The sequence below is a fragment of the Trachinotus anak genome, unplaced genomic scaffold, assembly GCF_046630095.1.
Source record: "Trachinotus anak isolate AG129_WGS33_773 ecotype Australia unplaced genomic scaffold, CSIRO_AGI_Tana_v1 ptg000003l, whole genome shotgun sequence".
In the NCBI taxonomy this organism is placed as follows: domain Eukaryota; kingdom Metazoa; phylum Chordata; class Actinopteri; order Carangiformes; family Carangidae; genus Trachinotus; species Trachinotus anak.
In genome coordinates, this window is record NW_027273854.1 from 15,801,608 (window position 1) to 15,923,754 (window position 122,147).

General features: G+C 40.5%; 3 protein-coding genes and 1 long non-coding RNA gene across 6 annotated transcripts; 3 read left to right on the top strand and 1 right to left on the bottom strand.

Annotated features, from left to right (window-relative positions):
- The first annotated feature begins 46,947 nt into the window (after positions 1-46,947).
- On the top strand, positions 46,948-50,969 carry nptx1l (neuronal pentraxin 1 like). The gene is made up of 5 exons (XM_071474108.1): positions 46,948-47,495; positions 47,818-48,025; positions 48,747-48,991; positions 49,104-49,283; positions 49,765-50,969. The coding sequence occupies exons 1-5, from the start codon at positions 47,052-47,054 to the stop codon at positions 49,984-49,986; spliced, it is 1,299 nt and encodes a 432-aa protein (XP_071330209.1). The 5' UTR covers positions 46,948-47,051; the 3' UTR covers positions 49,987-50,969.
- A 10,782-nt stretch (positions 50,970-61,751) lies between these two features.
- Positions 61,752-77,768, top strand: LOC139618286 (uncharacterized). Of its 3 annotated transcripts, XR_011689707.1 has the most exons (5): positions 61,752-65,046; positions 66,231-66,443; positions 66,527-67,586; positions 67,734-67,902; positions 67,987-77,768. XR_011689707.1 is itself a non-coding variant. In XM_071474109.1 (3 exons), exons 1-3 carry the CDS (start codon positions 67,016-67,018, stop codon positions 68,120-68,122), a joined length of 876 nt encoding a protein of 291 aa, XP_071330210.1. In that variant the 5' UTR covers positions 66,983-67,015; the 3' UTR covers positions 68,123-77,768. The 3 variants fall into 3 exon arrangements, 1 of the variants encoding a protein (XP_071330210.1); XR_011689709.1 differs by having other exon boundaries at positions 64,905-66,443; XM_071474109.1 differs by lacking the exons at positions 61,752-65,046; positions 66,231-66,443 and having other exon boundaries at positions 66,983-67,586.
- A 5,900-nt stretch (positions 77,769-83,668) lies between these two features.
- Positions 83,669-89,830, top strand: LOC139618287 (uncharacterized). Its single transcript, XR_011689710.1, has 2 exons — positions 83,669-88,604; positions 88,709-89,830. It is a non-coding gene; the product is annotated as an uncharacterized lncRNA (long non-coding RNA).
- Positions 89,831-92,621: 2,791 nt separating this feature from the next.
- On the bottom strand, positions 92,622-106,986 carry LOC139618288 (SEC14-like protein 1). Its single transcript, XM_071474110.1, has 16 exons — positions 106,860-106,986; positions 106,630-106,719; positions 103,794-103,943; positions 103,410-103,541; positions 102,747-102,875; positions 102,399-102,606; positions 101,693-101,802; positions 101,235-101,424; positions 100,651-100,739; positions 100,487-100,557; positions 100,219-100,390; positions 95,341-95,475; positions 94,792-94,926; positions 94,154-94,405; positions 93,825-94,003; positions 92,622-93,558 (listed from the first exon to the last, which is right to left on the bottom strand). The coding sequence occupies exons 2-16, from the start codon at positions 106,690-106,692 to the stop codon at positions 93,456-93,458; spliced, it is 2,118 nt and encodes a 705-aa protein (XP_071330211.1). The 5' UTR covers positions 106,693-106,719; positions 106,860-106,986; the 3' UTR covers positions 92,622-93,455.
- Between the last annotated feature and the right edge of the window lie 15,161 nt (positions 106,987-122,147).

Below are 122,147 nucleotides of genomic sequence, written 5' to 3' on the forward strand. Positions count from 1 at the left end.
GTAGAGTTGCTATACAGAAGGAATATAGGAGGGCTATTATCCCGACACACAGCACACACAAACCTACTGTAGAAGCAATTTCATACATGAAGATATACTGTAACCCAAGTCCATTTATTTCCATATGTGCAAGCGATATGGGGAATATCACTCACATTCTTCTGTGGGGCTGCAAAAACAAAATAAGAAGAGACTATTATGCCCAGCTCTCTTAACAAAGCATGCCGTGAGCTGAGAAAAACCTCCTTTCCTTATATCTGTTCATGCTCTGACTGGTCACAGCAGGTGGCTGTTCAGCTGAAGAGCACCTTCTGTTACCCAGGTTGTTGTACTACACTAGATCTCCTTATCTGTATGGACAGGGCACGTAACAGATGCATGAAGAGAGAATGTGGCATAATTATATGTGTAAGTGAGCACACACACTAGAAAATTTGCACACAATATCCTCTCTGGCTCCTGTTGTCATCCTCAGCTTAGGACATTTCTGCAGGCCTGTAATGATTACAAAGCTTTCTCTTCTGTCCATGACTTGTCAGTAAAACATCCTTTACAGCTCGGGTTTAAGTTGCTAGAATGTAGTTCATTTGGACAGTGGCTGAAAGTTTCAGCTTGGCAAAGACATTCATGGTGCCCATGTGGATGAAACATAATGGTTTTAATCAATTTTGTCTCGCACTCCCATGAGGTCAAAAGTCAAAAGTCCTTTATGACCAAAAACCCACAAATCTAATGACAGTCCCGTCAGCCTCAGCTGTACTTCAGGTTAATTGCTAATTAGCTAATGTTAGTGGGCTATGCTAACACACCAAGCTTAGACGGTGATCATGGTAAACATATCTGTTCAACATGAGCATCTCAACATGCTAAATTCAACACTATCAGTCAAAGCACAGCTGGCCCTTTGTACAGCCTCATACTGGGTTGCCACCTTCTGAGTAGAAATAAGGCCTGTGGGTGGAATATTAGCATGATCAATTTGCTGATTATTGCCTTCTTACCTATATTAGTTATTCTATAATATAAGCTACAGTTGGCAATATACAGTTAATGAAATAATGGACTATACATATATATCTACAGGTCAAACTTGAACCAGGGCCACGGCTGTGAGGTATGCAGTCTACCAGGTGAACTACCGGAGAGCTGCACTGCTGTCTTTACCTGAAAGCACTCACTGGTGTATTTTCTCAGCTTACTCTACTGCTCGTTGACAAATTCCTCCAAACGTTATGACACATTTCAGACGGGCTGTTAGTTGTGTGACTGCAAGTTAGTTTGATGAACTGAAATGTCACGCATGTTTGGTGCAGACAGACCAGAACACTACAGCAACGTACAATTAATCACTCATCACCCAGTCAGTGTGGAAGCTAACACCACATGTCCTGTCACAACCGTAGATCTCCTAAAGATATTCCCCTTGGGAGAAAAAATAAGTGTAAAAGTATTGATTGTTCTTTTATGGGAGGTGATGTGCCTGATTATGTCTTGGCCAGGTGCTGAAGATTTCTGAAGTCTCCACTAGTCTTCAACTAGCCCACAATGAGACTTTTTTACCTTTGATTTCACCATGGATCAGACGGTTGCTACATATTTATTATAAGACATCGAACCGCTCAACTAACTCTGGGCAACAAAGCACATAATTGTACTTATCAAAATGTCAAACTATTCCTTCAAAATTCTGCCTCTTCTGGAATGATCTTGTTACCAATACAGACTTTTTTCTGTACATTTTGACAAATTCGCCTCAAAATCTAAATAGCGGTCCACAATCACGAGTTAAACTTAGAAAATGAATGATTTTATTTCTTTATCTATGGTACTTTATACTTTTCTCTGTAAACAGCTGAAGTTAGGTGCCCAACACACTGTGTAAGCAACATGATGTTGTTTCGCTGCAAGAGAAAATACCAGGAGGGCCCATTAAAGTCAATGTCTCATTTTAGTAAAGTATGTTGCTCAGCAAAGTTGCACTTCATACTCTGTGCTAAGCGGTAGACATCTATGAAAAAAAGTCTTGTTGATTCTGTGGGAACCACAAGTGGGTCTTTAGTCCACAGGGATTAACCCTGATCTTTACAAGTGCTTGAACAAACTGTTGTCCTTGTCCACACTGATGCATTCAAAGCTTGATGCAGCACTCTTGCACAATAACAAGCTCACTGCCTTTAACATCTTCCTGTGTGCAGAATTTTGAATCACAGCTGCTGAGAGACAGGGAGATAAGATTATTCTCACAGGTTCCCAAGAGGTTTGAGATTTCTAGTGCAAAGGATAACCGCTGGATGGGTTGGTTAAGTGAGTTAAATAAATGAGATATATGAGAAGCCAAAAATACCTCAGTCATTGTCTCCTTCCCCCAACATGTCTTGCCACAAAAACAGCCTTGTTTCTGAAACGTCTTTATTCTCACCATAAAAATAATTCATCTTTGCCACACAGCTTCTTTGTAGAATCAATATGTGGTCACACTGTGGCTGTGTTTGTCTTTCAGGTTTACAGTCAGGGTCATAATTCCTTTCACTGGTGCAGTGTAACGAAACATCAGAACAGAAAACATACAAATCTTCAATTTTTTTTCCCCCACTCCTGTTAGTCTGAATGTTCTCAAAATCATCTGCTGTGCTTTAAAACTTTCAAGTAAATTATTGAAGCAGTCTGAAGCAATGAAGGCAACTTTCAAAAATACACACAAGGGGGATAAGCACCCAGAGGAAAGAGGTGGTGTAGGGGGGGGGGGGGGGGGGGGGGGGGGGGAGCAAACCAAACCTTATGTTATTATTAATTTATCTGATTCTTACCGCCCAAAGATTTAAAAGGAACATGGAATAAACCTGCTTCAGTTGGGTTTTTTGCAACCCAGTTCATTTATTTATTCACCCCTCTTCCTCTCTCGCCCTCTCTCCCACTTAATGTATTCAAGGCACGTATCGACAGCAAGAAAACGCAACTCATGGATCTTTGCACAGTTCAACATAGCACCGAGCGAGCTTTGATGTTTTAATATATGTGGGCTTTCCATTTGTGAATGTGCAGCAAGCCTTGTGAATGTCCTCACACAGTCAGAGAGAGAACTTTACCCATTTTTGAAAAGACCTCACACCTTAACCTCTGTTTTTCAAGGACTGCGGATGTGTGATTCTTTATCAGCATTTCAGTGCTTGTATAGACTGGTTCTGCCTCATGTACACATCCACCCACTCACACACACACACAGTGTGACCAACTGTTATTAGTGGCCAACTACTGGTCACAGAAATGCAGAACATTCAGCTTGAGAAAATTGATCTGAAATATGATTTAATTAATGTAAAATACAGTTCTAGCAAATCAGTGGAATAATCTGCATAATATTCAGTGATACATTTTCATTTGTATACATAGAATAGGCAAGGCACAGAACTGAGAGATAGATATGCCAATAAAGCAAAACGTAGCTCAAAATGTTTTTGTCTTTTTGAATCTTCATTACACATTTTGAGTTATTCTGAATTATTCTAAAATTGATCATTCTGAGGAGACAAATATTTATTGGATGGTTTACAATATCCTGTCCTTTCCCTTTATTGTACTGTCTCCAATCTGTCCCAAGTGGCTGTGAGAAAGTGACGGTGTGCATAGATGAGGCACACCCGAGTTTGTCAAGCAGCTTTCTGTGGACGTCAAATTCCCACTGCAGCTGCATGTGCTGTGACCAAAAGCCATCAATTACCAATCACATTATAGGAGATCATCCATAAAGAATTAAAGCCGAATGCAATGAACAGATGAATGCCAGACATTGACCTATATCCACAAGGACGGGTCAGTGGTGCTGATGGTGAAAAGCCTGCTGAAGGTGTCAGGTCAGTTATTTGATTCTAGGACTGTTGACCACTGTAGTTACAGTTATTCATTTAGCCACAACTAACAATACATTTGAAAAGATTTCTTTTCTGAATTTTTCACTTTGTTATACTTTTTTTTTTTTTTTATGAAATGAAGACAAAATAGCTAAATTACACATTATTCATCCTACTTCTTTATAACTTACTTAAACATCAAAATGGATTACTTACACTGCTTTGTAAGTTACCTTTGCACTTAAATGCCAAAAAGGCTAAAAACAAATTCCAAAATTACAGAATCTTCCTTTTGTAGTGACATGTTGACCCCTTTATATGTGCTTTTATAGCACAATATCATTATATCATTATAATTGTGACATTGTACATTTACTGGCCAGTTAAGTGGGGCACTGTTATAAAAAAAAACCTGACAGAAATGTGTGTTTCCTATCCTCTGCCTTTAGTACCTGGCTGCATGCTGAAATCACTGCTGCTGAGAGACAGAGACATAAAAATATTCCTGCTGGTAAAACAGAGAGTGCTTACAGTATTTTGGAGAGTTTTTTCTCACGGAAAGATCCCAACAGCTCTCAAGAAAAAGACCTGGGTCTAAATCATATATTTTATCGATGCAAAGGCCAACAGATAGCTGGGTTGGTTATATAAGGTTCATTCAGATAGGGTAACACAGAGATATATTGTGCTTGGACTGAATTTTCTCTCTCAGTGCCAGAAAAAATCCGAAACAAACAACAGAAACTATAAATATAATTGTAGAATATTATTCCACTCAGGTCTGAGAATAACCAAATATCTTTCTTTTCCTCAGCCCATATTGCTATGGTGTCACTTTCACTGTAATTTTGCCTCACGGGCCATTTACATCAGTTCCACATTTACATCATAATATTGTTATATGTTGTGATATTGTACATTTTCTGGGAAATTAACTGAGAAATTGTTGAAATAACTTGGCAGACGTTTGTTTTTCTGTGTTTTCTGGTAAATAAAATCAAGGTATTTCATCACATTGACGTGAAAACTGACAAAACTCCAATGCTGCCTTTAAGCAGTTCTGCTCATTCATTTTCAATATTGCTCACAGTGGTATAAACGGGACAGCAAAGTCTCTGTGGGCTGTCAAATTCATGCTTTCTCGCAGGATATATCCAGATATCGCTCACCAGGATGAACACATTTTTGGCCAACTCACCCAAATATTGTTGAAGCAAGAGATATAAACATTACTGAAAGCCAAAAAATCACTCTTCTTATTAGAGGACATCACTGGTGTAAATGTTTGTTGGTTAACACTGAACATTTCTATATTTCATTACAGCATATATGTTAGAATGAATCTTGAGACCCCAGTGAGAATAAAGAAATGAACTACAAGCGTCCCACAACATAGTTCTGATGAGGGTCCTCACACCATGTGTGAGCGCTGCCATTATCATAAAACATACTGAGCCCAGAGTATATTAAAATGTTTGTTCTCTGTTGCATGCCTTCACATGAAGGGCCAGTGGATCAATACAGTCTCAGCAGAGCTCGCTACCTGTCAGGGTTTTATGAGTGTCATCACTTGACTGATAATTTGCCTGAGATTAAGGAATCCCAGGAGGTGGAGGAAAAGACAGACGACCTCCAGGATAATGTATACAGGGCAGAATATGAATCCAAACCTTAGTCTCCTGAGGATATTTTGCACTGGGAGTATATCTCCAGTGGTCTGACGAAAATAAATCAGGAGCTTTATTGTCCGTATATCTGCATTTCACATCACTCTCTGTCACGAGATTCGCTAAAGTGAATACACACAAAACAGGAACAAAAAAGTGACCTCTGACTGGGAAATCTGCCTTGCTGGCTTGGTTAAGTAGTGATAATGGATGATTAAAATTCAACTTGTTAGTAGAGACTTTGAAGGGATTGTCTGAAATCGGGACAAAGGCAGCAGACTGAAAGTGTATGCAGTGGATTATGGGTGCAGGTGGGAACGTGCAGAGTGAGCACATGGAAACGTGGAGCGAGTGGAGAGGGAAGAGCGGACAAACAGACAAGATGGGGGCAGGTGCCGAACAGACACGTTTTTCAGATGCATAACCCAATGCAACATGTAATTAATATAACAAAGGAAAAAATCGTAATGACAGTAAGTGATAGAACCAATATAAATATTGCAGTACTGATACTGATTTTGAAATTGTCAAAGTCTGGCCAATAAGCATCTTGACAGTCCCTTGCCCAGCAGATGCCAGGAGTCTCCAGAGGAGCCAGGGTTTTCCAGCTGGTCTGGGACATCCATATGGTCCAGATGAATAACTGGCTCCTGCACGGTCCAGTCTACACCCTGTTCAGGCCTCAGCTTCCCTGATTGACAGAGGGCCAAAGCCTCTCTGTTGTTCCAGATGGTGAATCTCCAACTCCCCAGAGAGACCTGTGGAGTGTTCCAAGTGGCTAAGAAAGTACACAACAGCAGAGCCAAGTGTGTCTATGTTAGCTCTGCTATTGTGTGTCTCTTTATGGCTGGTAACCATGACAGTGTTTCTGCCTGTTGACAACAGTCTGACCTAAAGAGTGCATATGATGAATATATCCAAACAGGTCCGGTTATAGGCATTTTTATAGTTCGACATTTTGGGAAATGCACCTATTTGCTTTCTTGCCGCCTGCTAGATGGGAAGATCAGTAACACTCTTATGTGTATATTCTAAATATGTAGCTTGAATCAGCAGCAGAGTAGCCTACCATAAAGATAGCTGGCGTGGCTCTGTCCAAAGGTAACAGAATCTGCCTACCAGCATCTTTAAAGGTAAAGGAATTTCCCAAAATGTCAAACAAGATTATTTTCTTTGTTGTTTGAGGGCATTAAATTTATACCTACTCTACTTCAAAGAACTTCCACCAAACCTCGCTGGAAAACCTTTACTCTGACATGAATTGTTGCATCTGTTGACATGAGTCAACAAAAAGTAATCTTCTGACAGCACTAGATTTACTCTCAAAACACCATGAAGAGCCTTACTCTTGTCCTGAACAACTGCTTATCTAAAAACAAAAATATGAAATCTACAGAAAGAAGTGGCAAACAGCTAGGAGGCAGAGAAGCTGCGTGGGTGATGAGATGGCAGAGCCGAGGTTGAACACCGCTCAGGAATTCCCTTTGACTCAAGTGGAGAGCCGGAGAAGGAGACACGGGCTCACAGAGCTTTGTATTAAAATAAAAACTGCTGCGTGACTGCTTACTAACAGGAGGGTCATGAGGGAGGAAGCAAGGAAGGGAAAAGTGTCTCAAAGATACATAACCGTCTGGTGGTATAGAGCTTCAATAAAAACTGACATCAAATTTACATTACTACATCTACACATTATTAATTCACGCCTAGAGTCTTAGCGGTTGAATCAGGCAAGCCCACTCAAACATAATCAAAAGTCTAAATTCCGAACAAATCGTATTTATTTACAAATCATTTTCCTTTCCTTTCCTCTCTGTCTCCACCTTGTTCTCCCTCACTTTCTTCCATCTTTATTCCCATCGCTCTCTCTTATAGAGAGCTCTGTAATAAGATGCAGCCCTCCTGGAGAGGAATCTGCAGCTCATCCTCGTGGAGAGCCTCTTAACGCTATTTTCTTTCCCACCAAGCCAAGTGTTCAGACTGAGATGAGCTCGATGTCAAGGTCACTCGTTGTTAGGCCTAGGCTGACCTTCAACACGTCTGCCTCTGATAACAGATTCAAGTCATTTGCTCAGTTTGGAATAAACCTGTGGTTGTGATAACCACAAACTAGTGGTTCTAAACAGTAAGTGAGAGCAGATGCAGTACATCCTGAATGATAATGAGGGGCGCAGTTGATTCAATGTTCAGCCTGCAGGGGGAGTTCCTTCTGCACATCCTAATGCAGTCGGGCTTGAAGATGGCACTGCTGTAAGGAACGCATTTAGGCAGCAAAAAAAAAGAGAGCAGAGCAAGGTGATTAAATTTGAATGCATGTTCTCCTGTACATTGAGGCGAAGGTACATCCAAATATAACCTCAAATTTAGTTCTGCTTGTGTTCCCTTAAAGGACCCCTGAATAACTTCTCTCATGAACGGCATGTGTTTTTTGTTGTTGTTTGTTTCAGTTTGATAAGTAAAACAATATGAGCTGAAGATATTAAAAACTTCAGAAATATTAAAAACAGGTACACAGAGCAAAACAGTCAAACTGAGCTGCTCTTATTGGTCAGCATTTCTCATTTCTGTTACATAACTGTCTGTCCCCTACAGCAGAGACATTTTGGTGCTGTTTTAATCCACTGGCTTATCTCTGCTGAGTCTTGACCAGCGCTGTGCATGTATGTGTGTGTGTGTGTGTCTGTGCTGTGCGACTATGTGTGCATGTGTGTCACATCCATTATGCATGCATTTGTAGACCCCCTGCAGCTGCTAATAGATTCTCTATTTTTAAAGAGCTTGTAGCAATGTTATACATGTAAGTGAGCATGCAAACACACACACACACACACACACACACACACACACACACCTAATCAAGTGGATGATGTGTCTGCACACACTAATAGGGGTTAATATCATCAGCTCATGGAGTACCAGGTAGACAGGAATGACTACAATAAATAGCAAACACTTCACTTAAAAAACTGCTGGGTTAAATAATAACCAAACCTTGACCCCACTGTGGGGTAACTATGGGACAGAACACAATAGGTTGGTTTAACCCAAGTGCTTGGTTTTACCATTTAACCCAGAATGCAGAGTTGTTTATTTGACCCAACACATAACCCATATGCAGGGTTATTTCTTGTCTCATTACCTTGATACTTTTATATTTAATAACAATTATGACAACAATAACAACAACAAAGGTATATTATATAACAGTTATTCATGTTGTGTGCTAATTTCTCAGAATCATGCAAAAAGAAATTATACAAAAAAAGGCCACTGCGAATGTGCATGTAATGACATTTTACCATTTTTCTACCAAAATGAGTTATTATGTGTGAACAGAAATGTACATAATATACAATACACTGCATGCTAGAGAAACTCCCAGGTGGGGAGGCAGTGCTTGGTATAATTGATGTCAAACATGAAGAAAGAAAGAAAGAATTGGGAAGGCCTGTCATGTTGTCATCTCACGCTCAAGACACAAAATATGCAGGAATATTTGGCTGGTCTCTGCATTTTGTAAATACTCAACCATGTCGGTCCCCACCAAAAATCACTGATTGCAAACATTGTGTAAACATTTCAAAATATGGCTAGATGCAAATATGTAAAAGGTAAACCAATTAAATTCATATTAAAACTCTGTTTGTAAACTAAATGCAAAAAATATTTTGAAATAGTAATTTGGACTAAAAATTGCATTACTGTTAATAGTATTTTAACGTTGATATTGTTCTGAACATAAAAACACATAAACCTACACAGTGATTGTGCACACACCACATCTTACAGGCAATGTGTTAAGTGAATATGTGACATTGTTTGGAAGCTTATTCATGATTACACAGGACATGATGAACATCCCTGGTGCTAATTAGAAGGGCTGTAGATAAAACACTAGACCAATTTAGCCATCAGTAACTTCAGTCATGTCCGTGTGTTTAAAAGTATTGGGCAGTGGTGTCATAAAAATCACCTCCAATTCAAATAGATGGCGACTCAACTGTAGTAATCACTTCAGGGTTACCTATGAGGGTAATTTATGGCCGCAGTACTTGAAAGCAAAAAACAACAAACAGTGAAGGTAAAACAAAACCCATAAGTAAGAAAATTAAAGTGTAAACATAAACTGAGAACAAGAACAAAGAACTGAGAATGAAAGAATTGCACCATTAAAGCAAAGAAAGATCCACGAGTAAAAAAAAAAAAAATGATAGAGTTACATAATCAAAACAAAGCAACTGATTTGAAGTGTCTTATTTCTCCTTTCGACTTTTCAACTTTGCTTACATTTTGTCTTGTTTGCTAAATGTTTTTATCATATATGGGTTTCAAACATGACCTACATAGTTATCAAACATATCAAACAGCCCACCATTACTGAAGTAGAAAAACTAAGGAAAAAACTTACAGGCTGCATGTCAATAAATCACTTGTGGGACTCCTCAGTGGTGGGTCTGAAGACTTTTCCTCCTCTCTTGTAGATGGATGAGGGAACAAGATTTGGCAGGACCTCCAAAGCTCTCTCATCTTTAGCAGTTAAACAATTTGAGCATAATACATAGTGTACAGTTCATCAGCAGGCCATATGATGTAGCTAGTTAGTTTAATGACTTCCTTGTCAACAAAGTAGACAACTTGAGATGCATTCACTTAGATGATGTGAATTTAACATGCAATATTGTTCAGTATAAGTATTATGAGCAGTTCAGCAACACAGCTGCCAAGCACGAGCAACGCAGGCAGTGTGTTCCCAGCATGACGATGTATTTTTCAATTATCAATTATGCTTTCAAGAGACACCTCTGTCATTTTAAAACTGTTTGACATCTCACTTGAAATGCTCTCCTGTTGACCTTCAACTTTAATCTGCCACAGGTCATGGCTTCATCACTGTCTCGGTCTGAATGGGCTCTTACCCTCTTATCTTCCCCTGAATCCTCTCATCCCTTCCTGATGATGACAGAGTCCTCAAGACTCAGACCATCACAGGCTCTGAAGAGGAAGACAAGGAAAGAGGGTGGAAACATTTTTGGCAGCCTAATTTGGTTTGCCTAGCCTCTTTTTAAACGTGTATGTGTGTCTTCATGTAAGGCAGATGCTAACAGCTCATCATAATCCCTTCATTCCCATTCCCCATCATGTCCAACTGCACCAGCCTCCAAACACCTCCCTGGTAGCCCCAGAAATCCCTGCACCCAGTATGGGAAGAGATGAGGTTGGATGCCCAGCTCCTGGAGGATGATCACTTTGTAAGTGATAGGTTACAATAGTGTTTGTTGGAGTGGACTGTACACAACAAGGCAGCAGGTACAACAGTGTCCCAATGGGATCCCTGTGGTCAGCGGATGCTGATGCATTAGTTTCAGTAATGAACAACAGCAGCTAAATGTGTTCACAATGCACTGCACTGTCTTTTTGGCACATAAGCCTTTTTGCCTTTGGCCTAAAGTCCATTTAGAGTTCAGACTTACATATTACAAACACACCAGGAGCTTAACATAAATCACTAGGAATGATGGAACCTCATTCACTGGGCAGTTTCCACCTATCAGTACCTCTTAGCCAGTTACTTTTTCCAGCAAAGTTACAGCTCCTGGCCAAACAAATGTTAATTAGTAAGTATTTTAAATATAAGAAGACTGAAACAGTTCTTTCTGGGAAAGGTGTGGAAATGGTCAGACACAGATCCCCTTAGTTGTGTTTAGTTTTAAAAGCTCTTCGACTATCCAACAACAACAACTTAACGGTGGAAAGTTGTTGACCAATGATGAGTGTGGGTTTGGAGAAATGGTACAAGCGACTGTGACAGGCTTTTGACATGAGCGTTAAGGATAAACGTGCATGGAGTGAAAAAAGTGTAGGCAAGGTTACCACCACTGCCAAAGGACATACACAGCACCGAGGCTGTCAGCTTGTACAACTGGACCGTGGAAGGCAGATCAAGAGGGGACAGCCAAAACTAACTTGCTCTTGGCTTGTTCCTGCTCAGGAAACAAGGTAATAAAGACTGGTGGAGGAACTGGGGAGAATCTTGTGGGTGTACACTACCCCAAAGGAGATTGTGGGCAGCTGGAAGGCAGGTGCAGAATCACTGGTCTGGATTAAAAGAAGAGGTTGGTATGCACAACACAGAAATTAATCAGAGCTAAAGAGCTAAGAGAGGAGGATGGAGCAGCTGTCTCCATGAGAGCTGTTTTTTTTTTCTGGCAGGGTTTGTGCTCAGTGTTTGGAAATGGACCTTCCCTTTGATTTCTGGCAGGAGCAGTTTCACTACTACGTTTTTGAAAGAAATTCTATAAAAAAATTGAAGAATATGATGGGTAACAGGCTGGCTCAGAGGGGGGAATTGTTGCCTCAAAGCATACAGATCTTGGGTTTGAGTAAGGTTTATTCCATGGGATATTTGTATGTTTTCTTTTCATTCATGGGGTTTCTTTTAACAGTCTGAAGACATGTAGGTCAGGTAACTGAAAAACTAAATTCCCGTAGGGATGAAGGCACCCAGCTTTTGACAGCAACCTATTCAGGGGGTTTCTTGGATAAACACCAGTCCCCCTGTGATCCAGGAGGAACAAACAGAAGTGCAGAGAATAAATGCATGCACACATTTTCTCTTTCCTTTGCAACTTCTGTTCCTTTGCTTTAATGTTCCGAGGTGCTTTATTCCTCGCTCTGCTTTTGTTCACATTGACAGAAGATTCACTTGTATGACCTCTGTATCACCCATCATCATCATCTCTCTCTGTCTGTCTCCACTTGTCTCCCTTCTCTCTGGTTGAGGCCACGTGCTCACCCAGTAGGAGTCGGTCACTCAGGTTGCTGTGGCAGGTGTCGGGGTGAGAGCACGGCTCGTTAGCTAAGGTACCAAAGATTACGTAAACCTCGGCAAGCTGACTGCCAGTAAACTACGAACACGGGTGTAATGCTGACAAAGGCTTGATTCATTATGAACAGATTGCACCTACATAATTTATGTGAAAGAGAGAGAGAGAGAGAGAGAGAGGAGGGATGTTTTTCTTTCAGAAAATGTCATTATAAACCCCTTTAATCTAGTTCAGACAGTAACGGTGATTTATCAAAAAGCTGTTAAATCTCTGCCTTTCAAAAGTGAGCTTTAGTCAAATAAGTTTGTGAATCTGAATCTGTACTGTGTGTACACAGTGAAAAAAATACAGCACAGACAGATGCAGTGGCTTGACATGAAATAAGAATTTATCATTGTGGGTATGTTTTGTTTCTTATGGGTGGCATTGTTGGCTACAGAATGAACAGATTGCAAAACAAAAATAAAAGTGCAAACTATTTAGTCACTCAGTTTGAATCCCACCTTCCCTGAGTCACTGCAGATTTCTACTGAATTATAAAGAAATCAAACTTTTTTTTGGCCAGCTACAAGGATGTCAACAGTAAAAAAACAAAAATTATCAAAAAACAATAAAAAACAACACAGCCCAAACTTAAAACCTCAACAAGAATAAGAAGTTTCATCAAAGAAACAATGATATATACTAATATTGTGTATATGCTCATGATCATGAAGCATGATGCAAAGGCCTTTCTTTCATGGCCCTTCTTCAAACAACACTGGCAGGGGTACATCATGACCACACCAGGTCAGTGTTCCCATGGAAAACCACAGGGTGCTGGTGCAGGATCATTTCTATATGAAGCCCAAAGTCAGTGGCATCACAGCCAGTTTTTGAGTTTCTATACTGTATAACTGGTGAAAGTGATTCATTTCTCAGCTTGATTTTGGTTCAAAGCAATTTCACTGTACTTGTTTGTAAATCAATGCACTATTTTCTCTTCCATGGAGCCTGGAAGCCTTTCACTTTAAAAGTTACAAGGAATGCGAATGTGTAGTAATTAATTTCTTATTAGATTTTTCACTAGTATGGCAGTCTTGGATAACTATGTTGTGTGTGTGTGTGTGTGTGTGTGTGTGTGTGTATACTATATATACATATATATAGGTCCATTAATGTTTAAAATGTCACCTAAATGCAGTTCCAGTGTGTTCGATAAGGAAATATTTTAAAGGGCAAACTGAAATGCCAACAGTATGCATCCATTGAGACTCTACTGACCCTGATGACACCTACTTCCACCAATCAAATCTGATTAAAACCTCCTCCCCTCACTCACTCTAATTATTTTCTCCTTCATACCACAAAGGATTTTTTTCAAAATCATTTTTGCATTATAACACCAGTGAATCACTGTTACCTGTCACCGAGACCCTCTTAAAGATTTTTTTTTTCCCACCCGTATGGTAATTTTCCTCAATGAGTAGACCCTTCTCTTTCAATGCGACTGTCACTAAGACATGATAGAAGTGTAGTCAGGGGATTATGTTGTGAATTGTCTTGGCCCTGAATATAGAAAGAAAGCGGGTGTGTGAGGTTAAGCAAAGGACAGATGTCTGATAAGTGGCAATGGGTCTGCGCTCAAGAATGAGCTGCAAACACACAACCTCCCTGGAGAGCAGAGAGAGAGAGAGAGAGCACTTCCTAGACATGGCAGATGAAGAGGGACACAAGGATAAAGGTGAGTAATAATAGAAGAGATTACAATAGTTGTGATTTATATGATGTGGCAGCATATTGCAATAAGATTAATGCAAGACTCAGAAATACAAGCCATTAGACATTATAATATTACATGCCCAAAGCAACATTTGTCCTCTGCTTTTCAAGCTGTTTTATCATCAAAAGTTCTGGTAAAAGCTCCAAAAACATTTTTAGAGGAAACAACAATGACTGTTAGAACAAAAACAAAATGGCAGCTGGGTGGATTGTCCCTCCAGATCACCTGCGAGGTGATCCTGAGGCGGGCTGTCACTGCTGATTATAGCCCCGCCACTGATCGCCTCATTTCCTCTCTCCCACTGTGGATACTCTGGACAGACTTAAGCAATACACAGCCTGCTAATCCTGGTTGCAGGGAGACACACTCATTTACACTGACACACACACACAGGGTAAGAATGCAAGCAGTCATGCATGATGTACTTGGACAGTTGGGGGATTAAAACACCAGAGTTGGCTTCCAGTTTTAGTTGCATACAAAAGATAGAGACAGGAAATGATAGCGGCACCGTCAATTATACAGCTGAGAGTGGAGATGAGAAGTGAACTGTGAAAAAAAAAAAAAGGACTTCCCCTTTCCAGGCTGAGCCAAGATGATTGGTAGCCCGTAACTTTGGCACTGGCATTTACAACTTATAATGAAATGTACTGATACAAGCATAACATCATTTATATTAGAATCTGGCCTGTTACAGTCAGTTTAACTGTTGAATAATATGACTGTATTTCATCTCTTGATGGGCATGCAGCAGGTGACCAGATCCTATACAATACTCTCTGTGCAGCTAACCTTTAGTGTAAGAAATTCATCAATCCTATTAAACCTTTTCACCTCACTTGACTGTGCCTCTTCTTCTGTCACCTGCTATCTCCTCCAATACACTCACTCAGGTCCCCTCCAAAATTCATATTACACATATATATTGCAGTAGCATCTTGAGTGGAGTGTACATCATTAGAGGAATTAAGTGTGATGCTCTCTGTGGAGCCATCTACAGCACTTTTACCATGGAGCCTCAGACCACACTGTCAGCACTCTGCAGTGTGTGTGTGTGTGTGTGTGTGTGTGTGTGTGTGACAGGGCTTGAGTATGTGTTCTTGTCCCTGTATAAGCATGTGCAAACACATAAACAAATGTGTCTACCTGTAGGTCAGGATGGAAGAAGTAGACATTTACTGCATAAAGAGGTTTTCAGATGATTCAGGCAAAAGAAAAAGAGAAGAAGACCACAGTTTGAACTTTCTGTCCATTTATGCTACAAAAAGGCTGTGCAGAAACAGTAGTGCTAATTTTCATTACGATTAATGTGTCAGTTATTTTCTAGATTAAACCTGCCCTGTGGAGTTTTCTTGTCAGCAAACAAAAGTGTTTTTTGATACGTTACTGTGCCTTGCGGCAATGTGAAACCAATGGGAAGGACTGTATCCTGTCACCTGTATACCTATGCATGTATGTACTTGTATGAATGTACCAGGCAAACAAAACATTGATCCACTCATTTAAAAAACAAACAAACAAACTGCACCATAGACCTATCAGAGGTCAAAACCCTACAGTGTATCTTTAATTGATGAATTCTTTGGTCAATAAAATGTCAGAAAAATGAAAAATGCATGTTATATTTTCCTAAAGCCCAAGTTGACCACTTCAAATGTTTTACAGTGATATTTAACATAGTAAAGCAACAAATCCTCATGTTAGAGAAGTTGAAAGCTGATTTTTGCTAGAGAAATTACTTAAATTAATTGTTCCTGATCCGAAACAGACGCTCAGATTCATTGTAATTGCAGGGATCAGCATGTGATGGCTGGGTGCAAACACCTCACTGGAGTGTGAGGAATGGACAGTTATTATTTTCAAAGTGTGTATTGCCTTAAAACATTATTATCTACCTCGAAGCTCTGTCAGTGTTTTGTCAAAGGCAGGACAGTTACACAATATATGCAACTCCTCACTAAGAGCCACAGGGCCCCGGCCTAGTTAAAAACACCTGGCCAGCATCCAGTATCAACTAATAAATTCAGCATGGCCAAGGGACTGTGAGAAATTGCAGTAATATGCAGGAGAGGATGCAGCATAGACTCACACACAGGTGACAATGCTTCCCATGGGGCGCATACAGTTATAAAATTAGATATAAAACAGAAAGCCCTGTTGTCGACTCATGTCCTTCTGTTCTTTTGATCACTCCAAGGCAGAGAAACACACACACAACTGCTGTTAAATAACACATACAGTATGACTGACATCCATTTTACCAGACAAACTGTATTTTTGTTATAATGTCATTTTATTTTCAGTAGCAAAACAGTGTGTTAACTAAGAACTAAAACCCATGCAGAGTGGCTGATTGCACTACGCGCACCGCTGCCCCATTTTCTCCCCTCAGTTCTGCCCAATGTACAGTACAGTATCCTCCAATTACTGTACGTGAAGCTGCTGCGAGGTCGCCTGTGGCTCAGTCCATTAGTGTGTAAAGTAAGGGTGGGGAAGAGAGGACTGTGTCATTATGCTTTCAAAGAGCAGAGCATGTGTGCACTCTGCACTAATAAAGGAGCTGTAATTGATGAGGATCCTGAGCTCCGTCTGAATCAAAGGCTACACGCTCGCCACTGTACAGGCAGGATGAAAACAGCACATTACTGCATCAGCTGCTCCTTCTTCATCTGTGGAGAGGGGGCAACACCCTCAGTGATTAGGAATAAAAGACACAGCTGGTTGGATTAACGCTGTCTGCATTCAACCAACAACAATCAATCTGACTGCATAATGGAACAATATGCGTAAGTAATAGTGTGCACATAAACCAAAACTCTGTCTTAACAGTATTTCCTGCCTTCTGACAGAAACAGACACCTCCTAATTTTTTAACAGGTTATGAAAAGCAGGGACTGGCATACTGCAGAGAGATGACATGCAACTAGAGGAAGTCTTTTAAGTATTTATGAGTGATGTGATGTTGGAGAAGGCGCATAAAACCATATGTTGAATCTTTTGTTGAAATAAGACAGCCTGCTGTTAATATATTCTAATGCAGTGATCAGTAGGCCCAAAAACAAGACTACACTGAGATTTCAGGGGCCAGGTTGTTGTTTAAACGATGCATGCAGAATATTAATATGCACACGGAATTTATATGATATTTATATACTTCACAACATTGTTATGCATGATCTCCTAGGGCTGTGGGTGATATGATAAGGGGGGGATGGATATCAACAAAATATCAAATATCAACCCGTCAAAGGTGTATTTATGCCTTATGTTACAGTGCAACTTTTTCTAACAGTGGTGACTGTTAGTATTGTAGTTTTACTGTGTTTTGTTTGAGACATTTGAAATTGTAACATGAAGCTGTAGCTCATGTAGCTGTCACCTTGATTTTTTCATGTGATGAAATGTTGTTAAAACTGTAGAGAAAAAAATGCAAATCAATCCTGCAGCATCTTTGGTCCATTCAACTGGACAAAATTATTTACTGCCTTTTCTTGACACTGGCTGATGATGACTGCCTATAACTGGTGCACATACATGTGATCAATTAATGATACAAGAACCATAAATAGCCTGTGACTGCAGGTACAGATGGCTTGTTGGAGAAGCCCATGATTAGACACAGTTGATGAAATTGCACTATTTCTCTGCCACCCTTTTCATTGACAATTCTGATGGGCAGAGTATCAATGTACAAACAGGTGATTTATTGCTAACTGTGAGAGTGGAAATCAGGTTTGTGCATTTAATGCCCGGTTTTACAATGACTGAGATTAATAAAACAGAACAATACATATGCAAGGCTTTAGAACAGTGATAAAAAGATTGTTTACTGGTTGCATATTTCTTGTTTTACTTGTGATTCAGCAGCATTTTATGCATCTGACCCCAGGCTGGCCCTTGGACTCACTCTACAAATAACGTCACTCCTCTTGCTGGGTTTTTTCAGCCAGACAGTCTGTCTGGAGTAATAATCTCTCCATTTGATGGCCTCTGTAGCTCATCCCTTCGGTGTCCACTAATACTATTTGTGTCGCAACCTCACATACACACAAAGACACACACACATCAACATACACACAGACACAGACAGCCACAGTCTGAGTACAGCAGAGTTTGACCACAAGAAGTTCAGGGTGTTCCCACTCCGCTCTTGATTCTGGTATTGTTAAACGCATCTATGGTCTCAAAAGATATAAATGCACTGAATGCTATAAGATAATGAAAACTCAGTGGATACTCATGACTGATGGCCGCAATCACTTTAGCACAATGAAAAATGGATCGCACAGCGAAATGGAGCAGTGTGATAAAAATATCACACTGCGAAACGGATGGAAATGTGTCATCCTGTCATCCAAAAGCGGTGCATGGATGCTGTCCCTGCAGAGAGCCGAGTCAATCACCTCCTGTTAGAAATGACAGGCGAGGAGACAAAACAAATTATGCAGATGAAGACATGTGGCAGACAGGATGCAGAGAGTGGACCAGACTGACAGATACATGGGAACAGGAGGAAAAGACACACAGTGGCAGTCTAGTGAGATCACAATTTAAGATTCAAGGACTTTTTTTGTCATTGTGTCAGCACCACGAAACCGCTATTGCGTCAACCTGAAATAGACTCAGCCATATTTACAAAAAAATAAATGTGACAGGAATGAGGAAGAAATGTAAAATATCAGCAACAAAAATAACTGAATTTAAAGAAGTACAAAATACAACCGTGATCTGAAGTGCCTGCCTGATGGGAGGAGCTTAAACAAATGATGCCCAGGGTGTGAAATGTCTTTTATGATGTTCTTTGCCCTCCGCACAGAGAATGCTGTGGAGTTGTTCTACTGATGGCAGCTCAATTGTAGCAATGCTCACTACAAGCTGGAGGGCTTTTTTGTCAGCTTTGGTGCAGCTGCTGTAGCAGGCTGTCATGCAATTTGTTAGGATGCTCTCTGTAGTGCATCTGTAAAACCTGACAAACTGCTTTTGTGGGAGGTTGGCTCTTCTTAGCCTCATCAGGAAATATAGGCACTGTTGTTCCTTACCCACCAGTGCAGAGGTGTTGTCAGCCCAGGAGAGTTCCTCTGTGAGGGTGACTTACGGGAACTTGATGCTGGGGACTCTCCACAGCCTCCGTGCTGAGGTGGACAGGATAAAAGGATAAAATCTACGATAATCTCCTTGGTGTTTTTGGTGCTGAAGAGGAGGTTGTTGTTGGTGCACGACATTATCAGGTTCTGAACCTCCTCCCCGTATCTGGCCTCCTCGTTGTACGATATGAGCCCGATGACATGCCATATGACTGGCAAACTTAACAATAGTGCTTGAGCTGTGAATGGGTTGGCAGTCATGTGTGAAGAGCGCATGAAGTAGGGAGCTCAGCACACAGCCCTGGGGGACGCCGGTGCTCAGGGTGTGGGTGGAGGATGTGTGCCCAGTCTGACATTCTGGGGGTGGTGAAGTAGGAAAGCCTGTATCTAGCTGCATGTGGAGGTCCTGTGGAGTTTGTTGACCAGCTTTTGCGGTATGATGGTATTAAATACAGAGTCAGCAGAGAGCATCCTGACGTAGGTGTTGTGTGTTTGTAGGTGAGACAAGTATGTATTGAGAGCCGCACAGATGGTGTCCTCAGTCCATCTGTTTGCACGGTAGGCAAACTGGTGTTGCTCTAGATTAGCTGGGACAGTGTCTTTGATGTGGGTGAGTACCAGTTGTTGAAAGCATTTTGAAATGACAGGGGTTGGAGCGACTGGTCAATCGTTGTTGGGACAGGTTGTCTAAAGTTTTTGGGGGACTGGCATGATGGTGGTAGATTTGAGTCATGCAGGGGCAGAGAGAGGTTTAAAATGTGTGTGAATACCTCTGTGAGCCCAAACCTGGAGTACACGCCCTTATACAACGAGGCCCTGCTGTCCGTGTGATGTGGTATGGAGGGCCCACTGCAAAATCATGAATGTTTAGAACAAACTGTGGGTTTTGTTGGTTATTCTCTCTGCAAAACTGAGCAAAGAAGTTGCTAAGCTCTACAGCTAGGTTGGCAGTGGCAGGCAGACATGCTGGTTATTTGTCCTTTCGTAACCCATAATGGACTGGATGCCAAGTAACAAGCTTGATGGTTGGATTTACTGTTGAAGTCCTCCTCTATCTGTAGTTTCACAGAGTTACAGTTGATGAATAGATAAAACAAAGAATACACAGGTAAAAAGACAAGGAGAGAAGCAGGGAGCTGAGTAGGTGGCTTAACGACTAAACCAGACATTGTGGACAGACAGACAAGATTAAAGGCTGGTGAGACTAGACACACACTCAGATAAGCCACCCAACCAATGGCAGTTAATGCATCACAATTGTGTCAGATAGCAAAGCGCAAACTGCTGCTGTGACATCTGGAGAGGAGTTGGAGAAAGTTGGCTGTTGGTTAGGTCACATGTCCAGCCCTGGGTTAACTACTCGCGGCAATAATCGGCTTGGACAGGGAAGACAGGCTTAATGAAGGCTATAAGCCATGCTTTCAACCTCTCCCAGTGGTCAGTGGCCAGAGGTGAGCAGCTTAGCAGCGGGACACTGAAACAAACAAACTCCAAACAAAGTGGAGGGCACACACAGGAGAGTGTAGTAAAAAATTTTGTTATTAGCATATTTATGGCTTTGAAGTGACCACACTGGTGCACATAAAAATGTTACATTTTATTGCTCTGAAAGCAGTTCTGTCCTGCTGCAAAAAAGAAAGCTGCGGTAGGAGTCATGCAAAGAAGTCCTGCATTTCCCCCGTCCCCCATGTTTTATTCAAAAAAGAAAGGAGAGATAAAAAGGAGGATAAGAGGAAGAAAAAAGGCAATCGGGGGAAATGAGGGGAGGAGAGATTTCCTGTCCCATCCAAGGGCATGGCAGTGCTCATGTTCTCAGTCGGCACCATCTGCTCCAGGAGTACGTCTGCCTGCCAGTGAGGAGAACGGTACAAGCCTCTGCCAAAGCATGCCGTAACACCACCGCCACCATAACAAACAAACAAACAAACATCGCGCCACACACAGACAAGCAAGCACACACACCGCAGAGCAGCACATTAATTCTGCTCCAGCAAGTGTCTGCTGCAGTGTCCCAGCTATTAAAAATCTGCAATCTCTCTGGGTCTGCAGATATCTGTGAGACAGCAAAACGAATCTTCCAAGGGGAGACCAACTCGATGATGCAAAATAATTACATTTCTCCAGGAGAAATAAATTAAGAAGATGCGGTCTTGTGAGTTGTATCCAGGTGCCGTGAGGAGAGACCGTCGGGGGCCGGTGGCTGGCTGAGTCAGGCCCGAGGTTACAGCATATGAGAGCACCCATGAGGGACCAGCAATGAGAGCCAATGTGCTACAGTCAGCTCAACTGCTGGCTTGTCTCAGGGTGCATTTCCTTGTGTGCTGAGTGTGCACGGATGTCTGCGTGTGTTATTGTGGCTGGGTGGCAGTGTGTATTCAGGGAGTACTGAGAGTTAGTGTGTTCCTGCTGCTGAGTGTGTCTGCTGCTGGGAGGGGGGTAATGAAGCGAGCTGCCCCAGCCTAACACCAAGACAGTTAGTGTACACACATACATCCATACTCACACTCACACACACACACACACACACACACACACACACACACACACACACACACACACACACACACACACACACACACACACACACACACACACACACACACACACACACAGTTGTTCCCAGGTAAGCTGCCATCAACAGAGGAGTAAGTGACATGAATACATATCAGTCTGACAAACAGGCAGTCATGTCATTCATCTGCATTCATACAGAGACACACACAATCTGTCATATAAACACACACACACTGCTTTGACCCACTTATACTGTAGACACCACAGTCGACCTAGATATCAGCTGACATTCATCTCTTTGTAGAGGACCGCAGGCATCTGTCTATTACCAACAAACATCTAGAAGGCACAGAAATGAATCACTTGTCAACACAAGTTCAATAGAATCGAGCAGATGGACACTCCGCTCTCTCTGGATCTCGTCTCCGTCTCCCTGTAAAAAGCTGACCTACACTAATGCCCTCACAGCTCTCAGTGATTGTTACAAGCCTCCTGACAGGCAAAGATGAAGGGCAAGGACACCTGAGTGTACGTGGATAACAAACACACACGAGCACACAGTGTCACATAGTTAAATATTAGTTAGTGTATCACTGCCCATTAAGATCTACCACTGTCGTACTGACGTTACTTATTTCATTGATGAGGCTAAAAGGCTTACGTCACCCAAATTACAAAAACGAATATTTTCTAAACTAACTGTAGCAGCTGCTTTTTTTTCCAAAAGTAATGTTCATGAATCACCTCTCTTGTATTGGTATAAAGGTGAAAACGTCAGAGGCAGATATCGCAAAACCTGAACAAACAAAACCAAAACTATGTGCACGACCAGATCGCAGCAGTGCAGGAACATACACTTTTATGGCTTTTAGTTGAACTGACCCGTTCATCTGAATGACAGTTTTAATGAGTATGTACACCTTCAATTTCGAGTTCTCAAGTTCTTCAAAGCAAAAAAATGAAAAAAAGGTGAGGCTGCACCTTGCCTCACTGAGACAACAGGAAATGTTAAAACAGCTAGTTACTGTCAGTTCTCCTTAGCTTGGGTGATAATAGATCCATAAGCTACTGGAGAGTTTGAATTTCCCAAAGGATTAATTATCTCTTTACAGTATGTGTCAGTCATGGCCATTTTCACTTTTCGCCACGACTTTCACTACTTTGGTATTAGCTACCTTGACAACTGTCGTTCTATTGTCGGTGGAAAAGACAGAGCTAATGTTCAGCTTTTTATAATTAACAGAGGCACACACTACCTCAGTTGGGGAGTCCGCAACAGAAACATACCACTGAGTCTTGGCTGTTTTGTGGCAGCTGTGGAGGGACCACAGAATTTCAGCTCCAGGGAAACACATACAAGCTGCTGTAGTTTGGAGCAGCAAAAGCAGTTATTGCACTCAATTTGAGGACTGTTGGAAAAGTCGTCAGTTTTAATATAATACACAAAGAAGAAAGTTCACAGAGATAGGGTAGCCAAGATGATTATTTAACAATGTAGTGTGTTTTAACAAAGTATTCACTGTATAGCTGACTTTATCAGCCTCATTAAAAAGGATAAGAAAGGTAAATAAATATCTTTAAATTTCTGTAAGTTTGATTCACTGACATCTGTGCAGTTTTACATGTCTTGGTTATAAGCGTCCACAGAAGAGAGTGTGTCTGCAACATTTTTCAACTTTTTTGTCAGTCATTACAAACCTTTGAGGTGACCACACAACCAAGTTGGGATGCACTAAAAAATTTGGATTAACTACAATAAAAACATTATGATCAAAATATTACGACAAGGAAAACTTTCTATTAAGGAAGAATATGATCTGCTTGCTGTGTCTCTTCCTTTGGGGCTGTGATCTTCTAACTATATGATCTGCCTCTCCTCTCCTCAGCCCAGGTCTCACTCATCCAAGGGTGACAGCCCAACCTCACTTCTGTATTGGGGGAGACAAAGTGCATAGACAACTTGTTTGTGAAGATTTATTACAGAGGAAAGCTTGATGTTCACATGCGGCCAGAGGCGCACGTGATTCATTGCCCTCAGAGTAGTAGGTTACAATGTACTGCTGGCATTATGCAGAAGAGGACAGTATAGAAGTAAGTCAAAAATCCAGATGTTGATTAAAGACCACCTACACTATACAGTAAATACTGAGAATCCTGCTCAGCTTATATTTTCTTACACACGTGTTCTCATATATTTGCATTCTAACGCCTTCTTAATGTCCATATGCTCAAACCCACAGTTCCGTTTGCAGAAGGGCAACAAATCATTACGGCAATTTCAAACACATATGTTCATCATCACGCCTCTTAAACACAGAGGGAAATGGAGAAAAAGGAGAACAGAAGTTGAGGCTCACTTTAGCTTTATAAGGAGTCCCGCTGTTGCTGAGATCCACACAAAATATGAAATACAACATCACTGTGCTTCTGCTTTCCTGGAAGTGAGAGAGACGAAGTGTGTGACAATACATAAAGGATACGTGGACTACAGAGACAACAGCAAGCACTCTACACTCTATTACAAAACATGAAAAATGCAAATATAGACACCAAGAAACACTGAATAACAAGATACATATCAGTTACTTATTATTAGGTTATTTCATGCCTTATTTTCAAAGTTTCATGACATGGCATACTAGTGTTATTTATATCAATACTGAATTATCTGAAGGCATTCTTGATACTGATACTTTTTCTAATGTTATGAAATACAGCAGTTATGGTTAAAGAGTGTAGCTGCAGTCAGTTGCTGCATCGTTAATGTGTCTGTATGTCTGTGTGAAATTGATAAATTCATTACAACAGTAAATGCATGTAAAATATATGTTAACATATGTAAAATGATGTATATTACAAGCCAACCCAGACTCATGTCCAAAACTGTCAGTGACTACTTCTCTTATTTCCATATCATTAATGCTGGTGCTGTGTATACTCTATGCGTTTTGAACTGAGCAAGTGTGTGTGAGACGGCCGACCATCTCAAAGGCTCACACTCCTCCCACAGTCAGCTGACGGCTCTGACCCTGGCCCTTTCTCCCATAAGCTCCCTTTTTATAGATCTACCACTACCACTGCCCAGAGAAAAGTCCATAGCAATATATTTCGCCTCTCATATCTATCCACTACAATCACTAACGATCTCCTTCTCCCCTTGGGCTGCAAATTATTGGGAAAAGCCAACGACTAGCTGAGTGGTAATTTGTGGAGCGGCGGACCCTCATCCCCTTGACCTTCTCTCCCTCTCTCCATCTGAGACAGCCAGCCTCTCTCCCATCAATTCCTCTATGTAATTTTTTTTCTCCCACTGGTGAATGTCAGCCCCTTTTCTTTTTTCCCCCCTCACTATCTCTCAACCTTTCTTTTCTCTCTCTCTCTCTTTGCTCCCTCTCTCCATCCTCACTCTCCTGTACTGGTTTACAGTGGGGGAGGGGGGGGGGTGGGGGGGGCGGGGGGGGCAATCTTAAATAACAAGATAAATTTTTTATCAGCAGTGAATTGATTGATAATTCAGAGGGAAAGGCTGACAGCTGCGTGGCTGCAGAAAATAAAAAGCAATACTTGAGGATTGTGTGTATCAAGTGTGTCTGTCTGGCAACGCAGCTGTCAAACTCACACCGAATCCACAGACCAGCTTCTCCTGCAAAATCAGTTTGAAAAAAATGCATTGCAGAACAAATACTGGCAGCATGGCTCGCTGTCACATGACTCAGGAGAGTGTATTCCTCTGAAAGTAGGGTTAACTGTGATCATTGATATGATGAACGCACACATACAGCTTTGTAGGAAGAGAGGAGGAGGAGGATGGAAATGTGTGCAGATTCTGATGATTAAATCTGAGCTGGAAAAACAACACAAGCTCATCTTTAGTGAGTTTTCCTCTGCGATTTGGCTCCAATGCAGAAAAGAAGGAGGGAAGCGGTGTTATAAGAATGAGTCAAGTTCATACACGCATTAGTGGGTGAGAGTGCACATTTTACTGTGACACCCACATCCTCAACATAAAGACCTGCAGTGGGCTCGCTACTGCAAACAGCTCTGATTGAGCTGTCTTTTATAGAAACTCAGAATAGGCTAGAGAATGAGAACAGCTGCTATACTGACACACACACACACACACACACTACAGATCCTCCTGTCAAGGTGTGGTGTGGCAGATAACATAAAATGTGCCATAGTAGTGTGAACAGACAAGATCATATTTATCTCAGTGTCACTTTTTGACCTTTTTAAACACCCCCACACACATACACAGATGACACAGCTCGTTAACATCTGGCTTGCTGCTTGTCATTTTTGTGGCTCTGCCCCTGCTTGTGCCTCAGTTATGAGTGACAGGAAATACAGTCATTAGCACAAATGTTTACTACTCCACATATACTGTAACAATAAGGAAATCTTCCATGGACCCATCTGAAGGCAGACAAGGAGTCATTATCTCAAACCGACATTAACCACACAATCAAACTAAATCATTTTCTGTTTGGATTTTCAGATATTTGCTTCCAAAACCTCCTGTAAGAAAAAAAGAAAAAACAAACAAAGCATCGCCTCAGCAAGACAGAAGACAGCTGTTTCTTTCCCACTTCCCTGTCCACATCTAAACTTGGTTTCTTTTAACTGTGGCCACACTCGGTCCCTAACGTTCCCTGTCACCATGGTGACCAAATTCCCTTAGTTCCCCTAAAAAGAAGTTACGACGTCACGTTGTTATTTTTTTGGGCATATTTATTCATAGAACATTGGAGAGTAAGAGGAAATGGGACAGAGAGAAGGGGAATGACAGCCGGGAGTCAAACCGAGGACCACCTGCTCAGCACTATGCCCACATGGTATATGACATAAGCACTCAGCCATCAGGTCATACCATGACATAGTCATTCTAACCCAAATCATGATCTTTCTTTAAACCTAACCATGGCGTGTTTGTAATACATAATTAAGCCTTAACCACTGTTGCATAAGATCAGAAAAAAGATCAGATACCTTTGAAAACACAATTTTATCCTGCTATGCCCAAACTTCCCCAAGAGATAAATCAAACATCCTCCTGGTAGAGCCATCTCTGATCTCTGCTACATTTGCAGGTTAATTGCTGGTCTGTGTTAAGCCTCCCCATCTGACCAGCTGCTATGTAGGCCATTGATCCCTCCAGCTGGTCGCAGCCACGTGACGCCAGCATCTGGTATCTGGGCCGTGGCAAAGGTCATAGGCCTCCGCTCCTCTACCTTGCACCTGTATCATTAACACCCAACACACACACATACCTGACGCTGTATAAGACTAAAGGCCGGCAGCAGGGTTTTTCTTTTATGGCACTTTTTATGCCACTCACAATCAATTTAATGTATAGGAATCAAATAGAATTATTTACCAGGTAGATTAATTTACTGACACTTATATCACATACTCGTCAGCATTTCCCAGCAGTATATAACAATAAGTCCTGATAATATCAATGAATGAATGAATTAACGAAATAAGAAAAAAATCAAGAGAAATTTGATCAACTTAAGTTCCATAAATGAATTTTACTTAGTAATTTTAATTACTTATTTTAATAGTATTGAAAGTTTTCCAGCCAGTTTTTGCTAAAATCACATACAAATGACACATTTTTAATGTATTGAAAGACCTTTTTTTTTTTAAGGAAATCCCAATCGATACTTTTTGAAACTTTTTCGAGGTCTGCAGATACCCTGGAAAGATGCAGAGATGCACAAAGAATGAAGCACAAAGGAAAACAAAAACACATGAAATGTTTTTCATTGGTAAGGCTCAAGATGCAAGAACAAGTGAGGACAGGAAATGTAGTCACACAATGAAACAACCTTGAGACTTTGTTTCCCTTTTGTCCCTCATTTCACCGTATGTGTCCTGGAGCCGAGACTGAAAAAGAGAAGTTGCAGCAGTCATTAATTATGTGTATGTGCATGTGGGTGTCCAGTATTTCTCGTTGCCATTCTAATTCATGTAAAGGTTTGACTTTCAGAATAAGACCATGGTTACAGAGAACAAATGCTCTTTCTTCCCTAACACCACTGCAATGCAGGGCCAGCAGAGAGCTTTGAATAAGGCTGGCAAATAAAATACTAAAAAGAGAATTTACAAGTTTTCATCCTTCAAAATATGTTTTGACTCATATAATCAGGGAGAGCAGCAGCATCTCATGACAGAAACACAAATAAATTTAAACTTTGGTGTATGGGAAATGACTGGTGGCTAAATAATTCAATTCCAAAGAAGGATCAGGCAACCAGAGAGAGAGAGAGAGAGACTTTCAATGTTTTAGACAAGGAGAAGTGGAAGAAGTGGTAAAAAAGAAAAGGAACCAATCGAAAAACCAAAAACAAAACCTGACCTGTACGTCAGTGTCAGTTTTGCATCGTGACTGTGGGGTAAACAACATCACACTCTGAACGCTGTATGCATGGCTTGAGCTGGGGGTGGATTAAATCGTGTTGTAGAATTTGTCATCTGATGCACAAACAAAAACCACACTCGCAATATATGGCGAGTCAAATGCCACACTGATTCACTTGCGCTTTTCTCAAGTTTTCAAATAATGATATCACTGGGCAGAAGTTTTGCGCCTGTTTGTTCTGCCTCCAGCTGTATGTGAAGCGCAGATAAAAGGTGATGGAGAGGCGTTTGCTCGACTGCATCTCAGAGGATCAGCAGTGCACAACCCACACACAGCTGTGCTGATGAGGAGAGCCCTTTACTAATAATACAACACAGTCCTCCAAATTTGGATGGACACAGCCTGGGGGGTGATGGAGAGAAAAAAAAGAGAGAGAGGGGGAGAATCTGTCAGTCCTCAGTGTGTGAGTGCTGTAAACTTGCATTTTTTTTTTTTTTGAAACTCTTCCCACGTCTCTTGGGAGAACTTTTTTTACTTCTCTGGATGGAAATATAAACTCATGAATAAACAGAAGGATGGCGCATGTGAATATGAAAACACATGGCTCGAGCTGGTAAAAATGAAGATGCCTCTGCTACAGAATGCTTTAATTGGATTGTGAAGATGATGAGTCTAGCATACTGTACATGTATGGGTTTGTCTTGTCCATGACAGAGGTTCTCTGGGAGAGGTTCTGTTCTGTTTCTCCTCTTGCTGCAAGGACTGCAATGGGGCTCTACAGGCCCATTGATGACATTTAGTCAATTTCTAATGGATTCAGTCGTATCAAATTTTGCTCAGCCTGCACATGGCCTCATGTTGGATGAGCTCTCACTGTGGTTTGCATCGATGTGTTCTGCCTACAAGGCCATTCCTTTAAACTTCTGCGTGGAAAGACTGGTGGTTTCTTGGAAGCTCTCTAAAGCTGCTGGTGATACAGAAACATAACATTTTTTTCAATTTGCTACATTTATGAACTGTGAAGAACTGTAACTGTAAGTTTTATTATGAATGCATGCACCTGTAAAGCTGTGGGATCGAATCCCACCAAACTACCTCTGGACTCTTCCGCTTCACAGCTCTTGGAAAAAGATAAAGTGAATAGGCTGCCCAATAACAGAAATGCTATTTTAGCATTAATGCTTCTCCGTTGTCTGATACAGGCAAAAATGCACGAGTCCTGCATGGAGAGAAAGAACTGTGTCAAGCCCAGCTAGCCCGACAGTGTGGAAGAGGAGAGGAAGAGGACCTGTGAAGTCCAACTCCCAGTATTGATTTATGTGGAATCTGGGTTAACAACATGCATTTGGGGTGTCTTGTTTTGAGCCAAAGTTTCTCACTGTTCCAGTCAGACATTTTCTTTTGAGTGCAAAGAAAAAAACACTTTCCACAGATGCTCCCAAAAACAATGACAGGAACACACTAACCTGCAGCAAAAGAATCATTGGACAGCTCAAAATGTACATGTTTCAATCTGGGTATTGGGACGCCCACAAAAGGTCATAAGATGTACCTGAGGTGTTGCAAATAATAAACAAAGGATGGGAACAAAGAGAAAAGCATCTCTGCTATGCCACTTCATGTTTTTTTTTCCAGACTTGCTTCAGTTTTCTTTTTTTCCCTTGTAAATACTGATTTTACCTCTCCAGGCCTCAAAGCACATTCAAAAAAACACAAGGCCACGGCTAAGTTATGTGTTAAGACCTTCAGTAGAAATCCAAAAGATTTTAAAATGCACGCTACACCTGATTCAGAGTTCAGTCTTTCATTGAGTGGCCGTGGCTCCCTGCACCCTTTGAGAACAATATACTTTAGAAACTTTCAACAGCTGAATGACTGTGTATACCAAGCTGACCACCCATGGGTCAGTTTGCATGATTATGGTCAAAATGAGAGTCATAGTTTTTCCCCACTTGAGAATTTAAATCATGATCTGATGATTAGACTTGATCTGACACATTTGTTATTTCTAATAAGCTTTCTTTTCTTTTTCCATCTTCCGTCTTCCGTCATATTAACGTGCGCTTGTCATTTGTTGATGCAGTTTGGGGAGAAAATTGGAAGCACTTGGATTAAGGCAACAGATCTCCCTGCTAATGCAAACACAGCAGAAATGAGATCACACAGAGGCATGCAATTTTAATACGATTAATTGTGCAGCTCCACCCATGGATATAAACAAGGGAAACAATGACAATTGGATTCCTCCTGTGTGCAAAGCTTGCTAATAATTCAACTCCTTGTTAAATCAAGGAGGGTAAACATTTTCATTTTCCTGAACCTCTCTGTTTATAGGGTGCATTGTTTTCAGCTCTGTGTCAGTTTCCTTTTCATCTCTCATTAAGCATATGGAGCTGTGTGGCAACCATGGACTGCAACAATACAGGTTTAATACCACAAAATGCAGTTATTATAGACTCTAAGACTGCCATGCCAATGTAGAGTGTAGTGGACAACAATGGCAGTCATACTGTATGGATGATAAGCCTTGACCAGGGTAATAAAGGCAGTGTTGACAACAAGCTCACATGAACATGAAGAAAGCTTTCTATAATTAAGGCTGTAGGCTTTTGGCTGCTTTAGGCCTTTCTGAAGCTCCCCTTTAATTAGAGATAGAGCATATGCTTCAAGGACATTTTGCTCTGTGCTGCCATGATATCAGGTGCAGAACCAAAACATGCTGGGTTTGACAGTCTGAAATCCACTCCGCAAAGTCAGAAACATGCTCTGCCCAAGCACAGAATGACCTTTAAAGACAGAGGAAAGATAAAGGTCACAATTAATAATCTAATACTCTCCATTATGCCATCTTAGCTTCTCTCTGTACCTCCATCGCACCAGGTAGGACCTGCAACCCCTGGCAATAATCACGTCTGATGATAAAACACTGATCATTGTAGTAATAAAGAAATAAAGCAGTTTTTCACTTTTCCTCAGAGTCAAGATTGTTGTATTGCTGCAGATGTCTCTTTTAAATAGCACATTGGCAATTTGCACTTGCCCTAGAAGGAAACTCTCCCGCTCTGTCCATTTGAAACATGAACAGAGAGCAGTGTGAAATCTTCCTGATAGATTCAAGCCAAGCCCAGGTCAGATAAACAAAGCAGCAGGAAGAGAAGACAAATCGAAAGGTTGGGATAGGTCAGGAGTTACCAGGGACAGAGAAGGTCAGGTTAGGTCAGATCTAACAGTGCACACAGTGTTTCTCTTGGTCAGCCGTTTACTTACTTACTGTCCGTAAGATTCACTCTAAGAAAACAACAACAACAACAAAAAAGCAAATTCTGCCTCCCCAACTTAAATTCTGAAATGTTTGAGAGGGCATTTAGTAAAGATTTTGGTGCATTACTACAGTGCTGCTATTCAAAAGATACCCTTTTTTGATAGTCACTGCAAAACAGACAGAAACAGGTGATGACACCGGATCATTTTCAGGGCTCGAGATGAAAGCGATCACCAGCAGGTGTTTCTATCATAGATGCATTAGCCGCTGATATTAAAGAGTGGGCATTGAGCTCAGTGCCATTGAGGCTGCATTTCCTTCTACCGCACCCCCGGTATTATGTGGGAGGGTCATGACCACTCAGCCAGAGCTACCTCTCCCACCAGAGATCAGGCAGACACAGCAGGCCATGCACTGTGACCATCCCGCCTTAAATAGCACACACAGATGCCTGCTCACACAGACACACAGTGAGTCACTACAGCACGGAGCTGAAATCCAGCTCAGGGTAGTGGGGAGAAAAATGACTGTGCTGATGATACTTTTTCTAAGTTAAACTTGTCTGGACTTCACACATTTGTCTTACTCCTGCCTGCTTGCTTTTGCACCTGTGTTTGCAACAAACATGATTCATCAAAAACTAAACTTTTATGGCCGGACAGCCCACAACATCAACTTCAGACACATGCTAATATTGTTCATTCTGGTTCTTGTAATAAAGGAACTGCACTCCAAGATCCAACAGAGGTAAACTTTATGAGACTTTGGCAACTGACTAACTAGCCCTCATAAAAACGAGGTCCTTGTTCAAACACAAGTTGGTTTGGATTGATAAAAGTGAATTATAGCACAGTTTCCTTTCTGATGCACACATTTATCAAGATTCAAGGAAAAGTTGGAGGTCACCAAATTCATTGGGATCCTTCCCAGGGAGACCATGAATGTGTGTACAAAAGTTGTTGAGATATTTCACCATAGACCAAAGCAGCAACTTGACCAACCATGCCATCTCCACAGCTGCTTGTATGGTTAAAAAAGAGGAAGGGAAACTTTACCAGTGACACACTGAGTAAAGAAGAAAAAGTTACATATAATTAGAATAAATAAAAATACAAAAATAGAAATATAGAGAAACCACTATATACAATATATGCAGTGTATTGGTGTGTACAGGTGTACACAAGTAAGTACATGCAGGAGTTTGTATAAGTAGGTACATGTGATGGTGCAATGAAGCACACATAATTTAAGAGCTTTGCCTACCAAACAACACAATTTCTGTCATCAATATTTTTGAAAGACAATGAACAACTGATAAAGTGCAGCGCACTGCGTCGGCTGATTCACAACAAAACACACAGACCAACGCTGTGCATGCTGCTGATGGTTCACTAAGTGATGCCATGATCAGTTTGTTGCAACAGTGCTTCTTGACCAACTCATACACTCACGCTGCTGGGGTTCTGGTGCCAGCTCAGCCCTCTGAAAATATTGAACCTTCAGTGAGGTGAGAAACCGGTCAGTTTGACTTTGCAGAAATGTGCAGTATTGCATTTTGAATCCCTGGCAGGCAGTTTGCTTTGATCGATGCACAAAGGCTTATAAGAGGCAGAGTGGAGCTGGCACCTGTGAGGCACATTGAGTTTGAATTGACAGCTGCTGAGCTCTGAGGTGTGTCTCTAGTGTAGGCAGGCAGCTGAGTCTCAGAGCCCTCCTGTATTCCTGCATTACTCTGAAATACTCCAGTTCTCTAGACAGCCTGTATCAGTACAGCCAGTGTGACATCAATAGACTATAGCAGTTTAAAATAATGTATTTGGTGCTTTATTAAATTTGCCTTACTGAAGCTAATGCAATAAGACTTTTTACAACAGCTGCATATGGAACAAGTAGAAAAGGAGCTTATTCTCCCATTCACACTTAGAGCCTGAATTATGTAAACTCATCTGTACTGAGTCTGTGTTTGTCAGTAATCATCTAACAGGAAGGTATTTGACAACAAGATCCTTTGGGTACACTCATATTCCAAAATGGCAAAGTGCATTTTTTTTAAAGCATACACCTAAAAGAAGATGCTGTTCTGCCTGGTCTTCAACTCTTCCAAAAGCATCCTGAATGCAGAACCAACAGGGCTTTTAAAGAGTAAATATAGAGGCACTGTTTTATGTGCACAGAGTACCCGCAAGCCGTTTGTGAAGATGCACTACTGGAGAATATGGCAATGCCCTGTAAAGTCTACTGGGAGATTGCGGCTTTTAGCATTTGCCTCGACACAAACATCCAAGAACTTTAAGTGATGAAATTCCACTTGTGTAGCTACAAACTGCCAGCGAGCGTCTCTCTCTGAAATCCTGATGTAATTGAAGTTCTTGTTGAGCAAATGTACAAAGCAAGCCTAAAATAACATGGGCTAAGCAGGCAGCATACTAATGGAGTATAGCGCCAATGTTTACATGGTCTCACTGCTGCAGCAAATTATGCTTACAGTGGAAAATTGAATGAACATCTACAAGCAGAGACATCAAACGCTTGTACAATTGCTTGGCCCAAGTTGATTGAATGTGGTGTGGAAAAGAGAAAATGGGAGAAACTGATGGAGGCAAGCAGACATGAATTGACTGAGTGAAGGAAGGAGGGAGGGCAGGTAAGAGAAAGAGAGTGGTAGTAAATAATTAAGGACATCCAGCAATGAGAGTGCTCCGACTGCCCCTGTGTAATACTGAGATATTTCCTAGTGACCACACAGGGCCCAGAAATCAGTGAAACATTACCGTTAACTCGGACATACACTGGTTCCCCGGCTGCTCAGATCAATGGCCACTGATCATCCTCCTTGCTTGGCTGTTAAGGCCATTACCACTGTTGTCTCCATCGATCACTGGAGAAGTGTGTGTGTGTCCTGATCCCAGCTGACGATAGATGGTCCGCGTCCAAGGCCTTCTGTCCCTCACCTTCCTTGTGTCTCCCACCCATCTGCGAGAAAACTAGGACACAGAGAAGACAGCAGGGCTCAGTAACAATTAAAGGAAGGAGGATTCATTCGGAAACAGGTGGAAACAACTGTCTCTTAAACATCACATTTTTATACGACTTATATGAGTTGATTTGCCAAATACATTTTGGAGGAAATATAATTGATGCCTTGATTGTGGTCACTGCAACATTTCTTCAAGCTCAGGAGGTGTTTCATTCTCATACCTGACAGAGGTTGTAAGCAGGTAATTGGGGTCATTGGTGGTCGTAGTGCAGGACCAGAGAGTGAAGTGAGTGCAGCATGGGGTCAGGTTTAGACTACTAAATCCCTTTAGTTAAGGACAGGGGCAGATTGTGGTTTTAAGACCACAGCCTTTGATTAACCTTGGCAGGCACTTTTTGTTGGCGTAAAAAAAAGACAAAACCGAACATTTAAGAGTTGGCCACATAGTCCTGACAGTCCATGTACTGTGTGTATGATGATAAATTATTTTGTATTGTTTTATTCAGTTCAAGATTGCTTTATCTGCTTACTGAACATAAGAGCTAAAGAAGCAAGGCAAGCAACAGCACAGCATGTATTGAGTGAACTGCATGTAAACTGCACAAGAATTCACTGTGTATTAATGTGTTAGTCACAACAAATGGCTGCAACAAAAACATTTCAAGAAGTTGCTGGTGTGATATAATAAGAAGGCCGAAGGTAAAGCACGTCTTCACCTACTCTCATGCCTATGACAAAGCAGAGCGTGGCATCGTGGCGCATTTTCCACAAGTGAGCACATCTATCCATTAACGCCAGTGCAGTGACTGTACTAACAGTTGTCAGAAAGTTTCAGTCTGAATCTGACGGACTACTTAAACAGGAAATATGTGTGTATTCTCCTACAGGTTTAAATTTCAAAACTGTGTTCAAACTTTTCACTTGCTAACAGACAGATCTCTCTCTCTGAGGTTCGTGGGGGAAAAAAAGAGAGCCTGTGTGAGAAGTTCAGCCCTCTGAGAACAGAGGGCTTTAAGCTGTGATTGATTTTGAAGTAGGTAGACTGGATCCAGTGCCTCTGAAAAGTCCCTACTGGCGTCACGAACCTGCAGTTGCATCAGAGATATTTATATTTCAGAAGTGAACACCTACTAATACTTAGCTAGAAAAGCTTAATTTTAAGACCATTTCATAGCAAAAAACTAAGTTGGATATTTATCAAAAAGGATGCAGTGCTTGAATTCAAGTAATGAAGAATTACACTGCAATGTTGTGCTTCTTTGTTTACACTAATGGGATAACATTTCTCTATGTACTGTACTTTCTGCTCTAGCCTGAATTGGGATTCAACAAAGCATTTCATTGTAAACATGACCCAAACAATACTTGATGATAAAACAAACTCCATCATCATCACATTAAGATGTTGTTCAGGTAAAGTGTGTGCTGATACAGCGGCCTTAAACAAATACTACAGTAATCCTGCCTGCCAAAACCAATTTGCACACCTCATTTCACTGCGCCTGTGAAAATATGTTTGCAAACATCTTAAAACAATAACCTCGAATGATTTATGAAGCTAAAACAATGAGAATTAATCCATTGTGTGCTATTGTTTGAAGTTAATGTATCAGCGCAGAAAGCTAAAAAGACATGAATAACGAGGAAAGGGAGAGCTAAAGTGGAACACTAATAAAGAAGCCAACATGCAGAAGGTAAAGGCTTTCACTGCCATTCTTCGTTGATTAAAAAAAATGGAACAAAAGGAAATTAAATGTGTCACCTGAATGAAATCACATGAGTTCCACTCTGAAAGATTTCTGTTTCCAGCAATTTCATCATTTTTTAAGTGCTGTTATTAAGACAAAAGTTGCTTATTAGATGGGAACTTGCAGAGATGAAGAGATGCGCATTACAAATCAAGTCAGTGATGGGTGAGCAGGCCTGAAACCAGCATCAGCACCATCTGCCCATCAGCAGGTATGTGCCCCATTTGGACACATTATATAACAAACACTAAGCCAACTCTCAGCACAGTGTTCCTCTCCTCCTTCCCTTCAACGCCTATGAAAGGTCCTGAGAGGTAGGAGGAGAGGCGCAGGGTCAGGAGACATTAGCAGCCTGAACCACAACATCAGCCACAGAACTAAACCAAGACACAGACAGCAGCCGGTGAGGTGCACTCAACCACCTCTAAAAATCACATCCCACGTGAGAGGAATCTCAGATTTACTCAGTGGGAAGAGAATCACTTATGAAAAATGAGGAGAGTGTTAAAATGTGTGACGCACGATTGACTGTGGTTTGAGCAGATACACTAGTTTCAGTGTGCATCTTCCTTCTGCTTGAATCACTGGTGACGATTAAAGCTCAAACACACTTATTATGGTAAATGTATCTTGTTTTAAGAACGGTGTAATAGTAGAGAATAAAGGACACAACTTTTTTGTACTTTCTTTGACGTGCAAACAAAGTGTTTCTTTTTTTAAAGGAACTATATGTCAAAATCAACCAGACATCGGGGGAAGACAAAACAGTGATTTCAGTTTTTCTAACAGGCCTCATGTATCATACAGAAATATTAAAATTCAGCAGCAGATCAAATTGAAGATCATGGTTAATTAAATGCAAATAAAATTTAAACCATCTGGTTTCTCTGCCTCATTGTTTGCTTTCATTCCAACTTCTTGTCTCACTTTTGCTTGAATGATTTATTTCTCCTGCTGAAACTATTTTAATATTTCTCAATAACAAAATGCATTTTTCAAGATTTTTGGTTTCATATGGATAAAATAAGCTGAGTTTTAGTGGGACTGTATTGGTTACATAATAAAAATATAAAAGCAGAGGTCAGAGGATGTCAATGTACACGGAGTAAGGTTCAGGCTATCCTGGACAATAGCATATATAGCTGAGACAAGCACCCAGGGTATATAGTGAATGTGACTATTTACACCCAAGTTTTAGGCTCTTCTGGATCATTACAGTGTGAGAAGTTCTGGCAGAAAGGCTCTAAACCCACACCACGATCATTTCCTAAACCTAACCAAGTAGTTTTGCTGCCTAGACCAAAACCAAACTGTGACTGAAAACTGCACATAATGAAAAAACAAGATAAGTCAACTAAGTCTAAACATAGGTAAATACTACCTTTTGATACAGGCAGGAGTCAAAGCCCAGTCTCCGGGGGGAAAGTTACGGGTTTGACCCATTCATCCACCACATCCTCCTCCTTATGTGGACCGTGTCACTCTTTATTCTACCTCGCCTGACTTCCTAAAGCCTGTCTACTATAGCGTTTAATAAGCGCCTGATGGCAGCAGACGTTTAGAAAACCACCTGGTGTACGGTGCTTATTAAACAGCACTTTGCAACAACTTGCAACAGCCTGTACACTGTATTTGATGGTGTAAAAACAAGGCGCTCAGGGAGCCGTTGGGTGTTCCATATGGATGCAAATAGCTGAATAGCTGTGTGCAATAGATACTCCATAAATTAAAGATAAATCTACCAAGTGACTTACTTTAAATGTATTGTTAACATTTTCGAGCAACTCTCCAATGATGCCAATTGATCACATGTACGCCCAGAACAGGATTGGCCAGTCAAACACAGAGAGACCTCTGGACTATTTTTAAGTGGTAAAAAACTTGATGAACACTATTTGTTCTCACGTTTAAGAGTAAAATTGAATGATTTTTACTTTTATAATCTCCTTGGGTCCAAAATTTAGCTTTCACAAGTTTGATAAATACAGACCCTAGCCCACATTTAAACACAAAGTACAAATATAAACATGCTGAGACATACTGTAACGTCCTGAGAAGAAGTAGAAGTCGGCTGTGGCGTGGACAACGATTTGAAGAAATGGCATTTGTGGGTTTGGAGGGGACAGAATACTTGATGGGAAATAAGTGGGAAGTTGGAAGCGGAAATTCAACTGTTGACATCTTTCCTCATCACCTATTTAAAGACAATGAATAGAGAAAAGGAGAAAGAGAGATAGAAGGGGCAAATGAAATATTAAACAAAAAAGGAGGTATATTTTTAGACGCAAATGGTGGTGGTGGTGTAGGGGGTGCTTCAGTTTTATTATTGATGTTGCTGTGCAAGTGGGGGCTTTCTGGTTCTCGCCTGAAAGAAGCCTGGCAGAGGTGTGTGTGTGTAGTGATAGTGGTTTTCTGTGGGGGGTGGTCATTACATTAACAAGACAAAATGGAGAGATAAAAGAAAATGAAACTGTTCTAAGAAAGAAAATGGTACAATATCAAGTTTAAATCTGGGCAGAGAGAGACCACTGAACAGAAAAAATACAAAAAATGAGATGTAGAAAAAGAAAAGACTGCTGCAGTTGTCTGAGCTCTGTTTCCCCTCAGAGAGCGCCGGTGTACAAAAATATTTGCCTGCACTTTTTGACACGGTTTTATTATTCCACACAGATGTGAGGCTGGTTCTTCTCTGGCAGTGGTTCAGGGAGGGAGCCTTCATGTGGAGACACTGATCCTTTTTTTTTAAAAGACACACACACACACGCACTTCTGTGCAAGCTTTCTGGGTTACAGGGTTCACAGGGTAAAGATGTGGGAGAACCTCGGAAGCACTGATTTCATCCATCATCTTGTGGCTTGCAGCATTTATAAACCTAGAAGCATTAAGGCATGATTCCTTTCATTTCTTACCTTTTGAGGCTTAAAAGTTTATTTCAAGAACAACTTTGTTTTTCTGCAACCAGTAATCCTGTTTGTCTTCTTATTTTTCATGGACTGTACAGAGAAATCAAAAGTACCAGGGTGAATATAACTGAGTCGTGATGTCTCCAGCTCAGCTTTGCCAGAGTTGAGAAAGATGTTTTGTCTCTGGTGTGTGTGTGTGTGTACTGTGCCATATCTTCAGTTCTCCCCTCCACACACACACACAGGCACGCGCACACACACACACACAAAGAGAGAAACACATGAAAAGAGGGAAAAAAAATCAATACATCTTTACTTATGTGGCCTTGGATTATCCTCTCCCACATTACAACACACATAATATCCATCTGCTTCCAGACGGTTCTATACACGGCGCGTCCTGTTGGACATCACATACAGCCACAAGCCTTTGATGTTCATAATACTTCTGGAGATGGATTGATGAGGAGTAATCAAATGCAGCCATGCGTCAGCTGGATGTGACCATGTCTGACTGAGCGAGGGCATAAAGCGGATCTGACGGTTTTGGATGAACTGGATCTTTTTTAATATATTATCGACATATAGTTGTGTTAGGTCAAGTGATGTTAAACTGCAATATCTTCCACTTCTTGTTTAATGTTTTGAATGATGTACCGCATCTCTGGTAACAGCTGGTATATTACTAAATATTCAGGGGTGAAAAAACATTTTTCCAGACCTTAGATTACATGACTGTGCGCGTGTGGCTGTTCTTTCATAGTGTGCAGGCTTCTTGCAGCCAGCCCATCTCCACCACACTGAAATATGTGCAGGCTATTTTTGTTCAGACTCAACCTGTTACCCACAGACAACATATGGAGGATTCAGCATGGAAGATGGGACTTCCCTCAGACAATGTCCTGCAGTCACCTAGTTTACACAGTGTTTAACCGAGACTGTTCCCTATAGGTCACACATTGTGTGAAACTTGTAGCCACACTGGCAGAATGCCCTTATGGATAGCAATGCTGCTTTATAAGTCAGCCCCCCACTTTGGATGCTATACTATACTATAATTCAATTGCCAATGTCACCAAAAACCACCGATTGTTATTGCCAGTCTCATTTCACAAAGAACTGCAAAAGTACAAATGCGCAGAGTTTTAAAAATTGTATTTGAGACAGCTCTAGTTTTCTTGAAGACACACAATCATTTGAAACAACAGCTGCATTTCACTAAATCTTCACATGTTCTTTTGACATTTGTAATTTTGTTGATTCGTAAAGAGGTAGGAATCTTCTCTCTGTTCATACATTGTGGGAGAGTTTGAATCTTAAAAAGTTAGTAAAGCGTAACTTTTTCTACTGCAACCTTTACTCTTTTTTTTCTCTTGCTAGGCGTGATCCACTATGATGTCTTCAGTCTCTGCTGCTGAGAGAAGGTGCCAGACAGAGGCCTTGAGCAAGTCAGTCACTTTCCTTTTGTGTTGCTCAGCAAGAGTACATCCCTTCATTAGACTGCATCTCTTGACAGCACTTCATGCCTCCACAGCTTCTTTGACAAGTGAGTGGTGCACAAGCATGAGGCTCCCACCTACACACTGCTCATGCCTGGCTAGCTGCTCAGTGTCATGGACACATACCACAAACATTGAGAGTACACACCGCCATAGACCATACACTGTTGGTAACAAATAAGGCTGATAAATGAAGCTGCTTTTACAAAAACAACATCAAGAAATAAAGTACTGGCTAAAGGTGAGCATCGGAGCAGACGATGTAGGAGTGGGTTACAGTGTCTGAATTTATATTGCATTTTACCAGATTTACATATAATTTGTACATTATATCAAACCTTTACTTATATCTTCCACTTTGCATGCAAAACAGAAAAATGACTGTGGATTAGCAGAAGCTAAGAGAAAAATGTTAAAATAAGGTGCATGCCGTATGGTGGTTTCGTGTGTGTTTAATAATCATTCGCAGTTATGGTTAAGTAAAAAGAATCCCACGATCTTGTACTAGAAAGAACATTTCCTGTGGGAGAGCAAAAGCAACAGTTTGATTTAAAACAATAAATGTGAGAAACGCGGTGTTTGTCGAGCCTTCAACAGTGCTGAAGGAATCTGAGCTGAGACTGAAATCAAATCCACAAGGCTGTTTGCGATGTGAGCCTGGGAATGTCTGATGCCTTATTCATTATGTAACATCCCTTCAGGTACTGAAAGACTATTGTGCCACTTGCATTCATCCCCAAAACAGCAGTCAAATACAATAGTGATAGCAATGACAAGACAAAGAGAAATCAATGTGCTCCTGGTTACTGAAGGGCGATAGAAATCCGTGAGGGCTTTAAGACATCTACATGTGGAGCCGATGTAATCTCCTTAGAAATGCTATAAATAAAGGTAGGCGACAGTAGGTTGTACTAGTATCACTAATCATACATGGGTCACAAATACTAGAAAAAATATGTAAAACAGTCCCAAATGGGTAATTTAGCTTTTAACTTCCACAAAGTCAGGGGAGCAGCAAAAAAAACAAACAAATTGAGAACAGAGCGGACGAAATCAAAAGAAGCAGAGGGTGAGATATCCTGAATTTCAGTAGTTCAAAAATACAGATTCTTACATCTCCCATAATGCAACCCACGAGTGTCTTTTCATTAGACCCTCACTACCTGTTACAAATTTGAAATCTCTGAACCAAGTGGCAACCCAATGTGGCATCACCCGCTGGTTTGTGAACTGCCATTTTGAAGCCCTGAGTTTGCAGTTTGGCTGTCGCCATCTTGGTTTTTTGAAGCCAGAAGAAACCATATGTGGACGAGAAGTTGGAGCTGAGGAGGAGTGAGGGGTGGATCTGACCTACTCTGTACTCTGTGTGTGGTTCAGTCTGTCAGTCAGACGGTAGCCTCGTCTGTTTTTTTCTAAACGGAACCTAATTTAAAAAATGAACATCATGTTGTATTGAAGAAGACTTGAAACCAGAGATTGAGACCATAAAGTCATTAGGAAAATATTCACTGGGGTAATAAATCAAGTGAGAAGTAGGGACATTTTAAAAGCTACCTACATTTGCAAAGAAGCAAGCCCACAGCCACTGTAAACAGAAAGTATTAAAGCCATAAAAAATGATCATCTACAAAACCCAAACATTTACAAGAGAGCAAAGACAATCAGTGATGGTATGAGTATATTCCAAGAAGCCAGTTTGCTTATTCACACACCAAATAGTAGATCATAAAGCTTTCCATGAATATGTGAGTGCTTCACAGTTTGCATGATCTGACAGCTGATTAGATCAAAGGAATTACATGATGAATGAGTGAGTTGTAAAAGAATCCCACTGCTCATGCACAACAGTAAATTTAGAGATTCTGTATCCAATCGTCACATACTCTGGGCAATGGGATTGGGGCGGGGGGGAGGAAGACTTCCACGTGCACATTGTTATATATTCCCTCATCTTCTTCTGCAGGAGGAGAACACTGTCACATCAGCACAGAAAATGATCCCAATGTCAGATGATGCATCGTATCAATTTCAGATGGTCGCTCAGCTCACGCAGAATGAAAAGATAATTAAATCACAACCTTCAATAAAACATAAGGAAAGCAATCGTACAGTATGAAAAACTCCATCTGCACACCATGAGGGAAATAAGTAAAGAAAAGGAAATAATGATCAGAATGTCTTTGTCTTAATTAGCCTCTATAGGATTTTTTTTTTTTTTTACACTGTGCTGGCAACTGCCTGACATTTTCTTTGCTCTATTCAGTCACTGCACGCTGAAGTTCCGGTGACCCCAAAATGGCAGCTGTTTTCCTCCTCTGCTATGGAGAGGATGGCTGTGGCCTGCTACACAAAGGGCAGCTTAATTAGGCTTTTGATTCATAGAAATGATGAAATACCTTCGAGTATTTAGAAGAGACAGTGTCACCCAGTAGTCACACTGAAATGGAAAACACCAGACCTTTGGTTACTTGAGGCATACTGTAAATATTTTTACACTGCATCTTTTCAGCTGTTTCTCTAACTGGTGCATCTGAAACAGGTTCGGGGTCTAATTACAGGAGTCAGAGCAACTGTTGCAAAATGACACAACGTTTTGGTTACTGTGCAGTTTACACCACCTCAATATCCTGCTGCCTCTGTGCTCTTTTATTTTAAACTGGAACAAACTTGAACATAAACTTGAACATATCCACCATGTTTTCCATTGTATTCATATTCATCTTATGCATGAAAAACTGAGTCAACTACAATGTCTACGCCAGCCAGCAATGGATATTAATCTGATTTATTAGAAAGTGGTGCCCGTATGTCAAATTAGTTTTTTTCTTTTTACTTACACACTTACATTACTTACATTACATACTTCACACTGAGGAATATAAAATATTTTTTCTATAAACCATTTTCTCATCAAGGAAAATATCCCTATCAATAAATACAGGCAAAATTTGATCAATTATTATTATTATTATTATATCCATATGGTTTGCTGCAGTTTTAAGGATTTCCACTATATGTTTTGTTATTGTACTGCGTTTTATTTATATTTCAATTGTGTTTTATTATCATATTTGTTCTGTATGTTACAGGGATTTCTGCTGTGTTTGTGTTTCAGAGAAGTAAAGTAAAGTGGACAATAAAGGGCTCACTGCTGTGGACACATTTCAGTCGATACCCAAAAAGAAGTCAGATGCTCAGCCCTAATGTCAAAATGCTCTTTGGTATAGAAAATGTAAAATAATCTAAAACACAATAAAACCCTAAAAAGGTTTTGGATGGTTTTCCGCCCTGATGGGCCTCACCACACTACAAAAGAGGGTGGGAAAGAGGGAGAGAAAGTGAGTCAAGGCAGGATGCCAACATGTGAAATTACAACTATTGATCTCTGTTGCTGGAGAATGCATTTCCACTATGTTTGAATGCATTATTAAGCAGATACTGCTCACCACAACAGGTGGACAGCGGCCCGGGGCACAGCTCTAACAGAACTGAGGCGATACTGAGTGCAGGATTGTGATAAGAGCTATTGGCAGTTGTTTGTATGAGACTAGTATCTCCAGTGTCACAGATTGTTGTGCAGTCATGTCTTGCACAATGACTTCAACAACAAATAATAATTTCATCCAAACTCTATTATTATTTCATGCACACCACGGCTAACAACATTATAAATTCAACAGCCGTTGCTTGTTTTTTTTTTTTTTTTTTTTTTATAAAATCACAACATAACACAATATGCTTACAGGCCAAACTTGTGGCATCCAGAGGAAATGTTCATTTGAGAGACTGGAAAGGTTACGAAACCAAAGTGTCTACATCAGTGGGGTTGTATATGCCTGCAGGAGGAGAGGAGAGGAGAGGAGAGGAGAGGAGAGGAGGAGAAGTAGAGGTGATGGGAAGTTTGTTTGTTTCTGAGGAGCACAGAGGAGTGAAGGTTTTTCTACTTTAAGCATATAGCTCTGAGATGTGTTTGTGTGGGAAGCACTGAATAATGAATTCATAATGAGAGCTAGACTTTGGACATTGTGCAATGCTCCATTGGCCCCAAAGGATAAAAGACGTTTCAGCTTTTCTGCCTGATTTTACAGTACATACAGTAAAATAACCTCAATCCCAACAACAATTAAAAATGTTTAAACTGCAATTTCAGTGGTTTGTCTATTCTGCTTATTACTGAATACAACATTTGAGCAGAAGTTATTTTGGCAAATTACTTTTTTGAAAGATAATATGTATCTAATGAATGGCCTTTGCAAAGAATTAGAAAGCGCTGCAGACTGTTATGTGTAATTACATAACCAACACAAATTTACCAGATGGTTGATAAGGTAGAGAGAAAAGCTTGTTTACTCACATTTCTTGCTCTGAACGTTAGGGTGGTATGACAGTGCCAGAGTGCATGGCTTCATGTTTCATAACATCTAATAAAGTTTCAGTTTTGGGTTTTTTTTCCCTCTTCATCTGTTTATATTTTACCCAAGGGCAATGCAGCTAAAAGCATTACTCTGACTGCTACATTCACTGCTCAGGTTCCTGTGAATACTTCTGCTGGATTTTCATTAAAAAAAAAGTTTGATTGATCTGTGCTTGGTCTCTGATAATGTAGATGGCCTCTTGGTGTTGACCCTTGACCTGTATTTCCCTGCATTAGTTCACTCATTATTTTCCTAAAAACTCTCAAGATAAGCAGCCACTCTGTAGCAACTGTTACACAAACCATGGACAGTTACATCACCTTAATCCACTTTTTCTTATGAGTTCCATGCCTGACGAAGAGAAATTGTTTTCTCTCGCACCTATGAGCCTCATTTTTGTTTATCACAATATCAAAAAACACTCCATCAACTTTGGATTAAGAACACAGAGTAAAAATCACTAAAGCCCGCTCCCTTTTCATTTCTCTTGGATGCTGTTGCATCACTTGAACAATAATCCACACAAAAAGGTTCAGGGGACAATAAATAAACAAAGCCTAAATCCTAATGCACTTTAAGATTGCTACGTCACATTGATTTATTGACGTAAATTCAAAAAAACTGTTACGTGGTGATTAAACATTAAAGAGGAAACATCTGTAAGATGAATGTCATGGACATAAGTGTTGTAACAGGAAACATTTTAGAGCATGATTCTCAAATGCACCATTTAGTTGCTTATAATGACTCCTACTCACTAATGATTCTTGTGCAGTAGTATATTGCACCAGCTCTTGGTAGGTTGAAATGAGGCCCTTCCTCCTGAAAACAATTTAATCCTTCAGTGTTAATATCTGGCCTGCAGAAGGCACCTGCAGCTCCGAACCACTGAGCTTTAGAGACATGGAACAGATGACAGCAATTATATCATGATCTATCTAACCTCCTCTACCTAATATCCTTGCAGACTTTTGTCTCTCATGCTGCGGACTTCACATTTCCAAAGAAATCCACTTTAATCTGGGAGCTGATATGTTTTCATGCTTTATTCAAAAATGTTTTCATTTTATTTTCGACATTGACAGAATAAATGAGAGCAGAGTGAGCAACAAAAAAAAAAAAAAACAAAATTGTCCTTTCTGAATAATAGATAAGGTAACTCGCTTGGGGACAGATTATCATTTTAGAAACTGAATTATTGAGATGATTATAGCAGTAACAGCAGATCGCCACTGCCTGAGAGGCTCTGTGGGAATAAGGTGTGTCAGTGTTTGGCGGCATGTGGTGCACAGGAACCAGGTGAGTCTGAGCTGGAAAATAATCTGTGCTCCTCAAACTGAATTTATGGTTCATCATCAAATAAACATGTTGGAACAGAAAGATAAAGAGTGAAGGAAGAACATGAAACGCAGTCTTCAAGTTCAAACAAACTGAATCCACACACACACACACACACACACACACACACACACACACACTAGTAGCAGCTGAGCTGAACAGAGAGAAAAAGACACCGAGAAACCGAGAAGTAAGCAGCCTCCACAGACGCTCCTCTGCCGGCTGTGATAATGTGACGTGGTCAGAGCTGTCCTTGGTGCTGAATCAGCGGGGACCACAAACTGCTGCAACTTCTGATCTGCATCCACCTACTGTGTGTGTGTGTGTGTGTGTGTGTGTGTGTGTGTGCGTGTGTGTGTGTGTGTGTGCGTGTGTGTGTGTGTGTGTGTGTGTGTGTGTGTGTGTGTGAGCGAGCGAGAGAGAGAGTTTTCAGTGTGCGCAAAACAAAACAAACACAGCTGGCTCTCTTGGCACCCCGCCACCCAAGCAAACCCCCCTCTTCACCGCCTACAAATCCGCGTTTTCCAGATGAATAATAAACAGCGAGAAATGACAAATTGTCAAAGTGATGAAAGATTTAACATGTGGGAGCCTGAAAGCAAAAATGGGTTTCATCTCTTGAATGTGACGCTGCTTCTGGAGCCGATTAAACAGGGACGGCGCGATTCCCTCCCCTCCCGTAGTGATGCAGTGAACCTGCTCTGCGCAGAACCAGGCTCGCTGTATAAAAACGGCTGCACTTCCACAGGCGCCAGTACAACAGCAAGGGGACGCGGGCGCGAAATCACTGCGGCTCATCAGCCACGAGGAAAAAAAAAAAAAAAAAACCCGGCACGGACGCCAACATGCGGGCCACGAAGAGGGCGATCTGCTGGAGACTTTTTCTATGTTCCTGTCTGTTTTTGGAGAGTTCTTCTCAAGACTTTGGCGGACAGACGCAGTTCATTTGCACGTCCGTACCCAAGGATATGGACATTTGCGCAGCCACCTTGCAGAACAGCGTGCCAGGAGAGGACCTGAAGACCACGGTCATGCAGCTGCGGGAGACGGTTTTGCAGCAGAAGGAAACCATCATGAACCAAAAAGAGACGATCAGAGAACTCACCTCAAAGTTGGCGCGGTGTGAGAGCCAGAGCGGCGCCGAGCCTGGGGACGCACGGGCCGGGGGCAGGAAGAAAGAGGCTGGGACCAAAAACACGATGGGGGATGTATCCAGGGGCCCCGCTGACACTTTGACGCAACTGTCACAGACTTTGCAGTCGCTGAAGCAGAGACTTGAAAATCTGGAGGTAGGGTGCTGCTGCTTCTGAGGACATGTTCAACACTTTGGTGACAGTGCGCAAAGCTCGTTTGACCAAAATACAAGCACTATTGTTGACTAATATGAATCATACAATAATAATAATAATAACAATAATAATAATAATAATAATAATAATAATGGTAGCCAAATGATAATACTTGTGCTCACAGAAAAGAAAAAAAATATATAATTAAATTGTGCGTCCAGCTATGCTGCAATAATCCAAAATAAAAGTTAATCTAAAATCATAATCACTCAAAACCCATTCTTCACATTGAGCTAAAGGGTTTTCTTTCCCTCCCTCACAGCAATTCAGCAGAAGTAACAACTCGGTGCAGGCGAACAGCCTCAAAGACCTGCTCCAAAGTAAAATCGACGACTTGGAGAAGCAGGTGTTGTCCCGAGTGAACAGCATCGAGGAAGGCAAGCCCGGACTCCGGAATGAGACGGAGCAGCGTGGGAGAGTGGAATCCACCCTCACATCTCTACACCAGAGGATCACCGACCTGGAGAAAGGTGGGTGTGCAGAGATTATGGGCTTCCGCGCTAGAAAAGTCAAGGAGATCTGGGAGGGATTGGTGGCTGAGTTGCCTTGAGGACGAGTGCAGTGATGGGAGCGAAGTGATAGATAGTGATCGAGAGGAGATATCACATCGTCACAGTGCAGCAGAAAGATTGCATGCGAGGGTGGAAAATGAAAAGGAATCCCTGTTTGCATATCCAATTTGGCGCTATTGGCTTTGATGACCTCAGCTGTCGATTTAATGTTTACTTATCCGCGCAAAGCCGACACACATCGGTATATTCGGCAGTTTCCTGCTCTAACACATGCAGATTAAACCATTTCAAACATGCAGTGAACGACCCATCCCTCCGTTTGAGCCGTGAGCAATGTGAGAACTTGAACCACGGTGCGCTCTCGCTTTGGGACACCTCTGATGCCACGCAGCAGGCGCTTAGTGTGGTAGTAAAACTGAGAGGTATGGGTGGAGAGGAAAAGCAGAGATGAAGGTTAACAACGTCACGGTTACTCCTGTGGTGGATTTATCAAGGGAGATTAAAGCAAATCTGGAGCGTCACGATTGTGGATTTGTTGTGTAACGTATAATTCCTATGTAAATCCCCAGTATGTGTGCGTTGGGAATGGCATGTCTGTGTTTAACAAAATGAAAAAAAAAAAAAAAAAAAAATCTGCAAAGTCTCTGAAGCCAAGTCTTCTCTGTTTTCTTCTTCACAGGTCAAAGAGAAAACAGGCCCCTGGATAAATTCCAGCTGACGTTTCCCTTGAGGACCAACTACATGTACGCCAAAGTGAAGAAGAGTTTGCCGGAGATGTACGCCCTCACCGTGTGCATGTGGCTCAAGTCCAATGCGTCTCCTGGGGTGGGCACACCTTTCTCCTACGCAGTTCCTGGTCAAGCCAACGAGCTGGTCCTCATAGAGTGGGGGAACAACCCAATGGAGATACTAATAAATGACAAGGTAGGCGTGCGCCACCGTGGAAACGTCGCCACGCATTGATTTTAAACAGTTATTTTTGGTTCACCGCAGCAAATACTCACGTCATGTCTCTGCGTTTGAAACCCTCCGAAAGGTCGCGAAGCTGCCCTTTCTCATCAATGACGGGAAGTGGCATCACATCTGTGTGACCTGGACAACTCGCGACGGTGTGTGGGAAGCTTTTCAAGACGGCGTCAAGAGAGGGAGCGGGGAGAATCTGGCTCCATATCATCCCATCAAACCACAGGGCCTGCTGATCCTCGGCCAAGAGCAGGTGAACACAGCACACACATCTGTTTCACACGCTTTCTTCTCCAAGGGGCTGAGCTTTCAGCGGCACAAAGGCAACAGAAATAAACAGTGTTTTTCTCGGTGTTGGGACAGGAGCTCGCCATAAGATATCACTGTGTTAAATACAAAAGCTTCCTAACATGATACAGAAAATGAGCTAACAAGTTGGAGTAATGGTACCATTTTAATGTGATATTAAAGAAGAAGAAAAAAAAAAAAATCTGAATTCAATTTTCCAATCCACCCATTGATGTAATTCATGTAATAGACTTAATAATGTGATTAGATCTTTTACTGGGACTCATCAAGAATCCCAGAGGATTGAAGATGGATATTCGTAATTCAATTTAATCAGTCCAAAAATATTCCAGATAATCCAAGAGGCAATTCTGTTCTTTCCATGAAGCAGCCTAAGGGGAAAAATTCATGTCACCCTTGATTAAATCCATTTGTCTTTACCACAGGACACACTCGGAGGAGGATTTGATGCCACACAAGCTTTTGTTGGAGACCTGGCAAATTTTCACATCTGGGATCGGAAACTATCTGTCGGAGAGATTTATAATCTTGCCACTTGCAGCAGCAAAGCGCAAGTGGGCAACGTTTTTGCATGGATGGAGACGAGCCTTGACATTTACGGAGGTGCCTCGAAGTGGACATTTGAAGCTTGTCGCCAGCTCAACTGAACTTGCAGGGAAGAGAAGATCAATGCAGTTGTCAAAGCCACTGTTGTCACAGCATCGGTAAACTAAGAATGAAAGATCAGGAGGCGAGTGTTTCAATAAATAGCATCTGGATTTGTATTAGATATTTGAAAACATCATTTGTGGACACCTTGATAGATTTTTACCAGATTCTCATGAGGGACAGCTCAGTGGAAGGGGACACTTTGGCATCCTGGTGGTGCTTGAATGCACATCAGGCCAACTTGTGGTTTCATTTGAAAAAGCAGCTGATGCTACTCCAGAGAGCAGAGGAAGGTCTCGGAGACCAAAACGACAGGCCAGCATCAAAAGCACAGTAGGAGGTCATGTAGTTTTTAGTGAACAGAGGTCACACTATTCAACAAAATGACTTCTTCAAACGTCTTTTCTGTCTCGACTGCCAGGGATTTTCACTGTGAAAAAGGACAAGGTGGACTTCTTTAAAAGGAATGTGTTCCTCAAGAGGTTTTGAAAAAGACGGCATTGTTTCTCTCTCACTCTTCTTTCTCTACCACCACCTGCTTGACGTGATTTTGTGTAAAGAATGACGTATTTATTGCCAACATTTGAGCCTGAGTGCCTTGGGCTGTTGAAAAAAATCTCAGCACATTCATTATGATTTGCAGAGTGTTTGTGTTTATTTTCTGTAAATTAATTACAAAAGAGGTGTTTCTTGTAACACTTTGAATGAGGTTGGATTAGATCGTTTAGTGTAAAATGCAATTCATTGATGAATATGGCGCATTTTGCAGATGTTTGTACGTCAGTGGGAATGTTCTCTGTACAGTAACAGCATGTCTTAACTTCTGTAAATGCTGCGTCAGCATCTATGATCTTTGCTTTTACCTTCCTACTTTTAGGTTGAGATTTTATACTGTATTGTTATATGCTTAAAGCATGGCAGCACCAACAGATGAAAAAAAGTTCTAGTTTTTGTAATAAATTGTGATACTTGAATCATAAAACAAGTGTAAACATATATTTATTTATTCCCATGAGACAGGAAATTTGAGAGATTTGAAATTTTGCTCACACACATGATGACATACTGATCTGATGAAATATGGCCTCAGTCAGACACATGGGGCACTACAATTAAAGTCCTAAATTTTACCCATTGAAGAGATCACACCTCCCCAAACTTTAACTTATACTAAACATGATTTACATGAAATGTTGAACGGATGTTCTCCTGAGTGAGCATTTAAGTTTGACCACCAAATTTCAGCAACGTGTTTTGCATGTTTTTTGAATAATTTCCACCAAACGAGCAGATTATTTTCTCAATTAAGTAACTGCTTAGTCGAATATTCACATCACAGTTTTCTAAAACCCCAAGGTGGCATCTTCAACGCCCCCCCCCCCCCCAAAAAAAAAAAAACAGAGCACTGAAAAGCTAATGCACATGGGACAAAGACAATCTGGCAGAGAGCAAGTGGAAATGGACGGGTTTATACACCAGGGAGCTGATGAAGGACTGGGGAGCAGGTGAGCAGGAGAGTGGGGAGGAGGAGCAGGTCAGGTGATGCTACTGGTGGGAAAAGGAGGCAGGTGGGAGTGGCAGGGTCTTAATGGCAGCAGATGCATACACAAATGACTGGACTGAACGAATAAAAGGATGAATGAACAGGCGGAAACCCAAAAACCAGGATATCAACCAACAAGAGGCACCAAAAGGTAAAAAAATCTCTTCATCCCTTTAAAAGTTTCACTTGGGGCCAGACATGTCAGTTTCAGGTAATATAAACGATGTGGAAAACCATTTAAAACCCCAGTGGCTTACTGTTTTCATGACCAATCTGCACCCACCTAATAATACTTTGTTACTACAAATCAACTAAACTGGACAGTACGCCTGAGACTGAATGTGACCTATAACCTAAATTGCTTTAACTACTGAACAAACATCTGTTTTTCACAAACTTGTAAACATCTTATAAACTCAAACATGTCCCTTTTCACAGTATTCAACAAAATTTAGTATGACATGTTTAAGACACCTCAATGACACTAGTTAGCAAAATAAGTTGGGTGGTTTGTTCTTCACCACATCGAGTGCATTCAGAAAGTGTTCAGACCCTCATCAGTCTACCCTCAATACCCCAAATGACAAAGTGAAAACAGAATCTTAGAAATTTTGCAAATTTATTAAAAAGAAAAAAACTGATATATCTCATTCACATGACAAGTACTCAGACACTTTGCTATGAAACTTGGAATTCAGCTCAGTTTCTTCCCTTTTCTCCTCTGGAAGTTTCTCCCTTCTCCACACAGGATCTCTGGAGCTCAGCGAGAGTGACCATCAGGTTCTTGGTCTCTTACTGACGCTCTTCTCCCCCGACTGCTCAGTTTGGCTGGGTGGCCAGCTCTAGATAGAGTCCTGATTAAAATGTGAAACACTTTCTGAAGGCACTGTATGCCTTACACAAGAGACCACATAGTAATGGTAAAAATCATACTTCATCCCATTTAAACAATGGCATATAAAAATTCCCATAGCATAGTGTAAATCAGTGAATGTGACATTACCACGACTCAGTGAGCATCTATTAATTTCAAAACCTCACAAATGTTTGCCATGAGTACAAACAGCCTGTGTGTTGTAAATGTAACAGAAACATATCTCCATGTGGAATTTGAACTTTTGAACGGAGAGAAAGACGACAGCAAAACACAAAGTCAGGTGGTGAAGTTCAAGAACACCTCTGCCTGCAGGCGTCAACTACAGACAGCTGTGCCTAGTCCAAACAGAAGCCATTTCTAGAGCGAGACACACCAATAGATGAACACAGACTGTAATTACACACACTATATTGTAAACACATGGCTATCGCTGTCAACAAAAGGTTGGTGTTGAGGTCATACATCTCAATCCATACAGTTTTCCTGCAAATGAATCAAAGCTGACACCGCTCGCTTTCGAGGATGCAGGGTCGGAAGGTCCTCCCTTTGTTGTTAGTGAGGATGTGTTTGGGCCCACCCCAGTTGGGTCATATGTCCCACAAATTGGTTTCCATTCTCTACCTCTGAGGGAGGGGGACATCTTCACATCAATATTCTTTTCCCCTGACACCAGACTAACTACAGCTCATACCATTCACACAGCCATTACAGACAGCTACTGTGACACATCTGGGGTTGGATTTCAGTCTGAATCCTTTCTGTGGGGAACCAAAAGTCACTCAGGAACACAGGAACATACCTGGATACCCACACACACACACACACACACACACACACACACACACACACAGTATAATTTCCTCCTGAGTGGCCACCGGAGGCTTCGTTAGAAATCGACTTCCACACCCTCATCCACATCCACCTGACCTCGTTGACCTACAGATCGCATTTGTCCGAATCCAGTACTTTTTTCTTGACCTAAATCTTGGCCCAGATCTTGTCAGGTATATTTTTGGCACAGCCAGCTAATAGCCAGCCTGTTGACCTCTCCCCAGCTTTTCTGAGCTCTAATTGGTTTGGGCACTCTGATTCAGATTAGCTTAGAGGAAAGGTCAAATATAAGGTAATTATTTTCCACCACATCTGGCTGCTCTTATTTCGTTCTGTCTGTAAAGCAGATGGCACAAATTCTTCACATCTGACTGATTTTTTAAAAATCATTTCATGGAAAATTTGTCTACATTACCGTCCTTGAAATGACATGGAGGCAACGCAGACAGAAGTGAGCTTCAGTGAAGTGACAATGTGGATAACCAGCCTTTCCCTCATTCAGAAGACCATGCATTTGCTGCATGTCAGTACCAGCATCCATTTTTTATGGTTTGGTGCTAGATTCACCATTTTTGGGGAACATCCCCGTGTTCAGGTGGAATATAAGCTCCAACTTTTTTAAATACATTTTGCTTTCACTAACACACATCAACAACCAATCCTGTTCACGCTGAACAGAAAAATTAAGTTAACAAGGTCAGCATGAGATCCGAGTCCTGTACAAAGCGACTAAGAGTCTAGAGCTGTGCTAGCACTTCTGTGAGGCACAAACATCCTGTGAACATCAGCAGCTAACATGCTCATACTTACAAAGTATAAAGTTCACCATGTTCACTATCTTAGTTTAACTTGCTACCGTGCTAAATTCTGCTAAGTACAAAAAAGGTCAGGGGATCAAAGTTATTGCATCCTCTGGGGACCATGAATCTGTTTAACACATTTCACTGTAATCCATCCAATAATTATGACCTAAAAAACAAAATGTCCACTTCATGATGGTGCTAAAGGAAAAGTCAGGGTGAAAGCAAAGTCATTGGGAGTCATTGTGTGGAAAAGATGTATATCTGTAAAACATTTCTTGTCAATGAATCCAATAATTGATCGAAAAATTACTGAGATATTTCATTCTTGATCTACAGAAAATTAAGAGAATTAAAGGTGAACTCCACTGATTGTACACATAAAGGTGTGTTTACAGGTGTTGGGGAGTACTCAACTGGCAACCCGCCGTGACATCACCCATTGGTTTGTGGACTGCCATTTTGAGGCATTGAGTTTGCTGTTTGGCCATCGCCATCTTGGTTGTTTGAAACAAGAAAAAAAACATATTTGGACAAGAAGGTGGAGTGAGGGATGGATCTTATCTGGTCTGTACTCCGTCCTGATTGTCAGGAAGGTCGCCGTGTGTTGTACAGTCACACACAGTAGCCATGCCCTAATGTATACCCTTCTTTATCGTCTATTTTCCTCTAAATGGGACCATGGCTTCACTTTTCAGATCCAGAGTCTACAGTCATTTTATACACAGTCTATGGGAGTACAACTGCATACGTGACAAAAGTTGTCTTAAGATTTTTGTGGCTCCAGAGGGAGCTGCACCAAATCTGATAAAATACCTCAAATGATATCACTTAAGGCAGCACAGTTGGGTCTGAAGGCTACAGGTATGAAATTGAAAACCATCTAGGGTTGTGGGGTTGGAAAGAAGTGAGCTTCGCAGATCTCTGTAGTCCACTCCTCATCTCTCCTTGAGGCTAGTGGCCTGAGGCAACATTAGTCACTACCAGCAGAACACACCTGAATCCTGACTATATCTTTGGCTCTGCTGCTTTGATTTTTTTTTTAACCTATCCATTCTGACTCCCTCAATGTCATAGGAATGTAGTGATAAATCTTAGATAGTCTTGTGAGAAGTGTCTTGCAGCAAGTTTTGTCCAACTCATCTAAGCTGCTCTGATTATTTACAGGCCTTTTCTCACAAAGCAAGCAAAGGAAACAGGCCATAAGTCACTTAGAGACCCTGCCTCATGTATTCAAAAGTCACTGTAGCAATGGGACAGAGGGAAAAATATCCCCTATTCAAAGACTGCTTACTGTGCTTTATAAAGGCAAACACATGAAATGTCTCATCAAGTGGGTGATGAAAAATTCATGATGAGTGAACAGAAAAACAAACAAAAACTCTATGTGGGCGTGAGAGAAATTTAGCTGTCCCACTGATGCTGACTAAGAACCGTTTTTGCTGAAAAAAATATATAATATTGGTGGCATAGGCAATCTGTTGATAAATGTTGTTCAGAGAAATGCATTTTTAATGGCAAAGAGATTATCTGCACAAATAGGAAAACTGTGAGAGTTTGAGTGCATCATTTCCGTGAACCATGAGTATCCTTTTATTAGATCATATACTGCTCACTGCAAAAATGCTGAAACTTTTTTTTTCTGGATTTATAGCATTTCATATTTCAGAGAACAGAGGGAGGGGAGATTTATTAGGCCCTGGCTTAGATACAATCCTAGATCGTAGGTCACAAAACACAAGTATGTCTTTTGTTTTATAATTTTGTTCTTTCTACCTACCCAGTTCTGATCCACTTCTCACTTGACAGGTGCTATGAGTAATATCTTAATGCTCCATTTAAATCTCAGACCAAAGTTTTGGCCTGCTATACTGCTGCTGAACTAATTTCATTCATCTGTAATTATTTAACCAATCATAAAAGCAGAGTAATTGTCCGTTTTAAATGTGTTTTAAAGCTGCTGGTAACAGGCCGGTGGTGGTTTGGCAGAGAGACAAGAGGAGTTTGGCTGGCATGATGAAATAAAATATACATGAGACACACATGCATTCATTCTTGTCCTTAATCTCAGAGCTACTTCTGCTGCTGTCAGGGTGGTGCTCAACTCTCCATGCCAAAAAATGAATAATTGATTTGTTCCTGACATGGGAAATTCCCTTCCAGAGTGTCACTCAACAAGCCTCAGTACAAATATATGTAAAAATGTCCCTCCTCGAGGGAAACGCAAACATGAAAATCATATTTTTTCTTTAATGCTTCCTTGAAGTGTTTGCCAGATGCGTAGGTATGTAATTACTTCTCAGGGGGACAGATTTTTTTGGATTGATCAAAGTGTAAAAGCTTTAGCCACTCAGTTTTCAATCTACATGCATATTATGCACTCTACAGTGTACATTTGGGATGCGTACTGAGCAGCATTGTCAGTTTGACAGGCAGTGTTGTGTCTGATGGAAATTTAGTGTTGTTATCAATTCCACAGGTGCTAAGGTGGTGCTTAGAGTGTCTCATGACACATCAACACAAGCACAAAGAAAGTGTTGATGTATAGTACTCAAGCTAGACACGTTTTGTTTGTATTTGTTCATTACTCCAACTCATCCAACAGGTTATATACACTATATAACTGCTTGACTTCTCACAAGCTGCGTGACAAAACAATCCCAACTCCAGGTCAGATTATTAGTTGCCTTGGAGTTTCACTGTCTTTATGAAAAAAGAAAATGCCATCACCCAAACATAACCTAATCATCAGCCATACTAAAACCAAAGTCAAGAGGAACTTCGATATCAAAACTCATAACCTGAGGCAAACTCAAATGGCCCAGTAAAATTTAAATAAATAAAAGAAAGAACTCAAGGTAAAAATCAAACCCCAGATGAGGTGGTTGTCTCTTCTGGCATTTTCACTTTGTCTATAAGAGTACAAGTAATCATAAAAAGCAACATCCTGACAGCGCTGTCCGAAAATGTCATTTCAAATGGGCCACATTAGAAGTCAGGGTGATGAGTCTGCTGTGATTGAATAAGGTGAGACACAATATCCTTTAAATATGGGGCGCACATTTTCAGACAGTGTCTCCTGGAAGACATCCATAGTCGCAGACACCACTCTATTTCTGACATCAGAAAGGTGTGAGGCGAGGGGTTTTAAAAGGTGTTTGTCCATCTGACAAGCATTTCTGTTGAAGCACATTGGCCCCTTAGAGAAGTTTTGTATCAACATTTTGTGTAGGAGTTTATGGTTCAATGAAGCCAACAGTACATCAAGAAGCAAAAACTCAATCCTCCACTCCTCAGCTGAGCAGTCAGACACAACCAGTGAAAATCACAAATACAACTACTGATAAGGCACAGCCAACACCCAAAGAAAATACACTTGTGGTCACAGCTCTCACTCAGATTATACAAGGACTGGGTGGCTTGAGTAACAGCTTCTGAGCCTGATACTCTTGTAGCACCCCAACAAACATAAGCCTTCTCCAAATCCACATGTAGACTCAATGGGTAAACTCTCATGACTCCTCAGTATCCTTCCAATAGTGAAGAGCTTGTGGACTTTTTCCTGACCAGCACTGACTCCATATCCACCCTGGCATAACAACCCCCCCCCCTTTTTTTTAATCTTTAAAAATTGGGAACCAACCAACTGTGCATGTTCTTCCCTCATGTTCCTAACCACCATTTATTACAAAAACCAAAACACCACAACAGTGCAAGTGCTCATTACAATTCAAAGGTAAAACTTTTACACAAGTTTGAACTTGTGTGGTCAGTACATCTCCTCAGAGCAGAGTCTCTCTTGTCTAAGGGATGGCAAAGCAGATAATTAACTTCCTGGCGGCCTTCCTTCCTTTGGCTCAGCGCCCCCCCTCTGCAGCTCATCCCTCGTTGCCTTTGCATTTTTCCCTCTTCGATAATGAGAGTGAAATTAAGATTATGAGAAGACCATATTCATCAGTGTTCATCATTACGTTGTGTTGGCTTGCCCAGCACTGATAACAATACACAGAAAAGGATTGTATTTAACTGTATTTGCTGAAAGTAATAATGTGCTGTTTAATCTATGCATTTTAAACTGGATTATATCTCATCTATAGATTATGATTATGATTCTCTCTCTCTCTCTCTCTCTCTCTCTCTCTCTCTCTCTCTCTCTCTCTCTCTCTCTCTCTCTCTCTCTCTCTCTCTCTCTCTCTCTCTCTCTCTCTCTCTCTCACACAAGAAATTAGCTTTTTACAGTTGTGAATTTCCTGCTTTGTTTGCCACCTTTGTTACACTTTCATAATGTGTGACGCACAGAAGGAAATATTGGGGCCTGCCGAAACATCCAACACAACCTGACTGTAATTACTAATATGCTGACATTAATAATATTTACCATAAATCTGAGATGACATAGATGCTGCATAATTCTGTCTTCTCTTCATCATTTACCTTCCTCTATCCCTCTCTTTCCTTCTTTAAAATGCCCCTCTCTGTCTCTCCCTCTCACACTCTCCCTTTTGGCAGTCTGCCATGGCTGGGCTTTATCCACAGGCATCTTGTGACAGAAGCCGGCACAACAGGAATATTTTTCATGAAGATGCCACAATCCCTGCACCCTCTGGGAGCTTTGCCAGGGGCTGTTTTCCATAATCAGGTCAATCACAAACAGCCACTGCAGAGCCCCTCCGTCCCTTACCTCCACCCAAAACAGTCCAGGTAGGGCACAGTGTGGTGGTCTTCTGCCGTATATAGTGTGAGTGATCACTAAGAGCGTGGCAGCAGCACTGAGGCAAGCAGGGATGGAGGCAACACAGGCGTCCTCACCTAACCTGACAGAGCAGGTGCACCATGAGGCAGCAAGTCCAATTCTACTGTTCCTGAAAGAGATGAAAGTCAACAGTAAACTTGTTCATAGCACAAAAATTTGCACAGAAAAGTGTTGCAAGTAGTGTTGAAGGATACAGTATAGTTTTTTCTGAAGTGCACCAAATGGTGGCAGTGAAGTTTACTTTAATGTGAGAGAAGGACAGTAATCCCAGGTTTCTAATTGACTGATGTGCTTGACAGGAAATCAAACATTCCAGAGCTGTGTACACTTCGTGCTTGAGTGTGTGTGGTTTTCTTTTACTATATTCGTGGGGCCTGAAAACCAGGAGCCCACTATACTTCAGACAGCTTTGCGGTGACCAAAATGCTGGACCACAAAAGTTTAAATTGCTGTTTGAGGGTTAAGACTTGGTTTTAGGGTTAGGGTTAGAGATTAAGGTTTAGGTTAAGATTAGGGTAAAGGGATAGGGTATGCATTCATTTCAATGAAGGGTCACAACAAAATGAGGTGTACATGGATGTGTGTGTGTGTGTGTGTGTGTGTGTGTATTTCTGTTATAGGCTACTTTTAGGACCAAATTTCAGACCAAAAACTAGTTCATTGTGGACGGCTTGGGTCAAAGGCTAAGTTTAGGGTTAGGGCTAGGATAGTAGTGGTTAGGGTTAGGGCAAGTCTCCAGGACATGAATGTAAACCTATTTAATGTCCTCATAAGTGACCTATGACAGCTTGGGTGACGTGTGGTGGTGGTGGTGGTGGTGGTGTGGGTATGTGTGTGTGAGTGTGTGTGAGTGTGTGGTGTGTGTGCGTTGTTGGGGTGTTTAAATCAGTGTGGATAAAAGAATAAAAGAAGTCAATAGTGAACAAATAAAATTTCTCTCAAAGTAAATGGACTTCAGTCTACACTTAATAGCTTCAGTATTCAAAGCATAAAATGTCACAGTCAGTTTTTCCTGCAAAACAACTGAAGGTCATGTATTTCTGCTATGTACCATCAAAGCAAGTGCAAAACCTCTTTTGTCCTCCATGTTTGAAAGCACTATGATGGTAAAGTGCATTTACAAAGAGAAATACTGTGGAGAGGGCTGCTAAAGATTGAACATGTCAAGGTTTAATACATGCTCAAAACTCTTCACTTTAAAACTATTTTTCGAAGGACTTTACATGAGGACAGAAAGGTAAGAACAAGTGAATATATAAACCACAAGAAAAACACCTCCTCTTTTGAAGCACTGCATGTTCTGAAAATGATGAATCTTTCCTCTGCTTTGAAAGATATTTACACAGAGAAACCAGTAAACAGAAAAAGAAATCTCCACCATCTTACAGCAGTTGTTCCTCAAAAAAAACAAAAAAACAACAACAACAAAAAGAAGAAGAAAGTGCCCAGATCAGGGCTGCCAAGTATGAAGACAACATGCTCAGAGTTGAAAAAGACCTGGATGAGGTCAAGACAGAGTGTACCACCAAGCTGAAAGAAGAAGAAAACAGGTGGTAAAAGAAAGGGAGCCAGGGAAACTGAAAGGAGGGAGAAAAACATCAGCAGAGGACTGATGACAAAATGAGGGAGTCTTACTTAAAAGGCACTTCTACAGATGTTGGTCCTGCTTACTATGAGTGAAGAAGAGGCTAAAACTGACAAAAAAAAACAAATGTGACACTGTTGATGAGAGCTTCACGAAAGACATGATGGAAGGAGAGCAGAAGATTAAAGCGCAGACAAGGACCAGGAAAGGACCAGTGCTGCATACCTCTGATTCATCCTGTCACAATGTAAGAGTGCAGTGTCTCAAGGATATTACAGAGGGTGACATGACCAGGCTATAAAGAACCTGCGAAGTCTGTAGGCAGGGCGTCAACAAAAGCCATGGTCAAAAGGCCTTGTCTATTTGTCAAGACAGGCGGGAGCACTGAAAACGCCTGATGGAGTCCATCAGGTCTCTTGTGACCTGAAAAACAGAGGGAATATTAAAGATGACCTTGGCAGGCCATTTCCAGTTTGCCAGAGGACGACACAGTGATGCAGTCAGTGGCCACAAAGACCTTCCTCCTCATTAGGGGGACAGAACTAGCAAGTGAGAGTGCACACAAATACAATAACAGTGAGAAAAACCACTGTAGAGGGCAAGGTTTCTACAGAGAAAAACATTCATTTTGACAAACTCAAAATTTTGACGAAGGCGGAACACAGCTCAAATACAAAGCAGTTCCCAGTTCCCCAAAATGATAATTACCACAGAAGAGCCTGTCAGAAAACAGTGATTTACATGGTGTAGTTGATTGCGAGTTGTTTCAGTGGTATGTGGTTGGAGCCTCAAACTGCTGATAAAACATCAGACTGATTAACCTAACTGCTGTGGCTTTCTAACTACTTTTAAGCAGGGCTCCAGACTAGCTTCTCCACTGGTTTCTACGTCACACGATTCATTAGAGGTAATGTTGAACTCGCCTGCCATTTCATTTTCTTGTGTTGAGTAATTTCTCTCATCTAACCTCTGAAAAGACGTGGGGAGGGGCTCAGTGTTTCAGATGATGCAGATTTTGTTTCTATCTGTCGTTGTGCAACTTAAACTTTACCGTCGTACCGCAACCATGGGTACTGAATTAGCCATTGTGGTTGAAAGTTGTACTTGCTTGTAGCTGCATTGCCCCTGCATCCTGCACTGTCATGATCAGCCACCTCTCGATGGCTCTCCCTCTCCACCAGCCTCCTCCCCTCCTCTCTCTCCTCATTTTGTTTGTTAAAATGATCAGCTATAGGCCACTTTATCTTTGAACAACCTAACAGCTAAATTACATGTACATGCACACTGATGAAAGTGCAGGCAGGGAGAGACAGACTGAACCAGTGAAGAAGAAAAAGTACTACTTTCAACCACAATGGTTAACACAGTACCTGTGCTGGAAGAGCACCAAAACAGCCTAACGATCACCATGCACTCACATGAATGCAACCACATGAAATTTTAACTCTCAAAACACTGAAAATGTTCTGAAAATATACAACTGATACGGTGCTGGCAACAGCGTTATAATCAGGGCTTAAATACCAAAGACAGCAGAGCCTCTTTTGATACAAAGGGCCATTTCTAGGTGATGCAATGTTTATAGTTCATTTATTTTTAAACTCTGTTCTGTTTCTGTTTTTATACTGGTAGACGGATCTGAAATCTACTTGTATTGGGATATTTTCTTGAAAAGGGGTATCTCCAGTGATGTCAGTGCTTGCAATACTTACCCACCAAATGGCTCTCATTTCTCTGTCCGGTTCCAAGCTGCACCCGTACATCTTTTTCTTATTAAAAAAACAACCAAAATCTAAGGCGACACATAAAAGAAGTTGTTTTGCTTTCATGATCCCCTTTTTATGCCCAAAAATGAATTACCATATGCATGGAGATCCTCATCACTGCTTGGTCCTACTGTCGGCCAAAGGAGGGTGAGGAAAGCAATGAATCTCTGGTGCACAAGGTGTCACAAGCCACTATTAAGTGTTTCTGCCTGAGACTGTGAGAACATGTGCACATTAATAAAGAACATCAGTATGTAGAGCAAATGTAGCGAGCTGTTATGTAAAAAAAAAAAAATACAAAATTCCTTTGTGCAAAGCATGTCATCTGTTTTACCCATTCAGTAACCAGACCTGATAAGGGGGTTGTCAGCTGTTATGACTCCCTTTGTGAACACTGACTGTGTTTGTGGTAATTGCTTGTTGATACAAAAATGAGTCGGCTCAATCCGTCTTTTTTCAAGAAGCCAACAACCGGTACAGACATTACAGGATTATTTCATCATTTCGACCCATGGAAAATCCACAACAATCCACCTTTTTATTTCTGCAATGGAGAAAAACTAGAAGGGGGGGGGGTCAGCTCTATTGTCATCACATCAAATATGTCTCTATCATGGTATGGCAAGTAAATTAAAATGCCTGTAAAGCATTTTCTATCCAGTGAAAGTAATACAATCAATGAAGTATGAACAAACAACAGCATCACAAGAGGCTTAGAGATCATTTCACTGTATTATTTTTGTCACTAACATTCATCACCAGCGATCATTCCCTGTTATGAACTCCAGACAGCTTTTTTTCTGTAGACCTGATGCAACCGGCCCTGTCACGCTCACCGGAATATGAGCCACACAATGGGACTGCGTCATCTCCCTCTATATCCCATGAATAATCCATGACCTCAGAGGCACCGGGAACAGCTCTGGGTACTCGGTGAGAAGCTTTCACTAAAACAAACTGTCAAAACAGGACACAGGTGTTTACATGCACTCGACAGACGGTGAGAGAAGCTGCACAACAGCAACACCCTGGTTGTTATACTCAACACTCGACAAGTGAGTTTTTTTGGGATGAAGTTTAATTTCATTTCTCCACTGTATTTGTCCTCTTATGAGAGTCAGTGTGCTGTTCAAGGACATTTGGGAAGGACGAACACATAAGCTACTGCAAATGTTTCACGTTTCATCACAGGACGAAACTACACTGTAAGAAATGTTTGCAAAATTTACAATAAAAAATTGTTAAATACCAACAGTAAAAGACTGTAAAATTAAAAACAGTATATTAGTGTAGTAGCTACTTGGAATTATTGTAAATTAAGAAATTGTGTTTAACTGTACTTTTTACTGTAACAATATGTAAAAAAAGACATTATTTTGCTGTGGAAAATATAAAAGTTTATTAAGATTAAGAAATACTGTAATGTCACAAAAATGTAATCTGCATTACAATTCCACAGAAATGAAAGTCGCTGTTTATTTAAATGCTTTGGAGAGGGGTGCAAGCAGACATTTTGCAGGTATGGAGCTTTTAAGGCTCATTTTTACCGGAGGCACAATGTTGTATCTGCTAATGCTAACGAAACTGTGGGGACAGCTGTTACCACTTTTAAATGTGCAGTGGCCTTGTGTGAAAGTCAGTGCCTAGACACCAAAGAATTGCTTGCTCACTTGAAGGAGCATATTGTGGAAGGACGTGCTGTAAGTTGTCCAGTCAGAGGATGTAACACTGACTTCAGGGTCAAGTCTTCATTTACCGCGCATATGTCTCGGAAGCACAGAGGTTTTACAGACAGTAGTGTAAGTGATGTGTACAGAGAATCTGCTTCTCATCCCTCAACATCTACTCCACCTGAACCGGGTGGTGCAGAGGCAGGCACAGATGAGGTCGATTTGGATATATCTGAAGATTTCAGTGATCTTTATCTTAGAAACATGAGTTTGTTCTACTTGAGATTGCTGTCGCAGTTCCTTCTACCTGCTTCAACTATTCAAAACATAGTTGAGGAAATGCAAAACATACATGAGTTGGGTCAAACATATACTTTGAGTAAACTCAGTTCGCTGCTAAAAAATGACACAGCATTATCAGATGAGGACATAACCAAAGTCTGTGAATCTGTCAAGGGATTTGATCTGTTCACTGCATGTCATACAGGGCCAATGCGAACAGCTTATTCAAGAGCCAAGTCTTTTAAAGAAAAATTCAACTATGTGGAGCCCAAGAAAACATTTTTAGGAAGAGATGAGAACAGGGTAGATAGGTTCGCCTATTATGTGCCTGTGAAAGAGACTTTGAAATGTTTGTTAGAATCTGATCTGTGGCAGAACTGTGTGTCAGGAGAGCACTCCCCCAAGTCTCCTCCAGATGTTCTAAGTGACATTAGTGATGGTCAGATATTCAAAAACAATGATTTTTTTGCTCAAAATCCATCATGTGTGAAGTTAGTTCTATACCAGGATGCCTTTGAAGTAGTTAATCCTTTAGGCTCTGCCAAGACAAGACACAAAGTTTTAGCTGTGTATGCATCTGTTGCCAACTTACCACTGCATGTACGGTCGGACACAGACCACATGTCACTTGTGTTGTTGTGTAGAGAGAAAGATTTCAAAGCATTTGAGCATGTTAAGGTGTTCTCTGAACTAATAAGAGACTTGAAGGAATTGGAGGAGAATGGGATTGTTGGGTCAAGTGAAACAGTCAAGGGAACCTTGTATTGCATTGCTGGAGATAATTTGGGCTCGCATTGCATCGGTGGATTCTCTGAAAATTTCAGCTCCTCAAAATATTTCTGCAGGTACTGTCTAATCAACAGATCTGACTTTCAGAGTGATCCAAATCTGTGTGGACCAGAGAGAACCATCGACAACTACAGTTCTGCTGTTGATCGCCTGCAGACTGAAGGTACATCACCAGATGTGGAAGGAGTAAAGTTTAACTCTGTATTCAATTCTTTGAAATACTTCAATGTCTGTCTGCCAAGTTTGCCACCTTGTCTGGGACATGACATATTTGAGGGTGTTTTGTCTTACGATGTTGCACTGTATCTGAAGTATTTTATAAAGAAAAAGACTTGGTTCACTTACTCCATCCTGAATCGACGCATTAAACAGTTCAAATACTGTGGGTCTGATGCTTCTACAAAACCGTGTGAGGTCAGCCCCCATGGAGTGAAACTCTCAGGTCAAGCTGTACAGAATTGGAATTTTCTAAGGCTGTTGCCTCTCATAATTGGTGACAGAATTGAAGATACAGCAGATGATGTGTGGCAGTTGACCCTGCAGCTAAAAGACATTGTGGACATGATATGTGCACAGAAAATCTCTGTGCCTCAGGTTGCATACCTTGACGTTCTTATTCAAGAATATTTGGAGTCAAGAAAAACTCTATTCCCAGAAACTGGCTTGAAACCAAAGCATCATTATTTACGTCATTACCCAGAAATGATTCTGAAATTTGGGCCCCTGATCAGACTATGGACAATCGCTTTGAAAGTAAGCACAGTTACTTCAAGAGATGTGCAAGAAATTTGAAAAATTTCAAAAACCTATGCCTTACTCTGTCTGAAAGACATCAGCTGTTACAGGCGTATCTTTCAGCAGGATCAATGAGCAAGCCTGTCTTCCAAGATGAAGATGGTTCTCCATTTTACTCTGGACTATACAGTGAATACATTCAAGATGCAGTCAGCCAATTTGGCTTCACAGAGACCAACACAAAGGTCACAGTAGAAATTCTCTATAAGGGAACATCATATAAAAAAGGACAATTCCTTGTCACAGGGAACATTGACTCCATGCAGTTTGGTGAACTTGTGCTCATTTTGATTAAAAATGACACTGTTCATTTTCTGATGTCAGTGTACAAAGCAGAATTCCTTTCTGAGTACCACCTTTACTCAGTGAGGAAAGACAATGAAAAAATGCAGTGTCTGAACATCAGTGACTTGATTGATTTCTATCCATTGCCATCTTACATTAAAGATGGATACCAAATAGTTCCTTTGAAACACAGTGTGTTATCACATTATTAACTGTCTTGGACTGTCATTCTGAGGTTAATTGTGCCTTATTCACTTTCATACTCAGAAATGGGTGATGCAGAACAAATCAGCATACGCAGTGCTATCATGAAGGTTTTGCCAGACCTCGCAGCCTCAATCTTGGATATTTTATTGGAGACACTCCAATCGTTGGGAGTAGAGACTACTGAGGATTTTCCATTCATTCAGGAAGCTGATCTCCTTACCACACTGAGACCAATTCAAGCAAGAAGATTGGTAGCTGCCTGGAAACAAACCAGTAAGTTGACATTTATTGAAGTAGATCTGTAGCCAAAGATAAAACATTATTTAAATACATTTTGTTTATTCCATTCTTTACAGCAGGAACCAATGAAGGCCATAGCCAATCAGCGCTGTCTTCTCCAGCTTCCTCATCAAGCTCCTCAGTCAGTCTCTCCTCGCCATCGACCTGCTCAATTGCTGCAGCAGACTGGGTTGACAACTTCCAGATCCCATGGACAAAATTTCCTGAAGGCTTGATGCAGTGTTTAGAGAGAGGGAAAAGGCCAAGTCCACGGCTACGTAGAGAAATGATCCGGATTGTCGTCAGTGACATGATGAATGTTTGTGCCTCTCCAAGTACCAAAGCCTCCACAGAAGTTGCCAAAAAACTTGTTGCAAAATATCCACAGTCATTGCAAGATGTCATCGCTGGTGATGTAGTTGGACTAGGATATCACTCACTCATCAAGCAGTTACAAGCCCGAGTTGAAAATGTGAAACGGTCTTCAGCACCAAGGATAAAAAAAACGCAAACAGGGGTCAGATGACCACGACAATGATGAAATCACAGCTGAACAACGGGCAGCTATGCAAGACACCTATGGCTGTATAAAATGGGATATGAAATATATGCCAGTGAGTGAGAGACCAGAAAGCCAACAGGAAAAGAAAGACAAAATGAAAGTGCTCAGTGAACAAACTGACTTCAGCCCAGATGAGGTAAAAACTCTGATGAAGTGTACTTACTACTCCCAACGTAGAGACATAAACAAGGGAACAGAGCTGCAATCCCTCCTGGAGGAGTGGCCTTTTTTATTCCAAGAGATTGGCATGACAGTACACTTCCAAGAGCTCACTGGGGTATCGCTGAAAGAGACTTTCCTCACCAGTATCGAAAAGAAGGGAAAACGGCTTCTGGACTTCATGAGAACCGTTTGTGCAGAGAAGAGCAAAAGAATTCTTCAGGCAGTCACAAAACTTGACATTCTGAGAGGACAGTTGGAGGGCTGCTCGGAGGATGTTAAAGACATGGTTCTCCTTCTTCTTCCCTACTTTGATGACAAAGAGGAGAACCTCTTTCACTATGTTGACCAGACATGTGTGGCAAAAGATGTACCAGTGGAAAGATTGCCTGTGAATCCATGTATTGTTGTATGTGGTAAGTGTTGATCAGTTTCACTAAGCTAATGTTAAGAAGTATTGCATGAAAACTGTTATACATTGTCATGTTTGAAGTGCAACTTTGTTAAAAGTGAGTTTGGATGGTAATGGCTGGTCTGCTCTTTTAACTTTCTGTTCTTTGCAGGAACCTCTTGCTATGCCTCAAGACACTTCATGCTGAGTGTGGATGGCAAGATTGTGAATGACCACATCCCCAACTTCGTCTCTGCCATCGGTCTCATGTTTGGAGCATACTATTGCCTGAATATTCACTATCCTGTTGATCTGGGCTCAACACTTGAGTTTCTTCAGAGGTAAACACATTATTTTTATTATCATTTGAATTCCTCATTTAGAAAAAGTATTTTTAGTGGTTGATTATGAAATTATATTCAAAGGTGTTTCTTCATGATCAACCCTGAGAGGGGCACAAAAGTTGAAACAAAGAAGAACAAGAAGCAGCTGTCGGTGAACCCAAGAGTCCTGACCCTCATCACAGATCTCGCCAACCAGGACTGGAGAGGGACTTGGTAACTGAACTGTCAACCTCTTGCACAGTGCCATCTATGAAACGGTGTACACAAGGGCTGCAACTAATCATACTTCTCATAATCAATTGATCTGTGTGTTATTTTCTTAATTAATTGGTTATTGATTGGTTTGGTCCATAAAATGGCAGAAATGGTGAAAATGTGGACTGTTGTTTTCAAAGTTCCAGGGGACGTTCTCTAATGTTTTATGTTCAATACTGAAAGATATTCACATTTTCCTGTCATAAGAGGACTAAAGACACTGATACAGAAACTGACTTGATTAGGAATTTTCTAAGGCTCTCATTGGTGACAGAGTTAAAGATACAGCAGATTTGAATTTGAATTTAAATTCAAATTCAAACCAAAGCATCATTATTGAGTCATTGTAGTGTCTAATTTGTGTTAAGAGGCTGTACTTTTAGTTAAAGGGTCAAAGATCAAACGATTTGAAGGTATTACTTGAACAATAATATTACGGCAACAGCAATTTAGTGATTTTTTTTAATGTATTTAATTGTGAGAAGCTGCTCTTTCAGTTACTTTAACAATTTCAGGGTAATACTTTCTTCCTCAGTTCTAATTTTTGATTCCATACAAGGAGTTTTCTAGTTTTAGCCTCCTGTTTTTGGCTATAGAAGCAATTTTTCAGAGCATTTGGTCAGACTTGGCCCCATTGAGACCAACACAAAGGTCACAGTGGAAATTATGTAGTGTCACAGGGAATATTGCTCCATGCAGTTTGTTAAATAGTGTTTAACTGATTAAAGATGACTGTGAGAAAAGACAAAAAAAAAAGAGGTGTTGTATCTGAGCATCACTTGACTTCATTAAAGTTTGAGTTGTGTTTATCAGTTTTGATTTGGTTTTTATCACTGTGTTTTTTACGGAGAAATTCTGGCAACCACAGCTGCCAGTATTTTACTGTAAATTTTGCAGATTTATTTTTAGTTCACTAAAAAAAGGTTTATAATATAGCTGCTATTTTTAAAGAAAATTACTGTAAATAGGTTTACAATTGCTTAGTTTTTATATGGTAATTTACCATAAACAAATCAGTTTTCAACCATGAAATTTACAGTTCCTAAAAAGCATACTGTAATTTCTTATGGTTGCCATATTTATTACTGTGGTTTACTGTAAAATAGTTCACAGTCTACTTGTTATTTTACAGAATTGTTCTGTTATTCTACAGAAAATTACTGTAAATAGGTTTACGACATATTATTTCAATAGTAACTTCCTGTAAATAATACTATTTTCAACCTTGGAATTTACAGTTCTGTAAAACCAATACCGTAATGTCTTATACATAGTCACCATATTTTTTACGGTAAAATTCTGGCAACCACAACTGCCAGTATTTTACCATAAAATATACAGAATTTTTTTTACAGTGTAGAATTACTGCCTTGCAGTTGTACACCTCCACCAAACAGTCCAGCTGCAGTTTCCTACCATGTCTCTCCAGACTCATCTAATAAATGTAGTGAAGACTCTGAAGGAATTTAATATAGGTATGAAGTTAATTTTTTGATTAGTGATATAGGGATATATAAATATGCAACTTTGTTAAGCTTTGTCATTCTTGTCCTGCTGTATTTCTACTGCATTAGTGTGTTAGCTCCTAGATAGAAACAAAAAAAAAAAAAACAGCATCAAATTCCTAGTATGTGTTCATATGCTTGGCCAATAAAGCTGATTCTGATTGTTGTAGACATGACAATAGATAATCCTTCAAATACAGATGTTGCTGCAAAGAAGCTATAAATTCTAAAACATGTGGATGCTTCACACACATCTTCAGCCTGGCAGCACAGAAGATCTTTACAATCGCCATGGTATCAAGGTGGGATTAGTATGACCAATTCATTATCAGATCAAATGTGAAATATGGTTACAGTCTCCCGATCTGTTCCTGAGTGAGAGTATTGAATAAAAAAGTGTTTTTTGCAGAGGATCATGATGTCCAGGTAAAGTTGACCTTTGACCTTTTGGATATAAAATGGCATCACTTCATTTTTTTAATCCTATTCAACACTTGTGTGAAATTGTGTCATAATTAGTGTATGAATTCTTGAGTTTGGGGCATAAATGTTTTTGTGAGGTCAAAGTGACCTTGACCTTTAATCTCTGACCACTAAAATGTAATCAGTCCATCCTTGACTCCAAGTGAATGTTTGTGCCAAATTTGAAAAAAATCCCTCAAGGTGTTTCTAAGATACTGCGTTCACGAGAATGGGACGGATGGACAACAACCCTAAGAGACATGGTTGTCACTGGTGCAGAGACATAATTATGATTGGGGGCACAAAAGACATAATTTGCACACAATACACGTAGGCGAGTATTCACATTGGGTCACTTGTGTGCTATCAAATACATTTCCTGCCATTAAATTAAGACAATGACTTTGGAATAACATAATTACCATAATTATTTCTAACATGAAATGCACAATCCAGTGTTGTGTTTCAGACAATTGACTTCTGTGACAAGTGGCAAGTATTTTGTACACACAATACTTTGTGACATACAGTATGGGGCATGATGATTCATCATTCTCAGACGAAATTAAAACCTGGCACCCAAAGGTACATTTTATACGCACACTGCATTTATGCCACATTCTCCAATTCATCGGACACACATTTAACATGGGAGAAAGCCAGCAGAGAAAATGAGAACAACATGCAAACAACAAAGTACATTTTCATGGCCAGGAGTCAAACCCACTTAGTTGTTGCTGCAAGGTGATGACCACTGAGACACAGTTGTCATCTACAGGTTAGCAACCGTACTGCTGCTTAGACAACAGTCACCACAGACTCCAGAGGATAAAACTGAAAAGGTATGTGCCCTCCCTGATATAGTCTTCTCTGACAGGGAGACTATAATAGCACAGTCATCTGCTTCACCTGGTGCAGAACACTCCTCTGGCAATGACTGTCCCATCTTCCCTCCACATTCTGCAGCACCAGCCAGGTTCACATACCAACTCCCTGTAGCACGCTTAATGAGCAACCTGCAGAGTGTGTGAATGTGTGTGTGTGTGTGTGTGTGTGTGTGTGTATCAACTTCAACTTTTTTACAACTTGCATCTTCCTTCAACCCTTCAGCATTATTTCATGGCTGCTTGCCCACACCCATATTTGCTATGTATGTGCTCAAACACCCATCATGCTCAAGTGCAACCATGACAGAGACAGCCTGATATAGAATTAAGGAGTGTGTACTGAGATGTGTATATTGATACATTTCAACATTTACGTTTAAAAATACAACAAAAAAGTAAAAAGAAAAAGTACCTTTTACTTGAATAAATAATTAAATAAAAAAATTGCATTAAAACCTTTTAAGTATGACATTCGCCATGGCAACTACTCCACAAGAAAAATACCATATCTAGACTCAGATGTGGAAGAGAACTATCTGTTCCTAATTTGTCAGCAGTTTTAAGGACATGACTGACTGATCTTATACAAACACATACTTCCTACTTCCTTTTAATTACTGCTGGGTGTTAAGATGGAAAACATCCATTTATGTGCAAATAGACCGAGTAGATCATGTCAAGCTAATCAACACTGGAGACTACATGGAGGATCATCATTACACTAATGGAAAACAGCCATTACTGTGTCTGAGATATAATCTGTCTTCAATGAACCGCTGCTACCACAGAGGGCAGAACCCTCTTAAGTGACCCCATGTCAGCTCTCATTGTGAGCTTGAGCTTATGAATGATTTTTTTCTGTAATGTAAAACTGGAGGTATTTTGGTATTTTGCTATTAAATACATCTACAATTAGTGTGCCATTTGAATAGATCATGAGCTGAACATGTGCACATTAGATAGACTGCATGCTCAATACAACACAAAAGAAAACAAGTTGATTGTCTGGTTAGAGTGTCCAGACTGTAAGTGGAGGAAACAGAGAATAAGGAAAATGTATATGTCACCACGAAAGACATGTGACAGGAGGACAGGAGAGGACAGGTTACAAAAGCAATAAAGAGAGACTGGCATGAAATGGTGCTCTGGGACAGCAGGATAACAGTAGCTTGCCACCATTTACTTTGTCTAACCTTTAAGCACATTAAAAATTGGCAGTATCCTTTAATAAAACTCACACACTCAGTTTTGCCCTTTCCTGCTGTAACCTCTGTCTGGGTCCTCCTTCTAGGGCAAGTAGTGGCTTTGTCAAGAAAATGTTAATAAAGTTGGGTTTCGTTAGAGTCTAGCCTCAGGCTCCCCTGCGTGTTCCTGTGTTGTGCTGAATATAGGATGTGGCTTTTGGACAGTACAGGTTTCAGCGCAATTAGCTTCCCTCTGTGACAGGAGTAGAGAGAAGGAAATACACACTGAACTAATGATCCAGAAAAATCCTTTAGTGAGGATGTGAGCAAGTGTCTATTTGGGCACACATCCTGTAGTAATATAGTGGTAGTGTATAGATCATGCATAACCAGGCATATTTGATACTGTAGTTTTACATGTGCAGTTTGTGTCCTTCTGCACAAGGTGACTTCTACTGGCAGCTAACTGCAACGACAGCAGCACCCTGCAAAGAGACAAACTTCATCAAGTCTCTCAGGAGGAGCCGCAGCTCTTCAGGAGCCAACAACCACATGTCAATCATACCACAGCTGCAGTCCAGTGATCTTTACGACTACCACACACACTAAAGCTATCCTGTTTCCCTCTGGCATGCACCTGTCTACTGGAAAGAGGTGAACAGTAGGTGATCTGACATAGTGCTGAGTGAAAAAAATCAATTAACAAAAATGTCTGAAACATCTGAAATTTTACAACTTTTAAAGATAAAATGCAGGAGAGACCAATGTTTGCTTAAAAAATAAGTGAACAAAGTTAAAGACTGCTTGTAACTGATGCTGATCTGTGTAACCTTCACCTCAGAGTTCAGCGAGAGTGTTAACTATCCAAATCTCTCTTCTGGCACACAGTTCAGGACTTCAGGACAACCGCTATAATCCAACCAGTCACATCCAAAAGCCTGCAACTCTGCTGTTTCACCCACACTGCCTGCATTTAATCTGGCATACTGAGATAAAAACAGCAACACAACAGGTCAAAGACATCTGTGATCAAGTCAAAATTAGAATAACAGCCTCACGGTTGTCTGCTTCTGCCAGTCAGCCAAATTGCAGGAAAAATGGTCACAATTCATTGAATGCAAGAAGTGTTTTTGTGGAAGATTGCGAAGTCTCAGTGAAGTTGACCTCTGGATTACAAAATGTCATCACTTCATAATTTCATCGTCTTAGACATTTGTGTTAAATTGTGTCATAATTTGCATATAAATTACTGAGTTATGGCCTTTGACCACCAAACTCTAATCAGTTCATCCTTGTCAATTCTAAGTCAAAGTTTGTGCCAAATTTGAAGAAATTCCCTGGAGGTCTTACTGAGGTATCGCATTCACGAGAATGGGAAGAACATGTGGGCAAACTGAAAACATAATGCCTCTGGCCCTGGCTGTCGCAGAGGCATAATAACAGGCCACTTAAAGCAACACTAGGGGTAACTTGTTTACCACAATATTATAGTACATTCAGCTCAAAAATCCTGGGTCATTTTGAATTCAGCTCAGAATATTTTACAAATGCTCTGTGTTCCGCTCGGCTCTCATCTCAACAAGCTCCTCCACACCTTTATTGCACATGTCTTTTTTTACTGCAACACTTCACTCAGGCTTTCCTATCCTGTGTTAAACTAGCTCCAAATGCTGCAGCATTCAGATTCTAGGTTTCCTTCACCGGCTCCCTTTTAGCAACAGAAGTAAGTTCAAAATCTTGTTTGACTACAAAGTCTTGAGAAAAAAACATGATCCTCCAAAATCTCCTGTTGCAAGATGTAGCACTAAATGTTCAGTTCTTCTCAGCTGCTGCCCCAAAATCAAGACATTCCTCATTCCCTCTCTCTTCTATTTGATCTTCTGCTTTTATTGAAGCTTTAAAATTCAATTTAAAAACACACTTTAACTCAGTGTTATAGAAGCTTTGACTTGTGTTTGTCTCAAATGCCACATTGTATGTATCTGTAGGTATTAGTTAATTGCAGATACATTTTTTGCAGCCGATGATGCATCTCAATGACACATATTGACAGTCATATTGTTTTTCTAATGCAATATGACAATGTGGCTATCAATTAAGTCTTCATCATGCATGAGATTTCACTGTAACTCATACCACTCACTGTGTAGCTGCTCCTCACTCAGATGAGTCAGAATTTAAATGTGTATTTTAGAGAATCTGATATGATAGCTGCTGGGGATATTTGGATGTATTAGATACTAAACAATAAGGTGCTTTGATATACTTTGTTATGTCACTGACAAAACTGATGGGATCAAGTGACATGATGATATTGAAGGTTTGTATTAGTTAAATTGGGTAGGAAAGAGAGCTTCTTACAAAATCCTAATGACTACACTGTGCGACCTTAGAGACTGTTTGTGGTACAAAACTTCTCGGATAAACTGACTTGTCCTTGACTTTCTATAATCTCCCAAACCTCAAATGTGTGTTGAATTCTGCAGGGATTTGCCTGTCCACAAAAATGTGGTAGTAAATAATCCTGTGTGTGATATTGGCAGAGTGGTGATTTACCATAATCCCAGGACATTGGCTCAACCCCCAGGTCAGTATAGAGGGGCCAGGTTCTAATCCAAGGTCACTTTATCAACCATGTCTGTCCAAGCGTATCATTATGTTACATAATGTTCACTTTTTGGGCAGTAGTGATTAAAACCGCTGGAATAGTCCTGTCAGGGGTCAAATTTCATCGGTCACTTTGTTCGGAAGTGCTCTTAAGCATTACATCACCAACTGAAATGGTGTGCAGGAGAATAAATCCATTTATTGCAAAACTGATGAATAAAAAATAGAAACAAATCTTCCTAGAGATTTTCTGTCTGACTCAAACCACAGAGGGGAGCCTGAACAAAGATCAAAAGACTATGTCGCAAAAAGTAGACAAAGGAAACAGAAATACAAACATAAACAGACTGTTAAATTGCATTGTATGCAGATACAAATGCAGTGCCTCCACACTGCCTTTTATTATTACAGGAAGAGTTACGTACATTGAGCGAAGGCTATACAGTGGGCAGTGTGTATGATAGTTATAGTTATATAGATATAGTTATTCTTTAATGTGTTACATACTCCTTGACCATATTCTGCAGTTTTTGATATTAGGCCAAAGTTAGCACACCAACATATCCAGCTGTTATAACCTGACACTAACAACTGTGTTGTAAGATTGGCTTTGTGTGGAAATGTACTGAATGACACTGAATGTCCAATTAGAACGATCCAAAGGAGGCATGACGTGTAAACCTTCCTTCTCCTCGTCATCATCCCCCCACCCCCCTAAACAGCAACACATCGACCATGAACAGCCTGCTGCTAATGAGAACACACAATTGCTTTTAGCCCAGCTTTGATGTGTATAATACAAAATGCTAACAAGATTGTACCGTGCTAACCTCTGCTTCCTCTCAGCTTATTCAATACTAAATTGCTTTGTGGCTGCATCAATTTTTCAAAGATCCACCAATCGCATATTTGTGAACAAACATATTGGTGACAGCAATACAAAGTAAACTGACAGCGCCAAGCAGTGCAATTAGCATTTATTAAGACTAGAGCCAAAGCAGAAGAACACATATTGGATTTTTCCTGTATCCGTTACAAGATGCAAATTTGTTTTCCATCGGACCCACTGATAGTACTGTACAGGTCCTTTTGCAAATTTGCCCTCACTAGTCACAATTTTACAGTTACACACAGAGAAATTTAGAGTTACGGTGCAGAGCTCTTACCACAAATCCAAAGCTCTTTAACCTACTTGTAACTGTACCTGCATAAAGTATGAGAACAAATGTGTGAAGCTTTATTTTGAAATGTAATGTATATCACATAACAAACATGAAAATGATCTAATAATAATAATAATAATAATCAAATTCTTTAGAAAACTTTAGATTTGGATGGATGTGTATTCTAGCTTTTAGTATGATTTTAGTATAATTGAGATAGTATGATTTAACTTTTTTACCTTGTGTTTTTGATGGCACAGCTGTGGGGCTCCATAAAAACAGCAAAAGTGTGTGCAAGTTAAACAGACCATATGGGAAAAGATGACTGTACTGCCTACATCAGTCTCTGTTGCTGTGACTCACTTAATGATGCTGTTTTAGTCCTGTGTCACCTCAAAGGACCTGTATTACCACATCAACACACTCATTTTCTTTTCTTTATATATGCCTATATGCACCCACAAAGTTCTGACATCCAGCCATGAAGGACAGCTCATAAAAGATTTTTTTTCATATGGTGTGGAGTGAGGTACAAAAAGAAGAGCTGATATTTTTTTCTGAAAACAAACGCAATGATTTCTTCACAATAGGCCTTTACAAATGTGGTCTCTCTGGACAAAGAGGTCAGGTTAGATCCAATCTCCCATAAAAGCTGTGTGTAATATAACAACTCTATACAATACATGAAGGCCAAACACTTCACATTTAGTTCTAGGTAGCTCACATACAAAACAACTGTGTGAAAAACACCTCACTGGGCCCTTTATCAATTCAGACCATCTAAAGTTGTGTTCCTTTATGCTGCACTCTCTCCCAAAATAATAAATGGGGGCTGAGGTTTAACAAATTAATCTACTCTGCAGATGAGAGTTGGTATGTAATGAATCACACTGCCACCCACAAAGCAGGCTCACAAATGTGAGCACACAGACACAAAATAAAAAGAGCAATGGGGTGTCCTTGGGGAGAGGGCCAAGGACTCATTCAATGGATGACTCAGTCCTCATGAAAACATGGGAACATATATCCATTTGTTTCCGAACTACTAAACTGATTATTCTTTTCCCTTCGAATAACAGGGTTCATCAGTGTTGTTCAAATGTCTTGGGTGTAGATGAGGTAGGCAGCATTGTCTCTGAGGTTTTGTTGAGGATGTAGATAATGAAGCTGTAGCAGGTGGGTTGAGTCTAGCTTTAGAGGATAAAACAGGTGGGTGCATGTTCCTGATGATGACCTTTCAGCCTTGTGAGTGAAAGACCTGATGACAAAAACTGTCAGGCTTAAACTTGTGAAGACTGTGTCACTGACTACAAGAATGTTCATATTCAAAGTCTCTGTGTCCTAGGTGTGTACATGCAGTGTGTGTGTGTGTGTGTGTGTGGGAAGCATTTGTATTAGCAACAGCTTTCTGATGTTATGTTGATCTGAAGCAGTCAATCTCCATATTAAAGCTTCCACATTACAAGATCCTTCATGTATTGTCAAGTGCAGTGACGTTAAGTTAAGGCAAATCTTGCATGTTTTCTGCCTCATGTAAACCCCATATGGTGAGAACATCTAAGCCCATATTGCATCAAACAGGATACTCAGAGCCCATATCTATGTGCACTGTCTATGTCTAAACATTTGGGCTATAAAGTAAAGCCAATCTGTTTTATTAAAAATGCAATACCGCCTGTATTCAATAAGTGGGTCCACATGTCTACAATGCATATTGTATTGAAAACTTTATGTTTTCTGTTGTCACAACTGTAACCACTGGTTTCTCCAACACATTCACACACACCCCCCCCCTTTCTCTCTCCCTCTCTCTCTCTCTCTCTCTAACTGAACCAGTTAGAGAGAGAGAGAGAACCATTAACCAATTGTTAATAAATTATCAAAATAGCTGCTGATTAAATATCTGTCAATCAGCTATTTCTTTCATCTCTACATGATTCAAACAAAGCCTGTATATATGTATAAATCATATGACATTCAAACCTCCGATCATTACAGGAACAGTTACAAAAGCAGATTTAACATGACAGATGTGTGAATCAGATTCACTAACTGTATGACCATGGTTCACCTACACATCCAAGCACACTGATCATCCACTTTTATGGTAAATGAACTCTAAGATGAGTCATTATCTTACATAAACCTTATGACTGTTGTCTAGGTAGAGCTGAAATTCACCTCCTTTCTTTGTTTCCAGCTGTCACTTCATCTAAAGTCTATTCAGACTCAAAACCATTGTTCTTTTGTCACAAAAGGCTCTGATGCAATATTATTCTCAAGGCCCCCTGGATGGAGAGGGTGGTGCTGACAGCTTTCATCTTTAAATCACTTGCAGGCTCAGTTCTTCTTACATGCAAGAGCTGAAGACATCAGTGCTTCACTTTCTGGTTTGTGGTGGGAAACATCAAACATGCACAAATGGGAAAAAGAAAAATGTAAAAAAAAAAAAAAAAAAAAAATGTATTACCGTCAACATCCAATCTCATTTATGCTTTGATCAGAAGCAAACAGCGGCTTTGCTGCAGTCTCTTGCAAACGCTATAGCACAAATATGTAAACTTAGTTAGGAAATGAAGCATGCACAGGATAAATCCTTGCCAGCAAAATATTCACTGTTTTCTATCAAATTAAGAACATAATGTGAATACACGATATTGTGATGGGAACCTTGTGAGCTGGATGAAAATAGGATGATGAATTGCAGATGTGAACAGGTTAACTAATGTAATGCCATCCCAACTCTGAAGCGGTCCCCTGGAAAGGGTGCATATAAGCTTAAGCTTGCATGTCACCAACTATATTCCCAAATAAGGCTATTCCACATGTCTCATATACATGTATGAAACTTGCATTGGATACCTAAATCTAACCATGACCTCACCCTCTTACCTAACTCCCTCTGAGGGTCTTCCTTGACTTTTGTCTTAATAAAGACATAGTATACAATCTGTGCCTGGGACTCTAAGGTGCCTAAAGTTTTCCCTTAGATGTTTACAGCTCCCTACACTTGCTAAGGGATCCTGCTTTACCTTGGTTAATATGGCGTCTGCTGACGGGAGTAGAAAACTGCACACTCACCAGAACAGTGATTAACAATGAACAATGGTGACTAACGATGGTAACCTGTCTGAAGAGACTTAAGATGAAACTTGTGTGAAGACACTTACTGAATAAAAGAACACAGACTAATTAAAACAAATAGACTTTAAGGAATAAATTCCCTTACTGATATAAACTGAAAATGTGGTTTATAAATCAACTTTTAACGGTCATTAACCATTTAAGTCTTGATTTAAATTGAATATTGTCTCTGTGAAGGCAGTATGCACACATGAACAGTTATTTCTCGATATAAGTGAAACAAATAATGACTCCAGATGCCTGTGATCATCATATCCACATGACTAAATGTAAGCTTCTCATAATGTGTAGGTAACCTGACCAAGACAGTAGGAGACACAGATGCCGTGAGCACACTGAGTCAAGAGGGAAATGCTGCTATGGGAAATCAAACTCCAAGTCTTTGAGGAGGAACTCAAGAACTTTGCCTCCTTACCACAATATTGCTTTTTTACTTATTAAAGTTAGCAATAGCATTGATTTATTTTGCAAAACATAACCTTTACACGGGTTCCCTGAAATGACCAATGATTCTAATTACTTGTACTAAGTTAATTCTATGACATTTCAGTCAACAGATATTCATCGAGAAAGCTTAAAATATGACTAGAATTTAGAAGAAAGTTCTATAAATAAGATATTTTTCCTCTCTGTTGTCCATTTTTTAAACACAAACATCTACATCACTAATTACATTGGCAGTCAGAACATCCAGCCTTAATGCTATTAGCACATCTGAGATCAAGCACACAAAGCAGATGCCACAAGAGAGCAGGATCAGTGGCTCAGTCAGAATCTGGGATTCAACGCAAACTCTCTTCCCTTCTCCGCTCGGCTTTAAATCTTTATCCATTCCTCAAAACCTGTCATCCTCTGCTGCATTCCTGCTCCATAGCTTCTTTTAATAACCATCCTCTTTATCTGTGTCTTATGTTTCTCCCAACTGCCTCCATGCTGCACACATGACTCACCGCTAATGACACCTGAAATGTATAGAAATATACTAGTGCATTGTATCTGGACCAATTATGAGTCAGTAGCTGGATGAGAATGGGTTTCTCTGGTAAGAGGCTGACTAGAGCTATTTCCCCACATAGTTAGTGATGCTATTGATTAGTGGAATAGCACACTGGTAGAAAGGCTCAGCACAGTGTGTGGGAAAACATGAGAGGACCAACAAGTCAATAACACATCTCACTCAATGTTTACTGCACAACAGTATGGAAAGTTTTTAGACACGGGTTCAGCAGTGAACTGTTTGACGTTAACTGAGCTAATAACAGCACGCATTGTGATGAACTAGTCTATGGGAAATCGGTAGAGTAATGAATATGTGGAGCTAAACCTGAGTTGAGCAATTAATTAACCAAACAAATAATAAAGCAAGCTAGACAGAGCTTAGGCACATGTCATTATCTGGAGGACGGGGAGAAGAATATATGACAGGTCTGACTGACAGTTGTATTATGGCAAACCCAATTCACAGTACACACAGGTCTGCATGGTCAATCAATGTTACACCAACCTTTTCTTCCCTCTGTGGCAGCTCTCATGTTCAGGACATTGCTGTGGCAGACATCCAGAGAGCTGTTCTTCCCTCTGCATCCTGTCCCAGCCTTACCCTGCTGACCCTCATTATAATAGTGCCAACGACCCCCACTGAGTGCAACTGAACTCCAACCCTGCTGAATTTTGACACAAGAGTGAAAACTCCTAGCTCACCTTTGGTCTGGACTTTTTATCTGACAAAAAAGTTTAAGGGTGAAGAAAAAAAGAGGGTATCATTTTGATGTGGAGCCTCGGATTTACTGTGTAATTTTGCTGTATAAATTACGTTCCAATAAAATGCTTTCCAGTTTCTACTGATAGTTAAATGTAGATACAGTTGAAGAAAACAAGCCTATTGGGAACAAGGGGGAACAAAATTGAAGTTTGGGGAAAACGGTGTTAACAACAATATTAAACTGTAATTATGGTATATCGTATTTCACAGATATGATATGCTATCAAAACTGTGTGGGAACAGAAACCCAGATATTTCCTGTTCTTCAATAACCCCTCCATGTGAGATTTTCTCAGAGCCCCTTTCATTACCTTATCCCATATGGAGATCATATAAATCATATAAATAAGTTACATATTATTATATATGCATTAAAGTCTCACCTAAAAGAGCATTAAATGTGATAAAAGCATTCATAATTGCTTTTTCAATTGTTAGGTTGCATTTTTATATGGTGTAGGTGTTGCAAAGACTGTTTCATTAATGTTAACTTATCGCAGTACACCAACACAGGCAATCACAACACATGTAATTTTCCTTACTCGCTGTTTTATGACATACTTAGCATGTGAAAAACTTTCTGAGAGGCAGAGTCTGAATCTGATGGTGTAAATGTTTCAAGAATTAATGACTTATATAAGAAATGCTTGCATCGTGGTTTTCCTACTAAAATGTGTTTGACTCACATGGCTTGAGAATCTCTTGCTGATGTCTTCTTCATAACAAAATGTGACAGTGGCAGCATATATTGTAATTGATTCAGTAAGGAGTAGACACGTGTACTGCAGAAATCCTCTGTTCCCATTAACAACAAACAACAGTTATGAAAGTGATATTTTTATATCTGACTGCAGTGATCTGAACAGCTTCAGTGTCACAGCAATATGCGGCTCGTGGTTATCAAACATGGCAAGTAAATAAAACACTGCGGTACAACCCAACAGAACACAAGAGATAATTGAGAAACACCGCCTGACTCACATGTTCCGGCAGAGTCGAATCTCTCAGCATAAGCCAAGACCTCACAGGCCTCAGGAAAACTATTCAGACTGAAATTGTGTTTTAGTGCTGCAGCCCCGAGAGTGTGAGAATGAAATTCTGCACATATCCAGCACCCACCTACGGCAAAAGACTGTAATGAATTTTTATTGCTGCACTGGCAATAAGTACTGAATTGAGAGGAGATACGAGCAGTTAAAAACCTAATTCAAATGTGTCATAGAGGTGGGAAAGGTGAAAGAGGGGCAGCCTAGCTTAAGGTATCACAGGATGGAAGGATCATGAAAGGATCACAGCCATAAAATCACCAGTGAAACTGTGCTGCCCGTTCAGAGATGCAACTTGGCAAACAATTAAATAATCAGTAAGGTCTTCTACATGGCTTGACAGATATTCATTTAATAAGAAATTGCATTTTAACACTATAAAGTTTTCCTCTGTGACTCCAGTCCATCTGAGATAGAAAATCCAAGTTGAGGCCTCGGACTCTTTAGATACACCTTCCCCTGCTGAATAATCCCCATCTCAGAGTGGAACCTTTGATCCACAGGCAGAAAGGTAATCTAAATTCAGATGTAAGAAATTGTTTGATCCGGACACAGGGCCTTCTTGATTGCAGCTGACACAATGATCTGTCTGATCACATACAGGCAAAGGGTGGAACAAAGGACTATCAGCTTATGACACCGTATGATAGCAGTCACTTTACAAGATATCGTACAAGGTATGGCCTACCCAGGAGTGTTACAAAGACATGAGAGCTTGATCTAAAATACAATTATCATTTTAATGGCATGTCATCACGGTTTACAGGGGTTGTGTGAACTACTCAATCAGCTCTACAAAATGAACGGACAGGCTTAAGGTCATATTCTCATCAAGCTCTCACTCCCTGTCTCAACCTCCTTCTCTTTTGAATGTGCTTTAAATAATACAACATTTCATAATGAATTGGTTCAAATTAAGGCTATTCAGTTGCATTACTGTAAATCAAAGAAAAGTTTTAAGCATGCAAAAGCATTTTCTGCTCTAATAAGTAACATACATTATCTATGTAAGACACACTACCAGTTGAAATTACTGTCAAAGCTTTGGTGTGTAATGTTTTGTAATTAGTCCTAATCTTAAAACTTGCATGGCTGCGTGGAAATGTTCTCTATCCAATGGCAGTCGAGTAAATATGAGAAAGAGAAAGTTGTGATCCAGAATCACAGCATATTAAGAAGTGCAGACACAAAACACTAGAAATCTATTTGTTTTCTTTACAAATTCCTCCAAAATGGCAAGGAACATATATTATATTTATAAATGAAATTATCAAATGTTGCTTGCACATGAATAAAAATGTGACAGTTATTTCAAATCTCAAGAGGCAGAATTTACTGTACCTGACCTCTCTGCACAGCCGTCTGTAATATTTACAACACTGACACATTTGCAAGCCAGAAGTCATAAAACGCACACAAAATCCAACGCATCCTAATAATTTAGCCAACAGCCATTTCCAATTCATATTAACTTTCTAACATAATACTTCTACTACTGTTCAGAGAGCACATACAGTACAGAAGGAGCCATAAACAACAACAGATGCAAAACCCTGCAGGATTCCTTGTTTAATCATATGACATGGATCCAAATATACAAACAGCAGCGCCTCCTCCACATATGGTGACTGCCACATACACCCACACACACACAACACTGTCTGGTAGGAGTGATAGCAGTCAAGGTAGATTGTGTGTGTGTGTGTGTGTGTATATATATATATACATATATATATGTATATACACACACACACACACACACATATACATATAGGCAACAAGTAAACATTTACTGCCCACTCCATACACCCTCCAACAGACTGTATTGTATTTACTGTAGCACCTATATATAATAATAATATACTGTTTGTTTTTACTGTGATTAATAATCTATCCACTCATTTTGTTGCTGCTAAATCTCTGAACTACCTCAACTGGTTGTAAAAAGCAGCAGCAAGCATCTCTCCTGTTTGCCAATCCAAGGACACGGCTGTGACAGTTGAGAGATGTCATGACAAACAGAGCCTTCAGAAAAACAGGACAAGCAGATAGAGAACAGACACAGGTTGAGAACAGCAAATATACTGTACTGTTTCTTGTTCAAATAATAGCCAACATCACAAAATGTACCTTGTCAGAACCTTTGTTTTTTTCCTTACAAGGTCACTGCTTACAACTCTTTAAAACATGGGATCTTTACAAGCCAGTTCACAGGGTTTAATGCTCTTTAATGCACTTGTAACCCCGCTAGCACTGTCTAACATCACTTTATTGGGAAAAGAAGTTAAACTGATGTACACTCAGCTTTTTTTTCCCACTAGGTTCTGGATGTCGCCTGCACATTTAACTGTGAATTGCCTTAGATGATGAGGTCATAAATCTTGTGGGTGTACAGGGTAATAATTGGCTCCTTTAATGTCCACCTGGTTTAGGATTTTTCAGTATTTTAATAACAGGTAGTTCAGGATTTTCTGAATAGAGTCAGGATCTCTTTATCTTGCGAGAGAGATTGCTCAGTCACTGAATATCATCTGACAAGCATGTCAGTCATCACTGAAGCTGTCTACGGTGGAATTTCTACTAAGTTTCTACCAGCAGGCTACTGTTTGAAACTGTCCAAGCATATTTACCACCAGATTGCATCACAAAGGATCACTCATCAGGCATGAGCTTTTTGTTCCCTATCTGCTCCCTCATACAAGCTACTTCTGTTGACATATGAGATTGAAATGAATGCTGCCAGTGAGACAGCCAAAGTCCCATCCAACTGGTTTAAGATGTTTGATATAACCTGGCCAGTAAGAGTACAGCCACAATCAAAGACCTCTGAATTCATTGCATTGCCTTTTTTTTTTGTTGGTTTGAAGTACTAATGATCCACCGAACAGAGGCCTTACACTGTATTTCAGCAGACGGGATGCGGTGACGCCAAAGCAAGTGGCACAAATTGGTTCTCACACTCAGGCTTTCATCTGCACAGGATTGTGCGTCTTCATGCAACAAGTATGTAATAGGCTTAACAGATCACAGCTGAAAGATCCTTGGTCCAGCGCCTAAGCCAGTCTTGAAGGCAATTACAACCACAACGCCTTCACACCACACAGCAGGAGGACAGACACAGACAGGATGAGCCAAGGGTGGGGAGTGGTGGTAAAAGCCTTCATCGCTGTCACATATTCCCTGTGACTCCCTGCAACTGTCAGCCTCGTGTGACTGTAGTGACAGAAGATTGTTCATTTCAATATCCAAACAAGGAATTGAAAAGCAACAAACACGGCTAACACACCAGACTAAAGTCATTTTGGTCCTGACAGGTGATGACACCCCTTCAGGCACACACAATAGGCAGACCTGTCAAGGTCCATATCTAATCTCTGCTGCCTGTCAAAGCCACTTTCCCCAACCATGAGTAAGAAGGGCAAAAACATTTTCTACATTTGCATCCAGTAAAAACCTGTCCACATAGTTTAGAAATGTAAAACTGACAAATGTAGTATTTCAGCAGCGCAGTATGCCAGCGCACTGGAATAAAAGTTGGGAGACCAGTGGAGGTGTGTTTGGTAAGATCTGGGACACTGTATTGAATTTCTTTCAGGGCAAGAAGGAATGTGTAGAATCCAGTGTAAAGCACCAGGCTGTGCACTCTGTTTTTCTCTTTTATAAAATACTGTGGTATTTGTACATACATTTGTTCTTTTTAAAGAAACACTGCTTTGTACCTCATTTGAGTGTGACTGTAGCTATTGTCTATATGTGTTTGTTTGGGGAGACGTGTTTTGTTTTTCTTTATTCTTCTTTTGTTCGTTTGTATTATGGCTATTATGTAGCAAATCAATAAACATACTCTAAAAAGTTTCGGGATCATACATCACTTAAAGGAATATATTCAATGCTTTGGAAATAGCCTTCTTCAATTTCTTGCAGAGTTAGATGAGAGGATCAATATCACTGTCACATCTGTACAATAAATATGTAGCTGGAGCCAGCAGTCAGTTAGCTTAGCTTAGCATGGGGACTATTTCTTGGTTCTGGCAATGACCAGGCAGATTCCAGGAAGTTACTTCTGACGAAGAAAGAGCACATAACCCTGCATGACCTAACAAATTGTTGATTTTAAACAACTGTTTTTGTACAGATTACACAAAGAACAAATAACATGTTAATTAGTGTGATCTAGAGGTGCTTGGTAGGCAGCTTTTGTTACCGGTGGGCAGAGCCAGAGTTAGTCTAGCTGTTTCCTGTCTTTCTGCTAAGATGAGCTAAGAAGCTGCTGGCTATAGCTTCATATTTAATGGACAGAGGGGACATTGGTATCAACCCTCTCATCTACCTCTCTGCCAGAATGTTGAACTGTAGCTTTACATCATTATTCAGATTCAAACAATACACAGAGGGCTTAAAGCTGGTGCGTCACTGAGCGTTACTCAGGTGTAAAAAAGATTTGAGTCACATATATGGTGTTAATCTGCTTCTCTAGCCAAACAGCATTCAAGCTACAGGAACCTCCAGATTTTTTTAATAACTTGAGCCACAGGGAGTTACCGCCAGTATGGACCAATCACCTGTCTCCTCTAACAGCTTTAATGTTCTGCAATCATATTCGCAATGATAATGAACTTACCGTCACCAGGCAATAGAGGTATCCCTTTATGGTGACAATAGTTAACTTTAATTTACACAGCTTTATGAAACAGGTAGCTCAAACCAGGCAGGACGTCTCAGAGGCTACAGAGCAGACTGAGTGGTGCAGTGCCAGCATGCATCTAGGGATCGCTTATGGGCCCGGCTTACAGTAACTACCTCATAATGTTAGAGAGAGACAGAAAGAGCGAGCAATGGATGCCAGTGCCAGAAAACATTTTCCACACACAACAGTTTGGCTGTGTTTCATTTGCTCTTGTTCTCTGCTTCACCGCATCTGTAAAGGATTGTCTAAAACAGCACGAGGCACAGACCAGACTTGCTCTGGGTGTGCGTATCAGTCTGTCTCTGTCATGTTTAAGTGGAGGATACTTCTAAAAGTTAACGCTCAAACACAGAGCATCGGCTTGTACAATTCAAATTTAAAGATTAAAATTTCAGATCAAAAACAACTTGATGCCCTGTGCCAAGTAAGGTGTGGTATAAAATGTCGGAAACCAGTGAAAAAATGCTTTTAGAATTTCCGAAAACGCAAGGTGATCTCTACACCTGAAGCAATCACTTGATTGATTAGTAGACTGACAGAAAAATAATTGTTTATTTTGAAAAATAATTGACTCATTACCTTGAGTCTTGAATTGCGAGGAGCATATTTCAGTATCTTATGACATTTTACTGATTAATCTTTAATAAAAAAGTAACTGTTAGCTGCATCTCAGGTGTTGTCTTTAAATAACCTCTTTGACAAACAGAACAAAACAAAGATGTTCAACTTAATATTGTATAAGACAAAGTGAAGGAGCAAATCTTCATTTTTGAGACCTTGGAATTAGATGTTTGGCATTTTTGCTTAAAATACTATTTTACTTAATCTTCTGTTAACTGACTCGGCCCAGTTGATTAATCTACCTAATTAGTTTCAGCTGCCAAACACTACACACTGACCATGACATAAGATGACAGTGAAATATGTTAAGATACAATACAATATAATGTTAATACAACATTTTAGCCTGTCGTGAGATGTTAAAAAAAAAAAAAAAAAAAAAAAAAGAAATATTGAATTCATGAACGGAGGAAGCATAAAAGCAGAGAAAAAGAAAAGCAAGAAGTCACAAATATGGGCATACATACACAGCCCATGTAGGAGCAGTAGCACCCAGCTACCAGCGCAAGTCACGCTCCAACCAGCCTGATCACCCTCGAGTATAGTCACTTCTCTACAGAGTTTGACCGGATAAAAAGGGACTGGTGGGCGAGATGGCGGCCAGCCCCATGAAAATCTACATTTGACTGTCCTGTTCTCCTCGTCTCCTAATCCTACCTTCCCGCCTTTATCTGACTCTCTCCATCTGTCTGCCTCTGTCTTTGCTCTCTCACGCTCCTACTCTTTATTCAGCAGACGCCACATCACTCAAGTGTGTAGGGGATTCCTGCCAGCCCCTCTGCCTGCCAATAAGGCAAACCTGTGTTTGGTGAAGGGTGGTGAGGCTTGGCAGGTAAGAGGAGCGAAGATGAAGTATCTTAAATGGTGCCCTTTACTCTCTGCTAGCAGAAATACAGTAGTCCAGGTAATTTGTGCCCCTGTGTACACTACCCATGAGTATACAGAAGTCATTTGGGTATAACACAAACACCAAGAATGACACCCATTTTGTGACACTGTCAGTCATTTCAGCTCTTCGCAATACAATACTGGTTCTTTTTCAAAACGGCCATTTTGACTCCTCATAGCAGAAAAAGCACAGGTGTAATTAAAACCACTAATGAGGGCTCTGCTCCATTAATCAGCCAGTCAGGGAGCAAAGCAGCACGATGACAAGGCCCTGCAACTGGCCAAGCTAAATGGAATGCAGCCCTCATCAGTGTCATTAATTACACCTGTGGGCTTCTCGCATCTACATACAATAGCCAGCAAAAGAATTAAACAAGCATGTAGTAAACACAGCTACAACTAGCTTTCCTGGCTACCAGCAACTCACAAACCACATACAGTATTTCATTTATGAAAACACACTGTTTTAGGCCGCTATTTAAGGTTATGTAAGTTAGCCTAATTAGTTACATTACCTGTAAATTACATATATATATATATTTTTTTTTTTTTTAACCATGTATCAAATAACGCTGTGAAAACCACGTTACAGAAACAGAATCTGAAGAAAACCATCACCTGAATCTGCTCATTGTTTAGTTGACGGGCCGCGACTTTATGGCTCTGGGTTCACTCTCATGCCCTCTCGGCTGGCTTTCGGCTGAGCCACGCTGCTCTCGCATGGCCCACGACCTGCAGACACGTTTAGTGGCCAGCTTGTGAGCGTCGTGGAGCAGCTACAGAGCCGAATTCGTGAAGTCAGCGACACCAGAGTCATTCCTGACAGGCGGAAAACCTTCCCTCCAATTAATGTCCCTCCAACCTTAATGTCTGTCGCAGTGTTGAACTGATGGTTTTTTCTCTTGAGACGACACTTCACCACTGTTTTGAAGGGTTTTCCAGGTTCCTCAAAGACTGACGCCCAGCGGGGGAAAGATGATGAATCCCATTTCCTCCTTCGCCCTCCTGTCTGGACCAGACTGAAAACCAGAAGTGACACATCATCTTGTTCCTCTCACCGAGCGTCACCCACGAAACTTATCCATTAATTGAAACACATTTTATTTTTGATTAGTTAGCCCTGCTCCCTGACAGCAATCCCAGCGGAACAGGGAGACAATGTTGTGTTTTGACTGGCCTACGGGCTATGCTTGGAAATCGAATTAAATTTGTGTGACCTCCTTTCAAAAATGTTGCCTCCTGACCATGATATGTCACCTTTTGTTACTGCTGGCTTCCATAATGTATTGACTTAGATGCAGAAGGTAATTTGTATTTAACTGGTAAGCCCCTTGACATCCAGTGTCCTATTATTTGTAGCATTAGGAGTGTTGAAATAATCTCCTTTTTCCCCCCATAGTGTCCAACAGTTTCATACAGTAAAGCCCACTGCACAGTATGTAAATAATGTAATCCAGAAATATTAGCTGACAGACGTTTAATGACTGCGTTGTTCCATCAAATGTAAATATGCTAGATGTTTTGTGTATTATTTCGTGCACATTTGACCTGACACCAGGATTTAAAATAAAGTCAAGTGGGTTTTGGAAAATGTTTGACTGCATAGCATCAGTTTATGATGAGGGGTTGAATTTCTCCTCACGCGATCAGTTTCGTGAGCTCACTGAATGCACAACTAGTTGGCAAAGTTTGGTATTCTGTCCAAACAAGCAAATGGATAAATGTGTTCCCACTGTAACATTTAAGAAGGGCAGGCTCATACTGACCTGCACAGTTCAGCGCCTGTTTAGAGTGAGAGGAATGGAAATGTCAGCGATAAAAGTCAGTGAGCCAAGAAAACACCAGAGAAATAAAAGCAGGTCTGATGTTCGGAAACGGATGAAAACAGCGTTTGACTTAAGCAGAGCCTTGACAGTTCATTGCAAACGAGGGCAGCGCTCAGAAATTGGCCTAAATTGAAGGCAGATTGATGGTCTCTCTTGTTTGCAGAGAAAATCAATGTTTGAAGATATGAACGATAGTACGAAGCATCAGAGATAAATAGACGTGACTGTGTCTATTTGTCTGTGAACATATTAATCAGGCCCAGTAGTAGAACAAGTCAGAAAATGAATTCACACCCGGCCGGTATACGAGATTAGTTAAATCGACAGGTCCACAACTCAGATGGAGGAGGCATTAAATGTTTACTGTTACTCAGGTTGCACGCATCACAGCAAAGCAAGGCCTCGATTCAACCTCCACATTTGTACACACAAACAGTCCCGCACAAAGTTTCTCTTCCAGGGTGTCAAGCCTCCTAAAAATAATTTAGTGCACACTAATCCAGAGCTCTCCTTTTCAATTAGTGGGAAGGTCACTGTTGTCAGAAGGAAGCAAATGAAACGCAGGCTTAAGCTTTAATGAGGATCCAAACTATAGTGAGACTCTACAACCTCATGTCTGATGAGATTTTTTTACTGTGATCTTATCAAGTTAGAAAAAAGTCATTTCTGTGCAAGGTTTGATAGGCTGAGAGGATAAATGGGAAGATGTGGTTTGGTTTTGACCCTCTGTATTTATCATTCAGCCCTTGCGTCTGAGAAACAGTCCCCCGTGTCAGTGTTCTCTGAATTTAAAGGTGTGCGTTGACATGGGGACAACTACAGCCTCTCCACCTTTTATGAGACGTAAGAACAAAAAAGAGACATCAGCCAAAATCAGCCCCATGTGAGTATCCCCATGCCTGAGACTGGTGTTTCTGAAAGAAGAGGATTCATTATCGTGTAGGCTACATATTCCCAGTGAAGGCTGGGATGTTTATATCTCTAACAAGAAGTCTGAGACCATTTCAGCAGCACATTATCACTGCAGCCCTCCTCTCTGCCTGCTGTGCTCACCAAAGAATTAAGAGATCAAGTGTTCCTGGCTGCAGTATTATTATTGTAATACGCATATCACCAGCGTGGTTGGAAAGTTTGGTCAGTAAGCAGCTTATGAGGTAAGTTAGTGGAAGAGCACAGTGTGTCAACAAGAGGTCCAGCGTGTTAACAACATATGCACTGATGACTGATGCAGAGCCATGTCTCTCATGAAGTGGATAACTTTACCTGTACAATCTATGTGAAGTGATATCTTTTATATTTATATATATATATATATATAAAAGATGTCACTTACACTTATCACTTAAACAGACATTCATAGTCCCCAGAAGCTGTATCCAGATGCCTCTGGTGACTTTTCCTCTAGTGCCATCATCATGAAATGTCTCAACAACTATCGGAGGGCTTTCCATAAAATCTGGTACACCCCCCCCCCCCCTCAGAATGAATTGAAATAACTTAATGATCCCATTTTCTAATTCATCTAGCACCTTTATCAGATCAATGTGTTCAATGCTTTGGTTTATGTCTAAATACCTACTTTGCAAAACTAATAACATTTCCATCAGCCTCAGCAGTGCTTTGTATTTAGTGCTAGTAAGCAAATGTTGGCATGCTAACATGCTAAACCATGATCGGTGAACACGGTAAACAGTAAACCTGCTAAACCTCAGCATGCATTGTCATTGTGAGTATGTTAGGATACTCAAAGCACTGCTTTACCTAAGTATAGTCTAACTAGCCTGATAGCATGGCTATAGACTCTTAGTCCTCCCATAAAAACCTTTTTTTTTTTTTAACAGATTATACTGTTTTTGTTGAGACTATAAGTTTTGAGCGGTGGCTGTAACTATTTGTATTGCAGTTGTTTAGCTTGACCTTCTGACCAGTTCTCAGAAGCAGTTTGTGCATATTTGGTGTTATTCATATAATGCGACCATAAATCATTAATCATTAATCATTAATGTGATGCATTATTGAGGAGTATTCACTTTACTTAGCAACCTATCATTACTGTATAATGGACCTTATTTTTAAAGCTTGTTAAGACCAGTAAAATAATTCAGCCTTACATCATGCAACTGCTCAAGAGGAGGTTTTAATAGCAAATAAGATATATCAGGACAAAGAGGTGCTGGTATTTATGTGGACAATGTGTATCTTGGGAGGTCATTAGACCAAGCTGAGTAATTCAGTAAATAAGCTCCTGGCAAAGTCAGTACATTTCCTCTTTCTAACAACCCTGAAATGCCAGCAGGAAGTCCGGCTTCCATCCAATCAGCCCCTCAGAAAACTCAATCCACCTGGCTTTGTGTTGGGATAAGCAGCAACATGACATAAGTGTGCAAACCGAAAAAAAACAAAAAAAAACCCCACTAAATACATATATATTATATATATATATATATATATATATATATATATATATATATACATACATACATATCACAGGGAAATTCAATTAAGCTTTAGCTGGAAGCATCTGATAAGTTTATGGAAATTAAAGTTTTATGTAAATCAGTTGTCTGCCTGGCCCTGTGCCAGATCACAAGGGGCTGCACTATATTGCATTCAAATTAGCTGCCTCAGAAAACTCAGCAGCAATGCCTAACAAGCCCAAAAACAACATTACACAAAATCTAGAGAGCGTACTGCATATTTTAATAGAGATTTCATATTATCTGCTTACTCAACATCTCACCTATTGCTGTAAAAATGTTTAATAACCCATTTCTATGATTATTCAAAATTACTACTCCAACACAGCACCACTACTGCAGTCATTGTTCTCTCAAAATTCAGTGCAAAGACACATTCTGGAGGATACATGAATAGTAATTTGTGTGATAAATTCTTTATTTAAACAAGACTCCTTTCCATTTCTTAGCAGAGCAGACAAAGTGTGTGAGTAAAAACGTTGTGTGTGTTAAGTACCCTGCGGATCAAAGAGCAGTTCAGATCTGACAGTGTACTGACATCTTGTGGACAATGACAGGAATTTCAAGGTTATAATATAAACATATGTTTTACTTTCAATCTCAATCTCATCTAATCTAATCTAATCTAAAAACTGCTGTTTATGAGGCTTTTGGGTTTATTTATCCAGTAGATGCACAGCAGATATTCTTCTGTAATGTCTTTCCGGACAAACAGCTCACTACGAATCAAACATTTCACATTTGCACTGCACATTTGCATTTGTTATACTGTACACAAATATAATACAAACAAAAACTAACAAGTCAGTTATCACAGGCTCAGGAAAAACTGCTACATCATTCCCTGGAAACAAAGACGATCAATGAAACTTTACTGACACACTAAAATGAAAATAATAAACATTTCCATTGTCAGATCAAATTCTAATTTACTTATGAGTTTAAAAAAAATAGATTTTTTTTTTATGCATAAGGCAGAGTGAGATATTGGTGGGTTTTAGGTCATTGTTGCCTTGGGACACATGTCTGGAAGATGCTACCGTGAGATGGAGCTGGCATGTGATTGGCTAGAGGAAGTAGTGGCCGCACTGAGCTGTGAGAAACCACTATGACAAGACTCCAGACTGGTCATGGATCCCCTAGAAATAACAGAAAATGACAAATATTAAATCTCAGATATGACTCTATCCAATAATTGATTACTGGAAAAAACAGGTAACATATACACAGTATAAAATGTATTAAAAAAGTACATATCTGGCAAAGTTGTCAAACAGGAAACAACATTTCCAAAGATATCACCACACTGATTTCTGCTAAACCCACACAAAAGAGCAGCGCAGTCCATGTGAATGACACAAATAAAAACATGACAAGACAAAAAAAGGCTCATGAATGAACTGACCTGAAGTCATGGGAGGCCAGCACCTCGGTGTAGTACATGATCTTACACTTGTGGGAGGAGACTTGCAGTGAGGCCAGCACATCATCCACACGAGGCAGGCTGGAGGCGCTGCAGGCAGGGGAGCTGTGGAAACGCCACTGCAGGATGTAGAAGCCAGGCCAGCGTGTTATGTGGGAGCCCTGTTTGAACAGAGGAAAGCTGCAGGATTATTTTAAAGCCGCAATGAGAGAGGATTAACCACTTTGACGCAACAAACAGCAAACAGGGACAAACAAGGTGTAGCTGAAAGCTTAAAAAAAAAAGAAAGAGTCCACTATCTCCCCCCTCACCTGCACACTCTCTCCCTCCCTACACGTGAGGGCTTTCTCCACCATGCTGTAGTCCTGGCCCAGCACCCAGCTCCTGTCAATCAGCTGGGCATTGACAGCCCCTGGGGATGTGATGCCATGGGCTCCGAGAGTGTCTTTCTTTGGAGGCTGAGGGGCCCTCTTGGAATGGTAGATGTTGAAGATCACATCTCCTTTACATACATCAAAGTCCCAGGTGATGACGGAGGAGGCCTCTGTAATCTCGATCAGCATCTGCAGGAGGGTGTGAGGGGATTAGAAATACACAACAGCAGACAGCAGGCCATTAATCACGTTTCTTTTTGGGTTTTTTTTTTTTTTTTTTTTTTTCTCTCTTCACCACAAGCCTGCAATGTAGATATGTTCCAGGTGGTGGCACCAGAATCCACCGCATAAAAATACACAGCATACACAGAAATTGGACTCCTGAGGAAATACCCTATTGTGCTCACCTTTATGAACAATTAACACAACTAATAATAATCATTATTATTATAATAATAATAATACATCTTATTTTCAGGTGAATTTCAAGGCACTAAACGACACCTTACAACACAGCATAAGAAAGTACATAGCCCCAGTAGATCACAGCGCTGAAATAAAAGCTGACACTGTACCTCATAAGGAGCTCCCTTGAAGATACTGGCACTCTTATAGATGGAGTCAGTCAACAGGCGGTTCTCCTCACTCTCCAGCTCCTCTGCTGTCCTGTACAGAGATTTGGGGACCATGCCCCCTTCAGGGATGTCACACTAGAGAAAGACAATAAAAATAAATAAATAAAAAACAGACACCCCCCTTTATGTATGTTTACATCTGTAAATGTGTCTGATTGTTTGTAATTAAGACTTGTGTAAGGACATAAGTTCACATGTTTTGTCTAAATTGATTCACTTCTTAGCTTTAATATTAGGAAGCCCTATGAGATTTTCACTAAGGCAACTCTGAAGACATCTATTTTATCTTGTAGTACCAAGTAGTAACTTAAAAACACCTGCTGGTGATGAATTAATGATGAGTTAAAGATACTGAATTCTTAAGTTATATGACTCATGGAGAATTCACTGCCAAAATGAGACGTGGGACGTGTGATACACATTATTTTATGTTTGTTTTGAAAACAAAATTTAAGGGCAGAAGTCAATACGCTCAGGAATCAATCTCACCATGCAGTCTCCTCCCAAGAAGTCAGGGATGATCTCTCTGTCAATATAGTCCACCAAGCCTCCTGGACCCTGGTAGTCATTTCCAGCATAAACAAGAAACTTCTTACGAGTGTTCTCATCAATCAAGGGGCTGACCTAGAAACAAGGCATAGACAGACATCTGAGAAAAAGCAGCAGGTTCACTTTTTTATAAACTGAAAATTCAATCCATAAATATATTAATTATTAATGTTTAAGAAATAAACTGGTTGGCTGGCTGACAGTGTTACTAAGCATCTGTGTATTTTATATTGATTTTATCATCATAATAACTTCTACTGTTTTTATGCATTTTTTATTTGTCAATACATTATTGCAACTTTCACCTTTCCAGGGTTTGTCCCAGAAATCAAGTTTAACAAACTTTGAACTTAACCCTGAACTCTGAGTTGACTTAACCCTGAGATGGGGAAACTCCCCACGAGCTGCAGATCAGCTCATCAGATATCAGTTCAGTCAACTCATAACGAAAGTGGTCAATGAAGACGTCAGTGAGGCGTCTATTTTAGCCTCTAATTTAGGATCTAGTGGAGGCAGAAATATGAACGCGACACTGCACATTTGTCTTAAAAACAGCAGCAGTCAAAAAGCCAGTGACTATTACGTTTTATTCAGGATAGTGCACTCATTCATTACTTATCTGACCTGAATCTCCTTAATGAATGATAGTATGTGGCAACTATTTGTTGATATAATCTAATTTGTGTATATATATATATTTATTCAGCCTGATGGGGACAAATTGCTGGTGGCAGCAGAACATGAAATCAAACAAAACATGAGTTTATTTATAGACCTATGATTGTTACGTCATAGTGTGACTCAGTAACAGCCTCATGATTTTGGTCACTTGAAGTTGAAAAAGCATGCATACACACACACACATATACACATACACACACATACACACACACACAACAAGACAACTTCTCTTTTGGATCAGATCAACCAGCTGACTTGTTGATTCAGCAGAAAGCGAGGAAACCAGGAGAATACAAGCTCTCAGCGAAGCTTCAAGGAAAGGCTCCAAGCATTCTGGCATCGGGACACTTGACAAGTAGCCTACTTGTGCTATGACAGAAATACATTTAGTTACAATATATCCTCTAGCAATCTTAAACTATGAGAATAATGTTATGAGACAGATCTTATTGTCAAACCTATTTTCCAATATGATACTTAACGTATCACACATTCCCTCAGAGTCATAAGGCCATAAATATTAATATTGGAATTCAGTTTTATTATCTATGAACGGGTTCATTATTTCGTTATCGCGTTACTGGTTAATGATTATTTTTGTGCTACCTTTCCTTGTAGCACCAGGGGTGCAGGATATGGTCTAAAGCAACTGCTTAAATGGTAAATGGTCTGGGAAGTGCAATCCAGAGGAGCAAAGTTCTGGCAAAATGAAAGAGTGAGGGAGTAAATGTAGCTCTCCTTCAAGGGATTCACTTTACAGAACTGAAACACGAAAAACATTAGAGATGGAGATTTAATCAGTATTTGTCTTCCTGTAGTCAAGGTCCCAAGCAGCAACTTTAATTTCTAGTAAATTAAACTTTAGTGCACATATTTAGTGCACATATGAAAACAAAGACACTGATAGGAGATTTGTGCTGGTTTGGGATATCTGCAGGGTGTTTTAGTTACATTTCTGAATGTTTATGTTCCTCTGGGATCTGAATGGAAATCTTATAAACATATCTTTGAATGATGAATCTCTGAGGCTCAGGGTATCCTACTTTGTGGGACTTTAATATTATACCCAATCCTGGATGCATTGAAACCTTCCTAAACAGGAGAGAAGAAAACTACAATGTCAAAGAGAGAAATGATGGAGCGATGGGACTTGGGATCTGAATCTGGACTGGCTTGACTGTTTTTCATGTTTTGAAGACATTTATATAGGGTGATAAATTGCAATATTAGGACCATGGATTTGTCAGATCACACTTCAATTTCTGTGGATTTAATATTAGGAGGAGCGCTGTCTGGAGGCTAAACACAGGGATTCTAAATCAAATGAGGCAGCAAATAAGGATTGATATAAAAGATTATCTTGACGAAAATGATAATGGGAAAGTGTCCCCACCTATTCTTTAGGATGCATGCAGAGCTGTTCTTGGGGGGAAAAGTATAGATTAAGCTATTACTCGAATTTAAAAAAAGGAAATGAAAGATCTGCTGACCCTTACAATGAAGATCACATATAACCATGTGACTGGCATAACTACTTGATCTTGGAAAGAACTGCCCTCTTTTGGTATTGAAGAAATAACCAAAGATACACTTGAATGTGGCAGAGTTCATCTGATAAGCGTACTGAACTAAGATTATGTGAGCTTTACATGCAATCTGGCAAAAATCCATGAATGCTACACATGATTGAACATACAGTAAAAAAATAACTCCAGACAGCATTATTAAAAGAAAAAAACTTTTGATTGAGTCAGTGAGAGGTTTTCTATGGAGCATTACAGAAATTTGGATTTCATTGGACCTTTGTTAAAACTATTCAAGCACTGTATAATAGCCCAAGACAGGGCTGGCCAGACAGGGCTGTCCAATTAGTCCATTACTGTTTGCAATGTTTATTAAATCATCTAGGGCAAGAACATAAAATTTCTTTATTTACGGAATCACAGATTACATTCTAATTTACTTGTCAGACTCAGAGAGTTCAATTTTGAAATCCTTGTCATTCTTAGATGTTCTGTCTCAGGTTATGAACTGAATATTACAAAAACCCAAATCATACATTTTAATTACAAGTTCCAACATCCATCTAAACTGGGATTTGGATCACACAAGATATCCAGGAGTACCACATCCCAAAAAAATAACTACTCCACTCCACAGACTGAAATTGATACAGTTCAATGAATGGTAAAAATTCATATATCGATGTACATTTGGCAAGGATAAGATTTCAAACTATTCAACTGGCAAAGAACTAGAGAGGATTTGCACTTGCCTGCCTAAAAAGGACTGTTACTGTATATTTTGGCCCAATTGAGGATCTTGTTTCAATGGTAAAATTCTGATTAACAAGCAAGATAGAAGCAAATTGAATGGAATGTGTCTGGGGCAGTTACAATTCAGTAAGTTGAGAAAAGACTATTGAAAACCTTAATGGAAACAGGTAATAAGTGGATTAACTCATCTCTGAAAACATGCTTACATACTATAGATAAAGAGTCTGAAATGGTGCTCTCATGACTTTGACTTTACCTCACACAAATTGGATGCGAGCTATAAGGCTAATCAGGGCCTCTCCTCATACTGTACCTTCTTTTAATCAGGGGACACTGAGCAATTTTCAATGAAAAGATTACAAAGGTTAAATAACAGTGACTTTTAAGACTTCTTCAGTTTCACCATCAATGGTTAAGAGTCAAAATGCGTTTGAAAATACATTATTGAAAGTTTTTATTTGTGCCTATAGGACAGATTGGGGGCTTAAAGTATTTTCAAGACTATATGGGGGGCTTTAAGGGTTAAAATATCAAGTACCACCTACATAAAACAAAAATGGGCAGGAGAAACTAACTGTTGTATTCCCGAGGAAGTCTGGACCAAACATTGCAACGATATCAAGGTCAACATCAGGGAGGGCATTTGGATATTAAAGTTGTAGTAGATATTTTTATCACACCTGTTCAGAAGTGTCACCACTCAGGCTCTTCCAGCAGCTAGAGGAAGCCATTCATTAGAGGAAGCTTGTTTTGGCCCCGCCCAAAGGTAAATACTTTTTGGAATAAGATTTATACTGAATTAGTGACTATATTCAAGACAAAAGTTACTTTCAACTGGGACAAACTCCTTTTTGGGCTTCCTCTAAAAACAGCCCATGTTCTGTTTTTACACTTTAAATAGCTGAGCAGATGGATCACTGTGTAAAGGTATCTAACTAAAGCTGACTGTGCACACTGCAATTATCTGATTCCAAATAAAGATTGTACTCCTAAAGCCTATATTCAGCACTCACTTTTAAACTACATATCGTCCAGTTTTAAAATCTGTCTTTTCAGCTACACTATAATCATCCTGACACAGAGAAATACAACAGTCTCCAACATGAAGTGGTAACTGCTACAAAAACGTTCCACAAACTTCACATAGATCACCATCTCTGTCCTTACATTCAACTGATGACTGATCAATAATAAAAGCAGCAGCGTTAGGAAACATAGGCCTCAGTGTACAGACCAGTGTCTAACTGGGATTTTGATCTTCTTCTACTGATGTACACATCTGCAAATTTAAGTGCTCCTTGTTGTAGACTGTATGAATAAGGAAATGACACAGCGTGCCAGACAGCTTTTTCAAGCTCAACGAGAGGAGAGGAGACGAAGGAAAGGATTCACAGAGTGAGTTACCACACTAACTGATTTCACGGTTAGGGTGTTCACTAAACATCCTTTCTGGAATACCCAGGTAGTAACTTTAACAGCCCATTCTTAAAGCACTTACATAATGCTTCAACTGTGCATCGCTTTCATTACTTTTATTATTGTTTAAATTTATTTTCATATCGCGACGGCAATGATCAAATTTCCCCCATGGGGATCCGTTAGGTCTCTGCATATACTGATGGCTATAATTATCTTCATTTGCTGATATTAGTTTTCTCTGGCCCCCCTTCTCATTTCTGTTGTGTATCATTTGCTCATATTCAAAATGTGGCTGGATTGCAGCCAAATATTTAGACTTCCAATCAAAGAGAGCAGCTGCAGGTTGCAGCCTCAGTGCCTGTACGTACATCATGATGAGATGATTAATTACAATCACATTAACAGCTGCACATCAAATGTAAGCGCAGACATTTATTCTCACCAGGGTCCAGAGCACTGGAAAAACTCGAGGTGCCCTCAATATGAGGAGGCGACCCAGAGTCTCGGGGTAGTTGGCTTCCACCACCTCGATGATTCTCAGCAGAGCCTTAACGCCTGGTCTCCACAGGTGACGCATGTTAAGACCCTCCAGATCCACCAGGCAAGTCCAACAGCTGGCCAACATGTTAACACAGACACGGCATAACTACCCAATTATCAGGTTACTAATAAAACACTGACAGAAGACAGATGAATTAATATTTAGCCACCTAATGGGTCGTCCGAAGACTCTGGTGTTTTCTTCACAACGCCTCAGTCCCTCCTCATTGATGGACAGGACCTGGGTCGTAGTTGTGAAGTAGTGGCATTAATACAATTGAGGATACCTTAATAAAAAATGACTGCATAAATCTTGTGCATGTATGCATTTCACCTGTCTTAGAAGGACCTCCTCCCCCAAGGCTCGTACCAAACCTTTAGTGTCCATTTGACCCAGACGCAAGATATACAGAGGACGGCCATCTAAACACACACACACACACACACACACAAATTCAAAGATTACACAACAAAGTAAAATCAATCTGCACAGTTAGTAGATCCCTTTGTAAAGATGTCTCTTACTGTGCTTAGGAGCCCCTGTATCCTATGTAAACCTGGTATTTACCATTGTAACAGCTATTAATTTAGCATGTGAACATTGAAATGGCACTTCCTGTGTTCAAGTTCTGACTAACCAGGTGGATCAGCTGAGCTGTTAAAAGCAATGACTCATTTTCAAACATGAGAACTACGACAGATGGTGCTCAGACTATACAGTCAATAATTTACAGCCTATTTCAACCAATGTGGACTTTATAAATACAGACCAACTAAATAGTTCCGCCTCTTTACATTCACTGATAAGTGTGCGCTTTCACAGTACACAAACCTCAGCACAGTAACAGTAGGCAGTGAAATTAAGTGAAAATGAGATGACGTAAAGATAAAAAAGGGCAAGTACTGTTTACTCAGTACCTCTGTCATGGTGGTGCCAGCCTCCAGTGTAATATTCCTGTAGCAGTTGTGGCCGCTGCCATGAATCTAACAGGAAATCCACCTGATGTTGTTTCCTCCAGGTAAGAGACTGGCACAAAAGCTCCCTGGCCTTGTCGAGGCTGAAATCTCTGGCTCTCAGGAAGCGCAGCACATGCTGATCCTTTGGAATCTGTACACAACAGGCAGGGGTCAAAACTTTAATGCAAAATTTCAAGTTAAAGTTACTGAAAAATGCAAACACTTTCTTTAACCTTTCAGCCAATGGATGCTTATTTTCTATTTGTAATCTACAACATATCTGTGAACAGTAACTTAGGTGTGGAAGCAGAAGCTAAGCAGAACTCTAGGTTATGTGATTGTACAGAAGGTAATGTGCATTTTACAGAATTGCACAAACAGCTGTGTATTCCAGTCAACTGTGTTTGTGTATGTGCGACCTTGCCCTTGTGGGTTTCCTGGAGCCACTGGCGCAGTCGAATAAGACAGCTCTCCTGCAGAGGCGTTAAATCACCTAGGTAACGTCTGATGTAGTCAGCATCCAACTTGTCTATGGGCAAAAACACATTCACAGTATAAAGTTAGCACATATTGCATGCATCACATGGAGACACCAGCAGCTGTTCACTACAGCACATTTTTTAAGAAAGCAGTGAACCAACAAACAAAATGTTGCTTAAGGCTCCTTTCAACTCAGCATGTTGTTATGAGCTACAGCTCTGGCTTAAAATGTTTCTGCAAGCTTAGTTCAGTTTGCTGCTGTTGCTTCAGACACTTAGCAACATGCAACTTGGCAAAGATTGTTAACAACATATGGTGCTCAGCCAGGGGCTTTATAATTTGCAGCAACATATATTCAGCTTTTAAAATATTGCATTTAGTCCCATAAAACTGAGAGGTGTTTAATGTTAATATTTACTGACTCCCAGACACCATGACTGGAAACAGTGTGAAAATTTACTCATGAACAGCTAGTAAAGTTGTAGCTACTTACTTTTCTCCTCTGTAAATATCTTTCAGGAAATATATGTAGGTCACAAGGGGACAGTACACATGACGCACAACTTGTAATGTTTACACTGTACCTTTGTGTTGTGTGTTGGCTGCTACTCTGTACTTAATTGTGACTAGTGAGTAAACACTGACCATCAGGAGAGCCAGCCACTAGCTCTGTGGGACAGGCCGGGTCTTCATCATTGGCACTGTTCACTGGGATGGCTCGGGCAGTAGAGGGGGGTGGCAGCTTGAGCCTGGCACCAGCAGCGCCAGAGACAACAGGGGGTGTCCAACGAGGTATGTAAGTTACTCCTTCTTCCTCCAGCTCTCTGAGGTAGTATTCAATAATTTCTTTACCCTACAGCATAGGAAGGAGATGAAATTACACATTAAAAACCTGAAAAATACACAAATAATGAATGCAAATGCAACATCTCTCCAAGTGCAGAAGCAGGGCTATAGTGTATATGTATCATAAAGTCAGTTCAAAATGCAAACCTTTTTAATGCTAGCAGCATACTGTTTCATAGCTATCTTCTCTGCTGTGCTCTCAAAGCCAAAAAAGGACTTGATGTCCAGACTAGCTGTCTGTTCAAAGCACGTCCAGTCCTCATTCTCTGGATGAACCTGTGGCAGACAAATAAAAATGTGTTATGGATGCTGAAACTTCAACAAAAACAAAAGTCATTTAAGTAATTTATATGATGCTCTTGAGGTACAAAGCAGCTATATAATTTTAAAATAGCTGGTGTATCATATACAGCAGAAATTATATTATTGGTGAGGATTATGTTGTGGAGTACGGAGCATGTTAATAGGGAGGGTGATACTAGAGTAATCACCTGTTGCCAAGTGTTTAGTTCATTTGGCACACTATGGGAATTTCACTTAAAATGAATGAATGAATGAATTCATGCACTGAAGAAGAAAGCCAGATTTTCCCTTGTATGCACATGCAGCAGTTCCAATCATGCCTACAACTGTGACTTATGTTTTGCTGCCTGTTGTTTTCATTACATACCGTACTGGCTTTAGGAAGGGCGCTGTGCAGATCACTAGGCACAGTAAAAGGCGTCCCACAAAAACAACAAAATAAGTGCAACAACAAAGAACAAAGAAATAAAACTCATATTCTTATTATGTTCGACTCTTGAGACTCACCGTGTAGTTGCAGCACTCACGGACAATGACTCTGTTGGAAAAGGTCTCGTTGTGAACCTCGATGTGGAGCGTCCTGTCTCTGCGGTTCAGAGTGTTCTTCTGGACAAAGTACAGGTAGTCCACACCAGCTATCTACATGCAGCAAAAGCATCACCATCGTCGTTTAAACCAGGTTATTAATGAAAAACATTCAATGAACATTTCTTATGCCATAGTTGACAGTGGCATTGTATTACAATTAAATGAAACACTGCCACTCAAGATCACCTTAAAAATGAACGTTCTCTGACAAACAAATGAATCATTATGCCTTATTATAGCAAATGTTTATTATAATTTATTTCATGGCCTTTGCTCAGTAAAAGGTCAGAGGAGGAGGGGTACCCTTTTGAGAAGTCGAGGAGCATCAATGTCGATCATGCAGCGCCTCTCAGTTACCAGCGCAGATCCATCCTCACTTTGCTTTTCACTGATGATCTCACTGTCTACAAACACCGGGATCAAGGGGCACTTTGGGAATCTCCTTACATAGGCCTGAGAATGAGAAATGTATCACCAGAGAAATAAATTCACAAACGAAAATCAGGAAAAGAAATGTGTGGATTCTCTTGTGTTGATTTTGGGGTGTTCTTGCTTTTATGCATTTAATAGTTAGCAGATTTAACTGTGTATGTGAATACACCAGCCTGCAGCTGCGGCAGCTTTTACAGACGATGACTGCTGTGTGTTTTACTGCCCACAGCATACTGTATGACCATCTGTCCAAGCCAGTTTCACCAGGGCTACCCTGTCAATATTGGTTGAGTCGCTGAACAGGCGTTTCAGGATATGCATAAATAGTCCTCACTCTGTGTAACTAGCAGCAGGGCAGCTTTTGCCGATAAACTACTGACAAGTAACCAGAGGCAGGAAGGTACTAGAACATTACGATATGAACAGCTGCCTGTTTAATGTTTTAGGGTAAAAACAAATTAGTTCACCATTGGGTACAACACTACGACTAATACTCTCGAGGTTCTCCGAGCCCTAGATGTGGCAACCACTGACAACCCGAACTGGTACATGTATGCAGTAAATCAGCCTAGTTGCCTCAGACTCAAATGATTTTTAAAAGTTTGATGAGCTAAGCCGACTATTCTGGCTATGAAAACAGCCCAAAGGCACAAGTAAGCAGAATTTTCAATAGTATTTCTCTCCAAATTTGCACTTCTCAGGCAGTGCTCTGACAGCAGCACATGCATACTTGTATCGACACAGCACAGCATGCGAGCAATGCAATCAATAAGATGACATTATTCACTCAGCAATTTAACGGGGAAGGTTTCCTTGGTAAATAAGCAGCAGCGCCTGGTGTTCCGTAACAGACACGCCGCACAACAAAAACAATATGTTTCACTGATTGCGGACAAATTGAAATCTTTGTCCTACCTTTTTCTTTCAGAGCTTCAAGCATAAAAAACATAACGGGAACGCAAAATATAACAGGAGAATGAGCTGGTTGGACCCAGAGGAGTCAAACATCAGAAAGAGACCAGTTTCTGCTATTTTAAACCATTATATTTTACACTAGTGAGCCATCGTATCTGCATGAAAACAAATCCATCTATTACATAAAGACCCGGGAATGTTATAAAGACAATTCACGAGAGGAGCAACAATGATGTCACCAGTTAAACATTCAGTAATATCCAGGACAGTGATTAGGCTGTTAGCCACAGTAATAACTGTCAGTGGAAGGATCAGCAAAGGGACTAATGAGAAAGCTCAGAGATAAATGGGAGCGGAGGAGGGGATAGACTATTCACTGGAGTCTCTCCTTTATGCTGCCTAGGCCTGGATCTTTTCATATGAGCTGTTATTTACTTTTGCGTAATATTGAGCTTATTCCGAGATCCTTTTCAATAACCTGCAGCAACGCAGTACGAATTTCAGACATGAGATGTTTCATGGCAAATGAAGCTTGTGTAGGTGTTAACCTGGACTTCTGTGGTGGAGAAGTTATTGTCTGCAGAGCAAAGCGTACCCCACGCTGAGGATATTGCATAAGTCCTTGGCTTAATATATAACTGCAGAGCACAAGAAACAACAGCAAGAGCAGACTGTAAAAGTGGGTGAAACCCGCCTGCCTGCCTGCCTGTCATGCAGATCTACATTTATATCACTTTGTCCTACTTTTGCCTCACAGAATTCCTGTTTTCCTATAAATTCAAAGCATTTGTTTATAGTTTGTAGACAAAATGAGCAATTACCCTCTCATAATAAGACATTTTCCACTCAAGGAAAGCAAGTTTAGAGAATAAGTGTTTGGAAACTGGGTTCTCTTGCTCTTTCAGTGGATTTTCTCTGAGTAGGACTGTTGAGCACTGCTGCACTGAAATCAAAACCTATTGATCATTGCGTTATGCTATTGATCTGTTACGTTAATAGAGCTGTAAACAGTTCTGATGACGAACTGTTGTGGCAGCCTCTTATCTCAGCATGACGTCATTTCAGGAACATTGTCTGCTGTTCGCTGGAACAAGAGAAACTGAAACAATCATACAAAATAAATTCTCCTAACCTCCTGATCTGATATCATATGACGACAAGAAAACAATACACAAGGCAAGGCTAAACGAGTTCAAGGTGCTGCAAAGATATACCATCTAGGCCCGTTAAAGAGGCATATAACATGATCCACCTGCATTGAGTTAAACGGAAACTTTAAGAGAAGGTGCTGAAGAGATGGGAAGTTTAATAAGCGGCTTTTTCACCCATTGAACCCTGCAGATTACTGTATTTACCACCGCACCAGGAGAGGACAGGCTTTGCTATATATTCTGTCCAGTCACTCATCACACAAAATCTATCACAGGTGAGAGCATGTCAAGGACACAGATGGCCCTGGGAGGCAGACAAAGCTGCAGACATTCTGTACTTTTCTGACAGCGTCTGGTCTTCTGTATACTGCCACAGCTGAGCCCCGGAATCCAGTGAATATCCAGTTTTGTTTAATATCTTATTTTTCTATCAGAGCAAAAAAAAAAAAACCCCAGAATATTTCAATGGGGGAGCAAAAGTCAAAGCCAGTGTCCAATTAAGTTATGTAAGATCCTGCAAAGTAATAACCCTCATATCCATTGCTTTCTTGAGTCATGTAATATGAGATAAGCGGGGACAGACAATTATCTTGATGATAACTTCTCTTCATACTGGCACTGAATATAACCACAGTACTCACCGCCATTATTAACTCAAATGGGTGCTTGTAGACCCGAACAGGGGACTGGTATTCCTGCACCATGGTTGACGTTCACTTCACAGGCAACCTCTACAGAGACAAAAACACGGCACAGCAAAACCAAAAGTCACAGAAGCACGACAGCAATTTACACGCGGTCTTGTACTGCGGCCCCGCCATAAAGGGCTCGTATCAGCTGAGAGAAGGGATGGAGGGCCGGGTACACTCACATGACACCAGTTCGCTTTGGGCTGAACCTCCACAGTGAAGCTGCTGCACAGTGAACAAAAAGAAGCGGAGTTGGAGAAAAGTTTTCACGGCCGCCAGTAGGGCACCCTCAAATAATATCAAGCGGTGAGAGGGCAACATTTTGTTACAGTGTAAAAAAAAAAAAAAAAAACTAGACACGCATATCACAGGTGGTGACAAACGGCCTGGAGAGCGAAGAGATGACTTACAGCAGACTTAAATCCCGGCCGGTGTCTGTTCGCGTCGCTGTGGCTGTTCAACTATGTGTGTATCCTCCATGCTGTCAGCTGAGAGGGCAAAGTGTAGACTCCCGCACTGTAAACTACAGACTACAGCCCGTCCGGCCCGTCGGGCTCCGTATGTAGCACAGAGTAGCTTTTAACTCCGCCCCGTCACACAAACAGGAAGTTGGTGTTGTCGGTTCTTTGAAAGTTGGAAGTTGTAGTTTCAGGCGTTTTATTGTTAAAGGCTCGGACGCTACTGTGTCGCGAGAGGACCACAATATAACACCGAAGCTATTTATATAGAGCTGAAATAATCACAATTACTATGATAATGGAATAGCTAATAGTTCATTGTCATTTTTTTAAAAAACAAAAATGGCAACTATCCACTGGTTCCAGCCACCGGTCACATGTGAGAATCAGTTAATCAAGAAAACAACCAGCTGAATACTCAAAAATGGAAATGATCATGAGTCACAGCCTTAAGTTTAAATATATTTGACATCTCAATATCTCTTGTACAAACTGCATCAAACGTTGCCTTTAATAGTGTCATGTAATATTTTGTACAAGAGCCTACATTATTGATTTTTATATGTGAATCTGCCGTGGCAGAAAGCTTTGGAGAAGATTCAAACATGCTGTCTTGATCTCCAACATTAGTGAAGTGTAATTGTAATTTTAAACAAACAGCAGTACTTCAAGAGTGGTGTCTTTGTAAGACGGAAAACAGGATATCCACTAACACAAAACTGGTGACTAACTTTTAGAATTTATGTTTGATTTGTTAAAAGCAAAAATTAGCTAAACTGTGACTCTACTGTATTCTCAGGGGGCATCACACCTGACCTCTGCCCTATAGCTCCACCATTCATGGCCTGATAATCACAAATGATTTAGCATTTCTGTCCTTTCCATAGTTACCCCCTACAGTGAATGGCATTGCAATAATAGTTGTGACATTTTATCCAGGAACATTATTTTGTACAGCTATTCACTGTCTCTTTACTGCCTCACATTAGCTGTTCCAAGGAGACGCAGCTGGTCCCACATTGAAACTCCTGAAGCAGCATCTGGATCTGGCAGCTTACAAAAGTTGCTGGAGTCCAGCTGGGGACATCCTACGAAGGGGAAGTGGAGTTGAGATGAGCTTTTTTCCCCCCCTCCCAATCAGCCTCAGGCACAAGGAATAATGTTACCATGAAGCAAGCTGCTCTCAACACATCTCCACACATTTTTGGATAACTGTGTCACCTTTGTGCAACTGTGCAGTCACTCTGGTCCTCCTCAAAAGATGCTACAAAAGATTGAGACTTTGGGTTCATTCCTCAGTAAGGCTTTGCTTTGTGAGTTATGGCAACCAACCATATTGCTTTAAGCTGTTTAAAGTTCTGGCTTTGGTCAGACAAAATCAAATGAAATCACCTTCACCAGAGAAAAATGACTTGACAAATACAAAAAAATGACGGTATGTATAAATGAAACTATAGATCCTTCTCTGAAGGCCATTCTGCAGCATACCACCCTTTTTTGCTGAGTGGGTGTTTTTGTTTTTAGTTGTTTTAGAAGAAAAAAGCAATTCGATTTGATACTCTAATTATGATCAATGCCTTAAAAAGCATCCTTGACTCCACTATGACAAAAGTGATAACTTTGAATTTCATAAAAATTCAGCCTAGACTGAGGATATCACAAATACAGAGTCATCTGTTTTTCCTATCTAAAATATTCACCCATATATAAGTTATTTGAGCTAATAGTGGTCCAGAAAAGGAAAATGTGAGCCTGTAAGTTAACTGGTCCTACCCCTTTCTCTCCTGAGATGATCACTTCCCTGAGTTCATCATCCTTTTTCGAATCCTCTTAGCTCTGTCTGATTTACTCTAATAATGACTGAGGCATTCAAATGTACTTCTCCGCTGGGCGCTGCCCAGACTCCACCACGACTCCACACACCTCAGACACTGTTGCTCAGAGCTGAAACCTCTGAAAGCGAATCTCATGGAGTTTATGCAGCCATACAGCTGTTTATTCATGGATTGGTAAAAAGTAGGAAAGTAGGATCTGTTAAATAAAACTGTGTGTTGCCAACATTATAAGTAATTATTCATAAATGAATGGACAATAGTGATCATTATAAAACTAATGCATACAAATATTAACCAAAATCAAGAAATGTTGTGGTTATTTGTTTCCTCTGAGTGTAACTTTGATCTGTTAATAAATAAATGAAAGCGTAAAATGCCAGCATAGAAATGCAGGTGATGTTGCTTATGGCTATTCAGCTTGAGTTGTTAGAGTTTCATTTGGCTCCAGAAACTCTGCTTTTTTCCTCCACTGAAGGCACCTCAGGGAAGAAGTCTATCTCAAAAAGAATAATAGACCGAGCTTTAAGGAATTTGAAATGATTTTTAGACAAACACAGAAGTTATACAGAAGCCTCAGAGTTTAGCACTGTGAATTAAATCCTTTAAAATTCAATTAAAGTACCCCCTGACACATTCATACCCAACTTTCAAAGCCATGAAAAATATTCAACAAGAAGTGTGTGTGTGTGTGTGTGTGTGTGTGTGTGTGTGTGTGTGTGTGTGTCTGGTGTGTACATTTGTGAGCCTCTTTATTTTGAGAAGAATAGTGACGTATTCTACGACAGTGATTCCCAACCAGGGGTACTTGGCCACACTCACAAGGTGACACCTGTCCTTTGTTTGTGTAGATGAATCTGCTTCACTTGTATCGTATAATGTGTACTAGACACAAACCTCTCAGCCAAAATCTTTGCCTCCTTCGTTACTGAAAAGGTGGTGGCCATCAGTTGCCAATTCTCTGAACCTCTGAGAATCAACCAGCCTTCCCCTGGTTAAGCGCACACCACTCTCCACAGAACTCTTATGTCCTTCTCTGCCTCTTCCAGTCAATAGCTCAGCACCTACCTTACTCAGTCATCTAGCTGAGTGCAAGGCTCCAAAAAGTGTAACATCTAGTAGTCCTACCACATATCACGGTCTTCCCACATCAAGGACGCAGCGCTTCTCTCATTCACCCCTCTCACTGAGAGTGATGCGTCAAAACCTCTGACCGCATCCTACCACATGTGCACTGGAGCCCACCCACAAACCTCAGCCAAGCCATATCTTCTACCATTGTGCCTGCAATCATAGATGTGATAAATGCTTCACTGGCTTTGGGAATATTTCCAGCTGCATTCAAACAGGTTCAGGTAACTCCTCTGCTCAAAAACCCCTTACTTGACGCTGCTCAACTGAAAAGCTACCAACCAATGACATCCTTGATCCAAATCAGGCTTTAAGAGCAGCCACCCCACTGAAATGGCTCTGTTATTTGTAACAGAAACCCTGTGGGCAGCTAGAGCTGCAACTCAGTCCTTAGTTTTTATTTGGTTAGACCTGTCAGCAACCTTTGATACAGTGAACCACAATATTCTGCTGTTTGTACTATCCAACATGGGAATCTCGGGCAAAGCGCTTTCTTGGTTGGAATCCTATCTCACAGGGGTGCCCCAAGTAGCGTTACTGGGACCCCTTCTCTTTGCAATATACACCACCTCCTTGGGTCCAATTATGGCTTCTCATATCACTGTTACGTAGACAACACCCAACTATACCTCTCATTCCTGCCAGACGAACCCTCGGTCTCCGCATGAATCTCGTCATCCAGGACATATCCACATGGATGAAGGAATGCCACCTTGAACAGTCATTCTGTGATCATGTTGCATCTGTCTCCCAGTCATGCCCGGTTGCACTATACAACCAAAGAAATATCAGGTCTTATCTTACTCAGTATACCACCCAACTCTTTGTCCAGGCAATGGTAATCTTTTGCTTTGACAACTGGAATGCCCTTCTGGTGGGCCTCCACAGTGAAACCCTTACAGATGGACCACAATGTTGCAGCCTGTCAGGTCTTCATTCAGCCTAAAACACATCACTCTGCTACTAATTGACTTACACTGGCTACCCATGTCCACCCAAAATAAATTCAAGTCACTAATGCTTGCTGTAGAGTGACTTCTGGGTTCGCATTTATCTACTTGAACTGAATTATATAGGGCTTATGTACTTCTTCTTGGCCCCTGCATCCCCCCCAGGAATATCATCTGGCATTGCCATTCCAGCACATAAGGCAATCACAGCCCAGACTGTTCTTGTTTGTGGTTCCCAAATGTTGGAACAAGCTACCAAATGCTATCAGAGAAGGGGCGTTCCTTTTTATCTTCAAGAGTCTCTTGAAGACTCATCTCTTTTGATAGCAACTCCTCTCCTAACCCCTCTAATAATCTAACATGTCTAACTAGTGCTTACTATACACTTTCAGTGCACTTCTTTACCTGATCTCCTCGCACTTATTGAACAGTTACAGTACTTTGTACTCACACCAAGGTCTCCTACTGCACTGAAACTTTAGAGTTGTACTTTTTGATGAAAGAGTTATTAAACCAAGTTCAAACACAAATATTGTGTAACTTTGCGTAACAGGACGTTTGCATGGTATGGTACACTGTTGTGCTGAATCTCTAGGTTACCTGTTGTATTAGCTATTATTAACTAGCATTAGCATCAGTAAAGTTAAGGTAGCCAGGTAAAATGTGTATGGCAATGCTAGTTCAGGACAAGACAAGACGACTGTGTGTTTTGTCCTTGAATATTGTTTCAGAGTTCACAAGGGTGGCATCAGAGCCAGAGCAAGACATCTGTCAGTCCTTGGACTGCTATTTCTTGAGATCTCAAAAATCTAAGAGTGGATTGTTAGTAGGACCCTTGCAGAGATCTTCTGCCAGACTGAAATGAGGGTGAGCATTTTTGTTTTCTCTCTTGTGGAAATGCTGCTAGCACACAGTTAAAACATCATTTCTGCTCAGAAAGCCCAAATTTGTTTTTACGTCCTGTTAGACCCATGATCCTGTAATGATGCAGACTGTTATATTTGTGTTATATATTCTAAATGTTATAGTTTGTTTTTTTGAAGGTCCTGCCCAGTGACTACAAAAGGTCTTTGCATGGATAATTTTTACCTTATCTTTACGACTTTCTTTTATGTCAGCAAGATACAGATGACATCACAGAATCAAACAGGTTGCTTCTAGAGTATTGTCAGTCACACGTGAAGACAGCCAGCAGCCACATCAAACTTCCCAACGGCCTTACCTTAATCCATTAGTAGGTATATTTCATTATATATGTCTGTTAGTATTTTGAATATCAATTTGTTTAAATGAAATGGAACTGATTTTTTTATTATTGTGTTTTATAATCATTTTTCATCAAGTCTGGTTTCCTAAATTCTATTTTGTAAACAAAATTCTTCGGTTAACTCACATTGAACTTAGTAAGAGGAACAAATCAACTTTACTTGCTATTTTTACTTTGTATTAATCTTATAATTGTGGCACAGGGGTAGAGTGGTTAACATTAGACAGACATTGTGTTAACCAGAGTTTTGTTCTCTGGGTACTTTGGCTTTCTCCCACAGCCCAAAGACATGCAGTTTATTTTTATTGGCAACTCTAAATTGCTCATAGGTTCGACTGTGAGCAGGAAGGGCTGTTTGTCTTTATATGTCAGCCCTGTATTACTTGCCTTCACCCAAATGGCTCCAGGCCCCCCCAATCCTCAATGGATAAGTGAAATAGCTAATGAATGGATAGAAGAATGGATTAACCTAACAAAATAAAGTGCAGTTAATAGTACTGAATAAACTGTTGGAATAGTGAAGAAACTGTTGAAATGTAGTTGATGATTCAAATCCTTGGCTAAAAGCAGTGGTTAAATATTTGAAATTACAGTGGCCCTGACAACTCAACACAATGCAACTTAAGAAAACACATGCAAACAGACAAAAGGCAGATAACATTTTCATCAATCTGACAATACAAATGCACTTTGAAAGCACACAACACAACCAAATACAGAAACATACTGCCAATACTACTTGCAACATGTTTCTGTAGTTGGTTGTGTTTTGTGCATTTGCAGCACATGTGTTGTGAAAAAGTTTGCATGTGTTTTCTCAAGTCGCAGTGCATTTAGCTGTCAGGGCCACTGTATGAAAGAGCTAAAACATTGGCAATAGTGGGATTATTAACACTAAAAACAGGTTGAAATAGTTTGCTAAAAGTAATGGATACGTGGTTGAAACATCCAGCGTTTGACACTCCAAGTGGCAATAGTACAAAGTAAACTAAGAATTGACAGTGTTCAATAACATCCACTGCATAATCCATTCATAATTGGAACATGACAGTTGGTGTTGATGACAGGGTATTTGAGCTCATCTGACTGGGCTGTGGGGGTACATCAGATAATAAGGGTTGGGAAACACTGTTCTAAGAGAAAGTGGCCCTGAGGCTCATCTGACTCAAGAGACTGATATGTTGGTCTGGATTATCTGCTCATTATAGCAGAGTTTGCTGTGGGAGAGAGAGACAAAGGGGGATCTTTTTTCAAATCAAATTTAGCAGTGTCACTTTGCTGCACACTTATTCCCCAACTGCTCAGAGGAATGAGATAAGAGATTATCAGTGTTTGAAAATGTGATTTCATTAGGCTTGATTCTTGTTGGAGTAAAGGGATTCAACAAGAAAAGCTGGCAGATATTTCATTGTTGATGTTGCATTGGAAACACAATTTCTGTTTGCTGTGATAAGAAGGTATTTAAATAAGAAACTAATTTGTCAACCAGTTGCAAAAGGTGAAATTTTGATGATTGAGATTAAACGTACTGAAAAACAACTAAAAGCTGCAGGCACATACAAACTCAATTTCCTTGTGGTGACTCCTTGATTAGCTTTTAGTGAGGTTTAATGGGTGCAACACTTATTTTCTAGCTACATTGGATTATGTGGTGTGCTTTTATTAGATTGGATTTACTCACACAAAAAGATTAACAAAAATGTATTCATCAATCTCCATGCAAATATCCAGACACGGACATACATTCCCCAATGGAAACTCTGTCATCTGCAGTAATGAACAGTTGATTTGTAGATTTGCCAGCTGGTCAGATGAGACATCACACATGACATAAAGGTCAAACTACAAGGAGCAAGTGTGGGCAGTTTATTAATGATGCAACTCCTGCAAGCTCCTCAGAGGGACTTAAGTGAGTGAGAAGGTTGTAGGTTGGATAGGATGGCAGTGGCAGTAAGCTGGTTGAACACCATTAACATGGTAGATAATGATTCATCTGTCAGATCCACAGCTTTGTCTGCTTTCACCAATGGGGGGTGCTGTTCATCAACTGTCCACTTGAGGTCCTCAGTCCTTTATCAATATTGTGTTATGTATGAAAATAAGTTCACTTTCTGAAAATTATGGGGGTTAAAGTAAGTGAAAGGCGATTTCACAAAGTAAAAATGGGTGACAAAATGTATAATGTTAAAAATACATGTACATCATAGATACTCGTCATACCTCATGTCCGTCAGTGCTGGAGGGCAGTTCTCTCCCTGCAGGTGGGAGTCAGTGTTGTAGGGCTGGGATCAAACTGACACACCAGACTAAAACATCGTCTCTTGTGCTCAATCCATAAGAGCAGACTGCAGACTGCCCAATGTCAGATCAATTTTAAAAATTCAGAGCACCTCCAAAATGTCTCTGACGTGCTATGTGGAGTAAGACACTGTGATTTAAAGGTAAAATAAAGACTGGCAGAGAAAAGGTAAAGTCAATGGAATGAAGGTCAAAATAAAGAAAACAAAAAATATGTTTGTGCGTCTGTACATGCGGACAGATTTTTAATTGCAGAGCTGAACTCAAGGAATATCGGACCTGTGTTTCATCAATATAGCAGTAGCACAGTGTAAAAAATGTGGGCATGAGCACAGCAGCTGATAACACATGAACCTGCATAGTGCATGTGTAGAATCTGCTCTGTTAGTTTTACATGGATTTTGAAAGACCACTTTTTCTGTGCGAGCTCTCTGAAGCTCAGGGATTTTTTTCTTATTGGGTATTTTATTGAAGAGGGAAAAAAATAATGTAACTATTTAATGCAACTGGTGCAATATAAATGCAATGTCTAAGATATTTTTCTTGTGTTTTTTTTTTTTTTCTTTCAACAGTGAGATAATTTCCTCCCCTGGTCTCCTCCACCCACACACACTAACCCTGTGTATTAGCACAGAGTTTTTTGCTCTGCGCACTCATGAATCGAGTCTTAAAGCAGCCTGGTGAAGAAAACAGAGCAAGCAAAGAAAAACATACAGACAAGGGGTGAGTTTTTGGGCTTGGGCTGATGAGAATAGATTATTATTTTGTCCTAATTAAGACTGGTCATGCCATAGATTCATGTCCGTTCTAGATAAATATACTGAAGACGTAGCCTAGTATTCTTTACACAGATAGAGGATGCCTGGGAGGAGCAGCAGACAGAAGTTCATGCTGTCTTGTCTGAGATAACAAATTTGCCCATCCGTATAAAGAAGGGGTTATTTTTTTGTCTTGACATTCTTCAGAATTATTAAAGGTATACTGTCGTGATGTGCTCTGTCGGGGGTTATGGTCCTATCTTGCAGAAAGCAGCGTGACTGCCACCTCTTTTTGTCACCTTGACGCTTCTTTTCAGCAGAGTGTCACACATCCAGCTCTCCACACATCAGCGTGGTTACACTTTGGAATAACAGTGGCACTACAGCACACATACAGAGGCTAATGAAATACATTCCATCCATTGCCCTGTAAAACATCAAACCATGCCAGCTTCTAGTGTGCACCTAAGGATAGAATTTGAGACATGAGGTGTGATTTATGAAATCCCAAGCCTCTCATCTCAAAAGAAAAACAGATTATAGTACTGCATACCTGCTCAAAAAAAAAAAAAAAAAAAAAAGGTCAAGCAGAGCAGGAAAACTTAAAACTAGCCATCTAAAATCACTATAACACAGAAAGTCATGTTATGGTCCAGGAGCGGGCTGAAGAAATTGCATCTGAGAGCAATACATTCCAAAACTGAATTAAAGAGGATATGGAGAAAAAGAAACAGACCAAACAGATGGGGAAACAAGATGAGGAAGTTGACATGCTCCACACATGCAGCACTGCCCTAAAAAAAACCAAAAAAAAACACAAAAAAAAACTACAGCAGATGCCATATTCAGGCTTCTTCCAGCTAAACAAGCATATTTGCCCTGGATGCATTCATCACTACAACAACTGTGACATTTTTGTGACCTCAGCACATGCCAAAGATGTCAAGGTTAAAAATACTTGCCAGTTTGTCCACATAAAGGTAGTATGGTGCAATAAGCACATGATTAGTAGACCAGTGCAAATAGATGGGGGGGGGGGGGGGGGGGGGGGGGGGGCGGATGTTGTCTTAAATTGTAGATATGATGTGCAGACAGCGATGGCTGCCAAGAACAATCAGGATCTATAAAGCTGGCAGCTGCAGCCAGTTCAGTTTCAGGTGTAATGATGATTTCAGAATTGCTAATTAGTAAATATATAATGTGTTGGTCTTCTGATATCAAGACGGATTGCAACACTCTACATCCGAGGCACAACGTGACAAACGACTCTTCCCACAATCTGCTCAGAATCAGTCATCTTGATATATGCTTCCAGTGCCCTTTCATATTCAAATGAGGAGGACGGTGGAGCGAACAGAGACCGGGCAGCTGTGGAAAGAAGAACCCATTCAGAAGATTTAAAGGAGTGATCATCATCTCGTATCAGTTATCTTGTCCCAGCCCTGTTGCTACACCCCAGGGGAGAGGCCGTATTCTTCAGTGTCTTTCAATTTAATGGAGATTTTCAACTTGTTAAGCTGGGAAAAGCCATGTCAACATGTATTTAACAGGAGTTTGCATTCACACTGTCATCAGTTACTGCGATATCACACTGACTTAACTATTGAGATTTGTAAATGATTAAAGTCATTACAATACTTTTTGTTCTTGTTAGCAGCCTGGACATGCTGTCAAACACATAGCATTACAGCTAATCTCTATGCGAAATATGAAGCTACAGGCAGCAGCTGATTAGGTTAGCTTACCATTAAAACTGAACAACACCTTGCCTGGACACCTCCAATGGACACGTCTTTACAGGGGGGTAAGCAGCCTCATGGTGACAACAACACTCCAAGGAATCATAAATGTGACAACTCTTCCAGAGTGATGGAGGTTCCAGTCTGGCTTTCAGGACACAGTGAGGCTGAATCCTTAAGATACTGCAGATACTTGCAAAAAAAAAAAGCAATTTAACCTCTCTTGTGAGAGTTCTGAATTCAACATTTTGACAAAATATCTCATATGTGTATGTATCCAGCAGCTGGTTAGGTTAGCTTAGCATAAAAACCCAAGCGTAAAAGCAAGTTTTGGTTTTACATGAGATTTTGTGGCAGACTGTTATTCTATGTTTGTTATTATTTATGAATTTAAATGTAAAAGTATAAACTCATTTTGTTGCCCTTGCCTTCAGTACAGTACCCTTCAATATGAAATAATACAGTGAAGTAGAAAACATCCCTACAGTCTGTCTGTAGCTTGTTGGCAGAAGGCAGATATGTAAAATCTGAGCGTCGCCACTATGTTTGTTAAAAACAGAAAAGGTATATCAGCTGTAATACAGTGTAATACAAACTTCACTTTTTTTTCCAGTATTGTACCTTGTAGAGACCCAGTAACAAAACTAAATTACATTGTAAATTTCAGGCATGCATCATAAAGTTTTACCATGACTGCTTATTAATCTGTGGGGGGAAAGAGATTGGTGACTGCAAAGATTGTATCTGTACTTCAGACATTTTAGTTTGTCATGCTTACATTGAATCCATTTTTTTCCCAACTTCATCTAAATAATTAGTAAGGAATTGATGTGAAATATCTTTAGCTTTTTGTTGTTGTTGTTTTTTTCCTGTGAGGCTCCCTATAAGAACTTTGGCCGTACCCTGCTGCCAGAGATAACTTGGTGTCACATGGCAGTGGTGATGTCACAACCAGGCTAGGAGTAATGTAATTGTAATTAGTAGGCTCTGACAAGCCAGGCAACAGCTGTGTCCGTCAGTGCAGGGGAAAGCCTTGACGGGCTTGATCAAAGTGGGAGATTTTAGTGGGGAGATGTGACAGTACCATGCCAATCTGATTTATTTGTTCACCCTGATGTTGTCCAAGCACCGAGCACTGGTAGCATTGCCTGTTATCACACACACAAGCTCATACGCACACCCCTGCTTCATTTTAGTGTCACTTTCTATTCCATGGAGAATAATTATCCGACCATTTCAAAGATCTAACAGCTCAGGAAACAATTCTCTGTAATTACATTGTCAACCTGTATGAAATGACTTCCTTGTGCATGTGGCTTAAGTGATAGAAGTAACTCCTGCAGTTACTTTTATTGGATTTCTCAAAATAGCTGAAATACCATGCAGAACAACTCTGAGATAAGTGACAAGACAATTATTTCTCCCTTAAAGAATAATTGGTACTTAAAAAAAAAAAAAAAAAAAGTAGCTGTCCGGAGAAACAATAAAAAAGAACCCAAAATGTTCTGCTACCATTCTGTTTTTGCTGTCGGCTCATTCGGAGAGCTCAAAGAACATCTCTCATGGAGGTCAGCTCAGATATCCCACAAGAAACACATGCCAACAAACACAACCCTTAACTGAGTCGTGGATTAAACCACAGCAACAACCAGGAAGTCAAGGGAATTGATTGGCTAAGTGCTGAATCATTTATCAACCATCATCTTTTGCCTGCTAACTGTGAACTGAGGTACTCATCTGAAGCGATTCAGGGAGAAAGACCATCTTTAATCATGGGTAAACATCTTAATGATGTACCACACAGGATGTGGGTTTTGGCACAGGGCCATTTGCTGCTTAAGGGGCGTCATCTGTGACAGAGGGTAAAGCTGACAGAGAAAAGTTTCTAATTACAGCATCACTAATGCTCCAGATGAACACAGGACTATCCAGGAAAAGCCTGGGGTAGAAACCCGTGCCCATGTATAGATTTACATTCATTATTATCATTGTTGAATGAGAGCTGAACATTTCACCGTAATGTAGACATGAGCATCAGTTACTACTGATATTGGACCATGTTTTTATTTTCTTTTTTCTCAGCTTTAACAACCCCAGAAACTCTTCATTAATGGTGTGTTTATCTGCTCTAATAAAAGGTACATGTTAGCATGCCTGGCTAACTAGCTTACTACCTCCGAAGTCTCATTAGCTAAATTAACAAAAATACTTTTCAGGGTGACAGGTGATGTCCTCACCCTGTGGCAGTCAGCTTCTACCTGCTCTTTATTTGGTTTCGGAAAGTTTTACCCGAGCAGCTGCAGCCAAACAATGGCAATTCCCCATCCTCAAATCCTTTTCTCTTGTAAAAATGATATCCGTTTGAAAATACCAACAATAAACCATAAGTCTAATCTCTGCGTTGCATGTCAAGCATATTTTTTATCTATTAAGTGTCCAAACCATCCAGAGGTTACATTAGAACTGATATTTTAATAACATTTTATTTATGATACTGCAGGGTGCTGTTCCTCCATATCCCTGCTTTCTACGTGAACCAATAGCTGGTCATGACTTTTTGCCTGGGACATATAGAGTTAGCCTCAGTCTTTTAGCATGTCGTGCATGTAGCTATGATGTGCATATATGCAAGACTCCTAGGAAGTTCTAGTTTTAAAACAGCTTCGTAAACTAACTCTCCAAGTTTTAGCATATGCATGTGGTAGCTAGGTACAGCTAATAAAATCCGCCAGCAACAGATGTAATTTCAGCTACACGGACAGAAAGTTGAACCTTACTGTTTTTAATTTCTATGGGAAATTGTTGACACATTGTTTCAAATGACCTGGAATTTCAGAAAAGTTGTAAATTTGCAGTTATCATTGTAAACGAACTGTGCAAAAACTTTTTTTCATTGATACTCTGCTTTCTCAACATTTTCTTCGTACAGGTCATACAGTTTATCGTTTGCCCTCTGGGATGTTTGATATATCTGCACTTTTTGACCAATGTGACCCTCCAAGTACAAGCACTGATCGAGTACCCCCTCACTTTTCCAGCTTCAGGAACAAACAACATCTTTTGATGCTGGTACAGCAACTTCTTAACTCTGGGTCCCTCAGCAGCTGATTAGTAAGAACATAACTCTAGAGTACCTACACAGAGACATTCAGTCTCTCTATCTGCCTCTCTTCTATAGCTCTCTCACCTCCTGCATCAATCCATAGATCACTAAATAACTCATGAGAACATGCAGCGTGCTGGCTCTGAAGCTGTATGATATCTTTGATCTCTCCAAAACTTCTACATCAAGGTCCTAACAACCCTGATCCAAGAAAACATGTTTTTCTATGATTCCCACTTGAAAGCTCTGGCCTTTTACTGTATATCCCTGGTATGGCGTTTGTAGAAGATCACTTTGAAGTTGCCTTGAGAAACCCAAATAAAAACTGTCATATTCACATGCTGCTCTTTCCCTTTCTGTCATCTCTCCTACTTCACTCCTTCCAGACTCTTTTAAACCCAGCCCCCTGCCTCTCATCCTTCAGCTTTGATTCTTATTCCCACTTTTCGATCATTTGTCTTCTCATCTATATCTTCTTTCCCTCTGATTCATTTTCTCTGCGAGATGGTCAGTCTTTTTCCACTTTTCTCACCCTCCGTCCAATTCCTCTCACTACTCCTCAATCACTTCTATTACAGCTTGACAGTCCACTCAGACAACCAGGTCACGAGGGCAGATGGACTGTCGACAAGGGACGAGGATCTCTCTTTCTCATCCCCCTCCCTTCACTCTTGCAGCCTACCTTATTTGTCAGGACTGAAGGTACGCAGTCACCAAGCCTCCCAGATCTAACTAACACACCACAGACAGTCAGTCCCTCTCTTCAGTCAAAAGCTTCCACATTTTATCCACAGAAGGGTGTGGGGTATTGGTTCCCATATGTCCAGTGAGCTTCACACTCAGCGCAGAAGATTCAGTAATGGAGTGGGCTTTGCAGTTGTATAGAGACTGACAGTGAGGCAGCTGTGACAGATACTGCCTGGATGTCTGTAGCTGCAGCTGCCAGCTGGCACCGTGAGCCGTGGACAAGGATGACTCAGTTCTGAGAATGACTGGGGAGTAGCCTCTTGACTTCTCATTGTGCTCCACACTGCCACTCAGGACATGCATTACTGAAGAAATACATACACATAGGTCTAATGTAAAATGTGTCCATTTACTGTAATAGGGTTGAATATTGTGCCGAATGAGGCACTGCCTTGAGGACATAATTTTCTCAGCAGGAGGGTGGAAATGTAGCAAATATGAACCTGAACTCATATCGAAAACTATTTCCCAGGACTCATAACGTTGACTGTGTTATGACTGAAGATTTGAAAATTTTGAACTCAAGTGGAACCATCACAGAATATATTCACACAGAAAAGATACCCTTGTCTGCTTTCCGGTCAATTCAAATGAATAATTCAACATTTGGGGAAATTTGCTCAGTCTTGTCAAGAGTTGGCTGAGGAGATTGATACCACTCTCATATGTGTTAGCTACAGCCAGCAGCTGCGGTTTAGCTAGCATCATGATCAGAGACAAGGGAAATAGCTAGCCCGGCTGAAGATAACAAAATCTGCTTCCCAGCACCTCTAAAGCTCACAAATTTAGGCCTACATGTTTCACTCCTCCCAGTCAAGAAAAACCATGCACATTTGCTCTTTCATGCTAACGAGATATAACGTGTTAATTGTGAGCTTTAGAGGTATATAGATAAATTGTGTTTCCTTTGAACAAAGTAAGGCTAGCTGCTTCCCTGTTTCCAGTCTTTATGCTAGGTAGCCCGGTTAGCTAGTTAAGCACGTACAGTATGTGAAGCTAAAGCCAACATGCCACTAATAGCTTAGCTTCTACCATGCATTTACCAATAACTCTGTTCACTGATTAACACATCCTATCTTGTTAGTGTAAATAAATGTGCAATGTTTTTTCTTGACTGGGGGGACTGGCTTGGTTTTTGTACAGATTAAACAAACAAGATAAAACATGTAAATATGTGGGCTTTAGGG

Excerpts from the sequence above, each read along its gene's own strand:
- LOC139618288 (XM_071474110.1), bottom strand. The coding sequence starts at position 106,692 with ATGGTGCAGGAATACCAGTCCCCTGTTCGGGTCTACAAGCACCCATTT. Across the intron at positions 102,876-103,409 it reads GTGAGTGCTGCAACTACACG|GTTCATCCAGAGAATGAGGA; the intron begins GTGAGTCTCAAG and ends TGTCTGCCACAG. Across the intron at positions 94,004-94,153 it reads GGGAGGGAGAGAGTGTGCAG|GGCTCCCACATAACACGCTG; the intron begins GTGAGGGGGGAG and ends CTGTTCAAACAG.
- nptx1l (XM_071474108.1), top strand. The coding sequence starts at position 47,052 with ATGCGGGCCACGAAGAGGGCGATCTGCTGGAGACTTTTTCTATGTTCC. Across the intron at positions 48,026-48,746 it reads GATCACCGACCTGGAGAAAG|GTCAAAGAGAAAACAGGCCC; the intron begins GTGGGTGTGCAG and ends TCTTCTTCACAG. Across the intron at positions 49,284-49,764 it reads TGATCCTCGGCCAAGAGCAG|GACACACTCGGAGGAGGATT; the intron begins GTGAACACAGCA and ends TCTTTACCACAG.
- LOC139618286 (XM_071474109.1), top strand. The coding sequence starts at position 67,016 with ATGCAAGACACCTATGGCTGTATAAAATGGGATATGAAATATATGCCA. Across the intron at positions 67,587-67,733 it reads TCCATGTATTGTTGTATGTG|GAACCTCTTGCTATGCCTCA; the intron begins GTAAGTGTTGAT and ends TGTTCTTTGCAG. Across the intron at positions 67,903-67,986 it reads ACACTTGAGTTTCTTCAGAG|GTGTTTCTTCATGATCAACC; the intron begins GTAAACACATTA and ends TTATATTCAAAG.